At 34.3% G+C, this 144,179-nt stretch overlaps 1 protein-coding gene across 1 annotated transcript; it reads right to left on the reverse strand.

Annotated features, from left to right (window-relative positions):
* Positions 1 to 4,071: 4,071 nt before the first annotated feature.
* Positions 4,072 to 105,536, reverse strand: LOC118746951 (dendritic arbor reduction protein 1-like). The gene is made up of 6 exons (XM_036480945.1): positions 105,405 to 105,536; positions 102,662 to 103,313; positions 98,673 to 99,724; positions 95,540 to 96,350; positions 69,946 to 70,005; positions 4,072 to 5,246 (listed from the first exon to the last, which is right to left on the reverse strand). Exons 1-6 carry the CDS (start codon positions 105,534 to 105,536, stop codon positions 5,059 to 5,061), a joined length of 2,895 nt encoding a protein of 964 aa, XP_036336838.1. The 3' UTR covers positions 4,072 to 5,058.
* Between the last annotated feature and the right edge of the window lie 38,643 nt (positions 105,537 to 144,179).

Below are 144,179 nucleotides of genomic sequence, written 5' to 3' on the forward strand. Positions count from 1 at the left end.
AATGGAGCTTCAGTTTAAAAGTGTGTATAAAAATTCAAAAATAATAATAAATAAATGTTTATCACTTACACATTTTTCCACGTGGTTTTGGACTATTGGGACAATTTGGGGACGAACAGAAACACTTAATAAGTTGCAGACAAATAAGAAAAAGCTACTCAATCCAGGGGAATCTCCTCAGCTGAAACATGCAGTGTGGTCTCTTAAAGAAAGCTCTTTCGTCAACTGCCTTCCAACATACAAAAAAAAAACTACAGACACATCGACACACAGGCGAATATTTAACGAAATATTCTGAGAGAATAATTGGGAGCTTCTTTTAACAGACGGTTTTAAGTCTGGAAAAGGAACATGCTTCGCTGCAGATATATAGAATTCGATATTTATTTCGGTTATGATGCTGAAGACCAAGCTATGGTATCAATTCTACAACTAGTGAAAACACCTAAGCAAAAATATGTTGCGTGCACTGACCTCTTTTCAGCATATGAATCCGAACCCTGGATACGTGGGAGTGAGTACATGGGAATGAGCAATCGGAAAACGCCACAAGATCAAGACAGGATTTACAATTTTGATTTGCACACTCTTCTTACACCGTGAAATGCATTAAAATGGATGAATTATAACCACCACTACAAAACTCTCGATCCAAGTCTTGTGTAAGGCAATCAAATTTCTTACTTTTCTTAAAGCAATCGAGAATAAGTACTTTGTAGGTCTCAAATTTGGTCACACGAATTTTATGTACGTCCACCCAATAATAAACGCCGCAGCCATTACGTAAATTTTATCGAAACTCCCACTTAACCGTCAACCACATCGTTTAACAAAAAAATATCCCAGCAGCTAGTTCTCTAATCACTTGTTATTTGTAATTTTAATTATGTATAACAAATAATAAAAATAATAATATACCGATTATACAGGTCTGATTTTCTAGATTTGTTTTAAATTTCTGGTTCTTTTTAATTCATGAATAAATTTAGAATTTTATATCAGGCCAGGCTCCATTCTATGAAGAACTCATTGAAAATCTTGCATCTGTAATTTTTCACGAAAGTATTTCAAGTTAATTTGAAGATATATCAATGAACAATCACATTATGGCCATTCTGAGAAAACACCTTCTTTCAAATAAGTATACAAATAAATATGTATCTCTGTAATCATAAACGAATGAACTGTTATTTAATTAAACAAATGCAAATGATTTTTAACCATAAAATGTGACTTTAGGCTTGATAAAACTTGATTGTATGCTGCATAGCATTATGGTGGCATTTATGAAAAATTTTTTAATCCTGGCACATTTTAACAGAGTCAAAAATGTGATAAGTTTTTATTATTCTCAAACTAAACAAATATTAAAAGAAATTCTAGAAATAAAATTAAACTCTTTGATCTTAATCCTGGCTGCTCATAATTTTTGTTTATTGGCATGGCTGATGAGTGAGAAATGAGCCTCAATACTGAGGAAGAATTTCTTAATTTTTGCAGACTATCGCGTATGAAAGTGACATTTAATATTTAAAGGGGTTTACCTACACATGCGTAAATTAGAGGATTTTTTTGAATTCAAAAACAAATTTTACTAAGTACGCAAAATAAAATCCACTAAAACATTTCTTTTATTTTAGCTTTTCATGGGTAATGGGATTCAGGGTATATCGGACAATTGAAACCCGTAAAGTAAAAGTTTATTTAGATATTTAAATCAAAAGCGCAAAGTGAAAAAACCGTTTTTTTTTAAGATAAAAAGAAAATTTTTTGATAGATATTTTTTGAGTACAAAAAAATTGGTGGTTTTTGTTTTTATGCCTTTGATACTTGCTAAAATACAATGGATAGTAATTTTTCATTTTTTCGAGAATTTTAAATATTTTCTGTGTATCCACGAACATTTTTCGGAGTTTTCGGTGCTTTCTTAATTTTGAAATATATTTTTGGGATCTGTCGGGATTTTTATCGGTATTTCCATACCTTTCAGGATTTTGTATAAGGCTATTTGGTACTATTCTAAAACCTTTTCTAAATTTTTAATACTTACACATTTGTAGCATTTTCGCTGAAAATTTTTAATAAATAAAATAATTCCACTACAATCGTATCGCAGGTTTTCCGTAGCTTTGTAAAAATAAATTTCAAGCAGCTTCGGCTATTAGGAGTGCAAATAATTATTTACCGAACCTTCTAGACCCTCTTTTAAACATTATCATATCCTGACCGCTAGTCTGCAAATATAGTAATCATATAACAGCGTGCGACAGTCAATTTTATGCACAACAACATCAATATACTCACTAAACTACGGGCCAAATATAGTAAAACTGCATTTTTAGTTTTTCTCTCTGAAGTCAGGATTTTTTAAGGACTTTGAAATTTCAAGAATATAATTAATTCCAAAAAGTGTAACAAAAATATATATTTTTTTGGAGTTAAGGGAAAATGAAAGCGAAAGTTCTGTAAAATTGCAGAAATAGCCTGGAACGAGTTCCGCTATACCTTGTCCAATTTGATTTGTAGAAAAATTGGTTTCGGCGATGTGCCATCATTCAGTATTATTTTTCGTTCATGATTGTTTAGTTTGTTTTAAAATTTTTTGCTTTTTGTAAAATATGTACGGAGAGTTGTATCAATTTTATATCAACAAGCGCACGGTTAGCTTAAGCGCTATAAAATGCTTAATAACTCGCAAAGGTCACTATTATTATTAATGATTTCTAAGTAAAGGACCTGTTATTTCGATTGAGATGACTTAAAACAATATTAAAGGTGGCAATCATTAAGAAAAATTACAAATAAATTTTTGTTTCTAATTTTCACCGCAAAAATGGGAAAATTTTCGCAAACTCATATCATCATCGAATAGTCCAGACAAAAATTTATAGAAACTTTAGTTTTCGAATTATTCTTCCCATTTTGTGTCTGCTTCACATCGAGTCAAAAAGTAGCTTCTTTTGCACCGCTCATGGTGCCTGTAACATTTGACGTGAATCGCCCCATATGTAAACTTATGTATGTATGTCGGTGCTATTCAGAGGAATTTTTTGTTTGACAAACAAGATGGCAGTTTGCGACGCATATGTATGTTCTTGCTTATACTTTCAGTAAATGCAGCTCGAAGAATAGAAGTTATTTTTTTTGCAAATTATTTTTCAAAAAATAATTATATAAAAATATCCACACAAGCATAATAGTTAGCGTAACCGTGTTTTGTTGATGTGTTTGAATATTCTTCCTATAAATTAAAGCTTGTTCCTAATGTAGACTTGTAGCCCACTAAGCAAGTTTTCTATATGGAGGACATGAAAGTTAAAACGGAAAACCTGTCTGCTTTACATGGAATAACCCATATGTTCTTCAAATAAATACTTACGAAATATTTTCACACACTTTGGAAATAAACAAGACTAAGAACTATTGTTTTCAAAAATTTTTGTGCCAGCACTTTGGTGGTTTATTCATATTTATTTTCTGCGCCTATTGTCCGCGCTAACCAACAGAAAGTATCGCTTGCGCCTAGATAACTGATAACTAAGTACAGATATGTACTAACATAGATATGTATATGCAAACGAACTAAGAACCATAGCTCATAGCTGCTAGTGGTAAGGCATGAAACAATGTTGTTGTCAATATATTTATTTTTCATTTTTTTTTCTGAATCCAAAGTTATCTTTTAAAGCCCATAAGCGCTCACAATACTTTCCGGGTCCGTACGTTTGTAATACACATGTTCGTATGTACGTACGTATGTATGTATGTATACATATAATACAATATTACAAGATATGAACAATGATCTAAGTACATAGGTGAATGTTTTACAGTTACTATAATTGATATATATATGTATGTATTATTTAATAGCTAGGAGAAAATTACAATATTCTTTGTTTTAAAATTACATGTATTTAAGTATATTAATTACTGCTTTTAAGTACATACAATACGCTTAATTACATATCTCATGCACCACTATAAATAAACTAAGGAATGGAATGCATACACAAGTACTTTAGCTTAGAGAAACAGTTTTGGAGCAGATGGCTTAAGTTTTTCTGGTTTACTTTTTTTAATAGATTTTTTTTTTACATTTAGTTTATTCAACTTTTAAAATTGTGAAAATTATTTAGCTTAAAGTATATTTAAATGTAGTATAGTAAATGCCTTTTTTAAGGATGCTTTAAGGACTTTTTGTGTTCACTAATACCTCGGCTTAGTTCACAGATTTACGCTCGGTTAGTAACTTTTGCAAAGTGTTTACATATTAAACTATTAAAAATAAAATTAAGATTTTTTTAAAATTAAAGTATTTTGTTTGTTGCGGCAAAACAAAAAAAAAACTAATATAGAATAAACTTAAAAACTCGTACAAGAACAAATAACAATTACTCACTGGTTCAGTAGGTACACATACAAGCTTAACACATAAAATTTAACTAAAAGTAAAAAGGAATTAAATGTTGATATGCTTTGATTTCACCCCCAAATAGGCGATTGCATACAAAAGTACACTGCTTACATATGGCCTAGTATGCATGTATGTATGTATGTCTAAAATTTTTTCTATGAACAGCTTAAACTTTATAAGGCTTGCGTAAGGCTTAGAATTTTATTTTGTTTTCAATTTCTTTAAGCTGATTTTTTTTTTAATATTTATGTTTCAATTGAGGCATTGGCGGCGGTGTTGGTTTTAATTGATTGCGTTAATCATTTCAATTAAATATATTTTATGTAATATTTTTTTTTTAATTTTTAGTTATGCTAGTTTAAGCAAATTTTTATTATTAATAACAACTAAAGTCCTTTGGATTTGTTTGTGCTCGTTCTTCTTTGCTGTTTTTTTTTGTTTTGTGTTTTAAATTTATTCACTTTTTTATATCTTCTCCTACTAGCTGCATTTTGTGCGCGTAATTGCTAATAGTTGCTTGTTGCTAGGTTTTCTTGTGCGCTGCTTGCTGTCTTTTCACTTGCTTGCTTTGCTATTTTTGCATCAGCTCAATTTTGACTTCCTTATTATGTTTTTGCTTGAAATTTTCTTTAGGCGTACTTCTACTTATTTTTGGGCAAATGTCGTTTCATATGCAATGCCAAGTGATCGGAGCGCGCAAAACTTCGCTCGCAGACAACGCATTTGAAGGGCTTGGCGCCGGTGTGTTTGCGATAGTGACGCGTCAGTTCATCGGAGCGCGCAAAACGCCATTCACACTCGGGCCATTGGCAGGTGTAGGGTTTCTCGCCTGAAATGAGAATAATGAAAGAAATTATTAATTAGTGTTAAGAATACATTTTGTATAATAAGAAATACATATGTATAAGAACTTTAATTTATAGTACAATTCATAGTGCGTTCAAGATTTCATCATCTAAAATGCAGTATGTCAAACTATGTATAATAATAAGTTATATATTTCTGAGATATTTATAAATTATTCCAGATTTTTTGGTTTTTTTTTTATGAACATATTAAAAAATTAAATATTTTTACAGCGAAAAATATAAAATTTAGATCGCTTTCAACCTCTTCGATGAGTACATGACATTATTGCATGCTATATTAGGTGTAATTTATTTAAATAAAACTAAACGTACTTGAAATATTTTTTAATTTAAATTTTAATTTTTTTAAATACTTTTAAATTTTTTTAACCATCTTCAAAACTAAAGCTTTCTTAAACCTCTCTCTTATTCCCTGAATTCATCTTGAGATTTTAAACAGATGGCAACCCTCTCACATGTAGTTTAGAATTGGAGCTCTTTCAAAACCATTTCGATTGATACCCATTTTGTAAAAATTCTTTGCAATAAACTATTGAATACATACATACTTTGAATTTAACTTCTTAAACAGTTGGCAATCTTGTTACAGCTCTCTCGTCTGATATTCATATTGTGATGCATACATATGTATTTAAATTCCTTAACTCCCAGAATTCAAGTTGAACTTCGATTTATTCCTATTATATATTGTAATGACTCAATTAACTTATAATATAATTGTATTTGAATTTAGTTTTGAAACCGGTGGCAACTCTCTTCAAATACCTTAGAAAATTCTACATGTTCAAACTAAAGCTGTCTCAACAGCCTGCGTTTGACATTTTTTTTAATTTGTGTATAATTTAATTTAATTTGACTTTTCAAACACGTGGCAACACTCTTAAAAATATTTGCACTCTACAACCTTATTTAACTTCTTTTGTCTGACACTCATAATGAGACATATATTCCAATTACCTATTTCCCTTAATTCAAATACAATTTGGTTTTTCTCATAGGTGCAATTCTGATATGTGTAGGTTAGAAATTAAGCCTTTTCAAAACAATTTCTATTATTACTAATATTGTTATAACGCATTTAATTTAATCGAATTGAATTTTTAAACAGCTGGAAACCATTGTCAAGAACCTCAGTAACATTCAGAATTTTCAAGCTAAATGTTGTTTGACACACATATTTTTATTTTTCAGATAGCTTGCGAATAATTAATTTGAATTTCACTTTTCAAACGGGTGGCGACCCTCTTAAAAATATTTTCATACTAAAAACTTATTTAGCTTCTCTCACCTGGCATTCATATTGTGATCCACATTCCAATTACCTATTTCCCTTAATTTGAGTAAAATTTGATTTTTGAAATAGGTGGCAAGTCTGTTACATATAGGTTAGAAATAAAGCCTTTTCACAAACATTTAGATTTATACCCGTATTGTAATAATTCATTTAATTGAATCGAATTTAATTTTAAAACAGGTGGCATCTTCAATAAAATTCTATAATTTTGAATTTTGAAGGTTTCTCAAAAATATTTCGTTTGACACCCTTACCTTAATTTTTCAGATAGCTTGCGAATAACTAATTTAAATTTCACTTTTTAGACGGGTGGCAACCCTTTTTAAAATGTTTTCAAACTAAAATGTTGTAATAAACAGGTGTATGGAATTGATTTTATATACATATCTCCAATAAAAAGTTCCGTTACCCTATCAAAAACATTTCCTGAGATAAATATGCAAGATGAAAAAATCCGTTTGTATGGGAGGTGCTACACCCCTTTGTCTAATCGAGATTGAATCTACCTTTTACATTAAGCTGGTCTAAATGACATCAGTGTACAAAATTTCACGATGATCGGGATTTATAAATTAAGTAAAAGTAATGTAAAGTAAAATAAAGTAATAAAGTAAGGATAACAGATTTTATGTAAATATTTTCATTTGTGTTAAAGCTACCAATGAAGAAAATTAACGGTAAATATTTAAAATAGTTATGAATGGTCAAACGAAAACGCGTGAGAATTTTTTCGAATGAAATATGAACAGGAAAGAATGTCATCAAAACCGTCAAGGAACATTGAAAACAACAAAATGCTCAATATTCCACCAAAATATGTAAATATTTAATGATTTCGTGAGGAATGCACTTTTTAATGTAGTCCACTCAAATGAGTTGCTATTCGTTACATTTATAAGCAATTTTCAAAGAATGTTTCGAGAATGCTTAAAGGCTCATAATCAGCAAATACCAACGTACATAAATCACGCGGTGCACCACATTTCCATTAAACCAAAAAGTTCTAAAGCTGCCGACAGAATTTGCAATGCAGCATTTCCATAAATTTTTGGTAACGAAAACCAAAAAAAAAATGTTAAAAAAAAATATGACTGCTACAAATTGTCAATCTACAACTGCCGCCTCCACCGAAAACTCGCAGTGACACTAAGCGTTCGAGTATGTCGCAAAGTGCTATGCTCCTATGCATGTACATATGTATGTTGTATGTACATATGAAACCACATTAAATTTGTAAGTATACATGTGTGTCTGATGACATATTTATGTATGTACGTAGCCGTGTAAACTACGCGTGCCACAAATGTCCCTTTCCATATGAAATTGCGCTCAAGAATGCACGTACTTATACATACATATGTAGTAAGTGTAGATATATTTGATTGCGAACACATATGCAACTTCTTGATTGCCAGCGATTTCGCTTGGCATCGCTGCTGATGACGATGGTGATGGCGATGGCGATGACGATGACGATGACGATGACGAAGGGGATGGCGGCATTGGCAGCAGTCACACCGACTGACAACAATTCTTGCCAGAAATTTATGATTTTTCAGTTATTTACCTGCGTACAATTGTCATAATTTAACATTGTTCATGCAACAGTACTTAACAATAAGAAAAGCAACAACAACAACTGCACTTCGCATTGCGTTACATTGCGGCATTGGGGAATTCAAGCATTCAAACATTGAAGCATTCGCGCATTCGAGCACACTCTGCACATTTTTCATTCTTCTCGCCTTTGATGGAGAACTGCCACAAATTACTGGTTGCATGCGAAATGCGTTCGTGGCTGATATGACAGAAATGCCGCCGCCGTTCATTGCGCGTGCATTTATGAGCTGACAAAACAAATGACTGAACAATAACCAACAATTGTTGTTGACTGAAAGAAAATTATTAGAATTGCAGTAGTAGTTACTGTCGAAAATTGCCATTACCAGGCGGCCGAACAGTTAGACAGCTTGTCAGTCAAATCAGCTAAATATGAGGCGAGCGAAAGATGAATGGCAAGCGGGTGAGGGAAGGAAAGCGAAGCGAAACGTTGAAGTGGAGAGGGCAGCACAAGCCTGCCATCAACACTTGCACTGGCGTAGAAAAAATAGAAAACACAAAAAAAAAACACAAAAAAAATAAGAGAATGCAAAAAAATAAAAGATCATATTTTGTTTTGTTTTTGCGTGCATTGCAGATTGCAAGAATGCTTCACGACACGATTCGCCGTTTAATTATTTGTTTGAAATTCTTGAAATTGCCAACAAATTGAAATGCTAATCACCGACAAGCAATTACGCAAAGAGTTCCACAAGCGTTTCTTGTCTGCGTCTTCAGTGATCTTGCAGACTGACTGGTGCTTCCGCGAGCACAGTGTAGCATTTTTATAAATGTGAGTACATAATTAGAACTCTAAAAATATGAAATGGAGAGCAATTCCAAAGTTGATAAGAGTTAAATAAATTTTCAAAAATATTTACATGGCAGCGATTGCGATTGTGATTTTATATTTAGAATAAGGAATAAGCCGCATACCACAAGGCATCTCTCTGGCTGCTATGTTTTCTGTTTGAAGGAAAATTCTTTTTAGTAAAGGATAAACAATTATTAAACCAATTGACAAGAGCAAAAAAGTGCATACTCGGTTTTTTCTTAAATTGTTTTCCCATTATGATGTCAGCTGTTAAAGTTGACATATCTACAAAAAGTTTACATATTTTTTTCTTTTGTAGTTAGAATTCTTGTAGCTCGAATTTCGAATATTTCTTCTAATAAAGTTATTAAAAAAAAGAATGGAAATGAATAACAAAAGCAATATTTGTTTGATTACAAAAAAAAGCTTGTACATAGCTTTCTAAGTACAATTTAAACTCATTTTCAAAATGAACTACAATTTGTGTATTAATATCTCACTTAAAGTAGAGCTATACAAAATTGCCTTCATTTGACGGTCTGCAAACTTCGTGGACATTGAAAATGTTGCCCTTTATTGCATTTTTTGTAAAATGGGCTTTTTTCTTAGAAAACTTCTATGTTTGTTTTGCTGTGCTTTTCGATGTTTGGAAAGAAGCAGCCAACAAAGATGTCTTTTGCATCCGTTTTAAACTTTTTGTTGGGAAAATGAAGACAAGAAGACAAGCTGTGGAAAATCAGGAAAATAACGTAGACTTAATGCTTCGTGCTACTTCCACAGCTGCTCAGAAAAGAGTCCAAGTGGATTGAGCTATTACTTTGAGAACAGTTTGTGAAAATCCCACGAACGTAAAAGTTGTTAAAAATGGATGCAATGAAAAATTCCCCAGTTTTTTGGTGAAAAGGAAAAAATTATTAAATTCGGTCGCCATATTGGATCCGCCATTTGGAATGTCAAAAATATGACATCATATTCGAAATTAGCGACCTCAAAAACTCCCGCATACGAAGCTTCAAATCAATTTGGTTACTTCTCGACTTTTGGCCTGCAAATGATAGTCGCCAGACTATAGTGCATGGGCCACACTATAGAAGTGAAACTTATGTTACGTATCTAGATTTCCTCATAATCAATAAATGTGTTTCATTGCTTTGAAATAGTGATTAAAACGACAGGCTAGTTAAAATAATGGTATCTTTATTCCATAACATCGTATATCATACAACAACAAAAAAGTAGTCTATCCGTCTTCATATCTATCCGCTTCTATCTCTGTCTCTCTCTCTCCCTTTCAAATATTTATCCATATCTCTATCTTTTTCAATATAAGTTAAGTATACTTATCTTAATCTTTATTTTAATATTTATTCTTCTTTATTGTGATCCTTAGCTTTTATCTTTATTTTATCTTTCATATACATATTCACTATCCCCTTTGTCCTTATACACGTTGGCACAAAATTAATCATCCAATTTTGTTTTTGAATAACTTCTTTACTAAATAAAAAAATTGATTTTGAGTGATGCAAATTTTTATTTGGACCTTTGCAATTTTTTCTGTTAAGTAGAAAAGACGATATCCGTCAACTGGCTTCCGCCAGTGTTGATACACATTTGTGCCCATTTTATCGTATTTTCCATGTCTTTCGTCAAGATTTCTGGTGATAACTGTTCGCTTTCTGGTCGGATATTCTCTTTAAGGGCTGCGATTATCTGAGGCTTGTTGGCATAAACCCGCAATTTCAAGTAGCCCCAAAGAAAGAAGTCTGGGATAGTTGAATCGGTCGATCTTGCTAGTTATGCCAAATTGCCAAAACGGGAGATTACGCGAGTAGAAAATGCTGAAGCCCGCGGGCGTTATTGCCATATCGAAAGGGAAATAATGCCCACCGGCAAAAGGCAATAAAGCCCGCGGGATTAAATTCTTTTTCGAAAAGGCAATAACGCCCGCGGGCTTGGCTTCCTTTTTATATTTCTTTTTTTTTAGGAAATAAAGTCCATGGGTGTTATTTCAGATAAAACAGAGAGATTTAGCATGGTGAGAAACACATTTTTCTTGAGAGATTTTTGTTTGTGTCAGTTAGAAACACAATAAAATTAAGTGGAGAGAGTTATTTTGGATCACTAATTTTCAGTGCCCCCGAAACGAAGATTTTGCTTATTGACGTAACCACCGGAAGTGGAAATGCGCCTCGCCGCTCATGATTATTTTGACATTGAGTTGAGGATGGATGGCTTGACAGTAATTCTTAGGCGACTGATAGCAGGTATTAACTTCAGCAGTGTTTGCACTTTGTACTGGAACATGTATAAGTCTTGCAATAAAACTCGCTGTAGAGTCCGCCTAGTGCTGCCCAATTGCGTTCGCTCTTGCGAAGTATAGCTATATACCGGAAGTTTTCAAGGACGTTCTAGGTCGAAATTTCAAATAGACATTTTTAATACCTATGCACTCGTTCTTATGCACCAAAAAAAATTTAATATTTTTAATTCTATAGAATGCTCTCTCTGTTACTACATAGTCATATTGTTATCTGCATTGCTCTGAATTTTTGAAATAGTTTTTCGAATTAATCATAAATCTGAAAAAAAGTTCTTTGAAAAAATCCTGATGTTAGAGAGAAAAAATAAAAATACAATTTTACTATTTTTGGTGCATAGTTTCGCAAATATATTGATGTTTGTGAGTGTAATATTTATTTTCGCACGGTGTATTAATATGGGTAAATGAGAACATTTTTTAGAATTGAAAACCATTAACATTTTTTTATGACGAAGAAGTTATTAACAATTTTCTTTTAAATAGTTTTTTGTTCCTAGACTAATAAAGTTAGAAGGACGAAATATATCCCGGATATGGGCGCGTATATATTAATCTTGAATGTATACTTTTTCCAGGATGAGCTATTGGAAATTTTCAAGGCTATTTAAGGATAAAGTTTTAACCGTCCGTTGTGTGAAAGTTTTTTATGCCTTCTTTGTATGAAAAGGCCTGTCTATAAAATTTTAAATCTAGTATAAATCAAAAATTGGCATACATATAGTTACAAGAGAACAGATAAAAAGTAATTGATTCGTATTCAAAAATATTTGCTCCAAATTTATTTTTTGTTTTCAATATTTTTACTAATTACTGTCAAAAATGCATATGTGACCTGGTCTACGAAAAGGGAGCTTACGTGCGAAAACTAGTTTTCTGTGAAAAAGCTGTTAAAAGTAAGCAACTCGTTTCGTCAGTTTCTCATTATCTCGTTAATTGTTCTCCGCGCCGGACGTCCAGTAAGTGTTGTTGTTGGTCCAGTAAGTGTTGTTGTTGGTCCAGTAAGCGTTGTTGTTGGTCCAGTAAGTGCTGTTGTTGGTGGTCCAGTAAGTGTTGTTGTTGGTCGGAATATTATTATAGTTCATCGTGTAAGTTGCTAGTGTGGAACATTTAAAAAAGTAACACTGAAGAAGTGACGTTTACTGTATCTTTCTCTACATTTTTAGTACACTTCTAAGCAAGTTAGGATTTTCTGCTTTTCACCACGTGAAAAAGCATCTCATCTTCCATCCGAATAAACCCAAAAGTGAAAATTGATTTTTTGACACCTAAGCCCCCTTTCCGTAGACCAGGTCACATATATAAAACTTAAAATATAAAAACCTGTTTATGTAGTCGATGGTCCTGTGGCTAGACAGACGATGCAAGTGTGGGTTTTAGCTTGAACACCGTGGATGTCTTGTCAGTGAAATGTGTTGCCCATTTTCTCCATACAAAAAATAATTGCCGAACATACTTTGTATGAAAGAACCTGCGTAAAAAATCACGAAAATTGAATGGGCTATAAAACTGCATACTTGAAATTTTTCTAAAAAAATCTGAATAGAAAATTGCAAATTAGTGGCAACAGTGGTGGCCTGTGTAAGCCATTTACCAATCCATATGAAGTTTTTTTGTGAAAACCAGAATTCACAGACTCTTTAGTTCGTCGACGGTATGGTATTTTGATTTTTGAAGTTTACACCTTTGAAAATCGAAATGGCCTGCGTGGGTCACATCATACAACGGAGGGTTAAATGGAGATATGCAAATCGAATTTTTCCAATTCTATATAAATTTGGCTTTTAGTTGACACCCATATTTTTCTTGATCATTGCATTGCATTTTTTTAATAGTTTTTTAAATCAATCATATCTTTGATCCAAGCTCTTTTGAAAATAACTCTTGCGTCAAAATGAAAAAGTAACAACGCGTTTTCATCCTATTTCATACCTAGCTTTGCAGGTATATTGACTTTGTTGTGTGTAAAATGGACTGCCGCACGGTTTTATCACCGAATCGTGAAACGTAAAATTTACTTAAAATTTCTTAAAATTTCATAGTTTCAGGCACAATTTAATCAATCAAAATGACGTTCAATCTCGTGCGCAAATTTGTAAATTTTCGCTAAATTAATTTGGTATTTTTGACCACCAACGCTGAATGTGATGATACGGGAAAATTATGCTTTTGCCACTATTTGTGCGACAATTATACGAAACACACACGATATCTTGCTCAACACCTCCGCAAGCAATGCACGCTGTGGCCAAAAGCATAGAGACCACCAAGTGAAGTGCAGCGTGATATATGAGGAGCAAAAAACAATAATAATACAAACTGACTGCATTCAACATTTGGCAGTCGCTGAAGCAATAGTCATATTACTTACGCGCTCACCTCAACGCTGCCACAATTGCCTACGACTAAGAAAATCCGCATAATTATGTGTTTATTTGCGGCACGACATGTGCAACATTGTATGACTTTCAATACTTATTCTTATGTTTATGCGCAATTAAAGCTTTCAAGTGTGCATGTGTGTGTGTTTGTGTTGTGCATAGATTTTATGCCTCTTTCATTTATTTGCGTATTAACGCCTGTTGAAGCGCTTTAATTAAATTTGCGAAATCGACATTTTAATAACCAAAAGTAAGCATAAATCTATCATCACTACAACTGCAGTACAATTGCCACATACATACATATGTACAAGGAGGCATGCTGGCGTGCATACACTGCCATACATTCGGGCTAAATTTGTTTAGCTATTCGCCATGCAAATGCGCATGTATTTCGCTTAATTCTAATTTATTTGGCGTCAGTATTAGAACGCTTAAATATCGCATGCAACAATGCACCTACAAACGTACAGCTATTTTTTTTTTGTCTCATAAAATGCCACCAGGCAATTGACAGTTGTGTTGCAGCAACAATTTAGCATTTGCAATGCAAACTCTTGCTTGCTTACTGCGCGGCGTGCCAACTACCCACCGTTCATTCTGCGTTCTTTGCTACTATGTACTCGTATATCTACGCTTAGTCTGTCCACTCATTGACTTTTGCTGCATTCTATTCTAAACCCACTGCACTGGAAATCTTTTCATCAGCCTGCCTGTTGGTCTGTGGCACACGACATTTTTATGTCGACATTTGTGTTTCATTTCTGTTCAACAGTAGGTGAATTGTATGTACAAATCTATGTATGTATGTAGGTACATATGTTTTGTATGTACCAGCATTTTGTGATTGTTTCGCTACAGCGGGATATGACTAATATGATTAATGTTGGCATTAGAATTAGAAGCTGTCATGCCAATAACGACATTTTACACAACTTTTGATTGATTTGCGTTAAGTTTATGAAATGTGCCATACTAGCATACAGACATTTGGTTTGTATCTGTTAACGTGCATACATATGTTAAAACTAAAAGACTTAAGCGACAAACTTTTGCGCTGCTGCTGTGTGGATTTGTGTTTACAGTTTTAAAAACTGTAAATAAATGTTTGGTTTTTATTTTTATTTTGAATTTTCATGTTGAACTTTATTGGCTGCTGGTTGACAAGACGAATTGATTTTGAATTAGATTACGAAAGGCGTGTGAGTGATGGATTTACAATTGGACACCTTGCAAAAGTGAGTGGATTTGCGCGTATGCAAAATAGAGCACTATGTCGTGAAGAATATTTAACGGTTAGCCATATAATTCTATTTGAATTTGTGTTTTTATGACTTGTGCATGCGTCCCTTAAGGGTTTATTGAAAGCAAATAACTCACTAAAAGACATATTTTTCTACCGATTTAGTTATTTTCAATTGTTGGTACAAATCTTAGTGATATTTGTTTACTTTTTTGATGGAATTCGTGAGTCTTTTTGGCGTTATTGGTATTGCCCACATACAAGCGTTGGGGATATGCGAAATTCATGATGACCATAAATTATGATATTTCACGCACAGCTAAAATCGTTTTTTATTGATATTTGTAGAACTAAATACTTACAGCATTCACCGTTAAATGCATTTGTGAGATTTGACATTTGAAAAGAATTTACTTTTGTGTTCAAATCTAATTGTCGAAGAAATAAAGTTAGTTTTGGATATATTTTCATACTCGTATTGCCTTTTGTTTAAGCTTAAAAGGTTCATAGAGGTTTGTAGCGATATTCTGCAAGACACTGCAATTGAAATATGAAGCACATATCGAGCTCTAACCGCCAGAATAACGTAAGCGACATTTTTTTAAAAATTCTCTTTTTTTATGCAGATATCTTCCTAAAGCATCTAGATGCATTTCTGCACCAAAAACAAAATTTTGAAAAAATATCGCTTACATTATTTTGGCAGTTAGTGCTCGATATGTATTGGGAAGCAAGAATACACAATTTAATTGTTGTTTTGGTTGTGGCTGTATCCGACAGAGATGACGAAAACTAATTTTTTAATTTTTAACCGGCTTCAAAAAAAGGAGTAGGTTATCAGTTCGTCGGAAGATTTTTTTTTTTATGTATGTTATCGCATAACTTTGCATCACGTTAACCCATTTCTAAAATATTTTTTTTTTTTTAGGAAAGGCGGTACCTCAGTGGTGGTTCCATATTAATTTTGTTTAGATCTGGTCACTGCATCATGAAAAATTAGCGATACTCTTAAATTTTGTATATGAAAATTGAAGTCGTATTTGTTTTTTGCTTAAAAATTACTTGTAACAAAATTTCTAATATTCCAAAATCTATTTTGGACCAACAAATGCAATCTGTTGTTGGAAAACATATGATATGACATATAATAGAAATACTTCATAGTACCCATACAATTTCGCGTTCTTATACTTCCTACTCCTCCACTTCCACTTCCACAACGCATCGTCAATGTGACTTTTGAGAAACATTTTTATCAATTAAAAAATCTGATCTACCTAAATAAATACTAGTTGCCTGAGAATTGGCCCAGCATAAATGCAGAAATGCTTCATGTCCTTCACATACCAGTACTGGACATTCCCAAAATTAATGCAAGACTGTTTCCTTACTTTCTTTGATGTTATAGCAAGCGCATCATCTTACCCACTCGTTTCGTATATGTACTATTTGCTTTGCTCAATATTTAGAAAATCCGGAGAATTTATTCCCTCATCTCCAATTTTTCAAATATTTTTGATGGGCAGGCAAAAGTGGCAGTGACGAATTTCTTTTTTTAAACAGAACGGGAGTAATTGGAAGATGGCTGCCACTTGGACCGGTTGAACATATTAACGGTGGATAAAAGCTGCAGTGAAGACATAGTGGCCAGAAATTGAAGATATGGACTTGACAGATCTTCGGTTTTAACCGGATGGTTCACCATGTCATACAGCCCATGCCACAATCGATATTTTGTGCGACTAGTTCGGTAATCATTTTATTAGCAGGGACCATAACGGTTACAAATTTTATTATAAAAATCGCTCTTTAACAATTAGTTTTTGACTTCTATTTAATTACTGCTTAAATAACTGTTATTTCTGATTTATAATTTATAAATCCAAAACAACAATTATTTTTAATTTGTATCTAAATAATCTGCAAATAACAGTTATTTTTTGATTTTTAAATTATGTGTCTTAGATAAAAGTCATCAATAAAATTCAGTCAGTGACTTTTATGTTTTAAATCATATTTATAAAAGTAATTTGTGTAAGCCGTAGTCAACTTTTGTTCTCTAATGCCTTCTTAAAAATCCTACCAACACTTGTCTCAATTGCACTAGCCCATTTCGCTCGCTCAAAGCTCACTTATTACGCGTCATTATTTAGATTAAAACCGAGACCGCTCTGATTGGACAGCAAATCATTGTTGTAACTCAGCTAATCATATTACCAACGCACAAACTGCTATTTCCACTCATACACTCATATACACATAGTATACAACTCCGCTGGGCGACCATAAATGTCAGCAACACAGCGCGTGCAACATCATCCATTCATTCAATGCGCCAAAGACGTAACAGAAATAATAAATGTTGCAAGAGGTATAATCAAACAAAGCTAAGCAGGAGACCAACAAGCAACCAGCAGCCAGTGGCGACTATGATCTAGCGATCTACAGCTAGTCATCCATTTAACTAAGCCGCCAATCAAATTGCGCTGCACAACATTCATTCATACATCGATCATTGACTAACAGACACCCACTCGCGTCTGCAGCGTCAATGCAACAACTACAAGTACTGAAATTACAGCAACAAAGTTGATAGACGAATATAAAAGTGAAAAAATACAGCTTGCAACGCAGAAAAGACTCTTGCACCGCCCGCACACGCGGCTGTTGTGGCATGAAACTGCACTATATGGCTAACTAATTCAAGTCGTTGTGCTACATTTTGTTCTGCGCTACTTATTGGAGATTTACCGACTATCTAGATTGTGTTATGAAGTTTGTTAATTTTATTATTATTATTCAGTATTCCTATTACTGACTGTTGGTAGGCTCATTATGTTGGCTGCCAAACGAAATGCCAACTCGTTTGATGATCTGTCTCACCGCCAGTAGCAGCAATCAATGCGCGCATTTGCTACGCTTGTCTATCAGAGTGAAACTTTGTATGAATATATGTATGCTTGTCGTTGCGGTTAACTGCAGCCATTAGCTACTGTGCATTGTGCGCTTTGTTGTTATTGCTGTAATTTTTGTTTTGGCGTATCATTGGCCGCTTGCAATTATGCGCCTATTAATGCGCTAAATATGGCGCACATAGAATTATACAAACTCCCTCACACACACACACACACGCGCTGGCATTCAAAGCTGACAGACAGCATCAATTGTTGCAAGAGAATGCCTTCACAAATGCGCTCGCCTCAATCGTCGCAAAGCGTATAATAGCAGCAGCGCTTTATGCAACACTAACGAGCTGACTGGTAGGCAGGCAGTCACCGCTTCAAGTAACAAAGTTTGTGGCAAGTTGTTGTCTGCCAGCCTGCCTGCCTGCCTGCCTGAATGCTCGTACACATGTTTGCTGTGGCAGTTGATTGTGTAGCAACCATACATATGTGGGCGTCGCGTTAGGTTCAATCAAATCTGAAATAAAATGAAAATTTCCAACGAAACGCCAAATAAGGCAACATGAAAATCAAAATCGAAATTTGTTGGGCGAAAATAATCAGTGCATTAGCGCAAGACACACTGTGGCTGTGGCTGTGTCAACGATATTGCTAATGCGATGCCATGTTGCCACACTGAACAGTGGCAGTGACTGCGCCACTTAAACCATTTCTGGATTAATTTGCAATCTAAGTAAATAAAAAGAAGTAAAGTGTTGCGCGCCGATACGCAACTGCAGCGCGCCACATTTAAGGAATAAGAATATCTATGTATGTACACGAAAAAAAAATGTAAGCAGTAAGCCAAAGTGGTGCTACATTTTCGTGTATTACTCGCCCTCATTGCTGCCACACAAAGCAATGTGTGGGTGCCACAAAACGCTGGCTAAGTACTCCTCAACTCAAATTGGGGTGGTTGGCTTAACTGGCGCAACAAAATATGTGCGCTCTAATTATTGCTGTTGTTGTTGCACAATTTTCTGTTTCGACTGCCTCTTGCCATTGTTTGTTAGTTTGCTTGTGACAGTTGTGATGACTGTAGCGCCGATTATTTTGATTTGTTTTGATTTGCACCATTTAATTCGCATTCACCGTCGCATTCTGTTGATTGGTGCGGACAGGTGGGCGGTGATTTTTATTGTTTATTTTTTGGTATTTTTCATACTCAAAGCGGTGGAGGAAATCTGTTGTAAGTACATATCTGCTATATCTGCATGACGCAAAGTGACTTTTGTATATATTGGACATAAACGAGGCAGGTTGAATTTTTAAGTGGGCAAAGCGAATTGGATAGGACTTTGTAATTACATGTAAATATTGAAGTGCAGCATTACGTTGATGTGGCATGTAATCTTTATACTTTTTTCTTGAGATTTCCAGAGCGTGTGACGTTAGCTTTGGGCATGCTGGCATTAGGACTGCTATCCCGGTTGGGTAAACATAGATATTTTCAGTTGCATGATTGTGCTTGTGCATTCGATTTCCCCTTTTTGCTTTAGTCGGAATCTTGATCTTGGTGTTAGCATCAGATCATGGTACAGAAGGGCGGGCGTTATAGGCATATCAAAGGTTGACTAAAATCAAGTTTGAGTTTTCCAAATTGCGAAAATAGGTTTCTTAGCATTTTGCTGTAGTGTAGTAAAGAAGTGCTTAAATTTTGTATAAAAACGTGGTATATGGTGAAATTGAGTGACATTTTTTACATTTTCTTCGAAACCTAATTTCGTAATTTGGCAAACTCCAAGTTGATTTTAGACCCATGTTCCCTCGTCAAGTTTGCTTAGAACTGCACATAGAATCCTTCCATGCTATACGCGCACGGTGAATAAAGTTGACCAGCCCTAATGTACATACACTACCGACCAAAAGAATTTACCCAAATAATTTTTCCCAACATATGCAAACTTTTTTGTTTTAATTTTTTCCGCTAGTTGTTTATAAAAATATGGTTAATACTACAACAAAAAAAAATAAAAATGCAATTTTTAAACTTTGTTCAAAACTCAGGAAAATTTAATAAATTTGCATGCAGATTTTAAGCTTTTTGATCAGATTTTTTAGATTTTTCTTGAGCATGCAATTTTGTAGCCCATTAAATTTTAGTGGCCCTTAGTGGCCAAACATTGAGCAATTCGTTGTCTGAAATATTAACGTGTTTTATATTTTTGTAAAGATAATCTATCCGCTAAAATAATTAAGCTGAAATTTTAATATAAATGTTACGTTGTTCAACACATTTCACCTCAACTCACCAGAGCTCACTTCAAATCACCTCAACTATTTTCATCTCTGTTCAGCAAACCTCACACTAACTACTCTCAGTTCATCTCAACTCTCCTTAACTCACCACACCCCAACTCACCTCATTTTACATCAACCAAAAATTCACCTCACCTCACTTCAACCCACCTCAACTCAACTCACTCTAACTTATGATATCACCTGAACTTACTTCACTTCAATTCACTTCACCTTAACTTAACACAAAGTACCTCAGATCCGCTTAATTTTAGTTGCTGAATTTCAAACCCTGTACGAACACTAGTAGGAATAACTCATTTAACTCTTTAAGTAGTTTGAATTAAATTTTTTAACAGCTGGCAACCCTTAAATGAATAAAATCTTATTTCGCGTCTAAGGCCAAAAACTTTAATTCAACACCTCGTTTTTGAAAATCGCGCGAGTTAAACTTACCTAAATGGTACAAGAACCCAAATTTAATTCAGCAGACTAAGAAACAAATTTTCATTTAAATCCGTCCATAATTAAATTTTTGCCCACGTTATATGTATGTATGTGAAAGAGAAGCACTTTTTCGTTCGGATTTTTTTTAAATAAAAAATCTTAAATGGCCTCGTTTCACGGAAATGTAAATAAGAATGGGTTTAATAGTCAACAAAACGTGTCATAATTGGTAAATTTGTACCGAACTTAACATCGTCTCATCAGTCTAGTAGACTGTTTCATTTCAAATACATACAGGCATACATACTTATATTTTTTTTTATTTCACAATTCACAGCCCAGAAAATGCAACAATAAACTTCCCAAAAAAGCACCCAGAAATGATTAAAAACTTCGATAAAAAAGCGACACAAGCAATCATTACGTGTGCAACTGATAAAACGGTAAGTACAATAAATATAAACTGGAACACACGGACTACTCTGATGAACTACCATACATAAAAAACATAACAAAAATTGTCTGCAACAAACATCATCATCATTCGTTTTCCAACTGGCTCTCCCTGCTGACTTACTGACCGCCCGCCTCCCGCCTCCCGCTTCCCGCTTCCCGCTTCCCGCCTCTTTAGCCACACAGATCTTAATGAACAGCCTGATTAAAAGCTTAAAGCATACAATGACAGTTTATGATCCAATCAAAATTCCAGCACGACTCTTGCCTGACATAGCGCGACAACGACAATGACAGCTGTGTCACTGTGGTACGCGTTACGACGCGAAGCGACGCGACGTTGCGCTGAGCATCTCAATCGCTCGCCAGCCAACTTTAATGGAGAGCATTAAGTGTGGATCAGCGTATTGTGGTGGTATTGTTTTAGAGTAGAGCAACCCACATGTAGGTGCTGGCGGCATTCCCACTGGCAATGACGATCTCGAAATGGCATTGGCGCAGCGGTGGTGGCGCTGCTTGCAGATGGGGCTCTTGGCCGTTTTGTTTTCCTACTCACTGTGATAGCCAAAGTTAGATTTTCGTTTTTTTTTGGGGGGGGGGGGGGGTTTGTGGTTTTTGGTTTCACGTCGATTATTTTATTCGTTATTATGACGAATATGTTTTAATGTCACCCCAGCTGGAAATAAAGTCAGCAGCCAATCGGTCGTTTGGGTACCTACGAAGCTCGAAGCTCGAAGCTTTTGTGATTTCGTAGAAATTAAATTGAAAGACATGTCTCACATGTGCCTCAGGTTCGGGTGTGTGTGAGACTGTGTGTGTAGCACGTAGTAGCGCCACGATTTGTTGTACGCTTTATTTGAGCAATGACACAATTTCTTAATTTTTTTTTTTGGAAAAAATCCTTTATGCCGTTTTTATTATGAGTGCATTGGGGTTTTTTTAAATTTGCTTTTCATCGTTATTATTTATATTGTTATTTTTTATTATTCTGTTGTATTTCTTGCTTTATCATTTAATTTTTGTTGTTTGTTTTTAATCATTAAAGTGAAATCAAAGGGCACAAAGTAAGTGAATGAACAAAATTCACGAAAGCAGCAGCAATCTGTCGCTCACAATTATTGTCGCAGTTTTATGGAGAACAATGCAGCAAATGCGGATAATTGCTAACTGTTTCTTTGTAAATTTTAGTAGCTTATTTCTGTTACGTGCTAACTGTATTGTAATTGAAAATACTTTTATTGTTATTTCTTCCGCCATAAAAGCGTAAACTTTAACTATTTTCGTTTTTGCATTTTTCGTTGCATTGCATTTTATTTCATTTACAACAACTGCGCGCTCATCAATGACTTTGCAACGTGTGACCTTTTTTCAGCAACACTTTTGTATTTTTCCAATGGAAACATCAATGCTTTTTATTAAGATGAAAAAAAATACATTAAATTAAAAGCAATAATTATTCTCTCTTATCCAGTAGCTTGACTCATATGCCGTTGATTGCTTGTATGCTCAGTGAATATTGCTGCAATCGTGCACGCATGCAATTGCCATTATTATTATTATAGAGCCGTTAAATGGAGTTGGCGCTACCAATGCGCACATTGCGCACATTTGTCTTATTCTACTTTGTAGCCTTTTTGCCTTCTAAGACATCAGCTGGCGGTCTGACACCAATATGTATAGTAGTCACTTGCCACATGTGTATTCACACTAGGCATAGTCTCGCTCACACAAATCATAAAATTAAACAGTGAATGATAATTGGAAAATTATAACTTCTCAAATTGCAATCTATCAACTACGTTTATACCATAAATAAATTGTATTAAAACACCCCTCGCTCGTCGTCATAAACTTTACTTTTGTATGTGGCATATTTGTATAGTTGATGGTAAGTGTTTTGCTTTAGCGGCATGGCATGTTGCATGTTGCGGCATCACTCAGTGCACATAAAGTGTGTTATTAGTTGTGTACTCGTGTGCAGTTGCAGTACGCTTGCTGTTTTCTGGTGTTCAATATGATTTTCTGCCTGTTCAACTGTCTTTCTAACGTTTCGTATTTGTTTACACAGAAAATAATTGGGTATTTGAAATTCCTGCTAAAGCTATCGCCATCAGCTCTGCCATTGAGCTAAGAAGAGGGGCTTGGTACTTCTACAACGCTGCGTTTGATCACGCGGCAATATTTGGAAATTTTCGACTCAATACCTAGAGAAACGGATCGGTATTTACAGAGGCCTGCTCCGATTAGATCCTTCTCTAAGCACTTCCCTTTAAGAGTTGAATGGGGGAATGGCAGTTGGTTAGTAGAATTGGTTACCTAATAATGTTATCCCGATAAATAGGGTAAATACTAAATATGTATATCTACTCGGAGAGACAAGCGGAATTCATAGCTCCACGATCGTTTGTAGTGCAAGTAGTTTCTTCTGCTGCTTCCAAGTCAGTACCATTTGAATTGGAAAACTCAATTATATTGCAGGGAACTATTTGACTGATGAATTGGCCAAGCAAAACATCCTCAAGGTCATATATTTTTGTAAGGAAGCTGTAAGAGCTCTTGAGGCAAAATATGGACTCTGGACATATGGGCATTTTTTTAGTCGGCTCAGCGAGCGCTGTGTGAAAATTCAGATCTTATTGCCACAGCTTCTTTGAGTTTGACGGAAACTCAAAAATTACCACTCAGCTTTCCACTTTTAAAGGCTATGACTTGTTAGAGCTAATAGCTCCCTCGCCTGATACTGGGCTATATATTTACAGTGTGCTCTTCCGTTTCGAGCCCAATATAGGCCAAATATATGATTTTTCTTAAAGGTCCTGCGAAATAAATATTTATATGCTCAACTGCGGCTACACTACCCACGATATATTTGTACAAATTTACTTTCCTTAGTAATATTTCACTCTTTATAAACGTCGACCAATAAGATCAATCCAAGACAGAGAATAATCACAAGACCCTTGTTTTGATCATTGGAGTTATCTGCTAGTATTTGCTAGTATATAATAAAACTATAAAAAATTAGTAAACGTGAGACTTTCAATATAGTTAACACAACAATGCATCATTTTCTGTCATAAAAATTGCGCAAATATTAAGGAAAGAAAATTTTATTTTTTTTGTCTTTAAAAGTTATTGTTTTCATTTAAAGGTAAAACCATTATGGCGCTACAGTCAGAAGTCTATCCAAAGACACTTATAAAGTCAGTTTGTATATTAAAGCATCGTTCACTCAAAATCGGTACGCGTTCCAGCAATTTCTGTACAGCAATTGTTGGAATGTATTAAAAAGTTGCAATGCAGATCGTTACACAATAGATCTACCATTATGAGGTTTAAATTTCATAGTACTGGCTTCTTATTTGACAGTTTTATTCGCGTTGGAAGTTGCTGCTCAAAAAATAATGTTGAACAAATTCGTTGAACATCCGAAATTTTCGAGATCAAAAATCAAATTAAAATTAAATATACCAAAAACTTATAATTATCCTCCAAAAATCAATGAATAGATTCCTTCTGCTTAAACTAACGGGGTGAGCTAATCATCAAAAGACATCATTTCGCACCAGCTTAATGATAAGGCTCTTTACCTGAAATAGGAAAAAAACGGCTTATCAGAAGAAGATCGTGCGAGAGAATTGGAAAACGGTTATCCATAGTTCAGCAAATGCAAGCTATGGCAAGACTTAAACCGTATCGAGTTATAATATATAAAATTCTGTTAGATTAAATACATTTTATAACAAAAACCGCACCCGTTTACATTACCCCAATGTTCACACTAAATGTGGTATTTTATAATAATGACTAATAAAACATGTTTAAGACTGGACTTCGGTCAACTCCCACGTTAAAAGTTTTAAGCTAAAAAGAAACAGTGTGATATCCTCTTACAACTAAATCTATAGAAGTTGACACAGTTGTCAAAAGGCTATGAAATGACAAGAGAATCGAGGCAGTCTCATTAAAACTCGATCAGACTCCACAATGGGTCATATGACCCCAGAAATATATAAAAAGCGGGAAAATGTGATTTTGTATTTCGAAACTGTATGGTGGAAAGTGTGTTCTAATATCTATTTGATACACAAAAAATGATCACGGCTGTACTTTTTGCTGATATATTACATACATATGTTCCACTTAGTTAAACAATATAAGAATATTGTAGTATGTACCACAAAAACGTATATTTTCTATAAAAAATCATAACTCAGAAAAAAAAAGTCTTCGCTATTAGAGACTTGGATTGATTGTAGTTCAAAGTGTCTCTTTCCCGATAAAAAAGTTTGAGAGAAAAAAAAATACACTTTTTGAGAAATTAAATAAATAAAAAAATTTTCACCTTTTGTTTATTGTTAAATAAAAAATTTTAAATAATGAAAATCAATAATTATATCATTCTATCTTGAAGTGACAAGAATTACTGACATTTGAGTAAAAACATTGTTGGAATCTATTAAATTTTGACAAAGTTATGGGCATTTGAAAAAAAAATTCTCACTGTCAATTCGAATAATCGATTTTTGCCTGAAAAACAAAATCGCGTTTAATTCGGCCGAAAAATTTTTCCGAGCCAAAAGAAAAAATACGTGTCTCATTATTTGGACCAACAAACAATGCATTTGAGTTTGGTCGAAATTAAAAATCATGCTCGTACCTGACCGGTTGTCTGGAAATGGAAAGCATCATGGTATTTATTCAAAACAAAATTAGTAGAGATGTGCGAGCCGTGGAAAAACATAAACTAAAGATAGTTTAGTAGAGCAAGTTGACTACACAAGTCTCTAGAACGGGTGTTAAAAAAAAAGAAATTGTCTCTTATTTATTTATCCAAGCAAAATATGAAATTCTCGCTAACATGTATCTGTAACGGAATGTTTTCTCTTTATTCTAACATACTAAATATTATTTTCTGAAAACCTATTAAAGAGATATAACCCATTTCATGCGTGCCGATTTTAAGTGATGGATGCTTTAAAATCTTAAAGAGTCTAAGTGAAGGACCTTGAATAGAGTATTTCCCCTTTGAATCGAGAAAAATCGTATGAAATAATAAAATTGTAAATTTTCGAGTCTAAAAAAGTCTACGTGAAGATCCTTGAATAGAATGTTTCCCCTTTGAATAGAGAAAGGTCATAAAAAACACTCAAATCGATAATTTAGAGCTCTAAAAAATTTAGAGAATTAAAGGTAAAATGTACTAATAATGAAATGGAAGCATGAAAGAAGAGGATTATAAAAATATGTCTGCTTGTAAAGCCTTATAAATTCTTTTAGAATATGTGTTTTTTATTAAGAGCATTATTCAACCCCTAAAAGGGCACAGTTTACGAGTAGAGTCTTATAAAATTTTTATACAAGCCACTGTTTTTCACACTTTGAGTTTTAGGGAAAGAAAATTTGTATAGCCGAAGAAACCATGGGTCAAAAATAAATTTGGAGTTTGTCAAATTGCGAAAATAGGTTTCTTAGAAATTTTCCAGTAGTATCGTAAAGCATTGCCTAAATTTTGTATAAAAACATGCTACAAGGTGTTTTTTGGTATAAGGAATCTATTTCTATACTTATCTTCTTCTTAAAACTTACTTGGGGCTAACTATACTGACTGACTATTTGCGCTGAGAATAAAGGTACGGAAAGTTGAAAATTTTATTGTGAACTTAAATTATCATTTGAAATTAACCACAGTATATAGAACTTCACCTCTTTTCACAACAAAATTATTTATTCAATATGTGATCACTAAATTTCTGTAAGTGTTGCCCATATTTCAACCAAATAAATCACGACCATTTAGGTGAATAAATGCAGCAGCAACAGCAACAGCAACAGCAACATCACCAACATGAATTACTCACATCTCGCTATCTTACTACCACGCCAGCTAACCAGCTTACTAACACCAGCAGGCCAGAGCGGCACAAAATGCGAAAAAATCCTAATTAAAGTGTGCGTTCAAATGTTGGCATTTGAGATTTATTTGAATTTTATGCGCACATCGTTCAAGACACGCTCACGTCGCGTTCAACTTGTATTTACAGACGACAACAGTTCCTCAGTGGAAATGGCTGTAGGCTGCCGGCGTAAGCGTTGCATTTAAGCTGCGCTCAATCAAAGCAAAAGTACATAAATATCAATGCTTAATGTAGTAGATAAACAAAACAAAAAGGTTGTGCAGAAAATAAGATATAAAGCAAAAAAAAAAAAACAAAATAAAGCAAGCCTAGCTAAGCTTAGGAAAAATGTAAACAAAAAGTAGCAAAACACGAATTACACCAAAGTAGGCGATGTGATGTGTTGCATGTACATACATATGTATGTATGCATGTATGTATTGTGTTGCTGTAATTATTGAAAATCGATTAGCAATTTCAGAGTATCTTTGTATCAGCATCACAAATCTTACAAGTTCATAAGCGTGTACTTAACAGCAACAGCAGCGTTATGCTTGGCAAATTTTCACAGGCTAGCCAATTGCCACAGCAAACACTGACTGACTGACTGAGCTGTTGGCTGTCTGCAAAGTGTGTTTTGTTTTTGTTATTTATTGTCTCAGCAGTAAGCTGATGCTTGGTAAAGTCTTCAGTGGTGCTTCAATATATCAACTTACTTACATGTGTCTATGTACACATACATGCATACGTGTTTGTGAATAAATAACTGAGTTTAGTTAGCCGCATTAATGCTGATTGCCTACTGCGCCTGGCCTTGGCCATAAGTGCTAATTTATCATAATATAATTTTGCTCATAAATTACTACCTTTGTGGCCCAATTTAAATACATATATTTTATTTGTCGTAAACGAAACATATTTATGTATGTAAAGAAAATAACTTGTGAATATTCGACGTGTTTTACGACGCCTGATGAGTAAGTGTAATTTTGCAAAAGAAAAGTGTGAACCGATTGCAGTTTGCTATTCAAATAAATCATTATGCAAAGCATTCGCTAACATTGATTTTAGAAAACTTTTTGATTCCAAATCTTTTATGTTTGTTGATAAACATAAGAGATTATAACGAGTCTCTCTCTCTACATAGAAAGCAAAAATTTTAATCAGAATTTTAATCTTGACAAATAAAAATTTTTAGCATAAATAGTTAGGAGGATATTTTTTTAAAAAGAAATTGCCGGTAATGTTTGCTTCTGCATTTTTATTACCCAAAAGCTTCAGAAACACCATTCGCCCGAAAAAAGTAATAGTCGAAAATCTCTGGAAATATTCGAGAATCATTCCGATAAAAATTTCCAAAAACCAAAAAATAAATGGCAAAAAGGACAGATAATTCTTTGGTAAAAAATGTTTGGTGAGCTTTTCTTACTAAAGGTTTGCATTTGTAAAATATTATGAGAATTAATTTGCAAAGTAATTTTAAATGATTGCAACTCTACTACAAAAAAAAATAAAATAAATTAAGGCTTTCTCACGCAATTTTTTGTTTTGTTTTTAACATTATGGTGGTACCATTACAAGTAACTACACATATATACGTACGCCGAAGGTAACCCTATTGAACAAATGTATCTTTGCTTGTTAGGTATTTTATATTTATTGTGACTATAATTTTTTTAATGATGGCGACCCTATTCAAAATATTTTCAAATTAAAATGTGACCTAATTACTTTTATGTGACAACTCTATTGCAATTTTCTTCATTTGTATCAATAATTTAGTATTATTTGTACCATAAACAGTTGGCAAATGAAAATAAAAAATATTTTTATAAATCATTGTTCTTCTAGAACTTATATTTAAATATTTTTGTAAATATACTTTCAAGCAGGTTAACATTTTTGTACAGGTGGTAACCCTTTTTTAATATTTTTGATATATTAAAACTATTTTATTACATATAGACCGATGTGGTTACTAAGTTTAGAGGAAGCCAGCACATTTAGGCTAGTTGAAGGGAAATTTTTAACCATATAAAACCAGAACTCCGATCTTTTTGGTGGACCGCGCATATCAGCCTCTGCGATCACATTAAGTGATTTACTGTCGTAGGCTTCTTGTGTGGATGCTTTTAATCGGTTTTACCGATTGCTTGGTTTGCCTATTTAGAAGAAATCGATGTGAATTAAACTGCGGGGATCGCAAAATATTATACTCATGACCCTTTCGACAGACAGAGTCTCTTTGGCCTTCTTTGATGCACGTTAATTCTGATAAATTTACTGCTTTGACAGTTTATCGATCTATGTGGGATATTGCGGTGGATGAATATCTTGTCCATGGCTACGAAACCTTAGAAATTTTTGTCCGTATTTCCGTTGAAATAAGTAACTTTTTGAAGTGGTCATATGGTGGTGCGTATAGTCGAGTATGAGAAATTTTGTTACTCATGATGCAGATGGTAATTCCATGCCCAAATATTTATGTAAAATGTAGTGTAATATTCCCGCGTAGTTGGAACATTTATACCCTTAAACACCTCAAGTACTTTCATTTGCGACCTGTAAAAGTGTGTAAGAAGCCCTTATAGTGAAAGAATCGAAATTGAGAAAGCAGACCAACTACTTGCATGCAGCGGTCTTGAAGGCTATTAACTGCAGACGGCTTGATGCAATAAAGGCCTACTTAGACTTCGAAACTGATAATCTCACTTCATACTTGGATTTGAGTCGTAAGAATGCCATGCATTTTTCAACTACGGACAATTGGGAAGGCGGTTTAAAGCGAGGTCTCAAAGATGTCACGGGCCTTTGCTGCGCGGAACTTCAGATAAGGCAAACGCTCTTCTGAGAACTGCAGTATCTTTCAGGCGAAGATCTTTGCAACAGAAAAGGCCGCTTTTCTCTTACGGGAGACTTGGTTTTTGTTAGGGAACGGCACTGTATTCGTTCATAGTCAGAAGGCAATGAAAACATTAGATTCCAAGGTAGTAATATCGAAAATGAGCCGGAAATATAGTTGGCTTTACTGAGTCACGTCAAAACCTCTCTCCGCTGGGTTCCTGGACATAGCGATATCGAAGCGACAAAAGAGCTAATGAGATGGCTAAACACGGCTCGGAAATATAGATTAGCGAAGCATATAAATTCCTAATACAACAGATTTTTTATACTTAGGGCGATGAAGAATACACTACTACTAATTACCTATGAATCAATCGAGAAGACTGTGATATCTCAAGATCCTTATGGCCAAGACTCAACAAGTATTGTACTGAAGAATTACTGATGTTTTTAAATCTGGATTAGTGGCTCTTACCGGCGTTATTACATGGCATGGCACCGATGGAATAGTAAATGGTTCAACAGACACCATACTGGCAATGTGCAGTTACTTCGGTTACAAGGATGTGTCTCCTTCTGGCAAGAAAACCTCTTTTGGGCAATCTGATCTTTCGGTGTGACTTGTACTATTTAGTACAACCATAAAAGATTTCAGTAAATCACGTTTTCACCTTTGAAATATGCGGCAAGGAACCCCTTAGTATTTACCAAGATTTTTTATCTAAACAATTTTATTTAACTCGAAATTCACTTCCCCAATTTTCGTAAAAAAATTACGAGGTTTCGAACAAACTAAATGACGTACATAGCTCGCTTTGAGTAGTCTATTAATAGATGATAGTTAACACGAGCAGATTTGAATAGCTCCAAAGATAACTTCTTATAAGCAAAGTGCAGTAAAGTCGCTTCAAAAGGTAATGAGCAACTAAGCGCAGTGAAACATGCACTTGCTCTGAACGTTCGCTATGCCAGTGCAATGGACAGCGAAAAAAAAAATATTTATGCCACGAAAAATGATATTTGCAAACACGCAAAATATTTACTTAATTAAATAAAAGATATTTATGTACGTCATTAAGTTGCCAAAATTTGATTAGCCGCAAAACACCAAAACTTAAAAAGCTATGCTAGGTAAAGAAAATTCACAAAATACCAATATTCCCGCTGATAGCAAACGATAAACTTGAAAAACTATACGTCAATTGCGCTTGCAACAGAGCACCGCTCTTTGTTGCTAAATCGTCCAATTTGGTCAATAACAGTGACATAAGCAGATAAAGCGACGACGGTGACACTATTTGCGTCACCAAACATTACCTTTGGGATTTTCGCCGCCATCAAATGGCTAACGAAACAATATAGTATTTGTCATAATGTATTCATAAGCTTCCATCCAACAGCGCCAAGATGCTGCAAATACATACAGCTGCTGACAGCGCGCTCAAAGCAAAACCGCCTTAAATAGTCAACGCTGCTGCCATGCGCTGTACGGTGGTTAAAAAGTGGCATTTAGTGTTCATAATTTACTGAAGCCGTAATTTTTCACAAAATTTTATGATTTATTTTTGATGAAAGCTTGTGAAATTTACAAGAGGCCAGTTGAGATTGATTTTTGAATTTTTATTTCATTATGGGGTTTCCCCAAAGAGGAAAAAAATTTCACAATAAAAATTTGAAATGTTATAAAAAAATGTTCACCAAAATTTATTAATTTTTTTTTTGAGTTTTTAACAATTTTATATAAAGATTTTTAATAATATATATGAAAATAAGTTAAGCTAGCCGAGGCAAAGACGCTTTCATTTACCATATAGCATGCTGATGTGCACGAAATGTTAGCGAAAAAAATTATTAAAAATTAATGCGAACTCTCAGGTGCTTTCAACTTGTATTTTGTTATACTAAAATTTGATGATATATAAAACTGCGTACAAAAAATTTGTCTAAAAACTCAAAAAGCTTTTTTTTTGAAGTTTGGTGATGTTTTTTTATAACTTTTAAAATTTTTCTTCTGAATTATTTTTTCCAACTTGGCGGCACTTTACATTTTTTTTTTTCAACTAGTTTTTATTATGTAATATTTATTACCTGGAACAGTAGAATAGATTTTCTTCAAAATTGCTACTTGTTCTGCACTTCGCACTAAAGTGTTTAGGTGCTATAATCAAAGAAAAATTCAAAAATCGCACTCAACTGGTCTTTTGCTAATTTCTGAAGCTTTTATTAAAAAAAAATTATCGATTTGGTTGACAAATGAAAGCTTCTGCGTATTACGAACATTAAATTCCAGTTTTGAACCACTGTGCGCTGGGCTTCCAATGGCTATCTCAGCTGACCCAAAGCGGCTGCTGTGAAGCTGGCGCTGATGTTGTTATTTGGCTGTATTTGTTTATATTTTACAATATACTTACATACATAAACATATAAATATTTTAGTATATGATTAAGTGCGGTATGGTAAAGTCCACACACACACTCGCTATGTAAGCAGCAGCGTTGAGTGAATTTTTTCCACATTTTTGTTTGCTCTAATCCACAAACAAACTTACAAACACACATGTACTTACATATGTACATATGTATAATACAAATAATTTAAATTTTTTTATTTATTTCATTCAACATTTCTCAGCTGCTTTGCTTTTTTGCTGCGCTTTTTTTTACAGCTTAGTTGGGATCGTGGGAATTTTTTGTAAAATAATTAAAAGACATCGCTTTGAAAAATTAGTGGCAAACAAAGATGTAGAAAAAAAACAACAGTAGGTAAGTACCAGTAAACAACGCAAAACAAAGCGTATAAAGCACGCATATTGAAATGAACCAAAGACGGAGCAGCGCCAGCGCACTCGGTCCAGCGCGGCCTGGCCCACACATTGTGTGCCATTATAGTGAGCATTGCTATAAAAAAATATGCAAATGTCATTAGTAGATGTTGATAAGGCCCCATAGCAGTAATGTGTTGGACCAGTGGCTGAAGTTGTTGTAAACAAGCATAACTTATGTGTATGGCCTGCAGGGAAAACTAAAACTAGTGAATAAAACTTCTATGTAGTTCAGTGGTAGTTATTTTTCCTAAAAAAAAGCGAAGCAGTATTAAGTCACCAATAGTTCAAATGCAGCAAAATATGCTACTTTCACAAAACTATTTTGTTTTACTTTTTAAAACTACATATCGCTAGCTTGGAGTGAAGAATTGATAGGTCTACTTAAAAAACTTTTTTTGATGCAGGAACAATTAAAAATACACCCTTTTCTAACCGTTCACAAGTCCCAAAACATACAACGAATTTTCATTACGAATTTAGAACTGAATCGGAACTAGCAATAGAGGGATGCAGATGGGGTTACAGACACTTCGTAGCATATCGCAGTGTTAATTTCGCCAGTTGCTAGCAGGCAAGAGTGAACTAACGAGTACTCGTCATGTTTCTAATTCTCTTGGATTAAACGAGTTCGCCCCTATTACGTTTTCCTACAGGGTATTTAAAGGTATGCGTATGCATGTGAGCATCTTATTGTGTGCGTTTGTTTGTAGTATGTGTACTTAATGCACGTTTAAGCGCGAACAGTGCGTTTTGGCGTCGCACAGTGGTACAGCCCCATTGATTTTTTTTGGAAAAAATTAGAAGTAAACATCCAGAAAATGGGAGTAATCGGTTTATTTTAAAACATGCCTGTCATGCAAACTTTACCTCAAAAATGCCTTAAAAATACCACAAATGCCATTATTACTATTTGAGGTTACATTAAAAGTCGCAAAATGCGATAATTTTATTTCAGAAATCTATATAAAATATGCCGGTCTTTAATTTTTTTATAGCTAGGAGACGAAGGAAGACCGAGGGAACAAAGTTTTTGTACATAAAAATTGTCAAAGTTAGCATTTATAAAGTGCCATTTTTGTCTGCTTATGCATATTTATATTATAATATTCGGTCGATCGATTTTTACTTTATTTTTCATATGAATCTACAACAAAAATTATTAAAAGAAAAGTTACGAGAAAAACATATTGCTTAAGTAAGCAAAAATCTCAATCAATTGAACAAAATTCTTCTGACTTTAGGTGCTTTTATTCTGTATAATACTGCCAATTTCGTATAAAGTTATATACATTTTTCTTGGGCAAATATCACTTTGTTAGGCTTAACCATTATAAAATTAAAAAATTTAGTATTCAAAAAATTTTATTTTTTTCAGCCGAAATTCCACTGTGCGTCGCCTAGGTCCACATATGTACGTAGAGTTTGCGCTTTTATTAGAAAATCTTTATTTTTTATTTAGATTATATAAGCACTTTGCTTGTAGATCGGCAATCAGTGCGGCAATGTGGCAACTAATACGTGCGTGGGGATTTTGTAATTTCGCTTAATTGCCGATATAAATTAAATGGCCAATTATTATGTTAAAATTTCCTTGCCTAGGTGATGCATGCACAATTGTGAGAAAAATCCAAAAATGTATGCTAAATCTAGCAAAATAAAGAAAAGGCATTTAAAAAAAATATGCAGTCTTATGGAAAGATATCGCAGTTTTTGGGTAAAATTTTTGAAAAATAAATAAATTTTAATTAACTCCATTTGGGCCATTATTATCAATACTCTTTCGCGTAGCTTCATAATTCCGTCGGTGGAGAACTTTTGTGGATTATACGCGAAAAACTTAGCCAAATGATTTTCAGCAACCCCTCGGTTGGTAAATTTTTTACCATAGGACGAAACAAAAAGGAAATCAGACAGCGCTGCTGTTGGCTGTTGGCCAACTCTGAACGCTCTTTTTTGATTTCTCCGTTCCAACAGTTGATTTGTGCACAGTAGGATACCGAATTGATCACTACACCACGTTGGAGCCTTTCGTAGTGTACAATTCCTTTCCAATTCCACAAAACACTTAATTTTAACTTGCTTGATCAATTTAGGCTTTTAAGTCATTTGCGGAGATTTAACGATCTTTGAGCATTATCGCTTGCTTTGCCTCTTCTCGTATTCAATTAGTTTTTCAGTCTTTATACATTCACTTCAGAAATGGCCGCAGTTACTTTTCTGGACAAAAAATTCTTCATGGTATCGGAAACATAATTTCCAGGAGTATCGTAGCCAACTTCGCTATTGCGAGCAGTAACTTGCTTTGATACTGGACCCCAAATGTTTCTCTAAGCTGCGACCACATCCAAAGTACGAATACACTAATACTGTGCAATCGTCTATCGGATAGATATTTGGGAAGCATAGAGAGCATTGCAGTTCCAACTTCCACAGAGCAAAAATGATTTCTTGCAGTAGCTCCAAACACCATCAGTAATGAGCACAGGAAATAGATAACAGGTATATGAGAAGAATAAACTTGCTAAGCGTCCTAACTGGATACTACAGATTGTAAAACCATCTGCATAAATTAGGTTGCTTAGATCATTTCATTTATGCAGATGGTTTTACAATCTGTAGTATCCAGTTCGGACGCCTTGTATAATGAAGAGTTTCTCTGGAAGTAGGTTAATAAAAAGCTTGCATTTTTTGACGTAGAATACGTCTTACCTTAAGGTATGGGGGTTATGTTCAAATGTTGTAGTTGTAATTTTTAGAGCTTCACAAAAACGCTTATTGAACGAGAACTAATAAAGCGATTTCAAAGAAAAGTGTGGCGTTTCAAAGATAAAATTCCAAACCTGTCGACAGATTCATTTTTGTAAATAACCAATTCGGTTTCTGTCGTAAAAACAACGGTAAACATTGCCTTATTTTGGGGTAAATTTTGAGCCTTTAAAGTGCTCTAGCAACTTATTGTTGGCATATATAACTTTCATTTTCGGGATATAGGTTCTTTGGAGCAGTAGAAATATTACTGGGTACAAATTTTATATAAATTTAACAAATATTGAGCATTTTAAGGCAAAAAATTGTTGAAAAAATTTGCAAATTTTTTTCATTACCAAAATGCTCGAAAACCGCTCGAATGATTTTGTTTTTGTTTTCTTTAATCAAAAATTCAAGAGTTTTCCTTTCGTTTGGTATATGGGAAGTATTGGTTGATATCTTCTATATATGTTTATTTTATTCAAATATATGGGCATAAATGATTTTCCATACAAAATCACCTCGTCATCATTTTGCAAACACGTGCATATGTTGGAAGTGTGGGAAGGAGACAAAAAGTATGTATGCGTATGTAATGCGGCTTTTGATAAACAGAGGCGCGCTATTTATAACCTAATCGCAGCGTGTGTACATATGTAAATACATACATACGTACATATGTTGATTGCAGTTAATGTGGATCTGTTTCTATTTTTAGTAATCTATGTATGTCTATACATACATATGTACATACATATTATATATGTACATACATATATGAACACATGTATGCATAATACGCGAAGACTTTTCGAAGTGAAACAACATTTAGAAAAAGTCCAATCCAAGAATAAAAGTAAAGGTGAGGACGTACATAGATAAAGAAAAGGATAAAGGCCAAGGTAACAAGTAAGAAAGTCTAAGTTCGGGCGGAGCCGAACATTAAATACCCGGCGCAAGTATTAAATATATGTTTTTTCACCTTTCCGAAACCTTCCGCTAGATGGTAAGCCGGGGTGTATCAATTTTGAGTAAATTAGCGTCCTTCAATTTCGAAATATTGAAGTTTCAAGCATTTCTGAAATTTACCGTTATATGAGAAGCGGCCGTTATTTTAGTCCGATTTCAATAATTTTCAACGTTTTGCTTTTATGTGGCAAGCACAATAACCATACCGAGTTTGGTACAAATTGGTAGAACGGTTACCGATATACTTATATGTGATCATAAGTGGGCGGTGCCACGCCCATTTTCCAAAATTTTACCATAAACGTATTTCTTGGTAAAGAATTGTTGCAAGCATCAATTTTGAATAAATTAGCTTCAATATTTAATGATTTATCCAAAATTTTGTATTTCTCTAAATTACCGTTATATGGGATGTGGGCGTGGTTATTGTCCGATTTTAGAAATTTTCGGCCAGTTGGTATGCTGTGCCAGGACCAACAACTGTGCCAAGTTTGGAAGAAATTGGTGCAGCGGTTACCAAGATATACACATGTAACCATAAGTGGGCGTGGCTACGCCCATTTTCCAAAAATTTATAATATTCTTATTTTTCGTCCTAAAATTATTGTAAATATCTATTTTGAGTGAATTATCTTCAGTAGTTACTGAAATATCGCAGTTTTCGTATTTCTGGAAATTACCGTTATATGGGAAGTGGGCGTGGTTAACATCCGATTTCGCCCATTTTCAATACCAACCTACCTTGGATTAAGGGAAACCTACATACCAAATTTCGTTGAGATATCTCAATTTTTGCTCGAGTTATCGTGTACACGGACAGACGGACAGACGGACAGACGGACAGACGGACGGACGGACGGACAGACAGACATGGCTTAATCGATTTCTTTTTTCATCCTGATCATTTATGTATACATTTGTCTATATCTATCTCGATTCGTTTTGGCTGTTACAAACAACCGTTATGTGAACAAAATTAATATACCCTTGTGCACAAGTGCGCTCGGGTATAAAAATAAACACAAAAACAAAGTTGAGTAAAGATAAAGGCAAACATGAAGACCAAGGTAAATTTAAACACTTTACTTATATGTATAAGTGCAAAGGTGAAGGGGAATATGTATATGAAGAATATGATAAACATAAAAATAAAAACAAAGATAAATATGAAGAAAAAGATGCGGATGAGGATACCGATAAAAGTATAGATGAAGATAGAGGAAGAAAGATTAAAATAAAGGTAGTTGTAGAGAAAAGGATATAGATAAAGGCACAGAGACTCAATCACGGAACTATTTCGGGATTTTAGGGATTCTCGGGACTTATCGATATAATCGATATTTTGTTGGTTTTTTTATCGATTTTGTTATCGAAATTTTTATCGATATTGTTATTGATTTTGCTATCGATATTTTTGGAACTTATCGATATAATGATCGATATTTTTATCGATTTTGTTATCTCTTTATTTTCGATTTTGTTATCGATTTTATTATCGATTTTGTTATCGATATTTTTATCGATTTTGTTATCGATATTTTTATTGGTTTTGTTATCGATATTTTTATCGATTTTGTTATCGATTTTGCTAACGATTTTGTTATCGATATTTTTATAGATTTTGTTATCGATATTTTCAGAACTTATCGATATAATGATCGATTTTGTTATTTATTTTGCTATCGATATTTTCACTTATCGATATAATGATCGATATTTTTATCGATTTTGTTATCAACATTTTAATCGATTTTGTCATCGGTTTTGTTATCGATATTTTTATCGATTTTGTTATCGATACTTTCGGAACTTATCGATATAATAATCGATTTAGTTATTTATTTTTCTATCGATATTTTCGGAACTTATCGATATAATGATCGATATTTTTATCGATTTTGTTATCGACACTTTAATCGATTTTGCTATCGATTTTATTATAGATTATTTATCGATTTTGTTATCGATATTTTTATCGATTTTGATATCGATATTTTTTTCAATAAATATCTTTTCTGTTCAAAATTTCAAATCTTTAAATCTCAGTAAGCTGTAGAAAAAAACAATGGTATAAAATAAAAATAAAAATAGGGCTTTCGCTTATATTCTCATTGAGTTCTTTTCACTTAGAAGTATGTAAATTTGTAAAATTTTGGAAAACCCCTTTTTTTCTTAGTGTGTGATTTCGTTTTTGACTTGGATATGCTCTTAACCATACCACGTATTCTACGTTTAAATATAGCGGCTGTATCTCCGATACAGCCTGCAGACCAAGACGAAGGCGCTGGACTGTTCCTTTTTTATTCAAGTTTATTCGTTTCCTCTAAAAGACGAGTGTTTTTCTCATATACCTATTATCTATTTCCTGTTCTCATCACTGATGGTGTTTGGAGCTATCGCCTTGGCTTTTGCCGACTCAAACAAAGCAAGGTATATTTTGAATGCAAAGCCGTTTAGAGAAGATCTGAGAAGAGTTTTAAGCTCACTGTGCAGCGGAAACATACCCACCATATACCTCTAAACTTTCTTGAGCTTTAGAGATTTGACGAAGTGAAGTGAAGAGTAGAGGGTGCAATATTATTAACAGGGAACGGATTTTCAGGACCTAAAAACCTATAAAAAAGGCAAAATAAAATAACGAAATAGGCTGGAAAAGGCAAAATAAAATAGTGAAAAAGGCAGGAAAAGGCACTAGGTGTGGCAAAAAAGGCAAAAAAAGGCAAAAGAATAGCGAAAAAGGTAGAAAAAGGCACTAAAAAAAGACAGAAAATACGAAGAACAATCAAAAAACATATTTATTTTAGAAATGCTTATATTACAAGTAAAAAGAGAAAAACTATGAACCAGTTTCATTATATGAAAAATTTGTACTTAGAATCTTTGACTATTTTATCCTTTCTAGTTTCTAACTCATAAAACTTTAATCTGTATAGTTGTAGTAACATTGAAGCACAAGATGCATTTCGAAGTTTTCTGGCAGCATTTTCATTTGATTTTCGCGAAGAAAAGCCTTGAATGTACTAAATGTGTGCTCGACGTAAGTTGATACAAGCGGCGCCCAATTTAAATATCGAACATTTGAAACGTTCATATTATCAGGAATAAGGGCATTTTCCTCGCCCTTTACAATTTTATCCACACCCCGTATTGTCTCCAAGCCTTCGTTAGCTGAGAAAACGGCTTTGAATTTTTCCAACACCAATTTGGCCTCTATAAGCCGCATGGGCAATGTGTACATTTTTTAATCTTAAAAAAAAATTGTAAATGCTATAATCACTTTTTTAAAGGTAGAAAACGCAAAAAGGCAAATTTCTTAAAAAAGGCAAATATCTTAAAAATGGCAAAAAAAGGTAACATCAAATGTGTATATATGGAATCAGGGAAAGCTAAATCATGGGCATTCTTAATCGAATATAGTCCATCTCTTTAGCAGAAAAAAAGGCAATTTCCATAAAATCCGTTCCCTAATTATTAGATTAGGTTGAAGTGGTTGCCAGTGGATACAATATATAGCACTCAGGTCCTTACTCAGAGCTATTTTTAACCGTATTTGAAGTTGACAAATTAGAGAACTTTCCTGCTTTGTCGTTATACTCGCTGAATCGCTCAGTCCTACAAAAGTTCCAGCACCCACGAACTTTAGGCTACCCCTTTCCAGTGCACGAGATGCGATTCAGGCTCCTTCTCATCTCTGCAGATCCTTTAGAAGTCATTTAGGGACACTCCCAGTCTCTCCGTTTATCTCTTTAGGGGGGAAAATATTCTTGTATATTGACTTTACTGGTAGCGAGTGAAAGTGAAAACAAAGTGCCCTTCCTTAAAAGCTTGTCCGCCAACTAATTTTCCGGTATAACTCTGTCTCCCGATACCCATATTTGTGTCGATATTTTTTACCCATATTGTTGTCGATTTCGCTATCGGTATTTTTTACCGAATTTGTTATCGATATTGCTAACGATATTTTTATCGACTTTGTTATTGATATTTTTATTGATTTTGTTATCGATATTTTTACCGACTTTGTTATCGATATTTTTATCGAGTTTGTTCGATTTTATTATCGATATTTTTACCGGATTTGTTATCGATTTAGTTATCGATATCTATATCAATTTTGTTATCGATATGTGTGTCGATTTTGTTATTGATACTTTTATCAAATTTGTTATCAAATTTTTTATCGATGTTGTTATCGATTTTGTTATCGAGGTTTTTATCGAATTTGCTATAAATATTTTTATAGGTTTTGTTATCGATATTTTGATGGATGTTCTATCGATTTTGTTACCGATAGAGTATAAAGATAAAGCTAAAGGTAAAGGAAAACAGAATAACATAAATGTAATTAGAAGTGCCACATAACCTTTGATTCAACATAAAAATACGTAATTTTTCATATCTTAACAATAACGATAGCTCTCCATCAATTTTGAGCGTTTTGACGTGGAATTTTGACATTTATTTATTTAAGAGAATTTACAACAACGGGAAAGTAATTTTTCAAACGACAGAAATAATAAAAAATATTTCTTGAGATTTTTCTTCAGAGCTTAAAATCTAAAACGTTTATTTCTTAAAAACAAAACGTATAGAATCGTTAGTTTCTTTTTCTCCCTACAACAAGTTTTCTAACAGCTTGTTTGTAAGTTTTTACATTTTCTTAGCGGCCACTAACACTTAAAAAGAATTTGCGTTAATGGCGTTCGATCGCAACTAATACCATTGCTGCCTTTGCTTCCACCTGCGCCATCGCCTCCAGCCGCTAGCCACCAAATGCTAAATCACTTCAAATGCTCGTCGGGGCACTTGACAGGCACTTTTAGTTGGCTACCGGCATAAACAGTAGCTAGCGAGCTACTTTTGTATCACTTTCAATTGCCACCAGGGAGCAATAATTACAGCAACAACAACAACAACAAAACAACTTTATCTAAACCACAACTCAGAGTACGTATTAATATGTATCAACATTTTGGGGCACAACTTAAGAGCTCACCATTTCACATGAAGCTTGTAATCGGCGCAAAGTCAAATTGCTGTCAAACATTTCAAAGCATAGCAGCAACAGCAATTGCCATTAGCGGTGTGCAATAACCCCCACCGCCAACAACCGTTAGTGCCACAATTGCAAAGCCATACAGAGTTGCACACATACACCAACAAATACAATGCGTAGCGCACGAGCAATTGACATGCATTAGTGATTCAATTAGGTTAACGTGTCTCAAAAATTTATGTCAAATGTGTCGTTTTGTGCTCAACTACGAGTAATGCAGAAAAATAAAAGCACAACAAAAAAAAGAAAACTTTAACAGATTTAGAAAATCTTGTACAATCTTGCTGATTTTGTTTGTTCTTCAACAATTTGCCATTTGCTGTGCAATTATTGGTGCTGCTGATCGTCGCTTGGTTGGCTGGTGGGTTGGTTGGTTGGTTGATTGGTGGGTTGCTGGCGGCGCTGGTGGTGGCATTCGTCGTTTGGTTAGCAATTTGGCGTTCTTTGAGCGAAGGCAGCTGCTGTCCATTTCGTATCTCAACACAATTAAGCACTTTTCGTTAATTTCGCTTTTGACTTTGTTTTTTTGCAGTGTACCCTCTTTTTGTGCTCCAGCAGCGACAGCACTTATTTGCTTGCCTATATGTACTTACTTACATATGCATATATGCATACATATGTATGTAAGTGATCAGACATACATATATTTATGCTCAAAATATTTTCGTTTGGTTTTCCATGTTATTTATCGCCTTCTTTCACCGCTGTCGCAAACTGCCATCGGCGCACACTTTTGTTCGGTATTAATTGACACGTGCCCATTTGCCTTTTGGCGCTCAGTTGTTCGACATGCCGAAAAACAAATAATTTGTCTTGTTCAAAATTGTTCGAACGCTATGTAGTGGCCTCAAACGAGTGGACATTTTGCCAAAGGAATCAGTTTAATTGGAAGAAAAGTGCATATAGGCAAATTACGTGAACATGCATTGTACAAATATATTTAAATATGTAGGTATGTTAGGGTGGTCCATAAAAATATCAACCGCTAAATTTTGTATAGAACAGCCCTTTATATTTGTATACATAATAAGTAAAAACATCCACGAAAATTTCAAAATTAAAACGAATAACGTTTGAAATTTTTCTTTTTAAACCGCAAAAAATTCGTCAAATTATTGACTTTGTCCAAATATTACTCAGCGATTTTATGAATTTACATCCATGAATAAGTTTCAACGATATATCAAATTTATCAGATTTCAAATAAAAATTATTGCGATTTCTTTAAATACAATTTTTTCAAACACTAGTTATTTTAGGGATCGCCCTAATGCATGTACATAATAAAGGCCCAGAATATTCAACAAATTGTCCGCTGTAGATGTTACAAATATTATGCAAGTTTAGATCTTCCGGGTGTTTTCGAAAAAACTCTTTTATATGCTCACAAACGATTCCGCAACAAAAGACTTAAGAAGCGAACTTGTAAAATTCAATTCGTTTTTCTTTGGTCGCAATTTATAAAAATAATATGACTATCCAAAAAAGTTTACCAACATTTTTCTGTAGGAATTCAGTTTAATAAACATAAGCAAATAACTTAGAAAACTAGGAGGTTTTATGATCAGCTCTATTATATATACACATGTGTCTCCACTAATACATTTTGTTGAGGTATAAGTACAGATATTGTTAATAGCCAAAAATGCAGAAAATTACCACAATTTGAAAGGTATATTAAAAAAAAAACAGTCCATCCATATTGTTGATTACAGTTTTTGAATTGGTATATGCGTACAGCAGCGGTAGAACTTCCCCGATTACAAGCAAGTAGGTTTCGCATGCTCGACGGGCACTTTGCGGTCATGCTTATGGAAATGAAATACAGGGTAGTAAACAATGTTTGAGTACTATTAGACTACCGGCCGGGGACAAAAAGAGAGGTTTCTCTGAGTAAAAAAATACATTAAAATCAATTGTCGATGATACAGGCGCCATCACGCCACAAATAAAATTTTTAAAAAGAGTATATTTCCAAAAATTAAATAAGTTCAGCACTATGTTCTTTCTTATCCATAGTCTCGAAATTTTTGATCCCTGCTAACAGCAGCAAGGGTTTTTATTCAAACGATCCAAGGACTCCGTACTGATATGGAATGGCTAAAGATGATGCTAACAAGTTGGATTTCAAATTTCCTACTGAGACAAGAATCCTTTTCGCTTAGAGTAAACATATTGCACTTTACCAGGAGTGAGATCGGCTTTCAAATGAATGAGAATAAAGATCTGGTCCAGAAGGTATACAATTATATCAACAAGTAAAACATTACAAATTATAAAAAAGTAAAAAAAATTGTGTTAAAAAAAAGTAAGTGCATCTGGGCCGCAATGGAGAAGTGAAGCTTACGTTACATACATATCTGGTTTGTCTCATAACCAATATATCGTCACCTGAAATGGAAAAAGTCGTGACTAAAAATTTTTATTTTTTTTTTATTAAATGATGTGGGAGTTGTAATTCGATGAAATACATCATATCAATCCAAAACTGAATTTTGAATTTTTTGTTAGTTACGACTTTTTGAATTTCATATATGTATACACATATGTATGTACATCTGCTTTTGTTTAAGGTTGTATGTTTTGTCTTTTTTCTATCTAGATGCCTACCTCTATCCTGTTCGTTCTAATTACATTTATGTCGTTCAGTTTTCCTTTATCTTTATTTTTATCTTTATACCCTATCGATAACAAAATCGATAGTAACATCCATCAAAATATCGATAACAAAACCGATAAAAAAGATCGATAACAAAATCGATAAAAAATTGATTAAGATATCGATAGCAAAATCGATAAAAAATATCGATAACAAAATCTATAAAAATTTCGATTCAAAAAGGTCAACTATTATGTCAATAAGTTCAAAAAATATCGATAGCAAAATCGATAAAAATACCGATAACAGAATCGATAAAAATTTCGATAACAAAATCGATAAAAAATATCGATACGTTTCGAGAATCTTGAAAATCCCTAAAATCCCGAAATAGTTCCCAGATTGAGTCTCTGTGCCTCTATCTACATATATCCTTTTTCCTATAATTACCTTTATTTTAATCTGTATTCATCTTTACTTTTATCCTAACTAACCTCTCTTCTCAGCTCAAATTATTAAATAATGTGCTAGGAGAAAAACCTTTGTACTTGTTGAAATAGCGACCAACTTCGAAAATCTTCTTATACGGCAGGCCTTTTAGATCAGTCTGTAGACTAGCCAATTCGATAATGAAAGCTAGAGGTGCAGCAGCTCCTTGCGAAAGGTCTTTCATTAGGCTCGCTCTGCCTCTGCTACCCCCAGCGGGTTCCGAGCTGAATACTTTCAGAGCTAGATCGACTGGATTTTAATCCGCTCTGCTGTCGTTGTAATGCACATGCAGCTCATGGTTTGCGGTATTCGCCGTCATTTGTTTTCGAGGCTGACTAAAGATACACTCCTCAATGAATTCTCTTTCTACTTATATTCTATTTGGAATGCTACTTTATTTTTTTTGAGCTTTCTTGCTTTCCAAACACCCACCTCTAATGCATTCAAAATAAATTCATATAAACACTGTGGACGTAAAAACCTCATAAAACCACTTTAATTCAACATTAGTTGATCTCAACTCTTCGCCAGTGAAGTGAATTAAATTTTATCACTATTGATTAGAGTAATCGCTATGCCGCCGAGTTATCTTTATGCGTACACAAACACATAAATTAAGCAAAGTGCACTTTTTGCGCAACGCAGCGGGATAACATGTGCCCCACATGCGCACATATGGCCATACGAAAATGCACTCACACACACACACACACGTGGCGCTTGCAGAAATCCACTGCAGCTTAGCATTTCCTTTTCTGCGCTGCCATCTACTCGCATTTTATTCACTATATGTATATATGTATGTGTGTTGATGTTCGTTTCATTATAGCAACTGATTATTGTTTGATTATTTTTCAACACTCGTTGTTTGCTTGCTTGCTTGGTGTCATAGAAATTCCATTTAGCTTTTCTTTCTTTGCCACAGTAGTTCCCAATAGACCGCTTTGCCGATTTCGCACCAAACTGAGCAGGTTTGTAGTTAGTTATTGCTTTGCTGAAATCTTGGCATTAATAAGCTGAAATAAGCAATAACGAAATCTACAATATTGGCGCTATTTGTAGTTAATAAGCGCGATATGGCGTCAAAAGATATGCCGTCGCATAACAAGTGAGTGTAGCCACAAAAAAGGAAAAAATTTGAAGAAAAATGAGTGCGGAAATGCATACGAATCACTGGCAAACAAGTTAGGCTAATTCCAATCTGGCTATAAGTATGTATCATTTGCTGGGCGGGCGATCGGACGCTATTTGTTGTAGTCAGCAGCGGCTTGCAGCTTGCAGCTGGTGCAGTTGTTGTGCACTTTGTGGCAGGTTCATGTGCGGCAGTGTGCACTATTTTTGATCGAGTGCCTTGCTTTCCGCCCAACTAGCCTAACCATTTGTGCATTTTCTCTAATGCGATTGTTGGAAATTTCGTTTAAATGGTCTCTGTAATTTTGTTCGCATTCGGCGTTTAAGATTTATTTTTTGTGCCTCAATTTCGTAGTGGCACAATTTTAACTGCATAGAAATTTGTAGTTGCGCCACTTGTGCGGTTCACTGGCTGTGGTAAATAAATTGCGCTGGCATTCGAGTGAAGTCAAGTGTGCAAATGCGTTTTTGTTCTTTTTTTTGGTTTTTTTTTCTGAAAATTATTTATTATTAAAACGATTACTAATATGTTCACGCGGTTATAAATTACGTGGAGAGGTGGCTTTTAATGGGATTTAAATTGGGAAATTTTGTATTGGAGCTAAAGAGTTGGAGGTCAATTGCCATGGATGGAAGGGTGGGAACGATAGTTGTATTTTATAAGCAATATCTTAGCTTATTGTAATCGTATATGAATGAGCTTATGTAGAATAGTAGTACGCCTGTATAGAAGTATGCCCTTGTAACGGTTGTTCGTAACAGCCTAATGAAATCGTGATAGATAAGATACTTTGGGACTTTTTCGATTATTGCTCGGCGTTTTTTTTCGGAACCATTTAAACCTTTTCGGGACCGTTGATAGCTTGTCGGGATTATTAGAATTTTCGAGAATAATTTTGGTGCTTTGTGATTTTTCTTATAAAATTGAAAATTTTTACAGAGTTTTCCGGTATTTTCTTTATTTATACGAAACTAAATTTTTTGAGGTTCAGGACTATTTTCCAGTCTTTTCCGGAGCCTTTCTTTTTACATAAATGTTGCGTAAAATTTGTAACTTTGTGACTTTTGCGCCTTCCTTTATTTCAAGATTTTACGGTAATTTTCGGAATTTTTCGGGATCTTCTCCGTTCTTTTGATTTTTTAAGCTTCATGATTTTTTTTAAGATTTCTTTGAAATTATTGCTAATTCTTTTCATTTTCTTTACCTTTTTTTAATTGCTTTTTGAAACTATTTTTTTTTATGACAGGATTTTTTCGGTCATTTTTCCGAAACTATTTTCAGAGATTTCCTTTTTTTTAATTATTTGCAGGAATTTTTAGGTGCTTTTTTGGGACTTTTAGATTTTTTTGTTTCAGAATTTTTTGGATGTTTTTTTTTTTGTAATAACTTTTTAAAGTTTTCTTTAATTTCTTTCTGGTTTGTCTGGTTTCATTGGGACTTGTCGGGACTTTTCGTAGCTTTTAAGGATTTTTATTTGTTTTCCGCAAGATTTTTTTTTTGTTCTTATTGAAATTATATTTGGAAATTCCGATACCAATTGTTTTTCATTAATGGGAAACTTTTTTAATTTTTTTCGAATTTTTTTGTTTTTTACTTAGGATAATTCGGGATTTATGCAGAGTAATCTTTAACTTTTGAATTTTATCTTCCAATCATAACAAAGCACCTTTTAATATCAATATTAATTTTTGGATAACTGCAAACTATTTTTTTTTATCAAGAATAATCTTAAAATGGGGATTTTTATTATTTTCTGACAAATTTAAACTTTATTTTGTAATTTTTATTATTTTTTCTATGAATAATAATAGTTATTTTGGAGTAAAATTGTTTCGATCATTTTTAACCGTTATTATGGAGACTGACTTTTTATGACCGATATAAATATTGTATGACCTTTATCTGAAAATAACGGTTATAATAAGATCGAAAAAATATAAATTGAAAATTGATAAAAAAATAAAAATCCAAAAATAACTATTATATTTATTCGAAAAAGAAAATTTATGATTTTTATTCTAAATATCTTAACCATTACGGCCCACAGTGTACGATTTGGGAGTGTCGACGGACAAAATCTCAATTCTCTCGATAGGAATAAGATGAAAATGTAGAAATATACGGGTTCAAATTTATTAAAAGTTTGCCAAAAATCTTTTAGATGCGCATTTTTTAAATTGCAGAGTTGCATCTAAATTTTCCACTTTTTAATTAAATTTTACAAAATTTTTTTGAGTACGCAGTTTTGTCGAATATACTTTTTATGAAAGGAAATGCATTTCAAAAACTTGCGCAAAGTTAACGCAATATTTTAGCAACTTAAAACTTTTACTTTATACGGGATATTAAAAAAAAATCTGCAAAATCTTAGTAAAAAGTTGGAAGTTTAGATGCATCTTTGCAATTAAAAAAATGAGCATCTAAGATATTTTTTCGTCAACCTTTACAGCAAACTTGAATTCATCGGTCAAAAATCTACAAGAAAGGTCCATAAAGTATTGGGCAGCAAAATATCATTTTTGTTTTTAGAAAGTTAATTTTTAAATGAAATTTTTTGGGAGTTGATTATAATGATTATATAATGGCACTCTTTTTAGTTTTTTCCTTTGAGACCACAATGTCATATACTTCCCGCCTAGGCCACTATGTAAGCTTTCTGTTCCATATTTTCCCTTATTTTGATCTTATTCCTATCGATAGATTTACGATTTTGTCCGTCGACACTGTGCGGCCGTTGCATAGAACTTATGCATTAATTAACTATTTTGATTTGCTCTATAAAATAAATTCAAAATACTATGAAAGTTCGAAACCCCATACTTACAACCTTTGACTAAGGAACCACGATTCCCATTTTAAAGACATTTAGCTAATTTAACTCTAAAATCGACGCACACTCCATTTTTCTTCGCGTCATTTTCTGTAACTCACAGCCGAGAATTTTGCGATAAATTCACGCTGCATTCTTTAGACATATGTACATACTTTACATGTACTATTTACCTACTAATATAGTTTGTTCACAAATGTAGGTACACACATACATATGTGCTTCAACAAACTTGTTACTATTTCTAAAAATATTGACGTGCCTGTCAAGTAGGCAAACAGTCACATTAGCACAGCATCAAGTTGTAAGCAAATACTTGCCAATGTTGACATAAATCATACTGGACTACTGGAACCACTCCAAATATACGACATAAATAAATAATTTTGTCAATATATTTACATATGCACTGGCAGGCGTTTCAAGAGCTAACATAAATATACTATGTATATATGTATATATGTATATATGTATCTATGTATGCACCAAATGCGATACACGCCCGCGTTTCACTTTTAAACCACAACAGCAAAGCATCGTTTTGTGGTCGCAAAATCGCCATTGACTTCGAACATCGGCATAATCAAATCGGTCAGTTGCTTGGTGTTGTGGTATAAACATTAATTAACAGAAAAAAAAGGTAAAACACTAATGCGACACAAATTCTTATTTATGGTGGCAACTTTTTGAAAGTTTTAATTTAAAATTTGAAACAACAGTTTAAAGATGTCAAGCAAGCGCTGGAAATGAATGATTTTAGTTTAGTATACATATATAACTACTAAACACCTACTCGTGATGCAACGAAAAATAAATAAAAAAAACAACCACATAAAAGCTTAGCAATCTTGAAATTACAACACGCCATTTAAATAGTTCCCCATTGAGCCAGCTGACGTTTGTTAAATCTACTTTCGGGCATTGCTGTCAATCAATTTGAGCAGCAGTCGACTAAAACTGCACTTAAAATGCTATACATGTAGCACTTAAGTGGTTATTAATATGACACTTGCAAGCGCTTAGACGCCAACTTAGCGCCAAAATGAGTGCAAATATAAAAATGTATTCATAACAAATATTATAGAATACGCTTTCGTGTAGGTTCGTCACACAGCGCTACTACAACATATTTGGAGAGCGCTACGCTGTTGTTTATGTAAATATGAAGATGCTTCGTTTGCTAGTCTGTGGGTACAGTGTATGTATAAAAGTTAAGAGCTCACTTGTTAGTATTTTTCAAACAAGCGGAGTTTTAGCATAGAGAAGGTATTAAGTTCTTTAAATTTGGTAATAACCGACCAGAATTTCGGAACTGAGTTTTTTTTGTATCTAGTAGTAACAGAACCATTTTATGAAAATGGCAAAAAAGTGTAAGCCAAACGATTAGAACACTAATTTTTTGGATGTGCAACCGCGAAAAAAGAGTGTATCAGCGAGTTCGTGCACGTAATGAATCAAATGCCGTTGCGTCTAGACTATACTATAAGGCAAAATGAAAGGTTTTAAAAAAAAATATTAAGCGATCTGTGTGAAGACATTAGCAATACTCCGTAGGGACTCGCCTACAGGATAGTCATGGAAAAGCTAACACGCACAACGTTGGTTGTGTTTGTGGTTATCCTGTTCTGCTGGCTCAAACTGTACAGGCTTTTTCTCCAGCTCAACCAGTGTTCGTAAGACCACCGCTCCGTGCTCTTGAGAGCAGGCAGAAACCTAGGTACCTTTTTATCAAAGCTACAGGGCCTGATGGTATCCCTGAGATCCCCCAATCCCCATTGGTCGTCAACGGTAAAAATTAATGACATATTAGAATTTTTCAGAGGAGTTGGTTTACTATTAAAAAAATATATATATTTTTTTTACTTTTTGGCTTTGTGGTAAATTTCAAAACAATTTCGAACTCTTGTTTTTAGCAAATAACACACCTCTTACGTCCCGTTTCACTTTTGCGCTTAGGCCCGTCTTTCACCGCTTTTAATGATGCGCTTTTGTAGTCGGTAAAAGAATCAATTAGTTGGATAGTCAGCTGTGTGAGTAATTTCAATATAGAAAAAACATCTTTATTTGACGTGGAGATTTTAAAACGTGCGCAAGTCGAATCGGTTTATCTTTCATATACTGCTTTATGATTTTCTTCCGTTGAGTTTTACCATATTATCGATTGTCTGGCACTTCGTCTCACTCAGCGCTTCTACGAAGGCTTTATTGATTTAGGCGAATTTTATATGCTCGATCCAGCGACGTAACATCTCGGGACGGCTGTTCAGTACTAATAACAAAATGAAAATGAATTTCTTCGGATTTCTTTCAACTTAGTACATTCAATGGCACCGAGAAAATGGGAAATGTTGACCAATAAAGCCCAGTTTCTAGCAGGCGGTGAACTGTCACAAAATAATTTCCAAATACGCCTTTAAACCTAGAAGTACTTCCTTCCTCGAATCGAAGAGCTGTTGACGTGTGTTGTTTACGCATACAACAAATAAGTACGTACTTCCAAGGATAATTCAGCCAAAGAAGTGGAAAAATAATGCCCTTTTGCTTAGTGTATACTATTTCTGACTGTTGCTTGATCAATTTCAGCATTTTATCCAATTGAAAACTTCGCGAATTCCTGCCACATCGCAGTCGGGCAATACAACTGGAAAAAAAACATGCTCGCATTCGTAATATGGATTTGTGAACGTCGAAAGAGTGTTATCGCCGTTTGGATTTACCTTTTCAAAGTTACTGACCCAGGTGGCTGTGACTTTTCTCGTAAAACTTTCACTATATTTGCAACTGCGTGGGCGCAGAAGAGCATGTACGTCCTCGATTTTAATTTTGGATCTAAGGTCTACGTCGGCAGCGTTCTCTAAAAAAAATCAATGTCTTATCGTGCAATTCGAAAGCACGTTTATCATCATCGCTATCAACGGGATTAACCTGTTGAGCGATTTCTGCCTTTGCGATGTAAAGGCGGCACGATCTCGCGAGTTTGCAAAAGTAAACTGTCACAATGCTGCGAAAGCACGAGTTGAAACATCACGAAAAATGAATTAAAATCGATAAATGTATATAATATAAATCAATGTGCAATAATAATCGATATTTCTCCGATAAGCACTCGCGTAAACAATTCATTTCAATCGAAAGACTGCTAGGAATAGAAAAAAATAAATAAAAAAATGCATAGATTTTTACCATTGACGACCTTTGGGACATATATATGTCATATCTTTGAATTTACCAACGGATAAGTAACGGTCGCCAAAGGGCTAATCTTAAAAATTAAAATAAAGGCAGCAAAGAAATAAGGTAGGAAAAGATCACCTAGGAAGTGTTAAGCTGTCTCTTGCGGTGAAAATTTTTCTTGCTGTATGTAGAACCATCCAAAGTTATACAATATAGGTCTGGGAGTGTTCCCTAGTTTGAATTTAATCGATGTTCTAACATAATTTATGTAAAAAAAAGATCCCAGACTCTAAATTTCCATATGATATCAATGCCAGAAAGCGGCTTCAAATATTTTAGTAAAAGCAGGTGGGTTCATCAAAGTTCATTTTATAAATTCTTAAAAATGTAATCAATTATTTGCTTAGTTAATAGACAATTTTAGCTGGGCGACTTGCAAAGCGCATAGATAAGCATTGCAGCGTTACAACGACTTGACAAATCAAAAATCGCTTTGATTTAATGCAACATGAATTAGGTTTCTTACTTGCAACAAAATCAGAAAAGAAAATTTAAAAAAGCTGCTTAAAAAATAATTAATTGCCACAGCGATTTTAGTACTTGCATTTAAAATAAATATGAATAATTAAATTATCAGTTATGCTAGGCTTCAAAATTTTATTACACGTCGGGTACTTTAAGCATGAAATGCATAAACTGCACAATAAACTGAATGCTTTGAAGTTTTGACGTATTTAAACGCTTAAATTACGGCAACAACGACAGTGCGCCGGGGCGTATGAGTACCCAGCATGACACCTGTTATAATATTGTATATAGCCATTGAGCGTAAAGTTAGCTTAATACAAATATAAATATGTATATGTAGTAAGTACATACTTATTTTCTGGGGTACTAAATGGATTCCCAAATCGCCTAAACTGGGCGCAGTTGACCGCTCGATTGGTTTCGAACTGAAAATAAAGGCGCCATTGGTTGCATGGTTAGTTGCACGCCGCAAATGCAAATAGTCGCCTATTTAAATAGGTATGCAGTGCCTTTGTGGCTTCACTGCTTCATTGGCCAGCTTAGTTTTAGCTAGCTGCTTAGTCGTCATATACGTTTATGTTCACGTTGATTGGGTCGAATTGATTTAAATAGCCTTATTGTGGTTAAATTTAGTGACGGCACAAAAGCCTGCGCGCGCGCGCGCGCTCCACACATACAAACCAGCGCGCACTCAAGCGCATGCTCGAAAACTTGCTCATTTATGCTGGTCAAAATATATCGGTTATGGCAATATCAGCGGTATAGCGGGATATCATATCGCGGCGGCGGTGGCGGCGGCGGCGGCATCATTGAGTCACATGCGAATGAGCGCGCTGCGCTGCTGGCACTGACAACACAGTGCAGAGTGCAATGTCAGCTGGCGTTTTGAATTACGCGTCTCAAGCACACACAGAACGCACATACACACACACATCCGCAGATACTCACGGGTTACCTATTTGCTTAGCGTTTTGCCTATTAATGCAGCTTTGACACACATACGACGCTTAACAGCCCGCCAGCCATACTATAACCAATGAACTAGGCAACCAAGCCTTTGGTATGTCAAAATGTTAACCTCAACGAATAGCGAAAAATTCAAATATTACCCACAGCACACATCTATATACACAGCAGAGGAAATTGCGAGCGCAGTTAAAGAAAAAAATTACAGGCAGTGCATTACTGCTGCGATGTGGCACCATAAAGTCAGATGTTGCAAAAAAAAAACTACGAAAAAAATTGCAGTCGACGAAAAAAAATGCCTGGCTGCAAAAGCGTCATTGCAAACTGTCAATTGACGCAGAGCAAACAGTCGCATTGATTGAGTTATGCGCACGCGCATGCGCCGCCACATTTGCCTACGAATCAGCCAGCTAGCCAACCAAGCCGCAACGACGGAAATGCACTGCCGTTTCCTTCTACATGCAGCGGCCGATCTTTTTTTCTGCACTCCAGCAAATTTAATGTTGTGTCAGTATTAAAAATCCAACAAAAAAAATGCAAATATTCAAAAAGTGAAAAATTTAACCTTTTGCCGCATTTCGCATACGAATAATTGTTAAACGCTATTCTAATGGCACTAGCAATGGTAATCGTAGTAATCGCAGCACTTTGGCACTTTGTGTTCGCATGCGAAATGCCAGCAAATTCAAATGAAAATTTGCATTCGTTGCTCGCTACTTTTGACTCATTCGATTTTCTTCTGTTGCATATTTGTTAATATTGTAAGATTTGATAGTTGGCAATTTTACGCTTTACCTTTATTATTATTAAAATTTTTATAAATTTTTCTTCTGATTTTTTTAATATTTTATTTTTATTTTTTGAAATATTTCCTTAGTTGATTGGACGACAGACACGCACGTTGATTTTTGCACAGTTGAAATGTTGATTTACGACGTCGGCTCGAGGGTAGAGGTGAGTTAATCGCAATGCAGAAACGCCGCGGTACTGTGAAATTTTATTTACGATTAAGATTAAATTACAACTGCCACAAAATGCTGTAACTAGTGGGGCAGCCAGTGGGGCGCTGTATGTTTGCAGTTTGGAAGGGTGCTAGTATTGCACACAAAAATATGTACATTTGAATGCTTTAAAATGCAGTTAAGTATTTGAAATTCACAAAGTTTTATGTTAATCTTTTGGGCAGTTGATTTGCGCTCGGCGATACAAGTTGAGTTGTATGCATACACATATGTATGTATAAATGTTGCTTTGACGAGTTGTTCGCAGGTGAGAGATCGATAATGACATTTGTCGCTATTTTGCGAACGATTTAGCATGCGATTCGGGCTACATGTAGCATTTGATTACATTGATTTTGTTGATAAATAGCCTACCGCTGCCTTTTGAGGCTAATTGCTTAGGAAATAAAACAAGATAACAAAGTGAGATAGGCGACAATTTGTATTTTTCGTGTGTACACAGAGAAAATTATGTGCTATATAAACTAAAAGATTGTCACTAGGAAAAGTTTCTAGGCTAAGTGGTGAAAGGGTAAAACTAAAATAAATATTTAGAGTGCGATTTACAGAGCATCTTCTATTAGTTTAATTTATGAAGTTATTTTTTAGTCAGCGTTTGCAAGATAATGCTTAGTATGTGTATACAGATTAAAAGAAGAATTTATTAGCCACCTGCTTCTTCATTGTTTGACTGTTTGTTCAGCTTGATAAACGCTGCAGAGATTCGCCATCCGAAAACTTAGGCTAATTAAAAGCACTTGAGTCTTATTGAGTCACTACTTGAGGGGATGTTTAGATATTCCTCATAGCAGAAGACTACACTGTTTAGTTTGACCAGAGAAGGTTCGCAGGAAGATCTTCATAACTGTGAAGTATCTAGCCCTCATATAACGCCACAATAATAAACACTTTACATTACAGATTGTCTCTGGTGTTTCTATCGGCATTGAGTATTGATCACTTGTGGCCATCATGCATGCCACCATATGAACCTTGGTTAGCTTATTCTTTATTGAATGCTTATATAGGGATGACTACCAGACGGTGAACAATATGAGGCTTCAAGACAATCTTTCCCAAATAGCATATTTTCCAGAATGCTTATGAATAATGCTCGGATATCTTACTTCCTCCGAGAGAGTCATCGTAGTATTATTTTAAAAAGGATTTCGATTTTCTCCTACTGGACTTGTCTAATCCTGCGAACTTCTTAAAGTTGACCATTAATATTACTGCTGTGTCCTTACCTGAAAGAATGGGGCCTTTGAATTCTACACTACAGGCCCATATCGTGCTGCCTCTTGGATGCCCAATGCTTCTACTTAATGTGTACTGCATTTATCGGTTATTAGAGTAAAATGCAATTTCAGGTAAGGTGAATAAAAACCAGCTCAGATTCTTTCTTCCATTCAGGAGTCATCTGTATAAAATTGTATGGCTTAAGGGTCGATTCTGTTTTGTATGTATCATAATATCGGTACTGAAAGGTATCAAGATAATAACGTGACTAGGGTAGCAGATCCAAAAATCCATCAGCTGGACATTTTAGGCTTTACTGCTGCAATAATGGTTATCTTTCGAGTATGACCAAGACCATTTCTGTTCAAATTTAAGTAGTCTAAATATTTACAGCATTCACGGACGTGGGATAAATGGCCACCGATAACATCATCGGGAAAATAACTATTCCTATGGGAGTTGAGTTTACTTCTAAAGCGTAATGTTTTTTTAATAATTATATCGCATAACAGTCTAAGGGAAATTACTCTGAACCATTAGTGCAACGAGATCCGCTTACGAAATTGAAGCATGCGCTGGCATAGCTGATTCGTTATTATTACCCATAGCAGCAGAAGGATGATCCACCCCTCCCTGTGAGGTGCCTCTGTGACTGCTGTCTTAATCATAATTCACCTTAGTCGCTGCGGGTGAGCTGTTTGTGAAAGAGCCCAACCAAGTATATTCCTAACCAAATTATTGCCATGGCTGATGTAATTGCTGTTAATTGCCCCTGCCATGCTGAAGATTGCTTTCAGGGTGTATTCCTTAATTTCGAGTGAACTCTCGGCTATTGATTGCAAAGAATAAAGAGCTGTGCCTTTACAGTTGGTATGGTGGGAAGATTATATGTGGATTTCCAAAATTCTCTTAAGTGTTTTTAATAGATATGATAACAGACCTTTTAGCTCAGAGGCGCTTGTTTTTGTATGGGAGACCAGTATTTGATATAAAAACCAGCTCAAACTCTCTCAGTAGCGATAAAATATAGCAAACCTTCTGACGGCTGATGAAGAAGGTTCTCAAATATGGTTTAATACAATTCAAGGAATATTGTAGTTGAAATGGTAAATCCGAACAGGACCAGAACTTGATATAGCCCCACCAAGTTTACTCTCACTTATATTTTAATAATAAATTCTTGTAGTTCCCTTAGACTCTGTAGTAAATTTTTTACACAGACACAGGACTACAGATCACACTGAATCAAAGCTTGAGAGCAAATAACGTTATTTGAAGTAGATACTCAATTTTCAAAAGCGTGTACTTTATGACTCACCTTCATTTCATCATTGTGCTCTTCAAATCCAGTAACATTTTTCAAATTAAAAAATAAAATACACGCCCTAGTTGCTACTAGTTTTATTTTTTAACAAATAATGTTTTAACACTCTTTTAAATGCACAAAGCTGTGAAACACAGTGGTAATCAAATTATTTTTTTAACTCTATCTGCCACATGGTATTGAATGCATCAAAGCGCACAACAAAGCACAAGTGCACATTGGCAAAATAAGTACCATGGCTACGTTTATAGCCATTGTTATAGTGATTTGGTTGCCGATTATGCTTACGAATACGGTACGGTGTTGTGTTAACGCTGTGCGAAATTATGGCAAAGTGGCCAACACTTTGGAAGCTCATAAAAATTCTCGTAATCATCGCAGCATCGTTAAAATCACTTGAAGCAAACACAATTAAATTATACATAAAAATACAATGCTGGTACATATACATATATACATATATATGTTTGCATATACACTATTGTGTGCCAAATAAGAAAATGACCCACGTGTGGTTTATGGAGCGCATTGTTTTGTCAAAAGATAGTTGAGTGGCGATATAATAAAAGAAGCCACATAAATTGCATTAAACGCACATTCCTGTCTTTTAGTGAACACAATAAATCAGTATGAATAATAGTTTGATGGAATTCCCCAATTTTTTTGGAGGATAAGTGTTAAACTTTTTTTTGTAAATTTTAATTGGAAAATAATCAGGTGAAGATTGTTGCTGAAATTTAATATATATAAGCCCAATTTTCGTACTTAAATGATGATTTGGGTAGAACAGACGATATGAGTACATACCGATCTCAATTCGCATATACAAATTTATAATTACCGTTAATTTCTTCATGATCCAGTGATCGGACCTTAACCTTTGTCGATAAAAAAATAATTATCGAAATCGAGGCGAAAGATATATCGATAAAGGTAGATAACAATATCGATAATAACATCGATACTCGAATTTATTAAAAAAAAAAATTAAGATATTGATTTATTGGACCACCGAAACGCATACTTGGTGGACCTGATTAAATGAAAGAAAATAACATTTTTAAAACCCCTCCCGAAAAAATATCTGCGTTCGCCCCTGATCTCTCCACTTATATCATAACATCAAGAAGCAGAACACGAATTGGAGGAGAAGCTCGGCCAAACACGTAGAAAGCGTTTGAGCGCCAAACATTAATTTACTGGTATCAATTAGGATATCCGCAATAACACAGGGGGTTTCCTTAAACTGGTAAAAGGTTTTAAAACTTCGAAAAACATATAATGAGAGGTGAAAATTTTTATGAAATTATAAGAAAAAGGGTTTGTTCGATTAAAAAAAAAAACGGTTTATAAATCAATATTTCAAAAAACCCATCTATAGATGTCCAAAATAGACTGGTGGAAACCGGGTTGAAAAAAACCGACTCAGTCACTCTAGCACCCTTACATTTTCCCGCCGCCTCCGAACAGTAAAGTATTTTATGAGAAGCACTTTTCAAGGCAGAATTACACTCCCTGGTTTGCCATTGCCGGACGAGGTCGATCACTTTTAGAAATTGTTTCCCATAATTTTGGATGTTACTTGGTCCAGGCATCAAACTCAGGTCTTGCGGAGTGGACCGGCTAGTAAATATGCTATGGGGACTCCTCTGACCATATTCGATCTAATGTTGGAAGGAGTGGTGTCTAGCCAGCTCAGCTAGCGCTGGGCGAAATCTTTGGAAGGCAAGGTGGCTCCGGTAAGGGGTAGGGCATTAAGCTAAAATGGGCCGCTAGAAGTCTTAACTGGTCAAAGAAGCAAAGCTTAAAATCACCAAAGTCACGCACTTAAACAGCTTCAGGGAAGACCTGTAGGTGGTATCTGCTCAGCGGCTGCCCAGTTTCCGCGAGATGTGGGTCTTAATAAATACTCTGGCGTTCGATTATTTTTTCCTCCTGGGTGGAGATTATGTAACCAGTTAGCGACAAGTTACGGATTGCTATCCGACTTGTTTACATAAATATAATCATATCATGTGTCAACAAAAGCGAAACCGATCCGAAAATCGTCGCTAACTGGTTACAGTATCTTCGCCCTGATGAGGTTTAAGGTTTTAATCGCTTGGGAAACTTTTGTGTGCTGGCACGAAGAGTTTTTTTTTATTCTCAGCACATAAACATAAATGCTATATCCTCTTTCTTGCTTTATATCCTATTTGACTACTTTTTTACAGTCTCTGGTTTACTCAATCCGAAAAACTTTTAATGATCTTACTAAATTTCGTGAAATTTTCTAATTATTTTAAACCGAAATTCAAAGTAACTTCAATCATATAGGTCATATATTTTGTTAATCTCTCATCACGTCTGTCTAAGGCTAAGCGATCGTTTTTCTTAGAGCTGCATATCGTTGGCTTAGTTCGCAAACGTGCTAAGTCCACTTTTTATGTAAATTGAGATTTTGATGCAGTTAGATAGCATAACTGAAAATACATCATTACCAAAAAAGATAATTACCGTAATGTCGTTTTTACTTGTTGTTATGCATTGGTACGCAAATGTGCTAAGTCCAAAAAAATCAAAAAAATATATATACACGTCTGTTCGTGTACACGATAACTCGAGATATCTCAACGAAATTTGGTATGTAGGTTGCCCTTTATCCAAGGTAAGTTGGTATTAAAAATGGGCGAATCTGAATGTAACCACGCCCATTTCCGATATAAAGGTATTTTCTAAAGATGCAAAAACTACGATATTTCAGTAAATATTGGATGCAAATTGTTCAAAATTAGTATGTGAAGTAGAATTTTTGTAAAAAATATTATTGTGCAATTTTTGGAAAATGGGCGTGACCCCGCTCACCTATTATGAAATGCTGCATCTCAGTAGCCCATTCACCAAACTCGGTACGAGCCTTATTTAGGGTCTAGCTAAGAAATCTGTTGAAAATCTAATTCACTTAAAATCGATGATCGCGATAACCACTCAGCAGAAAATTAGATTATCAGACATGTTGTGCAAATCGTACGATCTCAAATCGGTGCGATTTACAAAATCTATTTCGGAGGATATATAACAAAGAGGGAAAAATTTGGCGCTAAATCGATGGACATAACGTAAATGATGTGTTTCTAGCAGTTTCCATTTGAAACATTTAATATTTTGATTAAAAATATACAACATTACTTTGCAAATCGAACCGATTTGAAATCGTACGATTTGCAGAACATGCCTATATGATACATTTTTGGATAATGGGCATGGCGCCCCCCACTTATGACCACAAATTTGTAACTCGGTAACCGATTTATCAATTTCTACCAAACTCTGTGTACTTAATAAACCCGGACGGAAAAGCAATTCGTTGAAAATTATTCAAATCGGACCAAAATTACATTCGCTACCCGTATATCTAACGGTAAATTTCAGATCTCTTAATCTCTTAACAACAAATAAGACTGCGTGACACCGCCCAATTTATGACTACAAGGTGTATTTCGGTAGCCACTTTAGCGATTTCTACTAAACGTGGTTCAATTATTTCATTGAGTTTAACTCAGGATATTATCGAAAACGTTTGAAATCGGGAAAAAGACCCTGCTTACGACAGTATTTGATACCTGCGCCGGGTAGATAGAGTTCGGTTTCGCCCAAACTTTACCTCTTTACTTGCATTTAATTATTTTCTTTTATAAATGGTACATAAATTTACGACTTAAAATTGTTATTTTTGTTAATAGCAATGAAATAAAACTGTATTAGGTTATAATTCATTTTAAAATAATAAAATATATTTAAAGTAAACAATTAAATCTTTTAACAATAAAAAATAATGGAAACAAGGTTGATAGAAAATGTGCTAAGTCCACATTAAAAGAACAAAATCTTAAAGAGAAAATGTGGTAAGTCCTAAAAGAGCCTATAAGTCTGCAACAGCTTTATTTTGAAATTGGCCGATTATTGGTACTAAAACAAGACGAACTAAGGAATAAAACTGCATTTACAGATTAGAAAAATATTGACAACAAAAAAAGTTAGACGGTTTTTTGTCCCTCCTGAAAAATAAAAAAAAAATGGACTTAGCACGTTTGCGAACTAAGCCAACGATATGTATATCCCACAAATCAGTTTAAGTAATCTGATACTTTTTCGAGCTCAGCCCAATATTTCATATAAACAAAAATATGTTTTATTATGCCTACTCTCCAGTCATCGTTGCTCGCTTCAACGGCTATGCTGCGCCTTCTCACCACTTAACCCAATTTTGAAGCGTCGCATTAAGCTGCAACTTGTGCGCGTGCGCATCAAGCAATTTAACACACTGACCCACAAAAGAATAGCCGTAATCCTTAAGAACCACAAAATCAAGAAAACTGCACACTAAAAGGCTCACCTCCGTTGATTAACGAACTACCAAATGAACCAAGCGACCAAAACCATCAACAACCTAGCAACAAAAGCGATAAACCGATCAACCGACCAACCGACAAGCCGAACAACTGCCTGACCACACGAATGATTAGGCAAGCAAGTGTGCAACAGAACACCGCCCATGCAGGATGGGTTGGTTGTGGGCATGATTATTGCCATCGTCATCTTCATCGCTGCTCTAGCTGTAGTTGCTGTTGTTCAAACTCGCAGTTGCTTGCGTTTGAAGTTGTCGCTCACGTTATGCCATCACGGCAGCGGCTATCTTTGCAACTTGCTGCTCAGCTGCCCAGCTGCCAACATGAACGAGCTACTACGAGTTCATACAATTCAATTCAATTTCATTTCTGGATCTTGTGGCCTGAAATGGTGTTGCTGTGTTGTGTTGGTGGTTAGTTGGTGGTAAATCGTGAGTTGTGATTTTGCGCGCATGCGCGTACACTTGCGCCAAACCGTATGCACAAACACACACACCCATCTACACAAACGTGCACGGTCACAGCTGCCAGCACCAGAAACCAACTACCGAGGTGAGGGCATCATTGTTGCAGATGATGAGCAAACTCATTCGCAGATTTATTTCATTTTATTGGCTGGTGAGTTGGTCAAAAGTGTACATACATCGGCCACTTGGTTTAATTTACCAATCGTGATTTCAAGTAAGTAAGGCAGCATGAAAATGAAACAAAACAAGTAGAAGAAGAAGAGAGAAAAAATAATAATAACAACGAACGCTTCAGTCAGTGACCACAAAGTTGCATCATAAGACGCGCGCGCATGTGCTGAACAGATAAAAGCAAAGGAGCTTGTGGTAATGAATGGTGATGCACTTCTGCTGCTTGGAAAGAATAAATAAAACACAAAAAGTGGAGACTAGGTGAAATATTGCAGGCGTTGATGGTTGATGGGTTGGCTGTTTTCTTGGTGTGTTGTGATCATGATTACTGACACGCGGCAATTTTGTGCCACAATACACTTGCTAAAGGCGGAAGTAATGAAGGAAATGATGAGGGGAACTACGGGTGTACACTGTACAAAGTTATATAGCTGGGCACAATGAGCGGTGAAGAAAGTGTGCACATTAATGAGTAGGATTTTATTGCACAAATATACATAAACACATATATGTTCATTAGACTGCATCACTAAAAAAAGTTGCGGTTTTTCCGCTGGGATTATAAAATTTTTTATATTCTAAGACTTTCACCAAAATTATTTGGGAATAATATTAAGATTTAAGTGAGCTGGACCGATTTGAAAATACCTCCAAAAATGGAGTTTTTTATGAATAAAAATAGTTTCGTAAAGAACTTTTTGAAAAAAAGTCCCCTCAGATGACAAATCAGATTAAGCTTAAAAAAATCTGTATAAAAATATTTAAAAATCTTTTCAACGGAATCGTAAGAATGACATTTTTTATGCTGTTTTTTTACTTTTTTCAAAGATTGATTTACGAAAAACTTGAATAACTGGGCCAAAACTATTCTGATTTAGACTTATGGGATCTCAGTATAAAGGTATTTTCACATTGATTTTATTTCTGTCCAAAAAAAAAATCATTCGTGTCCCAATTTTTTTTTTTCAAATACCAACACCTCTTAATTCAACTTTGAATGACGTTCGTTGATCTTACCTTTCTCTTTCATCCTTTGAATGAGTTTATTAGCAAAGAAATAAAAAGGGTGAGAAAATACCTTTCCACCGACACCTCGTAAGTCTAAATCAGAAGAGTTTAGGCTCAATTATTCAAGTTTTTCTTATACCAATCTTTGAAAAAAGTTAAAAAACAGCATCAAAAATCTCATCATGCGATTTTTTTTTTAATTTTTTAAAAATATTTTTATGCAAATTTTTTATGCTTAAATCGTTTTGTCATTTGAGGGGATTTATAAAAAAAAAATTTAAGAAACTAAATTTAAATTGGTCCAGCTCACTTAAATCTTAATATTTTTTCGAAATATTTTGGTGGAAGTCTTAAAATATAATAGATTTTATAATTCCAATGGAAAAATAGTACCGATTTTTTTTTGTATGGGGAGTGATGCAGTCTAATGTTCATATGTAAGCTTATAGGCATAAATGTTCATTAGTACATATATATGTATATAATTTATAACGGTTGAAGTTACCAAAATGTAATATGTATTAGTATGAAGATATGTACAGCTGCTTGATTTTTTTTTAAGTAAATAATTTAAAAATTTAAAAGATCTATCAAGCTACCTGAGCGAATGTCTTGCCACAATCCGCACCAAAGCAAAAGGTTTTTCAAGGTCTCACTCTATTGTAGCCCCAGCCCGGTGGAAACCAAGGATGAGACCACGCGCAAAGATCACATCTTTGACGCCTGGAGCATATCTTCGAGTGCTGCCCTCTTCACGAAATTGTGCTCGCCAATTTCAATGCCAGCATGGACAATAAAGAGATCTTGGGCCCATCCGTCGGAAAATTCATCCTCCACGGCGGAACGCATACTATAACAGACTAAGGTTGATAGACTTCGCTGGGGCCCCAAACATGGTAGTATGCAGTACTAAGCATAAGCAAGCGAGCAACTCAGTTGGTCGAGTTGTAACAGATAGTAGGCATGCTTCCAGTATTTTGGATGTGCGCATACGAACATATCGAGGGTCAGACGTCAGCGTCTTTGCCACGCGACTCTCACACCTGGGGGTCTACACTGTATTGCGATTTGAAAAGCAAATCATTTGAATGTCGAGTACTTGGCTCTATTTGTTTGTATTAGTTCGAGTCGCATTGAGTTTCCAATCGCTATATCGAGTAGACCGCTTGCTCTCTCAAAGCACTCTTCAACAACTCCACATATGCGAGAGGTTAAGCACATATTTCGCTCGTTACGTACTGTGCACCGAAGAAGTAGTCGGATTTCACCAAGTCTTAAAGAACAACTGGGCTGTGGCATGGGTGCAGAGCAATGTTGCCAGCTTCACAGCTTTAACAGAAAATTAATATTTTTTTAGACAAGCCTGTAGTTGTTTAAATTACCTCCTATTTAGTATAAATCATAGTTTTTTCGATATTTCAGATTTGAAGCAATGAATTAAAATTTCGCTTTTTTTCTACTTTTTTTTTTTGTTAATAAATTTCTATTATAAAAGGAGAATATGAAGGATCAGCACTTGCTTATTTGAAACAATTAGTTTTAGCTGTAATTTTTAATCCAATCGCCACAGCAAGTGTGGAAAGAATACTTTCCCAAGTCAACTTGAATAAAACAAGAAAAAAAGTAGAAATATATACATATACATATATATTTTTTTATTTTTATTTTTTGGTCGAAAATACAGTTTTCTCCATTTCCATTAAATGTATTTAATAAATAAAAAAATTCATGAAAACAAATGATTATTTCCGGACTTATGCGTACTTTTGTCTCGCCAACCCTCAAAACTAGTGTAAAATTAAAAAGTTATTTTAAAATCATGGCCCTGTTTGGCAGCGTGCTTGTGTGAAAAATAGAAAAAAACACAACTACTTCAAAAAAATATGACATACCAAATAAAAATAAAACAAATTTCAACACAGAGTACGAGACTAAACCTAAAAACGTCAATTTATATTGCAGCACAGTATCAAGTCGGTCTCTGGGTTAATTCGTCGATACCGCTAAAACTGCCTGCGGGCGATCAATTGAGTAATAACTTCACTAACTGCTGCTGCCGAGACAATTGATTTATTTTAGTTAACGCCACATGTCGTTGGCAAATACACACAAATACATTATCACGTACGATACAAATGACTCTTAAATCCATGGAGGCACATTAGACTGCTCCACCTTATAAGCAATCAAAAAAAAAAAAAGAAGTTCGGCGTACACCCATGAGTCTAAATTATTTTTGCCAGGAAATTTTTTTTTTTTTTTTGCCGCATCAAAGCGAACCACTATACGACGTTTTCATTTTTTTTTCTGGAGAATTGATGAAACCAAAGTCTGGGTTGTATATAGAAAAGTAATTTCTCGGTTTTCCCAGTTTGGCGATTTTAAGCGCTTTTCTTTATCGATTTGAAGTTGGTGGTCGCAGAGCAACATTTAAAACCATTAAAATTGATTTAAATGCAAAAATTATACTAACAAAAGGAATTTCGAGGTACGTGGAATTAGGATTTGCAGTTTATTTTTACAAAAAGACGGCCGCTGGGGTGCTCTTTGAAAAAAAAAACATGGTAGAAACATGCAGGTAAAGTGCTAGCAATGTTTCTCAACAATGTTGCTAAGCAATGTTTTTTCGTGTTCTATTGCCTAAAAGCGCAGCAAAGCGTACCCAGCGGCCGTTTTTGGTAACACTAAATTGTAAATTCAAATTCCTCGTACCCCTAAAATTTTTTTGATAATATAAATATTTGCATTTAAATAAATTTGAATTCTTTTAATGCTGCTTTGTAACCACTAACTTAATTGAAAAAAACGCACAAAATCGCCAATTTGTGAAAAACTGAGAAATTACTTTGTGATTGTCAAAATTTTGTATTTTGCTAGTGAGTGAAAACCTGAGGGTTTTTGTATTTTCTCTCGGCCTTTTTCTTTTGGAGAAGAATTGCTTAGATTTGACAATGGCCCGTCAAAAGCAAAAACAAAATACAAGTTTTTTTTTTTAATTTGTCGAATTCATACCACCTTAAGTGAACTAGCCTTGGGCCGAATCTTAAGTTTTTCGGTGTCATCTACATTCGGCAAAAACGATTTTTTTTTAAAACGTCTACTGGAATAAGAAATATTTCATTAGCAAAAGTTTAATGCTTTTTCATGAGCTTTAATTTATTGACATTGGGGTAGCCTTCTATGGTGATAAGGACTGAGATTTGGTGGGTAAGTACTTCAACGAGGTACTTGTGGCTAAAGAACTTTGGAACAAAAAAATTGTATGCTCGAGACAAGAACACCGATATATTTTAAGATCCGATATGACGAAAAATATAAAAAGGTGACAGCTACGTTTAGTACAGTCAATCTGGCTCTATATGAAGGTGTACCTGGAAAAAATTCCACACAGAATTTGTTGAAACTTTACTTCTACAAAAACTACTTCACGGTGATTTGAAAAATGAAATCGCTTTTTTTGTACCGGACACTAATTTCGAAAAATCCCGGTTTTTAGGACCGCTTACCAGTTAAAAAAAATGATCACAGCCATTTCTTTTATTATGATTTTTTACAAAATTAAATCGCTTTACTGTACCGGTTACTGACTTTGAAAAATCCGAAATTTTAGTACCGGTTACCAATTTCGTAAGAATTTAATGTATATTTATAAGAAGTAGCGTCTCCACATATTCATGAGAAGATGAACTGGAAAGCGAAATAAAAAACCGATTTCATTTTGGAAATAACTATGATAAAATAAATGGACATAATTATTCGGATTTTCTCAAAATTGTTAACCGGTTCTAAAAACCCGGGTTTTTTCAAAATTGGTAGCCGGTGGAGAAAAAAATAATTTCATTTTTGAAATGACCGTGAAATAAGCTTTGTAGATAATTGCCAACAATTTTTAACTAATTAAAAATATTTCCTGTCCATTTGAGAGGTAAAACATTTTCTTGTTTTGATTAAAATAGTTTTTTGAACAGCATGGTACCATTTTTATCGCGTATGGAGTTTTTCCATATTAAGTGCTATGTTGACTGCACTAGTTCGGCAAAAAATATATTCGCCGAACTTTTTTTTCGGTGCGGTCTAATGTACGCACATACAAATTTATGTATAAATAAGCAAAATATTTGTGCTGAATCAAATGGTAAATATGTAATATATATCTACACATGTTTATCACTACAAGTACATATAGAAGTAACATGCAGCAAAAATAGTTCATGCAGCGACAAACATATCTAATGTACACACATATGCATGTACTTACACACTATGTACGTTCTTACTCTGCTTATCCATGCACATTTTGCATTCAAAAGTATTACCTTTACCTCTGTACATATACTATTCGTTGTTGGCAGTTGGATTAATTTTGAAATATGGCTAATAGATTGCGGTTAGGGTAGGCCATAAGCGTCAAATAGCAACTGCTGTAACAACGCTAACAGCAACCAACAACAACAACAACAACTGCAAAACAGGAATGCCAACAAATAAATTACAAAGGAAAGCATTAGCAGCATCAGTATCTATCAGCCATAGCAGCAACGAGTGTAGCAAAAGCCCAGACAGCAGCCTAATACAGTAAAAATAGCACGAAAAAAAATAAACAGCAATTGTTGCAAGCACACTCAGGCTGAGAGTACAAAAGCAGCTATTAAGGCAACGTTTATTGTGTACTTAAAACATTTTAGCGTTGCGGTGAAGTGCCGCTAACTGTAATATCTATGTCTGCTGTAAGCTTTACTGCTTTACTATGCAAATGGCTATACATATGTTTGTATGTAGGTATGTTTATGCTAGTATTATAGTGTGCATATTTTTGATTTATTGGCAAAATGTTAATATGGAAAATGATATTGCGGCAATATAACGAGCGGCAAACTTACGTGCCTACACTGTACTACTTTTGTAGCAGTTTTTTAATAATGTTGTTAACTGAGCTGCTGTCGCTGCAACTACTGTATCTGTCACACACAAACATACTACTTACATAGATACATATGCGCGCGAAATTGGCTATGAGCAAATGGTAATTTTACAAGCGCAACCGCATTAGGATATTTCATAAATCAAAGAAATTGATTATGCTCCTCGTTATTCCGCGGCAAAGACTAGTGTAGGTAGATGTGAATTGTTCAGCTAAATTTTACAAAAAAAAATTGTTCATTGAAGAGAAAAAAAACTTTCATGGTAAAAAACTAAAAGAAGACCGGCAGCTTTAGGGAAATTCTTCCCCTGGAATATTTTGAAAATAAACCATAGGCATGCTGTTTTGGACTCGGCCATAATCGCTTTGGTAGCTACAGCGTCAATAAAGAAGAAGAAGATAATGTCAAATTGGTTTATGAGCTCAAACAGCTCATCGTTTCACTATCTGTAGTATTCTGCAAGGCCTACGCGTAAAGACCCTAAAATATCCCACAGAATCCTGTTGTCGATTCCTCGACTTCGTCGCACATTGTCATCGATCACTAGATTGGTGTGGTGGTTAGGGATTCTCCCTTTTATGGAACATTCCTGAATTTGCCTTAATTTCTGAAAAAGTATTCATGCGCTTATCCTGTCGGCCAGATTTGAAAAAAACGGGCAACTTTTTGTTGAAAGCAAAAATCGCTTGGCCTTTCAACTTATCCCTTTCAACGAAGTTGGTCGGCTGCCAACTTTGGATTCAACTAATGGCCTTTAAAAGCGCAAGAGTAGCCAACACGCTTTTTGTTATAAGTAGCTCAGTTATGCCTCTCACCAAATTGACCGTTTACAATCAGTTATTTAGCTGTAGGTAGGTGGCGCAGGTGTGGAGTTATTATGCACGTTAGTAGCAATATGGGAAATATACCTATAAAAAGTGGGCCCGATAGGTGGCTCCAAAATAGAGTTGTTTAAATTTTTGTGTGAACCTATTCGTTCTTCTGTTCCTATGAATTATAAAATTTTTTAACAGTAGGTATATCACTCCACCTAACAATATTAGTGACCTAGACGAGCAAATGGCGATGATGAACTTGAAAAATCTATCGGGATGGCGTGTTTGAAGTTCAAACTTTGAACATAGTTATTGGAAATATATAAAAAAAGAGAAAAGTGAAATTTTCACAATTGAAATATACGCGTAAAATGGTGTTAAGGCTAACAGACAGCTGACAAGTGTATTTATCAAACTAGGAACCGCTATAAAGCTTCCAGGCCATGAGGGCTTTCATGGAAGCGAACGTGCTGATCCTCCCGCGAAAAATTGTGCCCAATTGAGCTTGTATGGCCCTCTGCTCTTCGCTGGTTTATCCAAGGAATATCGGAACTTCTAAAGAAGCAGGCGGATTCCGAGGTTGCAGTCCACTTGCCTATGTTAAATGGTAAAAGGAAGACTACTAGATATAACAATGACCACTGGAAACTTAAAGGGCACTCGAGAAAAGGTACTCTCTTTGTGGACATTTGGAACATTTCAGTAAGCAGACTTCGACTTATACAACTTGAAGAAGGAATATCGTATGGATGATGAACAGCCAAATCGGCATAATGAGGTGCAATTCTATTCCACGTTTGGTTAGTTGAATTTCTCTTCAAAATAAAAGCAGCAAGGGAGCCTTAATAAATGTATTTAAAGTTAATACGAATAAGGAAAATTAGCAAGAATTAAATCATTAAAAGAAAAAAATTTGGCGCTTAAGTAATTTATCAATATTGACCTAGATTTAATTAAATTTATAAAGTTTTTGCATATAAGATTCTTTGAAATTTCTGCCACAAATTCATGGAATGTTAATACGAGTACATTCATATGATTAGTGTGTGTATATATTATACATAGCTTTCACAGCTATTATATAGGTCAACACCAAGCGTGAGATAATATGCTAACAACTATTTAGTATATTTACTGAGGCCTCTTCGCTTATAGGTTTTGAGCCACTGAAGGCGTACGATATACTTTGTATCTTTTTTTCGATTTTGTATTTTTTCGAAACACCATGAATTTTACATTTACCACAACTGCTTTGAACACCTTCGCTGTGGCATAAAACTTCACGCTACTTAAGTTTTGTTTAATTTAAATTAATTAGCAACAATATTGATCATAAATTATGGGCCTGAAAAGAAAGGCACTTTATAGATCGCTAAATTGAGTGTGGCGGCAAGAGCGCACAAAAAAGGAAAGAAAGGGCTTAATAACTACACGAGTGCAGACACTCTTAGGTTTAAATTTGTGTAAATATTTATAGTACTAAATGCATAGGTGTGTGTATGTATGGGTAAATATAAATCGATTTCAGGCACTTACCCGTATGTATACGCTGGTGCGCCTTCAGGTGTGAGCTCTTCGTATAGACCTTCGTACAACCTGTAAGCAAATATTGCGAAAAAGATAAATTTTTAGTGAAATCTTTTTTGTTGCGATTGTGATGTGGGAAACAAATTTGAACAAAATGAGTATACAAATAAATTCAGTGTGGTAAATTAAAATTAGCTGCGGTTACGCCGCTGCGGTGAAACTGGCTTAAAATATGAGTACATATATATATATGCACATACATATGTAGTTGGAAAAAAAAAGCGCGCAATAATGTCAGAGAAATAATGTTGCTGCCACAACGACAATATTGCTGCCGCTGCTGTGGTTGCCAGAAAGTGTGTTGGCAGCTAACACACTGCTTGGCAAATGTTTAATCTTTGTTGCTGCCACTCGTTAGATTTGTTTTACTTTTTACCTATTGTTTTTTTTTCCATTTTTTTTTAGCTCTTGCTTGTGTCTTTCGTTGCCGTTCGTTGTTCTGCTTAGCATTTGTAGCATATAAAACCAGCATTCGAACGAAATAGCCTTTTCGCCGCCGCTGTGGTGTAAGAAAGCTTCATCCACTAATAAGCGCTATCGTCCAGTTTTGTTGCAACATTTTCTTTTTGTTTGTTGTTGCAGTCAGCGCCTCATTTGCCGCCTAATGGAATTTATATGCTGCAACAACTTAAAAAATAAAGGCAAATTTCAAACCAAAAAATATTTTTTAGGTTCGCTCGGTTTGATAAAACTTAAATCCAATGAATTTGTCATACTTGATATTGAAAAATATTTACATATATAAATTCAAAATAGTTTGAAAGATTTTGTTTATTCTGGCACGAAAGTTTTACAAAACGAAGCACCCTTGCCAACTTTCACGGTGGAAAGACAGACAGATAGCTTTTAAGCCTGATCGAAATTGAGATACATATGGTCCAAAGTATAGGCGTGCCTTTCGAGAGATCCGAAAGTGGAATCTTTGGGCAGTCAATTTTATTTAAATTAAATTCTTTAATAAAAATTCCTTTTAATTTTTGTTTCGTTTAGGTTTTAGAAACTTATTTTATGCATTTGTAGGCTTTTTCTTTTTAAATGAATTTTTCTTTACATTTTAACACACTTCAAAAAAGGAGGAGGTTATAAATTCGTCCGTATATTTCTTTATTAATTTTTTTTTTATGTATGTTACCGCATAACTTTGAACCACGTTTACCAATTTCAATAATTTTTTTAAAGGAATGGTGTTTCTCACACGTGGTCCCATACTAATTTGGTTTAGATCCGTTCATTGCATCATGAAGAAATTAACTATAATCTTACATTTTTATATGAGAATTGAGGTCGGTTTTGTTTTTTTCTTAAAATTTATTAGATATTATTATTAGCTAAATTTAATTTTTAATTTTTAAAACTTATTATTTTTAATTTTTTTTTAAGAAAATTTCGTAGGCAACTTATTAAAATTTTAAATTATTAAAATTTCTTATTTTTTAAATTTTGTCTAAGAAAATTTCGTTAGATAACATATTAAATTTTTGGCAACTACTTTTTTTTTGTCTTTTTATAATTAAACTTTTTTCTTATTGCAGCGTTCTTTAAATTTAATTTCATTGTTTTAAAAAGAATTTTTATTATTTTTTTTTTTAATTCACAGACTTATTTTATTTCTCTTTTCTTTTCTAAATGCATTTTTTAATACAATTCTTTTAGTTTTTGGACTTTGTTGTTTTAAAAAGAAAAGTATAATTTTTTTTGAATATTATCTAATTTTAGAAATTTATTTTATGCATAATTTTTCTTTCTACTCAATTATTTACTTTATTTATAATTTTTAGATATTATTTAAAAAAAATTTATATATGTTTCTACATTTAATTAATTTTTTAGAGACTTTGTTCCTGATACATAATTTTTTAATTGAAAATTCGTTTAATTTTTATATTTTAAATTTTTAAAAGGAAAAAATATAGATTCAATTTTATATTTCTAATTTTTCTAATTTTTAGATTTTAATGTTTTAAAAAGATTTTTTTTTATATTACATAATTTTTACAAACGCATTTTATTTACTTTTTTATTTTTTAATATTTTTTTAAATTTGAATATTTTATTGCTTTAAAAAGAAAAAGAAAATTTTTTTATAATTTTATCTAATCCCTGCAAACTTATTATGTGCATTTTGTTTCTTTAAAATTATTATTTTATTTTCTAATTTTTACCTTTTAGTGTTTTAAAAAGTTATATATTTTTATTTTTATTGAATTTTTAGAAACTTATGTTTGTCTATTTTAGTTTTATAACTTTTTTAATATGTATATTTGTTTTTGTTATTTATGGCCTTATAAAAATTATATTCAACAATTGTTGCTTTTCCACAATAGTTTTTCTTAAAAACGGCCTCAAGCTCAATAAAAATTCTTGAATATTGTTTTTTTTTTTTAATATTTTCTTTTAATTTGTTTTATTTTTTATTTTAATTTAAATTTTATGATTTTAAAAAAGCAATTAAATACATATTTTTTAAATTAGTTTAATTTTTAGAAAACTTATTGCTAAAAGACAAGCAAAAAATCGCCTAGAACTCTTCGTAAGCAGATCTTCCAATTAGTTCTTCGAAAGAAAGGAAAGCGCCTTTAAGATAGTTGCCAGCTTTGGCAATTTCCTTACGAAAGACTTTTGAGCCCAAACTGCATTTTTTTTTTAATTTTTTCTGTGATAACAAAATCTGTAAAAATTTCTAAATTTCTAATATTTTTAAAAATATGTTTATAGTTTAGAAATTTTCGCTAATGTCCTTATTGTAAACGTACAACAAAATAAAGGGATGTGCCATACACAATTTAGAAATTTTAATATTTTTAAGGACCACCCTAGCATGCATGTTGCCTGTCACATGTAGCCGGTGCTTGTCCTACGCCTGTTCGCCTGCCAGTTGTTTGTGCAATGAGCAACCTGTTGCTGCTGTCGTGCTTTCTGCCATTTCTCTGGATTTATTTAAGTTTCATTTATTTCCTACTTGCGATTTTTTAGTTGCATTCTTTATTTATTTTTTATTTTTTTGTTTTATTTACCACATTCTGCCAACAAGGTTTCGTGGCTAGCTCCCCCCTCTTTTTTGCTCATTTGGAGCGAAATAAAGTTGGCATCTTGATACACGTTCGCTGCGGTTTTTGTTGCTGCCTTTTGCATCTTCAGTCCAGCGCGCAAAATCTCAGCCATGCTTATGTTGTTGCTGTTGCCATTTCGTTACGAGCATTAACAAAATGCGCCAAAATAACACAGATTAATGCTGTTATTAGGTCAATCGGGTGGCTGTTTGCCAGCTTTGTCCGCTTGTTGCCTGTTGCCTTCTGCTTACCGCCGCGGCTGTGAGTGAATGGCTGCGCGACGGCTTCAATTGGCTTGCCCACTCAACTACTTGCTACGCTGGGATTTTGCAAGTACCGTCCTTTACATCACATTTTTACTCCTATTTCTTTGGTAGCTGGTGTAATTTTTCACAAGCTTGATTGCCAGCATTAGTCGGCAGCTGTTAGTCGTCCGTTTGTTGCATGCTGGCTGATGGTTGGTGGCTGCTGGCTGGTGTCTGGTGGTTGCGGTGGCTAACCCAGTGCCAGCTAAGCTAATTTGTAGCTTAACATTTGTTTTGGTTCAGGGCATAAAATGTTGTTATTTGTAAGCTGATGATTTATGGCGTAATGAAAACAACAACAAACATGCTGAGACTACTGACTTGCGCACAAAACAAAAAAAAAGTGTCGTGATGAGTACACAAATGCGGAAGAACTGACTTATTGACCAAAAAAATAAATTGAAACTAATTTTAAGAAACTTTCATTACAACTACCAAAACCTTACACCAATGAGTACATCGAAAATTAAAGCGAGGCATATTAGTGAGAAAAATTGCATTGCACATCTCAACGATCGTCACGTTTAGGCTTAGCAAACAATAAATAAACTTCTTTCTCACAGTGTAGCGCCACACAACGCTAGCAGTAGCCCATAACTATTAGCTGTCATTTATGTCCGACATATGCAAGGCATAATAATATCAAAGTCATGTAAATTTTTTTCCTACTTCCCAGCTCTTCCTCTTCATTTCTGTCTACCCCGCCGTTTACTTCGTTGCCCTAAATGAATAATAATAATTTTATGTGGTATGTACGAGTGAGTAGCTTCTACGTGAAGTGGATGCGCATGACCGTTTATGCGCACTGAAAAGCAGGAACTATCTGAGACAACGTCGCAAACGATAGGCGCCACGAAAAACCTAGACAAAAAACATACATATACACGTGTGCACCATCATAAGAATAGCACACGAATAAAAATGAAAAAAAAAATTAATAAATAGCAGAAGACAAAGTAGTTTACTGCTCGCTCCTCGTAAAACTAAATCTGCATATGTAAACATACCATAAATAAATCGCAACATGTAAATCGTTGTGTAGTCTAGTATTCCTGCAGGCAAAATGCTACAATAACAATAACAACATCGAGCCTTACATATTAGTATTACATATGATTCGTACCAAGATAGATATTAGCTGCATTGCTAACGTTTAGGTTGCCGTGCGGCGCGCATCAAGCAACAACGTCAATGAGTCGTTGTTGTGGTCGCGCATTTAAAAGCGTTCGACTCGGTCATTTGGCTAGCAATGAAGCGGCTGGCTGGTCGTTGGTGTTGTCGTCATACTCTCATCCATCTGCGAATGATGCATGTCTGGCAGACGATTTTGCATAAATACATGCGAACACATGTTGTGCGTTTTACATACCTATATGTGCATATGTATAGGAAATTTGTTCGACCATGCGCGTATAGCACAGAAAGCTTCTAAATAGTTGTAATTCTATGCAAATTTTCAAAAGAAACCATAGGTCTAAAATCCATTTGGAGTTTGCCAACTTGCGAAAACAGGTTTTTTAGTGTCGTAGCAAGTGCTTAATTTTTTTTTTTTTGGTATGAGGAATCCATTTCTGCACTTATCTTATTCTTAAAAGTTCCACCAGAGGGCGCAACAGTTTATAACTTTCATATTTTCTTCGAAACTTATTTTCGCAATTTGGCAAACTCATAATTTATTTTAGACCCATGGTTTCTGCGGCAAATTTGCTTAGAATTACAAGCAAAATTCTCCTATACTATCAGCATATAGTAAAAAGAAAATTACCCGCCCTAATGTATGCATGTATATGCGGAGGTAAGGCAGACGACCAAAGGGAGCTTTTTCCTTGTGTTCGGCTGCACAAAACGGTGATGGCTTGGCCCTCACGCATAGCTTTCTATACATCTTGTGTAGATTAGTATTGTGGCGAAGAGCTTTAACCTCGCACATATCCATACAATTTGTATGTATAGAAAGTAGAGCTGGGACTACCCGAAACAAATTTCTCAAAATAACTAACTGCAAAGTAAATTCGCAAAACCGTTTGATATTCGGTAATTTTGTTATCCGGATATCTAGTTAATACCCACTTATATCCGAAAATCCGGATATTCGGATTTGTTAATATTTTTTTTTTGTCTTCACTAACTCAGAAATTACGCATTAAATCTTTATCTATCTACATATTATCGATATTATTTGTCGATAAATTTATCGATAACAATGCCACTGGGATGATAAATAGTAGCATTTACAAAAAAATTAGAAACAAGTAGATATATGACATGTTATCGATACATTTATCGACCAACGTATCGATAAAAATATCGAAAAAGCACGATTGTAATCTGTGGTATTTGAAATCGAAACCATTAGCAATACTGTTAATGGCAAAGCTATCGATATTTTCATGTGTATATCCACATCGATAACGATATACTTTTCTAACTCAGAGATTACGAGCAATATCTTTATCTATCTACATATTATCGATATTATTTCTCGATAAATTTATGATAACAACGCCACTGAGATGATCAATATTAGGAGCTACAAAAAAATCAAAAACAAGTAGGGATATTGCATGTTATCGATATATTTATCAACCAACGTATCGATAAAAATATCGGAAAAGCTACATACTATTTTGATTTATTTTAATTTTAAATCGAAACAAATAGCAATACTGGTGCTGATAAAGTTATCGATATGTTCATGTGTATATCAACATCGATATCGATATCAATAAACTTACAATTATACATAGAAACGGTTTTGGAAATATTTATAGGTATTCTCGATATTACTTGCTATTATTTGCACAAAAATGGATGCTATCATAAAATGTATTTTCTTTTAATAAGCGTTATCATCTGTGAGACCGACTAAAAACGTACCACTTTTCGATAAAAAGAAATGTAAACTGGATAAAATGATTACAGTCAATTGAATACTTCCCCTGGTTATTCATACGGTTACGGTAGATAGATTTCCGCTTAACTGACACGAAAATGGGTGAGTAAAGGAATCATAATATTTCATTTATACGTATGTACGCACATACTTACATATTTACTACATATGTACATACATACATACATACGTACATTACTTAATAGCTGCTTAAGATAATGTAGATGAGCTTCTCAAAACCAATTTATTGCTCAGTTGATTAACTCGTTTGTTGTATATCGGCCAAGCGTATACACGTGACCACTTATTACGCGACAGGAAGGCCGTCGATACGACGCTTGCCAGCGAAAAATTGTTGATTAGTCCATTACACAGTAGCCATACTTCTATCTAAGCTTACTGACATGCAACATAATTGTACAGGTATTTAGCTGCACACATGCATGTACATACATACATACGCCCGATTAACATGACCAGTAGCTATAGCATGTATGTATGTATATGCTGCTGCAATGAGCATCCACCACAGCTAGGAGTATCTCCATTCAGCTGGAGGTAACTACCTAGCAGTGGCTAAGTGATGAGCCATCAATTAGTTAAATTAAAAGACGATTTCTTACCACATCACCCATAATTTGCGCGCTCATTCTTCTTTCAATTTTCCTGCCAACAACTCCACTATATACCGAAAAGGAAGTGACGATGATTTGTAGTAGTTATCCATTTTATAGGAGCAGCTACTACATTCTATGCCCGATCAGCCAAGCTGCTGGAATTTTAGCTACATAATTAACAGTGTTTGATGAGTAACCAGGGTGGGGTGGTTGATTATGCTCACATACATATTTTCTTGCTGGATGACTACTTAATTATTGACTGGCCACTTACGAGTACGTGTTCTTAGCGACTGATGCTACCAGCTGGTAAGTCGGAGTATGCAGCCTGTGCGCATGCGTATTGATTTTGTGCAGACAATTAGTAATTCATAAAATTTAAATCATTAAAATAACAAAGTAAAATGTGTCACTCGTGTATTCATCAAGGAATATGCGTATAAATTTACATACATATGTATGTGTATATGATGTCGATTCAGCAACTTCAACCTGGCAGGCATCACTTACAGCAAAGTTTAAATAAACCATGAAATTATTTGCTTACAAATACAGGCTAGCTATTCTACTTATGTTACTAAATACTATTAGCTGGAGGCGAAGTATGAAAGCATACATCGTAGATATATAACTAAATATAAGTGAAGGTATGTTCTTTAAATGCTTTTGGCAAGGTTCTGCCAATTATTATGGCACTGAAGATAGTCCGCCAATACGATTATCTATTCATATTTTGTACATATGTAATATGTATGTAAATAGCACCATATATATTAAGAAAAAAGTATTTGTAGCACGTACTGAGTGACAACTTGATGCACACTGTCTAACAAAGAAGACATACAAAAATGGTTAAATATAAAAATATGCAAATACTTATAAATGTATGTAGATAAGTAGAGGCATAAGGGCAGAGAATGTACCTTTTTTGCATTACAAGAGTGTGACATTTTGAGAAGCGAACACAAAATTTTCTCGTCGTTTGCTTTTATTTTAAAATCGATCACGAAAAGAGAAAAGGGCAATCAAAATGCGAAAGTTTTTGGTAGAAACGAAAACACCATTAGCTTAGAAGATCTGCATTAAAATTTTTTTTAAATTTTATCGTCGGAAACAAAGTAATGAGCTTTTTCGAGGTATTTTCAAAGCATACCAGCTCAAGTAAATCTTTTTCCGAAATAGTTTGGAGGAAGTCTTAAAATAGAATAAGTTTTATGATTCCCGTAAAACCCACAACTTTTTGGTGAGGCATCCTAGTGTAAATATATAAGAAAATATAAATATACAGCTTGATAGACAGATGATTTAGTAGGCGTTCAACCTAGCAGCTTATTGACTGAACGTAACTGCCTTAGGACCAAGTGAGAAGGAGAAGTGCAGTGTCGGTCTTTACCATTCAAATGTACCAGCCGGTCAACAATTTGTGCCGTTTTATTTAACAAAATATTTAATGCAAAAAAAAATAATAAAAAAAACCACTAAATCGGAATTGTCTAGCATCTTTTCTCCGAAAAGTGAAGCAAGAGTGTAATACTTACTTCTTAAAGTTGATTATCAGTGGATAAAAATTTATAACTGGTTAAATTGGTTCGAGAAACAATCGATTGCATGTATTATTTTATTCAATTTACACTTGAGAAACTGTGTATTTGGCAATCTCGTTACATCTGCCCGATTTACAGATTTACTGACACATATCAGAGATGCTATTTTTCCACGAACATTTTGAAAATGATCTAAAGAAAAGAAACGCCCCTTCATATCATTCTTGTATGAATACAAGCCAAAGTCAAGTGCTTAAGCCACGAGAAGAGAGCAGTTTTCAACCCCACAGCTTGCCTATAGTCCCGTCTGCTTATTGGGAAAATTTTCGGCTGCATTCACGCATTCGGTGCCCGCCAGATATGAACTGAGGTCCACCAAGCCCAATGTGCGCATGTCTGCGAACTGGAATTCAGAGTAAAACAAGATTCATCAACTCAAATCAACCACAACTTGCAATACCAAATTTTAAACACACCTACTTTCATCAATGTAACATTTGCCTTCAGTCTAGCAAACAGTTACGCTTAAAAATTGCAAGCATATTTCTGAAGCGAAAATTGAAACTCGCCAGCAGTTTTTTCGGGCTAGAATTCTAATATAATCTTCTTTTAGCTCAATATAATAGTATGCTTGCTCATGGTCCTAAATAGACATTATCTTCAGTGATGATCTCCCTTTTTGGGGGTCAATAAACAAAAAAGGAGCTGCTAAATCACAACAATATGCGCGGTGGGTTAGCAATTCGTGCCGTAAGCTATGGATTATGAACCAAATTTACTTGTTGTTTTAATTTTTTCCGAAATTCTCTATAGGATTTTTGCATTAAATGGCTGTCGAAAACAAACTAAATGACGCAGCATTGCCTGAGATAAGGCAAAGAAATTTTTAATCAATCAAAGATTGCCAATATCAAAAATGGTATAATTTTGAAAGAAAAAGCTCATTTAAAATACTCAGTTTTACCTTATACTTTACGCACCTAATCGAATGAACTCGCTGCACTTGCGCATGCGCTTACGCCATGAACGAGACGCATTTTTGTCATTGCCAGTGGCGTAGTAATTGCTTACTTCTGTTCACTGATATGTCAATTACGTATATGTAGCGCTGGACTTAAGTATACATATTAGGTAAAAGACTGAAAATAAGTGTATATACCCTGCAAAAAATTGTGCGATGAAGCTCTAAAGAAAATATTCCGGGATTAGTTTCAATATGGTACAGATGGGCATAATATATTTAGTATTGGTATTACTGAAGTTCAATTATTTAGTCCCCGACTCATCTCTAAATCGGCAATTAAAAATTTATTGATTTGCAGGCACTTACAGTGACTCAAACAAATGACCTCGTGGTGTTTTTCTTTTACATATTCGTAATATTCTTCCAGCTAATTTCATATAAAAATATCGTCTAAGCTTTAACCAAAACCGTGTAAATTACAGTTTCAAACTTTATACAAAATTTAGGAAAATTCAACAAAGTTTCAACTTTTTATTTTGAATTTTTCGAAAATTTTTGGGTATGCATTTTCATACCATACAATTTTAGTCTTAGGAAGTGCAAGTTTCAAACGGCTAAAAAATCGCGTTGATGTTTGAGATTTTTTTTTTTGGCGTTGCGTTGATATTTTTAAATTTTGTTGCTGACGGTCGCCCGCGTTTTATTTTATAAGAAATACATACTTACAGTGACGAGCAAAACTGTAACATGGAGTAACACTTTTTATTTCAGCTGTCGCTATATTTCCAAGTTCTAACGACATTCATACTGTTGTTGTATATTTTTATTGGTACATCTTTGCTTCCTCTGTCATAACGATTTGAAGTCAATTCAACAACATTAACAAAACCAGCAGACAAAAATGTAAATTAAGGCAAATGTTACAGTTTTGCACTCATATATTTTTAATAACTTTTTGACAATTTTCACAAAAAAAAAGAATTATTAACACAATGTTCAGTATGCTTTTGCTTTATTTAGTTCCTGGTTGCAATTTGGCATACCTAATGTGTATGTCTGCAAAAATTCTGGAGGTAGAGCCTCCCATATATCCTTGGTGTGCTTTCACAGCTCATGTACTCCATTGGACGGACTTGGATACTTAGTAAGATGCGCTTTTAGTTGATTTCGCAAACTCTCTATGAGGTTCATGTCCTCGGATTGTGGAGGTCATTTCAAATTTGCAAATTTTTGCTTTTGTTCCAGTCTTTGCGAACATGTGCAGTGTGTTTTGGTTGCTTTTTCAGCAGAAACTCTAATTTTTTCGACTACATCTTGCAAATTTTGTTGAAATATGAACAGATACTGTTCCTTATGCATAATGTTTACAAACGGATCAACAACATTTTTGAAATACAACCCCAAACTATTATTGACCGACCACTGTGATTCACAGTTTGCCTTACATGATGCGCTTAGGCTTAATTTGGGCCTTTGATGCAATACCATGCCCGGCCATCTGATTCAAAGCGATTAATTTAGTCTTGTCAGACCAAATAACCCTCAATTAAATCTTAAAAATGTGTTTTATTGCATTCTGTAAGGCCTAACATATCCCAATAGGCAGCGGTCCGGTTTTCGTGCGATGCAGCAAAACGCTGCCACACTCGCACTTGTATTTTGATCAAATTTGCTTTTTTTTTCTTTTATGATCCATTGTGCTCAATTTGGAAATTTTTCGCCTCACTATCTACTGATTTGCATTCAATTTTAATACCTTAAGCGCTTCTGTAGTAGTGCCTGCAGCGCTACTTGCTACTAAGTTCACAAGATATCGGACTGTAAAATATTTTGACAGACTTCCTTTGTCCTTAGTAACACTTTAGGCTATATTTTTTCTCAGTCTTAACATTTTCATGTGGCAAACTCCAGAATTTTTTGCCACTTTCCCTGCGGTCCCGCCTCTTCGCAGTAAATCTATTATTTACATTTATGTTTCCTGATTAACCATATTATTTACTGGTAACCACTTCTTGAATAAATTACAATACAGGAAAAAGCCATCTGACTTCCAACTAATGAAAAGATAACTGTAAAATGCAAAACTGAGAGTGAGTGCAAAAGTGTAACATCTGCCTTAATTTACATTTTTGCCTGCTGGTTTTATTATTGCTGTTGGATTGACTTCAAATCTTTGTGAGATAGGGAGTAGGGGTGTACCAATAAGAATATACAACAAAAGTATGAAAGTCGTTAGAACTATGAAAGATAGCGGTGGCTGAAATAAAAAGTGTTTAATCATGTTACAGTTTTGCTCGTCACTGTATATGAAAAAAAGTGCAAAAATCCGTCACAAAAAAAAAAAATCTCAAATATCAACGCGATTTTTTAGCTCATGCTCCAAAAAAAGCGATCAGTCCACTCCATATAAAGAGATCAAAAGTATCTAGTATTAGTCGCAGGTTCCTTTGCGCTTGCTCCTGGAGTAATCTCGGTTTAGTCGCATTTTTCGCAGGGTAAGACATGCGTACATAGATACAAACTTTTATACTTGGACTTCGAGGAGCGCTTTAAAAATGCTGTTGCGTGCCTTTATGGCATAATAACTTCATTTGGTAGGCAGCAACCGTAAAAGAGTAGTCACCACCAACTTGCAGCAGAGCAGCAGCCACATTTGATTATATGAGTGCGTGTGTTGTTGTTGAGCAGTTGGCAGCAACAATTGACATTGTTGACCATTTATTGTGTGCGTTCAAATATCTCTTTCTATTTGGTTTTTTTTTTTTTTTAGCAGCAAGTGGCAGTAGTAGCAGCAGCTTTGGCTTTGCCTACAATGCGCTCACTGCGACAAGTTCATTTTTACGCTGTTGTTGTTGTTGCTCATGCTGCTACCGCAATTGTTGTCCGCATTGGCATTTGTCGTCATCACAGGTATTTCGTTAATTTTTTTCTACTTATTGTGTGTGCTAAAATTGTAAACGTTTTTTAAACGTGTCGTCGGAGCTTCTTGAGCCTATTAACAACAACCTGTGCCCGTGTAAACATTGCCGGAGTTGTTGTATACAAACTTGGTTTGTATTTTGTTTTTTTTTTTCTTCTTCTTATTTGTTTTTATTGGCGTTGTAGCTGTTGTTTGAACTGTTTGTGGTCTGGTGTTGAGATTTTTATGCCTATTTTGGTTAAAAATATTTAACGCAACTACAAATATATGAATGCGCGCCTAGAGGTATGTATTTTTAACGTCGAACGTTTGCAGACATATATGTATGTATGTATGCATGTATATTGGAGTATGTACATATGTACATAGGATTTTTCTGCAGACTAACTATACAATGTTAAAAGCCATATGGCTCATTGTATGCTACCACCACGGCCATTGCCATTACCAACCATTGGGTGTTGCAAGGAAATTAACCCAAATTAGAAGTGAACACATTTCCGAGATTTCTCTCGCCATTCGGTGTGACGATAAGTTGAAATTGCGCATTTATGCTTGAGCTGAGTGGTTGTTGTTTGATGGCTGATGCTGCAAGCTGCTGCTATGGCGGGGCATATGTATCATAAATGTACAAATGTACATCCGCAGTTAGTTTTTATGCTTATGCCCGGCTGAGTAAGCAGATTTGCGCAGTTAAGCAAACGTTTTTCTGTAGTATACAAGTGCATACACTGGCGGTCCAGCACAAATTGCAACTACCATTAAAACAAAAAAAATTAGTTAGAATTTTGTGAATTAATAAAAAAAAAATTTAATATTGTTAATATATAACAAAAAGATATACTTAAATCTAAGTATCCAACTCTGTACAAAATTTATAAAATTTTATCAAATTCCCATAAAAATTTTAAAATTTTTTAATAAAATTTTTTGGAAAATTTCGAGTATGCAGTTTTATAGCCCATTAAATTTCAATGCTAGTTTGAAGAAGCTCAAAATTCCAGTTGATTTTCGAATTTTTTTCCGTAGATGTTGTTGCGCATTTTCCCCGATATATGGAAAAACATTCGCAAGGCCGTCAGCAAAAAAAAAATTTCTAAACTCAATGAGAATTCTGAGCAATTTCAAGCTGGCACATTATTGTACTACAACTTCATACTCGAAATTTTGCTAAAAATATTGATAAAGAAGTTTGAAAGTTTGTACTCAGTTTGAAAATTAGATAGATATATTTAAAGTTTTTATTATAAAAAAACCACAAAATTCTACCTCATTAAAAAAAACAATGGTGGCATGTTATGCGAGACCGCCAGTGTATGTATTCACAGGGTTACATATCCATACACACGTAGATGCCATTTTTATTTTTCACATTTCCCTTAAAGTGGCAAATTTGTTTTTGCGATTTTTTTCCAGCTTTTGTGGTTTGACCACAGTGATTTTCCTTTTTGTTTACTCGTAATTTCATTGTTTGATCGCATATAGTACTCTGGGCAAATTTGCATGCCTGTTGACAATGGTTGACCTCCAGTGGCAGTGTTGAACGAACGTTGGTTTGCTACGCATTTTATGTTCAACAAAAATGTTTAAATATTCGATTTTCCACTTAAGGCAGCACAATAATTGCATACAATTTACCAGAACATACATTTATGACTACTGTAACATTTCCATTAATGCGTTAAATTTGCGAATCCGACTGAGCACAAGTGGACAGAAGCGGAGAAGCAAAAATCTTATGACTGTTTGTGTAAGTTTTAGAAGAGGTAACATCATTTGCAAGTATACAGAAAGTTCCTTTTTCATAGTATAGTAAGATTAGCATAAAGAGATTAAAATAACATAAACATAAAACAAAATAAACTAAATATTATAGAAAATAACATTTACTTATGTTTGGGGAATATAAACGAGGTTGGGATCATATTGGATCTTTCACTTAGACCATTAACTGGTGCCAAGATCTTGAATAAACTTAAAGAAGACGGCATAGCATTATCAAGGCTGACTTATTTAGATGCCGACATTGATCTTATTACGTCATTGTGGGTACTTCGCTTTGAGATCCTTATACGATTTCCTACTAGGAAAATAGCCTAGTTTGCTGGCCTACCGAAAGCAAACGACTCCGTGCAGTCATAGCTCAAAGATGAAAAAATAAGTTGGGTCATCATAACACCCGCCTCACAAATGCAGTTTCTTTTAGCGGAGATCTTTGTAATTTAGAAAACTGCATGTTATCTCTATTTAGGAAAGCCACTAAATACTTTCACAGCAAAGCGGCTTTGAAAACGTTAGTATCCTAAGACATCCAGTTAGGAATGGCACCACAGAGTGACGTCAACACCTCTCTCTTAGCTGGGTTCCTGAACATAACATCGAAGGAGCGAAGTAGCCAACGATATGGCTAGAAAATTGTTCGGAAATGTATGTAGAATACTAGCGGCGTTATTACAGGACTCCACCGATTCTCCAACGACGGCGTATATAAAAACATTTTCCATGGAGAAGTTGATGGGATGAGGAAGAATAGGAATATATACAGTATCTAGCTGTCAAGTCAAGGCTTCTCAATCGCCTGAAATCTCGAATTACTACTAGCATAGCAGAAACAATGGACACGAGACTAGCAAACCTAATAATTCCAGGAACAGACTGACAAGTAATCAGCGAAGAGATCTATAAATTTTTTAATGCCGTAATAAGCTTTGTTCTGCGATTGAGAGAGTATATATCGGTTCTCATTAGCGCATCGGACCTCTCATTTCCATACCTATATTCATTTATGAACTAATTTCGACTTAAAATTTTTGCTTAAACCACAGATTTTATAGTCAGTTTTAAAAGTTAATAGAACATTAAGGAAAAAGTTGTCTGCCTATAATAAAAATAGAAAACCTACTAAATTTTAAGCTTCCAGATAGGAAAACATATGTATTTAAATAAGTTAGATGTAAACAAATATTTAAAAAAAAGCTTGCTAAATATGAAACAATTCGAACCACAGATACGGGTTCCCCAAATATCTCGACTCCTGTGCCATCTATCGGTAAAATCTTTTGTGGAGTTATTTATTTTCATGTAAATAATTTATATACATAAACTTATAGAGAAGTTCTGGCTTAGATATGTAGTTGAAAGTCTTTTGTAAGACAATTGAATGAAAGGCACGGTAGTTTGAAAGACTATGTTCTGTCGCGAAAGTCTTACAAAACAAAGTTCCCTTGTCGCAAAATCCGAGTGAACAAAGCACCGGCGTCCTACACTTACTATAAACGTCAACGAAAGTATTGTATATTGGTAAATATTCAATTCAATTACGCGCATATTAAAATTACCGATTTCGTTCTGAAAAAGCATCCGTGAAGTGAATAATCAAGACAAAAACTAAAAAAAAATTATTTAACTTGCATTTTGCCTGCAGTGGAATTCGAACCCTGACCATCTCTGGATATCAACAAATTGTGGCATGCATCTTTGCGCACTCAGCTACACCCAGGCATATAAATTTGCTTTCAAATGTTGAATATCCATCAACACCACAGCAAGCGGTTTGTACGGAAAACATGTACTATGTATGAATGTTTGTGTTGTCACTGCTCTCAGAGCGGCGCTCTGCATGCTTGGGGTGCATATGTATACTCATATATATACTCAGATGTGAACAGTCAAATACGTGCGTAATAAATTTTGTATGAAAATATCATTTTTAAATTCGAACATTTTTAAACGATAATCAAATATAAAGTATTCATTTTTACTATGCATTATTTCCCTCAGTATATACAAGAGATCCGAGTTCGAGCCTTAGGGCAGCTGCATTTTTTTATTTAACTTCCTTTTCATTTTTAATTTTTAGATTTTTATGTTACAAAAAGAAAAATATATTTTTTTTAATTTCATTTAATTTTTAGGTACTTTTTTCTTTTTTCAACTCAATTTGTTTTCCTTTTTTAATTTATTCTCAATTTAATTTTAAATTATATTATTTTAAATAGAAAAACATTTTTTTTTTTAATTTATCTAATTTTCAGAAATTTATTTTATAATAATTTTTTTCAATTACATTGCTTTCTGTTTTTACTTTAATTTTCTTTCAGTTTTGAGATTATACATATTATTTAATAAGAAAAATATATATATTTTTTATTTCATATCAATTTTCGAAAATTATTATTATTATTATTTTTTTTAATTTCTGGATTTTATTGTTTTAGAAAAACCAATTTTTTAATATCGGTTTTTCTCTTTATAAATTAAATTTTCTTCTTCTTTTTAACTGTTCTTTCAAATTTGTATTGTTTTAAATTTTATTTAATTTTTAGAAAGCTTATTGCTAATCCGTCTCGTTGTCAGATCTTTTAATTAGTCTTTCGAAAGACAAAAAAGAGCATTCAAGATAGATGCCAGAAATGACAATTGTATAACGAAAGACTTTTGTCTTTCAAAAGATTGTGCTGAGTTGAAAGAGATTCGCCAGAATCGCCGAGTAAAGAAATATTAATAGATACATATGTATAACTTTATTGCCTAGTTAGAGACCAGAAAATTTCAAAACTTTTAGTATATTAAAATAATTTTACTACGCAATCTCATGGTAGCAGTGAACTAGTCGACATTTGTCAATCTAAGTATCTTGTTTAGAGTTTCACGTTTAAGCAACTTTAAAATTTCATTCTTTTATCTCTTCATTATAATGCAATACACAAACTAGCGTTAACTACCATTTACTCGCCAACATCAAGCCTGCCTGCCGTCCGACCAATTGGCATACAGCCAAAGTGACAATCGCAGGCAAAATTCTTGATTTTCCGAACGATTTTAAATATTCCATGCGCATATACGGTTAAAAATAGTAACCAACTAAAATTTTCCAATGAAAAACAGACAAAGTGAAATGTGCCAACATTGTCATTTCCGTCTCATATTTTATTTCGATTTTCATGCATAACAAAAAAAAAACCTTTCTAAGTGAAAAATATCAACTGCAAACATTTACGAAAACCAAAGTATCCACCCACAAATGCGCACACCTTCTACACTACAAAAGTGTTGAGTTTTCACTTTCCCACTTGCTTGGCAAGCGATTTTCCAAGTTACGATCACACCTGCCCTCCGCTCACCTATTTACTTGCTGATTTTGTATGTAACTGTAACTGTCACATTGCCGCAGTGTTGCTCTCTTGGCAAGCACATGTTGCACATTACTGTCATGTTAGACAACACCAGCATCTTTTTGCCTCACCACTTCACTGCCTCACTGTGTCTCACTGTCGCTCTGCATTACATACATAAGTATGCATTTGCGACTAAACGCCTCGCCGGTTGCATTAAACTTGTAATATACAGTTTCTTGTTGTTATTTTTGTTGTTGACTGTCTGCTTGAAAGCCATGTACCTACATGACAGACACATGCACATGTAACACATGTCGGTAAGCTGTGGGAAAAATAACAGCGAAAAACAGCCATAACAAGAGCAATGACAGTTCGAAACTAAGCCAGTTTCAGTTACGGTTTCGCTATTTTTTTGTCATCTTTTGGGTTTCTTGTTCGTCCTTTAAAAATTACCAATGCTACTTTGACTTGGGTTTTCCAAATGACAAGTTTGATTTCATAACAATCGTAGCGTAACATCAGTTTGGTTAACTTTCCCGTGAAACGGTGGAGTTGAATTTATTGCTGAACTGCAAATATGTGTCTAGGAAACGACAACCAAATTTTATTTTCTAAATTTGCTTGAACTCAAGCCCATTATTTTCCAGATACTAACGCCATTTTCATTTAACTTATCCCACACTTCTTTACTTAAGCAATTCAGTGGCACACATGTAAGCCTCCAAGAAGCGAAAATCAATTAGCAGCTACATATGTAACAGCCTTAAAAATATTGGGAATGAAGACATAGTCTCCGGCTTCATTCGCATTGTCACCGTTTAAGTGATTTTGGCCAAGTTCAACATGCCACGATGTCGCTTCTTCTTCTTCCTGCTCTAAGACATCAAATAGAAGCAACGAGTGAATGAAAATCTCTCTCCACTTGACCTTTTAAACGCACCTAAGTTTCTTACAACTTAGTATCAGGAGTACCACGTTGAATAAATTCAATGCTGGAGCATCTCCCCTTTTCGTAAGGCATGTCCTTGCCAGCGCAGCCGCTGTATCTATATTAGTTTCTAATTTATTTTCTAATTGTTTTTATATATAATTTCCTTTTCATTTTAGATAATATTGTTTTAAAAATAAATAAATATATATATTTTTGATTTATCTAATTTTCCGAAATTCATTTTTTATTTTTTCAATTACATTGTTTTCTGCTTTTAATTTAGGTTTCTTTTAATTTATAGTTTTACTTGTTTTAAAAAAAATGTATATGTTATTTTTTCAATTTCGTTCACTTTTTATAAACTTAATTTTTTCTTAACCTTTCAAAAATCGTTTCTTATTGATATAAATTTATTTAAAATTTTTAGAATTTATTGTTTTGAAAAGAAAAACTTTTTTAATTTCATTTAAATTTTATGAACTTTTTTGTTATTTTTTATTTTAATTTGTATACTTTTTTGGGCTTTTTATTTTAATTTTCTTTTAGTTTTTAGAGTATACATATTATTTAAAGAAAAAAAATAAATTTTTATTTTATATAAATTTTGGGAAATTATAATTTTGTTTTTTTTTTTTAATTTTTATATTTTATTGTTTTAGAAAAAACTAATTTTTTAATATCTTTTTTCTCTTTATAAGTTTAATTATCTTCTTCTTTTGTCCCCCCACTTGACCTACAGCAGTCTATGAATTGATTTATGCAAAAAAAATTTGCCCAATTTTTGTTTTTAAGTTGATCGCACTTTAGATTTAGCTTTGCGATATGTTCGTTGTTGTAAAGCTCGGGCAGCAAAAGGTTTTTTTGTTGTCAACAACGTCAACGTTATCATCAGGCTCAGCTAAGGGGAGGCCCAGGAAATGTGCTACTTCCACCGGGTCTGTCCAACGGGAAAGAGACTTTAGCTGGGTGGGATTCTGGGGGAATGCGAAGAGTAGTCGTTAGTCATGTGGCGACTCTCCGCATGCCGAGCACTCATTGAGTATGAGTTTAGCCTGCTGCAGTATCCAGAGCGAAGTGGGGCTATTGTGGTGCGCGTCTCTCTAGGCAGACGACAAAGTTCTGTCGCGTCCACGTCTTGTGGTGTGTGCCCAAAACGGCATTCACAGGTCGGGAGTCCATGTAGCTCAAGACTGACTCCCTGTGAATGCCAGTCAGGACTTCGTCCGTCGGTTTGTAGAGATGCCTCCTGACGTGCCTTGGCGAGGGCTGTTCGGGTGCCCACGTCTGTGGCACTCTACTAGAAACTGCTTGCAGAGCATTGTTTTACGCTCCCTTACGGGGATATCTGGACCTCATCGTTAAAGTGGTGTTGGGGCGACATCAGCAGGTATTCTGTCGCAGTCCGGCGACCACACGGGCGCTGCATAGTTTAGGACCGGCCGACCAATTGCCTTGTATGTTGTATTTTCCCTAGGTGCTGCCGGCTAGCGACTTGACGACCTTGTTTAGGCTTTGTACTCGATTTACAATTGCGGTTGTGTGCGCCGAGAAGAAGAGCAGACTGTTGATGGTAACTCCGAGGCTTTTTGGGTTATTTACCGTCGGAATTGGTTCGTCGTCGACGTGACCTAGCTGCAAGCATAGGAGACGATCGAGACCACCTCTGGTGGGTTTATCGGTTTGCTGGTTTTGTCTCTGAAAATGACTGACGAAGCCCCAATGTCTTCAAGTAGCGTGGAGTGGGTGTCAAACGCCTGTGACAGATCAAACGCTATTAGGACTGTTCTCTCTTAGCGAGGTAACCGTAATGCAAAATTCGGAATAAGGGCTCATACACTATTTGAGGATATTAAACATTTAAAGTTGAAGTAGGGGACACTATAGATCAAATCTGGTCACGATGCAAGGGGCATGGGGACCTACCCCTACATAACCATACATCTTTTGCAATTAATATATCTCTTAAGACGATGTATGAATTGGGCTATGTCGGAGCTAGACAAAAGATCTCGTCAAGAAATATAAGTTTCCATTTTTTATTTTTTCAGGATCAATCGCTAATTTTTACTAGCATTTTGCATTCAAATTTTTCTGTTAAGAATCAAAATAAATTTTTAGCACTCTATACTCTATACACATAACAGAATTGTAACAGGCCGATGTCTGTGCATTATATAAACATAAAAAAAATTAGAGAGTTGCCAGCTGTCTGAAAATTGTAGTTTATGTAAATTGAAAAGACAGATTAAATATTGCAATATGGCTGTAGAAAGAAAAAGGTTTAAGAAGGCTTACAGACAAAAAAAAACATTTGTGGAAGGTTGCCACCTGTTTGAAAATTTTAATTTAATTTAATTAATAAGAGAGGTTAAGGAAAGCTTACTGCCGAAAATATTTTTGAGGACTGTTGCCACATGTTTGAAAAATTGTATTCATTTAAATTGATAAGGTATCTTTAGCTTTCGAATCAAGAAATAAAAACCTGAAAATTTTTGGTACTTTTTGAAGTAATGCGTTTTTTGCTAATGCATAAAATAATTTTTTAAATTTTTGCTGAAAGCAAATAATAATTATGTCAAACCAAAGGTTTACGACATCATATTTGTTATTTTATTATGAAAACATATGTACAATTGCTGGACTCTTAAACTAACTCAGGAATCTTTTTTCTCTTCACTTATTTCTTGCTAAATATGTATTTTGTCTGATACCAAATTTCCCATATGATATACATATTTCAGTTACCTTATTCCTTTAATTAAAGTGAATTAGATTTTTAGATATGCTTAAGTGTCGTTTAGAAGTAAAATATTTTTAAACCCATTTCAATTGATACCCATATTGTAATATCTAATTCATTTAACTTATTAAATAATTTTAATAAAATTTGTAACAGGTGGCAACCCGTTTCAAAAATAAAAAACGTTATTGCACATCTACAGGCCAAACCCTGTCACTTGACGTCTCACTTTTTAAAATAGAACGAACTATATGTACATATCTATGTAAATGCCACAAGAACCCAAATTTTCAACTTCAAACTGCATTTACAGTGAAAGTGTGAAAGTTACCCAAAAACAAATTGCATTTGTGAATTAAGCGTCCTCAATTTTACTAAGAAGCGCATTTTCATAATTCTAATTTTACCCACATTTTATATGGAAGGGAAGCACTGTGAAACGTTCTGAGGCTTTGAGAAAAGCAATTGCTTTGTTTTTATTCATAAGACCCATTACGTACCAATGCGTGTAACACTGGAAGTGTTCGGTCAATTTACTACCTACAAGTACTCAAAATGGCAAACTTTGATGAGCCACTACGAACGCAAAGGTCATTATAAAATACGAGCAATATAAATTAAATCATATTTCACTCTTGATAAATCTTCCCGGCTTTAATTTTATGCACTTTTCATATTATCTTTCGTCTGCGTAAATGTCATTAATCCAGTGTTGCAAGATGAATTTTTAATTAAATACTTCACAAACAAATATTTCTAGACACATTTACACAAACAGTAGCAAAAAATATGTATAAGAAATCAAATACATACTTGAAAACTCGGTGACGGTTTTGACAGCTCAGTTCATTAAATATTGCTTGACACACTGGCATGCGAATGCATCCGCTCAAATACTCGGATCACTTGAGTGCTAAGCAAATGCAGCACATGCTGAAATAATTTATGTAATATTTTTTTCTTTTTCCACACACAAAGCAACGACATACATACGCAAGCGACGTGACATTTTTGACAAAAAGACGCACTCTAAGCGTAACTTACTGTAACTGACTTTTTTCGAGCGTGTGTTTGCTTTAAGGCTACTGAACCGATGTGGTTTTTAAAATGCGCCAGAGATATAGTATGGCATGCCAAAGAGGTGCCAATTTGCGGGGAAATACCATTTAGAAGCAAAATGAAATAAAAAAAAAAAATTGTAAAAGTATTAGTGTTTTTTTTTTTGTTTATAATTGCGGCCACAGTGTTGCATTTTCTGATTTATGAAAAGCCGACACTTACTACTGTAGCTTAGCACAGCTTAAGTGACAATATTTTTGAATTATTAGGTTGTCCAAAATGCCGCCATCATCCGGTCGAGCGATTAGTGAAAATGTTGCAAAAAGTTGAAATGTGATAAAACTGAGAAGTACGCAAAACAAAAATAAAGAAATAAAAATATCAAAAACAAGTGAACTAAAGCGTACGTTTAGCAACGCGCTTAATCTGTGTAAGATAGAAAAAATTAGAAAAAGAAATAATTTTTTAAGAAAACTACTTTCAGTTGACGTAAATGATAGCTAAGCCGGCGGCTTAAGTCTTTGAGTAATTGCAAAAAAAACTGGAGTGGTGAAGAGAATATAATATGCGTGCCAAAACTTGTAGATGGCGCCAACTTGGAAGCCTTGACTACATGAACATTAAAAGCAACTAAGTAATTGCAATTGCTTGAATCCGGAAAATATGATAAGCATTTAAGATTTTTGTGAGTTATTTGGAAATCGTGGCGATCACATTTTCATTAAATTTTAGCTGATGAAGGTATCAAGCAGTTTGTTGGATATTGAGAGCCATGCCATTAAGTATTAATTGCCTGTTTTCACTAAAACCTTAACTGCAGGTTAAGTGCTGAGGTAAGTGCAAATAATTTTAACATGGAGGGATTGGCAAGATTTATTTTTTGCTTCTTGACTTTAGGTTGCTTGTACTAAATATCAGCAACTACCACCTTTAAGCTGTGATCTCCTTTTTCTAATAGGCACAAACTGCAGTTAAGGCTTGGTGGAAATGAACTATAAGAGTTATAATTTTTTTTGCCATTTGATATTTGTCAACCAACCGAAATGATTCGAACGCGAAAGGGACACGACATATATTGCATTCCAATGCCACCAAAGCCTACTCATTTTTTTTATGGGCATCGTTCATGTTTCCGCGCAATTTCAATGATCGGGCACGATGAAAGATTTATTGAACGGGATTTTTTTATTGTTAAATTCTAGTTAGGCAAAGTCCTTTAACCATTCAAAGCTAAAACTGTCAACAGTGACGTATGTATGTTCCAATACCCAAAGTCACTTTACATACAGTAATGTGAAAAATAATAGGGACACGACATTTTGATTAGTTTCGGCTATTTTGCTTTTGCTTGTTTAATGTTTATTATTATTTTTTTTTTAGGTCCAAACTTCAAACTTTGTAGAAAAATTATAAAAATTTAACAACAACAAAATTTGTAGTAGAAATTTTAGAAAAACTCTAAGCATGCAGTTTAATAGCCCAGTACCAAGTTGACCGAGCTTTGCTCGAAGTGCATATACTTTTTAAAATTTTCAAGGTTTGGGTATCAAATACTGCTCATTTGGATAGCTTTAAAAAAAATATTTTGGAAAAAAATTTAAAAAAAAAAATTAGCTTTTGATATATAAAAAGTAAATTTCTTGCTTTACAATTTAAGTGGCAACCCAATTTAGAAATGATTGCTGATTGAAATTAACAAAATAAACATTTTTATTACATAGTAGTGTGGCAACGCTGATCGAAAATATTTCCGCACCAAAGTTCTCACCAATACCTTTAATTTAATAACCATGTTGCGATGTTTTAGGGAAAAATGTGTAGAATCGAAAATAAGTGGCAACCTTACACTAATATCCTAGGGGATAACACTCAGTACATGGGGAAAGCATTGTTTAAGAACCTTCTCTTGGTACCCATAATAGTAACAATACCAAAGGTATTGGCACAGTGAATTTTTCGCAATATATGCAAAGTTTTTTATTCTAATTTAATTTCGATAATTTTTTATAAAAATAAAGTCATACTACTCCAAAAAACATAAAAATTAAATCTCTAAACTTTGTGCAAAACTTGGGAAAATCCAATAAATTTGCATACTAATTTGCAACTTTCTATTCAGTTGCTAGAAAACGAGTTTATTTTTGGCAATTTTCCGCATATAAAAAATAATTGTAGAACATACTATATTTTGTTTGGAAGATCCTGCGTCTAAAAGGTCTGGATAGAAAGTCGCAAATTATTATGCAAATTTATTGGATTTTCCTGAGTTTTGCACAAAGTTTAGAGGTTTTATGTTTATGATTTTTGGTATAAAATGAACTATATTTTTATAAAAAATTAACGAAAATAAATTAAAATAAAAAACTTTGCATATATTGCGAAAAATTCACTGTGACAATACTTTTGTTCGTCACTGTATGTGTTGCAAGGAGGTACATTGCTACAATAATCTCTGCACTAACTGCCCTCGTGTTGACACTGACGACGTTAAAATTCAATTTGAAAATGTTAGCAGCAGTGCGCTTTTGCTTCAAGAATTGGTAATAGATTAAAATGGGCATCCAATATTAGGCTTTACAACATCAGTTTGAAAAACTCGCTCGTCTAAAAAAGCGTGCAGAGATCCTGTCCTATTGGGATGTAGGTTTTACCAAATGTCCCTCTCCCACATTGAGGTACAGCGTCGTAGTCGCAACTTCCTTCAGTGGTTGGTACGCGAGAAGTCATTCGATTACATGCACTTACTGACGGCATAAGTCCCTTTCATGCAGTGGCCTCGTAATAACACTCATTTCACGCCGAAGCAGTACTTGCTCTAGTCGGAAGAGTAGCCAGGTATTCTATGCTACATGTGGGCTCTGTAATGGGCATATTCCATTAGCCTTTTTAATAGAGCTATACTACTGCTAGTATTTAAAGGAACATATTCACTAAAAGCGCACTGATCCCAGACAAGACGGCTTTCTGCCTCAGCTGTTTGCGGCTTGGAATACATAATTAATGTGTGCTGGGTCTCAATGACCGAAATATTTAAGTATGTTCTTATTTCGTCTTTGTCGAGTGGGCGCATGTAAGCATCCACCCAATAATTTCGTATGGGTTCTTTAATGTTAAGCGGTCCCAACATTATTACGAAATAAAACTTCCATCGAAATTTTAACATTACTTACCTAAGGAGCAAAAGTACAACCAAATGCGAGTATATTTAAAGTAAAAATTGATAAATTTTAGTCAGTAGGAATTTTCAAATCTTCCTCGGGACCTCAGATTTTTGATAGCTTTAATTTTGCACTATTCAACACATCTCTTCAACTCGCTCTTCATATGCCATAAAACAGTTATTTATAAGCAATTATGAATAACCACAATATCGCTCAAATAAACAAAATAAATCATAACTCACCCTCAAAATCGCAATGATGTATGCGCCGCTTCTCCAACTCCGGGTTGTTACGCCGATTATAGCGCACCGTGCGTATCGTTGGCACAATCAAATTTGCCAGGTGTGCCGGTGTACTAGCACCGTTACCACGCCCTCGCCCCCGACTGTTACCCATTAGGCCACTACCACTGCCGCCGCCGCCGCCGCCGATACCATTGCTGTTGACGCCATGCAGTCCACTGCCGATATCGATGCCAACGCCAACACCGCAACCATTAGAGCCGAGCGTGGTGAGCGTACGTCCTGGACTTAAATGGTGTACGGAGGGGTGTAGTGGCGTCATTGTTGTCGTGCCATTCGTGCTCGAGTGCAGTGTTAAAATGTTGGGGCAAATACTTGAAAGTGGACGACCCTGTTGGTGATGTTGATGTTGATGTTGGTGCTGATGTTGGTGCTGTTGTTGTTGCTGTTGCTGTTGGAGCAGTTGTTGTTGCTGCTGTTGATAAGGTGGCGGTGGTGTAGTGCGTCGATTCGCTGACTGTTGTTGGGCATTGCTGCTGCCATTATTTGCCGCAGCTGCCGCCGCCGCCGCCGCCGCCGCTGCTGCTGCAGCCGCTGCCGCGGCAACCATTGAACTACCCGGACTTCCGGGATCTGAGCTGGGCGGCGTCAATGGCGGTACGAATATGTGTCGCGTTGACATTGAATTGCCGGTTGGTGCTGCAGGTGGGCAAAGTTGCGGATTTGATTGTGATGGCTGGTGTTGTTGTTGCTGGTGCAGCGTTGAGTTTGTTAGAGGTGGTGGCGGTATTTGGTATTTGTGGTGATACGGCTGCCGAGAAAAAATGGAGAAAACCAAAAAGTAAGCAAAACACGTAGGCGGTAATTATAACTGCGCTAATTGCATTCAGTCGGTGCTGAGCTACATTTTATTATTATTTAAATGCCATTGATTAATTCAATAGCAGATAATTGTTACACTGGTATACAAATTTTCAAATTCTTTTGTATATATGTAGAGTGCCTGATACAACACTGGTTAATGGGGCTATACTGGACCTATTCTAAATGCTTCTGAATTATTGATAGGAAGCAACTTTTTTAAAGCTTGTGCGGAAACCTGAACTCGGCAATCTATAGTAAAAACCTATGAGCATTTCTAGGTATTCATATACAAATCATTTTCGTTTCAGATATTTAACCCTTAGATATTTGTGGAGAGATTTTCAGGTTAATTTTTTGTGTCTATACATTTTCACGCAATTTGTATTTAAATTGTTTATAGGTATATGTTTGCCAGGATTCCGTTTAAAAATATGCTACAAAAACCATTTTTAGGGTAAAATTAAATTTCAATTCACTACTGGAATAATAATACACTTTTTTTACGTATAAAATTGGCTGTAGGTAGCAGAGATCGTAAGCGTTATGATTTTTATAATAAAAATCATAATTTTACCGTTAAAATGATATTATTATTTTCCCGGTGAAATTTTACGGTTATTTCATGACTTTCATTTTATATGATTTATATTTTTTCGTTCATATTATAACCGTTATTATCAAATTTAATTTTTTAGATCACAAGAGATTAATATCCGTCTTAAAAATATAGATGGATACTATATACACATAACGGTTAAAAATGATCGACAAAAACTGCAAAATAACGATTATTTTTGGACGAAAAAAATAACAATTATATTTGACCGAAAAAATAACAAGTAATTTTTAAGCAAAAAACAAAACCGACTTCAATTCTCATATACAAATTTAAGATTATCGTTAATTTCTTCACGATCCAATTATCGAATCTAAACCAAACCACCTGTGAGGTAACATCTTTCATTTAAAAAAAGAATTATCGAAATCGGTTAACTTGGTCCAAAGTTATGCGGTAACATACATAAAAAAAATAAAAATAATCCGAACTGATAACCTCCTCCTTTTTTGAAGTCGGTTAAAAATCCAAAAATTAAAGATTATTCTTGATCTTAAGAAATAAAAAAAAAAACATGAGGAATTTGCAATGTTCTAAGAATAAAAATGCTGGCATTTAACGGTTATTTTCGGTCCCTGTTACCTAGGGGTAGAGCCATCACCGCTAAGTTCCATTAAAGTCATGTTAAGTAAAAATTAAAATGAATTCCATGGCTGTCCACAGTTTACTGCAGTAAAATGTGTATGTTTTATATGTTGCCAACAACGGTTCTTCGTCTTTGTGCAGATGATGTCGTCGAGCATTTGAGGCTTTGTTTGCGAATATGTAGTTTGGTTGCGACTGAAGTTTTCTGTGCTGAGCAGGATAGAAATCTATCAATGGATCTATCTCAAGGGTATTAGTCCAAAAATGCATATCGATGGTCCTCTGCAATAGCAAGATAACTCAAAACTAAAAAAAACCCCTTACTACTAAACAGGAGCACATGTCTCTAGTCCTCTTCTAACCCTTACTAGTTATTTAAAACTGCTTTATAAAAACTTAGTAAAGATTAGACATGGGTAAGACTGAATAAGAAAAAGATTAGAGACATCAGTCACTGTTACGATATTGGTCCGGTCACTCTCCAGGGACAGTACTTCGATAAAATCGAACTAGTTGACAATTCCACAGAAGGTTTTCTGCGCTCTAGCAATGCGCGTCATATACCTTAATACAACAAAAACAGCCAGTATAAGTAATAACTAAATTTCAAAGGTACTTTTAATAATTTTAATTTTAATGAAGTAGCAGCCTATAGATACTGTATGTAAATGAAAATGATGTGCCGGTAATATCGACCAGAATAAACCTTCAAAAAAGTTGAAGAATCCTGTTTATATCTATGACTAGCTCATGGCTTGTGTTAAAACAAACCTCAATTTTTAGTACCGAGAAAAATGTTAACTCTCTGCTGGCTAAACGAAAGAAACGCGGTGACCAACGAACGGAGAGAAGTAAGAGAGGTTGGATTCGCCTCTTTTTGGCAATTCCGTTTGCAAGAGAAATTGGGATACAATCAAATTCGTTAAGTAAGTCTGCTTGGGTGCAAAATATATGAAGTGGCCGTCGTGTATAAGTGAATAAAACATCTCCCCCCACCCAAAATTTGTAGCACAGTGTAACCGCAATAAATATGCAACTATGTATAACTCAAGCGAGCTGCACACTCACCTGATTGCTGTGCCAACTATAACCGTAGCCTGCATTCAAGTTGTTATTCATTGTGGCGTTATTGTTATTATTATTATTGCCCGCATTGCCATCCAGCGACGTTGCCGCCGTTAAGTTGGTCAACGTTACGGACGTGCTGATTGTCACATTCGCCGCAGAGGATGAACCACTGCTACCACCACAACCACCGCCATCATTGAGATAATTATTGTTGCTACTTAAATGTTGTTGTTGTTGTTGAGATGCATATTGTTGATAGGAAATATTATTGCTATTATTATTATCACTGCCATTTAAGGCGCCACTAACACCTGCACCACTACTGCTGCCACTCAGCTCAGCATTGTGACTGCTCGCGGTGCTACTGCAACGATTTGGTTGATTAGGACTATTGCTATTGCTGCTATGCAAGGAGGCGGCCATATGTTGCTGCTGCTGCTGCTGCTGATGATGTTGCTGATGTTGCTGATGCAATTGCATTAGCGTTATAGTATCATCACCGTTGGCGAGAGCAACATCTGCAACGCCGCTATTGCCACCTAAACTGGGATGGTGTTGATAGAGGTGTTGCTGGTGTTGTTGTTGCAGATGCTGTTGCTGCTGCTGTTGCCCAATGTGGTGGTGCTGTGATGGCAGTTGATAGTGCGCATAGTGTTGTTGTTGTTGTGCGTGCAGGTGTGTGTGTTGCTGTAGCGCTGGCTTCTCCGTCTTGATCTCCATGGGACTGAGCAATGGGGTGGACAATGTTTCCAGCAACGTATCATCGAGTGCCTCCATTTTCACTTGTGGCAGCAGTGTGTTGGTCGCATCCAAGCCACTGCTGCCGGCATTGCTAGTGGCACTGCTGCTGTTGCCGCTGCCACCGCCGATGAGCGCTAAGTGTGATGTCGCGCCACCGGCCACCGTTGAACTTGAGCTTGAGCCGAGCATGAGCGCATTCTCAGGATCGATATTTTGTATTGAGCTGGCGATATCCTCCCACAGCGCTGGCCGTTGGTAGGGATCATCGAGGTCAGCGTAGGGATTGCAAAGAGCCTCTTTGTTTTTGGTATCTGGAGAAGAGAGAAGAAGAACTTAATTAAAGGTCATAAAAATGGTGTAGAAGTCAAAAAGCTTCAAAGGAACGCTGCCTAAACTATAAACTTATGAGCGACTAAATAAATGAATAGCTAATGCGTATTAGTCTCACGTCCACTGTGGCGCAGCCGAAATTTCCATAGTATTTTTCACACCTTTTAAAGGCTATGAAGCTTGAACAGTGAGCAATTCATAAAAAAGAGAAACCCATCATTCACAGCTGCTGTAGTTTTCGTTAATCGTATGCCAAGGTAAATATTGATTACGAAGCAAAATTTAGAAACGAAGCAACATTAGCTACGCATTGGCAATAACAACAACCAAGTTATGGAAATCAAATTTAAACTCCCTTTAAACAGCTTATGAGCTTGAGCCTCGACGTGTCAGTTCGACTCGTTGACACTTTGTGATCAAGTAGCAACAACAAATTATACATATTAAAAAAGAAAAGGAAGATAAAATGAGTGGAAGGTTTTCGTGCTTAGATTTGGTTTCAAATTTCACAGCTGAATAAATTATTTGTGGCGTATTCGCTGAGCTGGGCTGACAAGAAAATGCTAATGCTGGTAAATAACGGTAAATAAAAATCAATTTTGTCGCTATTTATTTTAACGATTTCACTCTTTAGCTTTCAGCGGTGTAGTTGACAACAAAATATATTAAAGCTGCAAAAAATTTGTAAAAAAATAAGCATAATACATATTATGTTTTCAAAAGCAAATATTTAGCATGATATCCATTTATTTTGGTTGAAGATCATGTCATCGACTACGAACAAACTACTCATGTTTACTAATTTTTATTAATAATACTTTTTGGTTAGTCTAAGTAATTTATTGAGCGAAAGCACTAACATTGTCTCTTCCTAATGCAGCTGATTCAAAGATGTGGAATATAGGACTAGCGATGGGCCTACAGCTAAAGAGGAAAGGCTCGATTTGAAAAGGAATTTCGGTATTGACTTTTCTGGTCTTTCAAGTAACACTTGGGTGTATTGCAGCTGCCTTCAGAAACCATTAGAATTACGTAAAATTGAGCAGAGCTTTGAGACCCGATTCAGGGTCTGCTGTAAGCCTCGAAAACGCGGTTTATGCAAATAAGAAAAAATCGGGCATGGTAGTATAATTTTCCCATTCCCATTTGGCATCCAAGAACACTCTTGCCACCCACTAAACACTGTAATGCCTTCAGGGATCTTTCTCAAGCAATATTTTTTTTTATCAATCTTTTTTTGTACTGACTATGCGATGCAGTTTTCTCATACAATGTATGTACATATGTACGCTCGACAAATTTTTTTATGAAAGACACTGTCAGCAAAAACATTACCAAAATGCAACGCGATTATTTCTCACCTTAAAGCTTGCCTTTTATTGTACTAAAATTTAGTTGGCTAAAACTGCATACTCAAAATCTTTCTACATAGAAGATAATTTAAAAAAAGTATAAAAGAATAGTAATTGCAGAGATTTTTCGAAACTTTTTAAAGCTCTGGAGGCGGCCATAATACGGTTCGCTGTAATCTTCTGATGCAATTTTTCGTATTATTAGAAGTCGAAAAAATTAATTTGTTGACTAAAGCTGGCGTCAGATAAAACGCTTGCTTCGTTTTGCGTGACAGATTCGCTTTGACAAAGGGCTTACAAATTCTTTGATGATAAATGTGGTGGTAAGTTTCTACAAAAATTTTAGGTATAATTTTTTTTATCTTTTTTAATTTAATTTACCTATAATTTTTATATTTTATGGTTTTAATATGAAAAATATATTTCTTTTATTTTACTTTATTTTTAGGAACTTATTTTTTATCTTCTTTTAATAAATTTATCTTTTTTTGTTTTTCAGTTTAATCTTCTTTTAATTTTTAGAATTTTGTCACATACAAAAAATGTTTTAAATTTCACTAAATTTTAGATTTGTTTTTAATCTAATTTGTTTTAATTTTGTTAATTTAATTTTTTTTTTAATTTGAGTATTTTATTGCTTTATTTTTTTTTATTTCACTTAATTTTAAGGGACCTATTTTTTCGTTTTAAATTTGTTTTTCTTTTCTTAGTTCCATTTTTTTTAATCTTGAAATTTATTGTTTTACAAAGAAAAAAACTTGTTTGATTTCATTTAAGTCTTAGAATTTTATTTTATTTATTTTTCCTTTTTTTAAATCAATTTGTTTTTCTTGTGCTAATTTCATTTAACTTTAATTTTTATACTTCACCAATTTTAAAAGAAAAATATATTTTTTTATTTCATTTTATTTGTTGCCTTTTTAAATTTAATTTTCTTTTAATTTTTAGATTTTGTTTTAAAAATAAAAATATATTTCTTTTAATTTTATGTAATTTTAAATATCAACTACTCTAATTTTTTATTTAATTTTTTTCTTTTTCTAATTAAATTTTTAGATTTTATTCTTATAAAAACAAAAAAATACTTTTTTAAACTTCGAGTGATTTAAAAAAAATATATTTTTATTTATTTTTGCTTTAATTTCATTTCATAATTATGTTCTTCTTTAATTTAACTTACTTATATTTATAAGTTATTATTGTTTTAAATAGGAAAATATGTACTTTATTATTAATTTAGTTTAAAAAAAAAAACTTATTGGTAAAAGGTGAAAAGCATAACGTTAGCAGATCTGTCAATTAGTCTTTCAAAAGAAATTAAAGAGCTTTTAAGACAGTTGCCAGATCTGACAATTATCTTACGAAGGCCTTTTTTCTTCCCAAAGAAAGTTGAAAGACAGTTGCCAAAATTGCCCTGTTATATTAAAGTTTCTGTGAATTTTCTGGCACACCTATATTAACTACCTGAATTAAAAACCAAAACATATTTTTACATATCGGTAGCATAAATAACATAAAGCAGTACGAAAAGTAAAACAAACTATTAAGCCTTCATCGTAAACTTACCAAATAAATATTCCTTATCGGCTACCGACACTGCGGTCGCCGACGCCGTCGCACCATAGGCGCTGGCTATTTCATATGCCACTGCCGCACTGCTGTCGTACGCAGACGCACAACCCGCATATGACACATTCGCACTCGCATGCGGAGAGTTTGAAGTATCGGCGGGATTATCACTAGCCGAGGCGGACGTTGAGGATGATGACGCGGCATTTTGTTGCACAGCGCCAGCGCCAACTGAGGCAGAGGATGTTGACTGCGAGAGTGCTGTAACCGTTGTGGATGCCGACACCACAACCGAGGTGGATGCCGATGAGTGTTGAACATAAGTTGCATGTTCATGATTGCTACCGCTACCACTATTGCTATTATTGGCAGCGGTGATGGCGGAGGTGGTGGCAGAGTGATGCAACTGCTGCTGATGCTGCTGCCAATGATCGAGCGTATTACTGCCACTATGATTGCTTTGCGGCGAAAACAATTGATGCTGGTGTTGATGCTGATGCAAATGCTGATGATGATGCTGATGATGGTGCAGGTGATGGTAATGGTGGTGGTGGTGTGGCGCGGCGGCGGATAATACTTCAAGTTCAACGTCTGGCTCGATTTTGTGCAAACGACCCATCAGCTCATGCCGATAGTCAAATTCGGGGGACTGAAAGTAGAGAGAGAAGAAGATGATGGGAGTTATTAAATACAATTTTTTGGGGTTGAAATAACTAAATAATTTATGCGTAATATTTAAAAGAGCCAGAATACATTAAAGCCAATAATTAAAATTTTTTATCAAGGAAGTCCTTTGTTGCACCTCGATTTCGTTAACGTTATTAAATATTTGTTTGCTCACTTGGCTTCCCATCTAACTAGTTTTATTTGTAATTCGACAAAGGTATGATAGTATAACAGAAAATCCAGTGAACTTCTCAAAAAAAAAAATTGTATTTCGAAAACCTCCAGAAAAAAATGTAACCTCTTCGAAATGCCGAAAAAATCCTAAACAAATCATAAATAAATCCCCAGGAGTCCGGAAAAAATTGCTACTATGTAATTCCAAAAAGCTTAAAAAAATATCTAAAAAATATTTGCAGAAAAACTCCAGGAACCCCTAAAAGTTCTAAAAAAAATACAAACAAAACATACTAAACTTCGTAAATTCTAAAAAACTGGGAAATTTTCTCCGTAATATATAAAATTCCAATGAAATTACAGAAAATGTTCTAAAAACTCCGTTTAAATATTCGTAAGACATCGCTAAGCATAAAATACTTAGAAAACTTTTACAAAAACTGCAAGACGTCCGGAAAAAGCTTCGAAAAATCGAGGAAAAAATTCCAAGGTTCACAAATTATCACACAAATTTAGAAAAATTCAGAATAAATGAAAGAAAAACATTCAAAAAAACAAATTATCTTTATTTAGTTCCGAAAAGTCTTGAACAATCGCCTAGTTCTCCCAAAACATCCTGGAAAGGCCTTGGGAATTTCTGTAGAGTACATCGAAAACTTCAAAGCGTCCAAAGGATTTAGAGAATGAAAGTCACAAATAACAATAAGTCTTCACAAATACCCAAAAAGGCGCAATAAAGAGCTGTAGATCTGCAACAATAATTTGTAATGCCGAAAAATTATGAAAATTGCAGAAAACTACAAAAATATACTCAAAAGATTTCATAACCAAATTTGAAAACATCGGCGAAAAGATACTCAAAAATTCTAAATACAAGATACCGAGAATCTTCAAAGGGTTTTAAGAAAATGTACCTATGACAAAATTTCATGTTACCTAGGGAGATGGGCTGTTCTCAAAAAATCCTGGAATGAGCTGTGAAATTTCAAAAATATCTCGAAAATCCCAAACAATTTTAAATATATGTTTTATTAATAGAGAAAAAACTCAAGATGTACCTACATTAAATTAAAATCCAAAAACAAGTCACAAAAAAGCCACAAAAATTTAAAACAGTAAGAACTAATTCCGATAATACCAGAAAGATACTATAATTTATTTTTAATTATTCCGAAAAATAATAAAAAAATCCCTAAAGAGTTCTGGAAAAGTGCTCGATAGAGTCGCGTAGAATCCCAAAAATACTATGTTAACCCAAAAAATGCATGAAATTTGCAGAAAAAAAATCCGAAACTTAAACTAAGAGGGAACCCAAATACCGTAAAAAGGTTTCGAAAATCTTCTGTAGACATCCAAAGAAAATGCTTAAGGTTGAAAAATTTTATTTCAAAAACACCCAAGAATATTGTGAATATAAGAATCTTGAAAAAAATTACAAAAAAGCGGCAAACATTTAAAAAAATAAGAGTTAGACTTTAAGAGTCATAACGTAATCCCAAGACCTTTGTAAATATTTGAAGATTTAAAAATTAAGATTAAAAAGAGTAGCATAATTCTTTTGAAAATGAAAAACTCGAAAAACACACACAAAAAACTGCAAAATCTGCGTATACTTTTGTCGTACCAAAAGAAGAGATATTTTATGTCAAATTCAATGCTTTAAAATTCGTCCATCGAAGGCCACAGAAAGTGTCCGAAATGGACGCAACCTTTGCAGCATTAATACAGCTAATGTGCACATCGATTAACATTACTGATGCTGAAACTGTTAAAACTGCTGATGCAAGTGTTAAATTTCTTGTTGCTCTGACATGAAAGATAGCGGCAGCTATTGAATGCGCTTGCAAGACGCGCGTGCTCAACTCGGGTGCGTCATCAATGGCCGCAGCAGCCGTCAAACTGTGGCATACACCATGTCAGCAACAGCGATATTGTCACCAGTGTTGTTGACGTCTTTGAGGCCACTGTGGCTGCTGTGCGTTGCAACAAGACTTGTTTCTGCCACGCCACCGCTACTGCTGAGTTCATTCATTCAACGTTTTTATTGCCGTCAACTTTATTGACAACAGTGCATAATTCGTTGTTGCCACTTCCTTACCTTTTGCCTTGTTGCATGTATGTATGCACCTCTTCGCCGCATTTTCGCCTTTGTCCTCATTTGCTCTAAGGTCATATATTATCGCCTACCTGTTTTTTCTCCTCTACTTTTATTTGTTTATTCAGAACGTATATATGCGTACGTCACGCACTTGCTGCCGCATACATATATTAAGCGCTGGTGATATGTATTAACGGCCGCAGCAATGGTGCAGCGCAGAGGCTCTTGTGGCAGCTAACATAAAATAGTTGAATGTTTATATGCTGGTGCAGCGATAACTATACTATACTACAATGATAGCACAACAGCAGTACCACAACAGCATCCGCATGAAGAAACAGTTACTTGCACACACACAAACACACTTTCAAGTACATTTATGCCACGCGCTGCAAGTTATGGGCTCTTCATGTGCGCCTTTTTGCTTAGCTCCAATCTTTCTTTGTCGCTTTCCTTATGCTACTCATTCACCTCTACTATGGCCATTGAATTGTTTTTATTGTTTCTCCTACATTTATTTACGTGCAGTTTAGTTATTGTTATTGTATTTTATATTGTTGTTGTTAATTTTAATTGATTTTCAATGCGCGCTTCGTTATAAATTTTCATTCTTATCTTTATGTTTGGAAATTTTTTATCGTCTTATATACGCGTGCCAAGCTGTAGCTATGTATGAAGATTGCATGCCGCTTTAACTACAACACCGCGGCGAGTTGGCTCATTGACTGCGGAGTTGTATGGCTACATTTTCTTCATAAGCGCGCACATGGCTACACACATACATATGTATGTATGTGCGCGCATGCCACATATGTGGTAAGTTTAGCCGCCGCTATATTATGCTCTAACGCTCTTGCTATTGCCATTGCTATGGCTGCTATTTCCGTTGCCATTCAGGTGTTGGGGAATTTAATTTGATTATCTTTTGCTGCACAATATTAATTAAAATGTTTATGCGTTTAATGCATTGCCTGACATTTTTGACACAGATTCAAGAAATTAGCGCAAATTAAAATTGATCAATGTAAAATAGGTTTATGGTGTAATTAATATGTCTCTGCATTAGAGGAAAAAATTATGGCTTAGATAAAATCAAAGAAAATACTGGAATGCTGTAATTGATACTAAATTTTATCTTCTTAAAAAATATAGTTAAATCATGGTTGCGACTTAATTGTGTTCAAAGCAGATTTGTTGCTTCTTTGTAAAGGTTAAAAATATTCTTCTTTATCAAAACTAGCTAAAATATCTGCCAATAGACCAGCTGGCGAAGGATTCGATGAACAATTGCCACTATGGCCAAGAGAAATAGAAGAAGAATGTGGCAGTGCAAATCGGTAATGTAAGGAAAACGGCTACATGAGCCTTCCCTCAGGTTGTGTTTTTTTTTCTCCTCTGTTATGGAAACTCATGCTAACTGATATATTTACAAACACCTATCAGCTCACTGGACTGCTGAAGAGCCCCATTAATAGTGGCGATAAAATGCAAGTAGTTTAGCTACCAAATTTGCTACCCAATGCAATAAATACAACGCAATTAAAACAAAAAATTGGACTAGGAGTAGTTTTTTAGTTAGTATTTTTTTTAAATTGGTGAAAAGTCGTACAAATTAAATTATGCAAGAAAATTGTCTAGATTTTCTTAAGTTAGCTCTCTTTAGATATAGGTGTGCAATATGTCCACTGACTTCTGTGTGACAAGAAAAGGTGCAATGAAGTCATTTCTTTAAAAAAAGCCGCTACTTCAGTAAGAATGCGATTCAACCCGCCAGCATTGACTTCTGTCGCAGCAGCCGTAATCAAAAGGAAATTCAAAGTATAGAGCATTATCACTGTCATAGCGCTGCCTTAAAAGGGTAGAAGAATATCGCTTCACGATTACTTCCATCAATTTCTGTCGGATCTACGCACAAGAGCCATAGTCAACCATTTCAATTTTTAAGTGAGTTATTGCACTCCTTTATTGTATGCAAACAGTGACTTAAACCTAGATTAACGCATGGATATGTCAGAACAACAGACACAGCGACCTGAAAGGCCTTTTGCATCTCTAAAGGGCCTCCTTAACTCAGGATGCCCAAGATAACTTCGATTTTCCTATTGAATCCAAAGAGCTTTGGTAGTCAAGTTTTTTAATTCTAGGGTTTGATCAATGGCGCATTTAAGTAAGCTATCGGCCGCTGTGGTGTTATAGGTAGGAGTGCGACCATCAAAACAAAAGAAAAATAAAACATCAATATGCAAAACTGCTGTCGTACTTGTTTGGCTTTATTTAAGTACTTATTTTTATGATGGAAAATAATAATTTTTTTAATTTTAACCAAAAAAATCAACATGTTATGAGAGTCGTAAAACAGTTTTAACTATACTGAATATACTACTGTACACTATAGTACAATAATTTTTATTTTTTGAGTTTAAACAACAAAAATTTTAAATAATAATTAATACTTGAGTTAAATTTTTTTCGCTGAAAAGAAATTATTATTACCTGATTTAAGCTTTGCTCGTTGTTAAGCTAATGGGAAAAACAGGTTGCTCGCTTAAGTCTTTTGTTTGCCATAAGAAAAGATTTGCGCAAAATTGAACTAACAAAGCCTTATATTTTGTGACAACACATTTCTATTAAATAATAATAATCTTCTGGTTAAAAACATAGGCAATGTTCGCATATATTTAAGCTAGGTGGAGATAAATATGCAAATATTTTGACTTTTGTGCACAAAATTCATTTAGCTACTGTGTTACTTCTTCAGCTTTTCCACCTAAAAATACGCTGGTTTTATTGTGATTAAGGCTTTTGTCCATATAATTAATGTAAAAAGAAATTATATTTAAGGCTTAGCAGTTTTATTTTTTGATAGAAAAACAATAACAATTTGCTTAAATGACAAATCGTTTGAGTTGTATATGAAAAACAAAGAATTATTAATTGATTGACGTCTAAACAAATTGTTTTTATTAAAATATACAAAATCGGAATATTTAAAATAAATACATATTGTTAACTAGCAAGCAATAGTCATATTCTCTTGCCCCTGCACATACACGAATACATACATACACACATATGTACATGTGTATTTATGATTATTCGCTCTCTTGCCTACTGAAATTTATGCAGCTGCGTCAACGATTAAGATTTCAACACAAAATCGTGCAGCAGCCCAGTTGACCCAGAAATTGTTGCGTATTGCGCGTTCAAAAAGCCACTAAACCAACGAAAATGAATTGAATTGAATTAAGTTGCATGCTTGTTCTAATATTTTTATTATTGCAATGATTTTTTTTCATATTTATTCTGCATGTACATACATACATATTTTGTTGCCACAACAAACTCGTACTTTTAGGGCATTTGGCGACGCTGGTGGACGGCCATATAATAAATTCTTACACGCCATTGTCCAACACAATGCTGGAGCGTTTTTTGCATATGCGCCACTCAACAACGAAAGCGACGACGACGACGCCAGTTGTCCTAGACGTTATGTGCAGTTGCAGTTGCCGCTATATTCGAATAACTAACTGCTATGGCTGCTACTGCTGTTGCCACTGTATAGCGCTGCCGCTAAAACCATTCTTCTGTTTCCACTCATACTCGTATATGAGGTTGACTCACTCACTGCTTAGAATAACTACATACTTCGGTGAACTTACGAATATTTATTTTTGCAACAAATCAGTGAAGACAATAGACAGACGCTAGCAATTTTAAATAAAGCAAAGCCAAAGAACACGGCGGTTTCGGCAACAACAGTAACTGCAACAAAAATAATAATAACATTATTGCATGAAAAAGCGCGCGAGCAAGCGCACATTAAGTCGGTCATTTGCATGCAAATACGTAGTGGAGAGGTTGAAATACAAACAAGAATGAAAATAAAAACTTATACAACAGCGAATGTCAAAATAAACAGAAGCAAATGCCGAACGGTAGCATTGAAAGAAGCAACAAATCTTTTGTAGATTTGCGCTTGTCAGAAAGAAAAAACAAAGGCGAAAATAGTAGCAAATAGCGGATGCCAATAAACAAGCAATACGCTCGGATTCCTGTAGCAAAAAAAATAAAAAATAAAATTAAAGTAAAAAAAAAAAATAAAAATAAAAGCTAAACCGCTCTGTGCAAGTTATGTATGTACATATAGCATGTGTGGCATATGTTTGTACATATCTCTACATACATAGGTATGTGTGTAAGCTCATAAAGAGCGCGCTCGCAATACATTTGGTAAGACAGCAAAACTTGACAGTTGACTCGTGTTGCAAGATATATTGAGCATTTGTTGGTGATGCCAATGCAGTAGGAGCGAAGGGTGACATGCTGTAGAGAAGCGCGCAGCAACATGTTGCTAAGACTTTTGCACAAATCAGACACAAATGGCATTAAAAACTTAATACATACATACGAATAAATTATTTAATTAAAAAAAAGGAATTTGTTTTAGCTGATTTTGTATGGCGTTCATTAAGTGAAAACCTTAATAGCAGATGACCGGAGTTGCCACCTGGAGTTCAATATTTATTTCTCTGCTCCAAAGAGAGAGATAATAATAAACATCATTCAATAGGATAATTTTTTGGGCACATTCGGCATAGTTTTTCAGTATCATCAAAAAAGCGAAATAGCAGAAAACTTTTTGAATAATTTCGCTCAGACTAGTGCAGTGGAAAGCTATTTTTTTTTCGGAAGCTCATACATGTGGGGAGTGTCCGCAAGTGATAGTGCTACTCCGATGCGTCCCTTTATAAATAATGACAATTCAATAATATCCATAATTTGATAAATTTATTTATCTTAAAAAATTTCGATAAACCCATAAATTGTTAAGCTCGATAACTAACCGTAAATTTTGACAACTAAGTTTCTGTGTCTATAAATAACGACAACTCAATAAACATAGATCAATTTGAATAATTCGATACATTGCGATAACTTAATAAGCATGGATAACTCGATTAATTTCGATAACTATAAACTTCGATGATTCGATAAATTTCAGTAACTTTTATGACTGCATTTCTTTCCATTTCTATCGGTAAATTAATGTCCCTACTCTTTCAGTTACCCTAATTCTTATGTATATCTCATTGTCTCCATTTTCCACTTTGTCTTCACTTTTTTGCCTTCATCGTTATCATTTATTTCTCCACCTTCATATTTATCTTTATTACAAAGTTTAATTTCAAATACGAAGTAAAACAAAATGTGAACAAAGCTCAAGTTGAACAGGTTGCAACAACAACCATACGCAAATACGGAAATTTTCAAACGACGATTTTGGCCGCGATTTACAACCAATTTTGAAACCATAAAAACTCTCCTCATCTACCTTTTCAATTTTTGAAATCGGTTCGGAAGAATCGCCAAACAAACGGAGCGGTGGAAAGTTGGCAAGTTGGCAAATACCCGTAAGTAAATAATATTCAAGCAAATAAGTTTTCCACTTTTCGTATCCATTAAATATTTATATGTATATATAGAAATTTATCCATGCATTTTAATTAAATACCAACTACTTTACGATAATCTCCTTTCGCAGTTGCACCTCCGCGTCTATCACGCACTCTTTTGTGCTAAAGCGTTGCAATTTTCTGTTAATTTTTCACAAAATTGCATAACCATATTTCATCTGCGCTTTGCAGAAATCCCTTTCACAAGTGCTAACGGTGCGGTATCAGTGATGGTGCTTTCATTTTTGTCATGCCATCCAAAAGGGCTGACTTCAATCGCGTTCCTTTTCTCTTTCGCACCACTGACAAACATTTTCCTTCATTAACTTCACTGGCGTGTTTGTACTTTTGATTTCGTGCTAAAATTCAATCGATTTTTATTGCACCAAATGCAGTAGAAAGACAGCAAAGCGCTCATCGACATCTTCTTTTAAGGAAGCAGCACGCAAACGGCACCAGCCAACAAAAAAAAAATAATAATCTAACGGCTGGCGGCTGCCCAGTCAGCGTGTTGGACAAGTTAAGCGACTCAAGTGAGGAAAAAAAACGCATTGCGCCGACGCGGTTCAATGGGTCAGCTTAGTCACGATTCTTACTTAAAAGTTAAAGTGAGACTCCTCTTTTCACTTGGTGCATCGGCTGCTGGGGCAACAAACTTCTTTGTTATTTGTGCGCTACGGTCTGCAATGGCTGTAACATACATACATACCTATGTACAATAAAAAAGAATATCAAACAAAAGCACAATTCAATAGAGCATGCGATACAATTGCCGTTAGGGAGGAAGCTATTGAATTTTTTGACAGCGCAACAACAACAACAACAAAATAGTTCGAAACAGATAAACAATGCTTGTAAGTGAAAATAGAATAGTTAGAATAAATTTTATTTGTAAGCACTTTTGTAAGAAATTGATTTATTTTTATTTTTTTCTTATTAACCTTTTTTAAAATACGCTAATGCCTGTGCGTTACATAAAAAACAACAACAAGAAGCGCTTTGTTGCCCCGTTTTTTTCCTTTGTGCCTTTCCTTTTCTTTTTCGCTTCTATGCACCGCTATGCAGTTTTGACTTTCAGTTGAAAAGCTGTATAAGAAACAAAACCAACAACAACCGCCATAGCAACAAAATCCGTTCTTCCACTCGGAGGGCACATTGTCATGTAGCTTTGTTAGGGTCATTTGGCATTACACCATTTTCTTTTACGGGGTGATGATGATGATAATGTCATTAAGTTTGGAGTGCAAAAAGTTACATAAATTGTGTGGCATGCACGATTTTCCACGACTTCTACGTCGTGGTCGTCGTCGCCGTCGGCGGCAATGTTGACGCCAACTGCCAAATCGACAAAGCTGCGGCATTTGCTACGACTAGTTTATGTGATGGCATGGCATTATTTCTTGCCAGCAAAGTTTTTCATTTTCGATTAGTGGCGTAAATATCGGGAAGTTTCCAAAAAAAAAAACAGTTAATCAAAAAGTAAAATGAAAACTTAGCATCTGTGTGACTGAAAATCTTATAAGAAAACAAAAGTGCTGCGATTTGTTGTTGTGCTGTTCTCTTTACTGCTACCCCCAACTGGCAGGCGTCTGCAATTGTTGTTGTTGTTGTTGCTATTGTTTGTGTTGTTGTGCGCCGGTCTAATGGTTCACCATCCATCGTTCAGCTCGCTATTATTTAATGATTTAGTACAACAGGTTGCCGTTGCCGTATCATTGGCTCTAGGGCACTGTGAAAAGTGAGTTTGCTTGGCAAATGTTTTCGGTTAATTTAAAGCCTAAATCGTTCGTGAGACGTGTAAATAGTCTGCACGTTCGCGGCTGCTGGCTTTTGTTTTATTAGCAATCGGCGTGCATTTTTTTCCGTCAATTTACTACGTTCAGGAGCGTGATTATAATTATTTTCTTAACCATGTTTTTTTGGTGGTGTAGCGCAATATTCGATTCGTAAACTTTTGTTGAATATATGTAATTTTGGCTAATTTAAATATCTTGTACTCATACATTTATACATTTATAAATGCAAGTACATATCTGCATACGACCGTACGTATATTGGGGTGGTCCTTAAAATATCAACAACTCATTTTTGTATTAGGCACCTTTTTTTATTCTACGTAAAAAATAGACATCCACAAAAAATTTCAAAATAACGTTTTTGGGTCTCTAGCGGGTTTGAAAAAAAATTAAATTTTTTTAAAATGCAAAAATTCGACAAAATTTTTACTTTGACCCGCTATAACTCAGCAAGTTTTCGTCCGATCAAAGCAATTGGTAAGATATTTGACGCTTTGATTGGTAATGTTCGAACTTGTGAGTTTAATTATTAGTGAAGTTATACCGCGAAAATCGCAAAAATACCTTTTCTCAAAAAACTTTGCAAAGGAAAATTTAATTAAATTAAAATTCTTTTTAGGATCAGCTGCACTAGATTGCAGTAGGTTGCATATGGAAACGGATAGGCAACGAACGTTTGCGGGGTGTGCTTATATCAGCAGTTAGCATTGCTGACTTTGCACATCGATAAGGCCGGTTCGATCCCTATTTGGTGATCTTATCATAACGGAGCTCAATGCTGCTCGATGAAGGTTCTCCATCCTATGAATCAATGCGCAGCTCCTTTCCACGAGAGAATATCGCTCAATTGATTATGCATGATGCCACCTGAGTCCTGGTAACTATATTATATGCACCCGATGCTATGAGTAATAAATGCCAAACGCAAGCCTACACTAGCTTTTGAGGTGAACTCGCGTGCTTTCATGTCGATAAACGTCGCCTTGCAGTCAGAGTGTTTGTAGGTCGCGCCAATTTCTGCGCGAAAGAAAAATTTCTAACTTTTTTTTTTATCCATGGGCGTAAAAAAATTGTGTTCAGTTAGGCCGCCATATGGATCATATAATCTATGTATATATTTAGCATTAATTTCCCTATTTTTTCAAAACCGCCTTTAATTTTTTTGCTGAGGAACTAAATTTCTATTTCATTACAACTCAATTCAGGGGCAAGCAATTTTGATTTCCTCTTTTTTGTTTTAAAAAAGAGCGCTCTTCAATTATATCTATCTTTAATACAACACAGTTTTTATGCCTTCGTATATTTATCCCACGCTCCTCAATAGAATTTCTTTCTACGAGGAAAAAAGAGTTTTGGAATCTCTGCTATAGACCATAATTTCGACACAATGGGCGGTCCATGGAGCCATCAGTATACCAGATGTGACTTTCTTTACAGGGCTTAGGTGGTTTACTTCTCCATTGGTTCTATTTGGGAAGAGACCTTGGGGTTGTGTGTGAAGTTTTATCTTGGTAAGGAAGCTAATGCGCATTCCTTCTTCTTGCTCTTTGCCCGTAGGATGTACTATGTAATGTTTGTTGAGCGTGGCCTTCGGACTTAGTTCGTTGGTTGCACTGCTTTCTAGTGACCGCCTGGCACTCAATTAGCGCGCTTCGATGCACTCTTCGCCGGGAATATTTGTCTATGTACGCCCCATGATGTTTGATCGCACCATACTGATTCTCTAATAAATCTCTAATATCGCTTATCGTAGCCTCTGATCTATCAGTTAGTTGTGCTACTAGGTATTTACCCAATATTTTGTGTATAATGTGCGAAAGGCCTGGACATTAACAAAGGAAATGCTGGACACGTTCTCTGCTATCTTCTAGCTAACAGCTGCGTCAAATCCTATTATGGGGTAGTCCTATTTTGACCGCATGTTTGCCTATGGGCCAATGCCCCGTGATGGTTGCTCCAATCACGAACACCACTGGCCTTGATCTACTAAGCAGGTCCAAGGTCTGGATCCTTTTGTGGTCAGGCCATTGTTCTTTTGATATCTAACAGGTCTGTAGTTCAAAGGAATGCAAAGTAATCTCTTTCGGTCCATTCCAAGAAGGCAACGCAGTACTACCGCTGCGGAGTCATCAAACCCGGCTGCTGCCAATTCATCAGTCTTTTCACTACCCTCTATGTTCCTAGGTACACAGTACCATTTTGGACTCCCTAACTAATTTGTATCCTTCCTCAATCGTAAAGACAGAGCCAAACCCACTTCCGCTCCCACACCGCAATTCATCTTGGATCAGTCGGCCTCTCTTGGCCTGCAGGGCGTATGCGGGAATGGCTTTAGAAATGGTTTCATACATTCAGCTCACCAAATTAAAAGAGCAATTCTGGCAATTGTCTTTCAACTCACCACAGTTTTTCAAAAGATAAAAAGCTTTCACAAGACTAATTGAAAGATAAGTTTTGTAAAAATTAAATAAAACTAAAATATATACATATCTATTTTTTAAACAATAGAAACTATAGATTTAAAAAAATTTAAATTGAAATCTGATCCATTAGTCAATCAATTGACTAAAAATTGGGTTACTAATCTTTCAGATATGCCCATTCCTGAGGCAGTTCTTAATATCTTGAGATTGGGGCAGAAATTTAATTTACCGAAAACTGATTTGCCAATAGTTGACCTTATTAAAAACTTCGAGAATAATATTTACCCTCTCAGTAATTCAGACAAAGATAGTATTAGAACTGATTTTACCAACTTGGTACTTAAATACAATTATAAGAAATCACATTTGAACTCACACCATAGATTAATAATCAATGATTTAAAAATTACCAAACAATTTTTCAAACGGAACAACAATATTTTTGTTACCAATGCAGACAAAGGTGGTTCCTTAGTCATTATTAATAAGCCTGATTATTTCAATAAAATGAACTTGGCGCTATCCGATGAGTTGACGTATAGGAGAATTAGTAAAAACCCGATTAACAAGATTAGAGAACAGTTTAAAGGCTTCTTGAAGCGTTGGCTTCTGAAGGGATACATTGATAAAAATATGTATTTGAAACTTTTGGAAACCGACGGCTCCATTCCAAGAAGTTATGGATTACCAAAGGTTCACAAGAATAATTGGCCACTAAGAATTATTGTCTCTAGCATAGGAAGCCCGACATATAAAGTAGCCAGATTTGTTCAAGACATTTTATCTAATAGTTTGCCTAAACCGTCAAGCTATGTTAAAGATAGCATAGATTTACTTAACAAAATTAAAAATATTTCTATTCCAGACGAATACATTCTGATCTCTTTGGATGTTACTGCTTTGTTCAACAACGTACCAAAAGAACTGGTATTAAATGCAATCAATTCTAGACGGAATTATTTAAATAACGCTAAGATCCCTTTTGGAGAGTTGAAACAGTGCATTGAACTCTTAATGGATTCCACGGTTTTCAAATTCAACAACCTCTACTATGAGCAAATTTTTGGTACTCCGATGGGGAGTCCAATATCCCCTATTTTAGCGGATTTAGTTATGCAGGATTTAGAAGTTTCCTGCCTCTATAAGTTGAGCTTTGAGCTACCCTTTTACTATAGATACGTTGATGATATTATCACCGCTGTCCCTAAGAATAAACTTGATGAAACTCTTAATACTTTCAATAATTTCCATTCCCGTCTGCAATTCACATTCGAGCTAGAAAAAGATTACAATATCAACTTTTTAGAAGTTTGCATAACGAGGTGTGATAACAAAATTTCTTTCGATTGGTACCACAAACCCACTACCTCGTTCCGCTATATTGATTTTTACTCGTCACATCCATTGAACCAGAAAGTGGGAGTTGTTTCTATGCTTGTTGATAAAGCGACTAAGTTGGCGGATCATAAACACCACCAAAAAAATTTAAAATTTGTTGAAAAGGTCTTACTAGCGAATCGTTACCCTCATAAGTTTATCAAGTTCTATGTTAGGAAACGCTTATATAAGAACAATAGTGATAATTTAGATAGAAACCTACAGTATCAGAACAACCGGACGGAAAATTTAATGGTGCTTCCGTATATTGAAGGGTTCTCAAAAACAGTGAACAAAATCAATAAGAAATATAATTTCAAAACTATTTTTTCTGTTAACAATAGAGTTAATGATAAATTTGTTAAAAAGTTGAAAGACCCTTTAGAAAAAGATCAGACCCAAGGGGTGGTATACAAGATAAACTGCAAAGAATGTGATAGTAACTACGTTGGCCAAACTAAGCGAAAGTTAGTGACCCGCATTAATGAACATCGAAAAGACATTAACAAGTTAAATCCAACCTCTATGACTACTTACATAAAGTTAATACAGATCATGATTTTGATTGGGAACAGGTCAAAATTTTGGATAGGGAGAAGCATTGGAACAAACTTAATATTTCTGAGATGATTCACATAAAGATTAGTAAAAATACATTGAACCGACAAAGGGATACGGAAAATTTGAACCCTATTTATAATAAACTCTTTACCAATATTCGGTGTTAATTAGTTTACATTTGTCATCGACAACATAAGTTTAGGTATTAGGCGCACAGAAAAAGATTCCGCAAAAAACGGCACAGCTGTTTACTTTTCTCTTTGTGCTGTATAGTTGGTGTTTTTTTGCATTGCTGAACTATGATACATACTAGTATGTATGAATATGCATGCTTGCATTCTTAATTGTTGATATACCACGGTTGACGCTCTAGTTAGGGACAGAGATAGTATACACACTTATTGTTGTTGTTGTTTTGCTGCCCTTGACTAGTCTAATGTGCCTTTGTTTGGCGTTTAGTTTAATCTTTCTGTTTTTATGTTTGATGCTTCTCTCGCTTCATATATACCTGCTCGTCTTGTTGTAACGAATAGAACTTATAAAACTTTGACATTTGAGTCAATAATTCGCTCGCTGTTCGTTGGAATAATTTCAATTTTTAAATTTATTATGCCGGAAGATTTACAATTATTACGTGCTACTCCCATAAGAAGTATGCGATTTTCTTTTTTTGCTTTTTGCGTGTTTTATATAAAAAAGAATATTGTGTGTATAAATTTGTATTAATTGTTTTTATAGACAGGGTAAACATACCGCCAATTTGACCAAGTTGCGGATACATATATGTGTGTATAGTACGATGGACAATCCATGGTGCCGCAGCTTAATTTGCGTTAAACACACATATATATATTAGCACAGATTTTTGTAAGTACTCTATGGCTGATAAATATTAGTGCTATGATTATGTGACTAATTTTTTACCTGTTTTAGTATAATTCTGATGAGGGTGCAATATTAGCACCGAAAGCTAAAGAAATAAATTGACATAATACTTATCAATTTGGCTCGTAGATATCGTCTTTGGTTTCATCTTCAAATTGGAAAAAAAAATCCGAGCGTAAAACAATTCTTTTAAAAACAAATTTAAAAAAGCAAAAACAGGTTAGTACATTTAAAATCTAAAATAAATAAAAAACTTTTTCGGTTTTTGTAGCGATCACTTTGTAGAATATATTTTTGGTACACTTGTAGGCTGGTGTGATCTATTATTTAATGGTGCAAATAAAACACTTATTCCACCTTCGTTGCCCAACGTTTTGCTGAAATTTCCAGCATCATCAGGGGCCACTATGTTTATTAAATCCAACAAAGAAATACAACGAAAAAACAAAAGATGTTCAAATGAATAATAAAAGTTGGCATACATGTGTTTGTAAAAACAAAGACAACAATTATGGACTAATACAAAGAACATATACTCACAATAATATTAAACATTTACTTTAAACTTAATATTAATATATATACACATAATCAGTACCACTCTCTATGGTAGTCTTGTCATAACTAAATTGTTTATTTTGATATGCATAACATGTAGGCGGCCGCGATGTTGTCCGTATCTTCTTTTTTGTTGATCGTATTCTCCCTTTTTTCTAATATTCTTAAGCTTTCCAAAGTGTATCTCGTCATTTCCCTCTTTGGCCCCTGATGATGCTGGAAATTTCAGCGAAACGTTGGGCAACGAAGGTAGATCACACCAGCCTACAAGTGTACCAAAAAAAAAAAAAAAAATCTTTTTCTTTTTAAATTAAAAACAACTTCATTTTTTAAACAAGAAAATCAGAAAATTAAATAAATATGAAATTAAAAAAAAGGAATGTAATAAAGAAGAAAATAAGTTCTTTCTAAAAATTACATAAACGAAATTAAAAAGGTTTTTTTAATATAAAAACAAAAAATTAAAAGAAATTTAAATTAAAAAATAAATTAAATTAACAAAAAATAAATAAAGTAATAATTCAATGAGATTAAAAAATTTGAGATAAAAAAAATAAATAACTTTTTAAAAAATTTATTGAATAAAAAATTCGCTCACCGAGGACTCGAACCCGAATCTCTGGCATGGCACAACAGTGCTTTGCACACTCGCAAGTGATTTTTGGCAAAAGAGCTTTTCACCACGAGTGACTAATGAGAGGCTAATCTAAGGCTTTTGTGCTAGAATAACAAAAGTCTTTTGAACTGTCTTGCCATCTGTATTTCATTTGGCTTATGAAAGATGTTTTACTATTTTGGCTAGCAGTACATATATCTGAACATCGAAGTCCTTGTCACTCAGGAAGTCCTTATTTTGTCGTCCTTAGCGACGTCGTTACCTTTGCGCCGGACGAAATTTTCTATTAGAAAGTTATCAAAGCCCATAAAGCAACCTACGGCCACCTTTTCTTTCTCCATGGCTTGCTTTATTTTTCATTACAAAATTTTAAAGGATTTTTTAAAAACTTAATTATTTTAACATAAGAGGATTTCGAAAATCGGTGGAGACTTTTACGATGTATAATAATCGTGTTGTGCTAAGAGATAACTACTTTTGATAAGAGAAATCTTGGACACCTCGCACCAGCCCAATTTAATCTAACGGTTGGAGAAAACTTTAATCTAAATTAATCCTTTTATTTTGATGCGCCCACATCAAGTGTAAATCACTAAATAAATTGCGCCATTAACCTATAGCGCCACTGAGTAGATTTGTATTAGCAGAACACAAAGGCCAACAATACAGCTTAATCGATGCATAAATTCTGCTATGCGCAGCTTAAGCATAAAAAACTGCCAATAAAATGAGAAAGTATGCCAAACAAGCGCAGAACACTATCTTTATAACACTAACAACAACATATCTACAAGTAACTAAATATATCCAATAAGCGATGGAAATATACCTACATAGAAGAAAAAAAAACTTAAAAAAAAACAGCAGAGAATCCGTATTTGTTCACATTGTAGTTATGTATGTATTGCCAAGTGTCTGCACATTTAGGAATGTATGTCCAATGAACACCCTGCACAGATGCGGCCGTCGTAAAAATTCGCTCTAGCCGCATTCCGTGGACAGGCGTGCAACTTAAAAGTAAGTACGTTTGTGAAATAATAAAAAAATGAAAAAAAAATCAGAAAAAAACACAACAACAACAAATACTAACTGACCAACACTGACCAACTGACTGTCTTCATGACTCCTTACTTAAATATCTGGTTGTTTGGTTGTTTGCTTGCGCAGGTGAGTGTGCCACTGGTGCGACGCTGCATCAGCTCATTGCCTCATTGGCTGGCTGGATGGCTGGCTGGCTACCTAACTAACAGCGAGCTAGCTAGCATATTGACTGTCTAAATAGTTAGTTGATTGTTTGCCAGCTATGTCGAGGTGCTGGTGGCTCTTGTTGGCATACCATTTCATCTTATTGCAGATCAAGTAATTCGAAAGATGCCAGACGTGCGCAGAAATTGCAATTCGATCGAACGTGCAAGCGCATAAAGTATGCACGAGTATGTAGCCAATGAGCTTGTGAACCAAAATGAGCTGTAGTGTGGTGAAGTTAAATGAGCTGGTGCATACTACGTACATACGTATATGTATATGTATGTAGGTGCTTATAACCACTTTGATGCCAGCCAGCAGCGTAGCAGACGTGCTTGGGAAAAACGTACGTTTCACCTGTGCACCATGCGCGTTAAGTAGCTGTCTGCTATTGCTGTTTTTCTATTGCTGTCGGTTGTTTGTTGTTCATGATGATGATGGCATCAACCCCCATCAACACTAACAGCATCGTTTGCGCTTTGCAGACGAACGAGCCGACTTACTAGCTTACTTACAGCGCACAATGAAATGAGAGTGGGAAATACTTAGTATAAGATTTTAGATGTCTAAATTTATTAAACTAAATATTTTTTTGAGTAGTGTAGCGGCGTCTAAAAGATCCTTTGTATCCCTAAGGAGAGTCCACAATCCTGAATGCCCAAGACACCTGCAGCTTACCTAGTACATACTAAATGGACCTAGGTACCAAGGTCGGTGAATTCCTTTTTATTAAATGTTCGAACCAAGGTGTCTTAAATTATTTATTTTGGAACGAATTTCCGTTATCCCTTGTCAAGTTTGGTTTGCAGACAAACCGGTTTCGGCATTGCGCCATCTTCAGTGTCATTTTTAGTTCTCTTAAATTAACTAACCTTTGTCTAGCTAGGGTCCGAAATTCTCAAAAAAAATATTCTAAATTACCTCGGTTCAAGCCATATACTAAATTCTGACTATATGGTCCCATCAGCTGTGCCCAATTAAATACTCTGAGAATCTTCAGATATCTGCAGTTGCGGTCACGAATGGGTAAATGGTGTTTCGTTTTTAATATTTACGACGTTTTTCAAGCTAAAGTTTTTTCTTGATATTTTTTATAAAAATATGGTTCGTGCTTTAACAAAAACTGTATAAATCACACTTTTAAACTTTATACAGAACTTAGAAAAATCTCTCCAATTTTTTATCTATATTTCGAGCTACTTAACCAGAATTTTTAGAAATTTTTTGGGTACGCTATTAACAAGCGCATAAAATTCTAGTAAGATAAGTGCAAGTTTTGAGCGGCTAAAAAATCGAATTGATTTTTAATATTTTTTTTTTGACAGCGTTTTGCATTTTTTTCTATATAAACATGAATTTCTTATGGAAGAATATGCGTTTGCAAAAAAAAAAAATAAAAGAAGTCAATGCCAGTTTTCCTAAATTTTGCTATTTATGTATATGGAAAAAACCGTAAAAGCCGTCAGCAAAAAAAAATTATTAAAAATCAATGGGGTTTTAAGCCGCTCAAAACTTGCACGTATTTTACAAAAAATGTATAATCTTGTTAACTGCATACCCAAAAAATTTTTAAAAATTCTGATTAAAAAGCTCGAAGTTTAGATACAAATTTTTGAAATTTTTCTAAGTTCTGTATAAAGTTTGAAATTGTGATTTATATAGTTTTTGTTAAAGCATGACCCATATTTTTATAAAAAATATCAATCAAATTTTAATTAAAATTTAGTCGCTAAAAGCGACTTGAAAACCTCAAAGATGAAGAAGAAAACTAGCAAAATATTACATTCAAAGAAAAAAATTTAGTTTGTCAACTCGAACGAAATTAGTGGAAGGGTTTTGTAAATTTTTCGTCTGTTTTGAAACCGTTTTTGCTTCTTTCGGGTCGATTTTCGGTTCTGTAGAAACCATATCCGTTTTTTTTTTTTTGGAATGGCTTGCAGTTCATTGGACTCATTTTTCGTTTTTTCGAGAACATTTCTCGGTTCCTCTAAATCGTTTTTCGGATCTCTTGCATTCGTGCTTCGGTTCTGCTGGGACTGTTTTTCAGGTCTCTTGAACCGAGTTTCGGTCCCTTTAATTAATTTATTTTTAATTGACTTTTTCGCTTTATGTTAAACTAATTTGAAAATTAAAAAATTGTCTACACATCAGCATCAAAATACCGTTCTAATGATATAGAATTGTTTATACCTTAAAACTTTTTTTTAGCCGTAAAAGGGGTGTAAAGAAAACATGATTGCTTATTTATATATAAGATTTATCCAATAGCGGAATATGTATTTGATGGAAGGGAACATCGTCGGCTAACTTTGCTCAATAAGATGGTGTTCTGAGGTGCTCTTGTGCAGCTCTCTGAATTCTGATAACATTTTGATGGCGTGACTTTTTAGACTACTCCGACAGTGTACCAAGATGGTTTGCTTTGCAACGAATTTCCATAACCCCAGTAAAATTTGGTTCACTCATTTAGGGGGTGTGATATTTGTCCCAATATATACTACCATAAAATTTCAATAAAACCTTAATACGATTACTACTTATTTTTGCAGGTTTTATGCGCATCTACTACTGTGCAGCGTAGCATGCGCGAAAGTCTATGTGCGCATGCGGAAAGTAAGGCGCGCACATGCTACTACAATACAACAAGTAAATGTTGAATAATGCTGTTTTTTTTTGCATTGCAGTTCTTAATTTTTATTTCATGTTTTATTTTCGATTCTTTGTGCTTCATTTTTACTCTTTCTGGTTCTATTTTCATATTTTTTATGATTATTATTTTTTTTTTACTTTGCCAGCCACACTTATATGAATGCGCGCGCATTAATGGCATCGTTATCACCATTTTTGTAAGTAATCAATTCAATACACTCACTAACTCAGCAGCAGCTGCTTCAGGCTGACGTGCTGTTGGACGACTTGCCGCTAACTCTCCTTTGTCAACTCATTCACTCGTGCGACAAGTCAGCACATACCCACACACACACACACACTCAAATAACACTTATGAAGCGTACGGCGTGCGCGCAACCGACTCTGTATCTGTATCGTAAGCGTTCAACTCCTGCCATGCGGTCAAATGATGCACGGCTCTAAGCGCAAATAGAAAAGGAAGGTATGGCAGATATTTGTGCGTTTAAGGTGATTTCGCTTGCGCATGCGCATGCGTAAACATATGAATGCCGCTGCCATGCGCACTGTCAACTACTCGTCTGTCAATGTTTCTACAACTTTACTTACTTACTACTTATACTTACTCGAACACCTTTGTGGTTTAAGCGTTGCACTGCAGTGGCCAAACAGCCACAGCAAAGTGGTAGGGGTTTCCCTGTTGCTGCATTTAGTTCGTAAAATAAATCGAAATAAAAATTTGAAAATTTTATGGAAGTTCATTTGTGCGACAGCAGCCCATCAGCTAATACCATCAATGGCAAGCAGCGAGCGAGTGAGCGAGGAGCAGCAGCAGCAACAATAAAAACCAATAGGCAACATCAAGTCAACTCTGCTTTTTTTTTCTTTTTTTTTTGTTGGCATTGCCGTAAACTCTAGGCCCCTAGCAGCTATGTATGCAGCTTTGGGCCTAATCAGTGCCATAACCAGGCAATGATGATAATCGACAGAAAATGTCACATGAGTGTAAAAATTCTTTCTGCTATTTGGAGTGACGTTTGAATGGTTGTGATATTTGAGACATTAGTTGCGGGCCACAACTGAATTTGTATAGATTTTTGGTAAACTCGAGGCACACACGCACGTGCACACATGTGTATACATATGTATGTACATACTACAAACGTGAGTGCAAGCTAAGTGCGACCAGTATAACGTAGAACGTAAATTGAATATGAAATACCAGCTATTACCGCTCGTAGAATAAAAGTATGGGCATTAAAAGCTCAACGTAATTCTATGTGTTGGTATATGTATGTACTACATATATGTATGTACATATGTGTGTATGCATATTGTATGTGCTAGGTTGCTTGACATTGCATTTTATGGCATTTAAACTTTATTATATATTTGTATATTTGTTGCTGCTGCCATTGTGCGCTTAATTTGTTGCCTACATTGTTGTTCTATGTTGCGGTTTTTGCGGTTAGGTTTTTTTCGATTTTTCTTTTGCTGGTTTCCGTTATTGATTTACCAAATCATTAAGTCACATAAATTCACATTGTTTTCTTACAGCAAGACACATATTTGGCATGTGGTGAGGTACGGTTACATTTAATTGGCTGCATAGTGTTATTTATTCAAATTTTGTTGGTGGTGATAAGTTTGTTTATTCTTAATACTCGTAATTTTTATAAGTAAACTTAGGCAATTTAAAATTTTTATGCTTCCAGTTTAATTTTTTGAAAATCATGGGGTTAAGTAAAGTACTGTTATTTAAAAATATTTATGTGTATATATTTTTCCCATGCCAAGAAATCGGTAAGGGTCTCTGGCTCCATCTCTGACAATGTTAAGCAAGATAGGCGGTAGAGTACATAGAACCCTTTAGAGCTCCATGTATTAATTCAGAAAAGTATTTGGTTTAGTTATTTAGGGCTAGATATGTGTACTTGGAAGACGTTATACGCTTGTTTTATTTCAGAATCGGGAAATCGATACCCTGGCTCGCTTGTGGTAACATAGACCTATTAATCTAACAGTTTTGAAGTGAAACTTTTTTAGCGGCGGATGTTTGGTTGGGCTATCGGTTTAGTTATCGATAATTTTATCGATTTTGTCATCGAAATTTTTATTGATATTGTTATCGATTTTGCTATCGATAGTTTCGGAACTTATCGATATAATATTCGATATTGTTATCGATATTTTTACCGATTTTGTTATCAATATTTTTATCGATTTTGTAATCGATATATTTATTGATTTTTTTATCGATTTCTTATCGATATTTTTATCCATTTTGTTATAGATTTTGTTGTCGATATTTTTATCGCGTTTGCTATCGATATCTTTATCGGTTTTGTTATCGATTTTGTTACCAATTTGGTATCGATACTTTTATCGATTTTATTTTCGGTATTGTTATCGATTTTGTTAGCGGCCTTTTTGTCGATTTTATTATCAATTTTATTATTGATATTTTTTGTCGATTTTGTTATCGATAACTTTTATCGATTGGGGTATCGATGTTTTATTTGCGTTTCGATATTTTAACAGATTCTGTTTTCGATGTTTTTATTTATTTTATTATCGATTTTTTTATCGATATCTTCATCGATTTTGATGTCGAAATTTTTATCGATTTGGTTATCGGTATTGTTATCGATTTTGCTATCTACATTTCTTCGCATTTGGTATCAATAACTTTTCTTGTTTTGATGTCGATAATTTTATCGAAACGAGATGGCCACCAAACTGAGAAGAAAAGGTCGTCACATTTCTCTTTGGTAGCCGACACAATTTCTATACCACTAAAACATATAGCTCACATACAACTGATTATTCAGATATGAGATTTTTGTTATAACTCCTCCATTTGTACGGCTAAGAAACTTTAAAAATTCGCATTATTTTCACACAAAAACTTGCAGTGAAAATGAAAAAGATCAGGTCACCATAACCTACAGCCTCCATACAACTAATTTTACAGATATGCGGTTTTACTTTGAAACTCCCTCATTTGGATGGCCAAAACCCGGCAATGTCGTAAGCTATTTTCTAAATAATCATGCAAAGTCTACTGATAAAATTGTCAACATTAGTGCTTTATAAGCTATATCTTCTATATCACTTATTGTTCAGATACAAGTTTTTGGGAGATAACTTCTTTATCTAAGCAGCTATACCAATAAATTGTACGATCGGTTTACATGCCGATCATTCGCAGAAGTGAAAATTATTTAAATCGATGCTTTATAAGGTATATTTTCCAATCCACTGACTTCTCAGATATGAGTTTTTTATGTATATAACTCTATTGTCTATGTATTCAGTGAAGGTAAACAATTTGTTTATCCCCACGAAAACTAATTTAAAATGCAGTAATCGGTTGAGGTACTGTCCTTACTTGTTTGGTCTAAGTTGGGCTTTTTCCAGAGCCATAATTACTGATTGGATATACTCAGAGTGTAGTAAGCCCTGTGAAAGCAGCAGCAAGGAGTCTTATACAGGGCATGCTATTCGGCAATCCATCCAATAGGAAGTACAACCTTCAATTAAATGGAACTGATATCAGGTCACTCTGTGGGTATCTAAGTGCTCATAATCGGTTACGGTTTCATATGCACCAAGTTAGTGTCACCACAGCGTTAGTATTTCAGCTTTGAAGACGATAAGATTAGTTCATATCAAAGCACATATATATAGGTATATAGCCGAACTTTTTATAATAGGAATTTGGAATTTATTACCGAAGCCTAAAAATCTTGGGCATTTAGGTTTCGGGACTCTCTTTACGGAAATGAAAGATTTTCCAGGTTGTAGTGGCCCTTGTTCCACTATAGCCTTTTAATTAAAAAGATCACTTACGTCTTGAATTTTATTTTTCTTAATTTTTTTCTGTGATAATTTAATACTTCTTTATGCAGTCGATTGGCCCAATTAAAGACTGAACGTCAAAGTTATGGTCACAAATTTTCATATTTTAATCAATAACACAGCTTCATAAGAGAAAAGTTCGAAAAATAGTGCTTACATTTGGGTTAATAATATCTCAGTATGGCTTTAGCAAATTTGCGGGGTGCCAGCTGTTAAATATGTTTTGTGATTTCGCAGAAAGAAGTATTTTCAGTTTGTTCTAAAGTATCCAGAAGTTATTTTTTTTATTCATCTAGGGAGGCTTAGATTTTTGTGACATCTCTTGCTAAAACTATGAATAATTTTCGTGTATTTTATACAGCAATTCATTCTAGGAAATTTACAGGAACTTCCTGTTATCAGCAATCTTCCATGCTGCTGGAACCTATTTGTAACCATCGGTGTAGATTAAAACCGCATCCTCCTCGTTGACTTTGGCTCTCCTACGGAGCTTCTTGAAAATAATTTTTTTTTTCATAATCTGTATGGAAATCTTATAAAAAATATATCTAACTTATTTCTTTTCATAGTTAGATAAGTTTACCAAGAATACTCGAGCTTTTAAACTGCATTGGTTTTAAAATGCCATAGTCATTGAGCCTGCGTACGGAACTCCATGAAATTTAGTTGCTTTACAAGTTTACAACTTGACCTATATATAAAAATATCATATCAAAGTAGTCATTTATAATAAGCAATAATTATTAAAAGAAAACTTTCAATATATCATCGTAATTCAAAATAAAGAGGAACTGTTTATTGGACCCATCAAAAACAAAGACGTGGACGCAAAAACGATTAAAACCCGCCTTTTGAAATTACTCGCTCTAAAAAAGCTATTACATACCGCTTATAATATGTATTATGTATGTATGTACAGCATTCTCATTATGTTTGATTTATTTTATAGTATTCCTCGAAGAAAATAAAAAATGTCTCTTCGAGAGTGAACTAACTCACAAATCTTCATCAAGTTCGCTACTTAAGTCTTTCATTTTAGCACTAAACGATCGCATCAGAGACTAAAGCTAAACAAGATTACATATTTCTGCATATACAAACATACATACTATGCACACACATTTCTATTTCTAAATAAAATTTATAATAAAAACTGCTTTTAAACTCCGTGTAAACAATTCATTTCAAGAGATTGCCATAATGAAGCCGCAATAAAGTACATTTAGGGGATATTAATTTTTCCGTCGTGTGTCGTATTTCTAATTGCAATATCAGGCAGTGTAAATAAAAAAAAAACAAAAAAACACCGCCAATTCAGCATAAACAGCAAGTTTAGCAAGTGACCAACCGACATCTTTTGCGCCATGCGGCGACTGAAAATCGCAAGTTAGTTGCGTACCATGGCGCACAAATGATTTGATACTATTTTGTTTCTTTAACTTTTGCATAATTGATCATAATTTTGCCGTTTTTCACTTGATACGCTTAATTTTTTATTTTTATTTTATTTTTTATTTATGTAATAATTAATCGCTGTCTGTGTGCGCGAACTAAACAGCCAAATAGGTTTTACACGAAATCGTGCAGCCATTTGATTAGAAAATTAATTTCAAATCTTTCTTTGAAGCATAAAAATCACATAAATTTGTTAATATTATAGAAAGAAAAAGTATCAAAAAGTAGACAGAAAACCAAGTGGAAGCATAATATTTTTTCAAAATCAATTAAACATAACTAAATATTGAGGAAATTATCGAAAGAAAAAAATCCATGAAGAATAAACAAAGTGTGGCAAGCGTGTCGAACATCTCAATAGAGCTAGCAGCGTTGAAAATTTTTGCATAAATATCAAATAAAAAATAATTTAGCTTAATTTTATGCCAAGCGAACACAACCGGCTTGGCTTTCTGTCTTGCGTACTAACATATATTAGGAGATAGACATGTCTGTATGTATTGGCATATAGTTATGGGTATTATTTAGCTATTTGATTTTTTGTTGTTGTTGTTGTTGATATTTTTCATTGTGTCGTGTCTGCACTTGTTTCGCGCACGCAAATGACCTCATACGCATGCGTAGCACGTGAGTAGGGAAATGATGCATGTGGAATTTGGAATGAGTAAAGCTAGTATGTATGTATTTAGTAGACATGTGAGCGCTTAGAATTTTTCTGTAATTTCAAGCAAATGTATGCACAAATGCATGCATATATTTTTGTGGTAAGGAATCCCAGTGGGAAATTTTGTAGACATGCTTAATAATCAATAGCCAATCATCAGTTCAGTTAATCGTTTTGAGTTTAAATATAACAAAAAAATTATAAATTGTTTCACCAAAAATAATAAGTTTTATTTAAAAAGCTCCTTATTGTCTCGAGATAGCAAATCATGCTCAATGCGTAATATATATTTTTTAATTTACATTTATAGGTGTCAATTCTTTAAAAAAATGCGTCATATACAAAAACTGTTCTTTTCATATCAATATCAAAATCGCATTGTTATATGTATGCATTTAGCTTATGCAGCATTAATATATTGAAATTTGGAAAAAGTTAAAAACTTTTGTTGTCGTTGTTCACTTTAATTGAATACTTTTTTAACAATAATTTAGAAAGAAAGCTTTCCTACACGTATTTCAATTGACATCCACCGCGTTATACTTTACTTGTGAGCAAAATGGAATTTGACTTTTAAACAGGTGGCAACCCTCTTAAATTTTTTCAAAATACAGCTTACTTAAAATTCATTCGTTGGACACCCATATTGTAATACTTCATTTAACTTGTTAATGAAATTTAATTTAGGTGACAATCCTATTTAAAATATTTTCGTAATAAAATTCTTTTTAATCTTGTTCGTTTATAATTTAACTTTTTCGGCAGGTGGCAACCCTTTTCAAAACATAAGCTGTATGCTAAATATTATCCAAAGAAATACATAGTAACAAATACACACACTCATAAACTTTTACATTTACAGCATTAGTAGGATTTCATTTAACTTGGCAATTAAATTGATTTTAAATTCCTCAGTTCTTGGCAACCCTGGCAAACCCATTTGACACCAATTCTAAACTATTCATTTAGCTTGTTAACTAAATTGATTTTGAAATTCTAAACTACCCTTGTCAAAGATATTTTCGAAACAGGTACAGCTTTCCTTACACCCCTTTAGTTTGATATCCATATCAAAATGCTTTATTTTACTTGTTCCTCAAATTGGCTTTGGATTTCTAAACAGGTGGAAGCCGCCTTTAAAATTATAAAAAAAAAACTACTTTTAGCTTTTTATTTAAAATCTGAGAGAGAGTTGTACCCTTTAGAACTGAGGTTCGTTTAACATTTTCATGGGTCGGTCGAAGTTCTCTCGTAGACTTGAGGAATATGTGGTCTATCAAAAGCTCCTCGTGTCAATTAGGTGTATATGCTGCCGCACTTCTGCTGCGTATTTCAGTGGTGGTTGCTATAATGTCCGATTTGAATGGTGGTTTAAATTGGCGTAATGTAAATGAACAGCACAACTGGACTCTTGTAGACGACCAATAAACCAGACATTCGACTAGCTACCTTCCCGTCGAATCACTTCAAAATCAAACACATTTGGGTCCCAGAGTATAGCGACATTACCGATAAATCATTGCAGTGAGTGCTGGGTGAAAGCGCCTGGCTATTGTTGGCTCATTTGTCATCGATATTTGTACGAAATAGCTGAGATAAGCTTAACCCGCCCAAAGGATTCTACACAAAACTCAGGATTTCATTTCGCACTGGGTTCAGCTTGTATAAGTTTTCAACCTGCAATGGTAGCTCTACGTATTTTTAACGCCAATAACAATGGCTATCAAACGGTACTTCATGTCAGTATGTACAAATCTACACATATTGTATATTGCTTGTAAGTTACCTAAAAATAAAGAATAAGTGAAAATACATTCGTTTCCTACCCGCTCCACGCACTTGCATACATATATCCATCGATCGTGGCATACGCACGTCACCGATAAAACGGCTTGACACACTGCTCGAAGAAGTGAATGTGTGTGTGTGTGTGTAATCTTGTAGCATATGGGTTTATTGATTTTTCATATGAACTTCAAGCACATCAACACAGCACTTCAACTCACCTCATTATGCTTATGCACACGCGCTCCTCGGTATTGACGTTTCGTCTCGTACATAGGTAACTAGTAACTACTCTTCATTGCTATGCCATAAATTTATTGCTTTAAGACTTTCTCAGTTTATCACTCAACATTTTGCTCAAAGCAATCAAAGCAATATGTGTATATGATGTAGAACCAAAAGCTTTTAAGAAACAAAGAAAGAAAAAATGAAATGAATGAAAAAGCCTAAAGTGACAAGTTTTTAATGTTCGGTCGGCTCTCAATACCTCCAATCGTAATTTGTAATTTGGTATACAAACAAACAAAAAAAAAAACGAAACCCAAGTAAAGAGAAACCAAGCTGCCAAATTCAGCAAAGTGGTAATATTTTCAATGAAATTGTGTCGTAAACACAAATGCCAAATTATTACTAAAAAATCGCTGATATTTATGAGAGAGAAAGGTGAGACTGTAGCTAATAGCCAACGGTGAAATTCCTTTAACACCTTTTGGGGTTTTTAAAACCCAATGCGCAAACGCAGCACATTTGTTGCCTATTTTCTATTTCGGATACAGCGGACAACATACGCTTAGATGAAAAGAAAACAAAAACCTGTGCGAGATAGCGTTTTTATAGCACTACCAAACACAAATTGCATTTTTTTTTTTCATTTCATTTGATTTTCTTGGTGCGGTGTGTGATTTTGTTTATAGATCGTTTATTGTAAATTTTAGTTAAGTTGTCACAATGAAAGGCGTTAATATGTGCCGATTGTACAAAAATTTTACCATAAAACTAAGCTGTTTATTATTATCGACTTTTTATATTTCACTGTCTGATTTTTTGGTAGGTTTCTTCGGTTTATTTATTTTTTTTTATATTAAATTTAAGCTGCTGCTTAGTCATTATGAAAACACTCTGAATGCTTAAGCGTTTTTAAAGCTTGCTAACAATTCTTGTTTCTGCCTGTTTACTAAATAAGAAAGTATTTACCTCCTTGTGCTTTTTTAATTATTATTTTTTTTGTTCTACTTTTGTTAACTTATTTTGTCTCTTACTCACTTCATTTGTTTCTTAAATGTTTGATATGCAAAGCAGGCAACGTTTATTGTCATAAATAAAAATGAATTAAAAACAGTGATAGACTTAAACTACCACAATAAAAATTAAATGAAATTGAATAGGGTATTTTGTGTTTGCAACTTGTCTTTAACTAATCTGCATTTCTGAAAAAATTAGAAGCCGAAAATATATGTTGAGTATCAAGATTTTTATTTTTCGGTAATTGCAAAATCATAACATTTTTCATCATTTTATTATGTCCTCTTTAAATCTTTTATGATTAAAAAAAATAATAAATCGGAACATAACGCTTATAAAACTGATCGGCATAATAGAAATCCAATATGAACGGTTAAACTATGATATTTATTGTGAAAATCAATGCTCTTGTGGTCTCTGTAAAAATTTTCCGAGGATGCTCAGTTTTTTACAAAAAATCAGCTATTTAAAAAAAAATTCAAAAAAAAATTTAACAGATTTTTACAATTAAAAAAAAAAATTCAAAAAAAAATTTCAATTTCTTTTCAGCATCTTCGACAGTAGGCAGCAAACAGATTGGGATTTTCTTTTATTCTTTCATTTTTAAATTTTTAATCATCTAAAATATCGCGTCCCAATTTATATGTATAAAAAATAAAAATCATTGAAATCGGCTCATTATCTGAAGACTTTTTGTGTTAGAAAAAATTATCTCTCAATTTTATATAATACAGTCCGACATGAAAATTTCCTCCAAGATAAGACTAGCTATTTCTAATAGATTTTGGGTCGCTAAATTTTTAAAAATAGAAACTTATGTATATATTTGGATTTTTTATAAAATAAGGCAAATAGAAAATAGCAAAATCGGTTAAAAACGGCTAATTTTTTTTTTTTGCAAAAGGGCTAACAAATCGGCTGCCGACTAAACCGCATTTTCTCTGGCTGTTTGCTATCGCAACCGGCTAAATCTAGCCGGAAAATGGCTAAACTGGCAACACTGGTGCGGAGTTGGGGTAAACCTGTAGGTCCCTCCCCTTTGTGTAGTAACATCAGCTCGGCCAAACACTAACATATTATAAATACTTATTAAAATTTAAATTAACAAAAGCAAAAAATTCCAAACTTTTCAACATTTCTTGTTTCTATTATTTTTTTTCCACATATTTATGTAGTTGGTACTAAAATTACTTTACTGCTATGAAAACACATAGGAAATAACTACCTTAACGAATGATTCATTTATGTATGACCCCATTACAAAAAGGCCTTGGCATGTTTTGTGTTTTTGAAATATAATATGTATGTATGTATGTAAGTAAATACTAAAATGTTAACGGCTACTAATTAAAATGTGTCACAATTTTTGTTTAAAAAAAAACAATATTTACCTTTTTCAAATACATACAAAATTTGGACGAAAAACTATAAATATTTTTTAAATATCTACATACTTGCATACATATGTACATACTCAAAACGTTTGTAGATAAAATGGCTAGCAAATAAATTGGGGAAGACGGCGTATTGTCATCAAGTAAACAAGTGAAATATTAGTGAAAATAATGCTTAAATATTTTTTTTATGTGCATAGTTATTTTTCATCATTTGTTTAAGGCAAGCAGAAATATGCTGGCTTTACTGCTAGCCAAAACCATATAAATCAGATTTTCAAACTTTGTACTAAATTTATGAAAATTCATAAAATTTTCATCAAAACCTCGAGCTTTTTAATTTGGATCTTTAAAATATTTTTGGGCATGCAGTTTTATAGCCCACATAATCTTAGTCTAATGAAGAGCAAGTGTGACAGTATTTTTATAGAAAAAACCCAAAAAATAATAATTCGCTCAAAAAGCATTACGAATATTTGAAAAGAATCAACACGTGGTCATTTGTATTAGACACTGTATTGTGATTCTTTTTTTTTTATATAAATAATAACTTAATTTATTGACCAGCGCATCGCTACATAAAATTCTAAAGTTCTTCGTTTTGCTCTCACGAACATGACTTCAGTTATAACAACATTTACGCAAAACATATATGCATATGTATATTTGTGTTTACATACCTACACAACTACATACGCATATTTACATTTTCTTGTTTGCATAAAGTTGCAAATTGAAATTTGTACGCATCACCAATATGCAATGACCGGAAAGTGTGCCTCCAATAAATGTTTTACTTTCGTCGCGTTTCTTCACACGCACTTCAGAAGCTTTGCATATTTGTTTGAAGTGTTTTTTGTTCGCTAAATTTTGCATAATTCAATACATACATACATACATGCATGCTTTGTAAACAATAATGCAGAAATTCTTGTTGGCAATTGCGTTGGCGTTGGCGATATGGCCCAAAACACTTGCCGATTTGAAACTGCTGCTGTTTATTGCTGTTATTATATGTATAAGTATGCAACCAGTGATGGCAATGCTTATGGCCAAATGGCGTTGATGATGTCGATTTGTACATTGGCCGAGATTTCTTAAGTTTAGTTTGGTTGCATGCGCGACTGGCAATTAAAACACTAGCCAGTAGTCAGAGCACTCAGCAGCGCGTAAGACGCGTACACAATTGCGGGCGTTGCAACGAGCATGAATCACGCAAATATGCGACCAACTAGCCAGCCAGTCAGCTATAGCGAGTGACCATCCAACCGTGCGACATACTGGGTACCAAAAAGAAGTGTACAACCAAATCGTCGCGGCGTTCGGTGAGACTACCAAAAGCAATCGCGCGTCAAGTGTAAAATGTGTCACAGTCAGAAACGCAACAATCATACAAAAAAAAAAATTGCCGCAAAGTTTGCAGAAAAAAATTTTACAATCAGTGGCGGTGGTTATAAGGGGGGGCGGCCGGGTGTGCGGTTAGTGCTGCACATAAACATGCACACACGCACACTTACAACATTTTCACGCCTTTTTTTTCAACTTCAACAGCCAACACTGTGTGCGCCGCGCCGTTCAAGTGCATTTTGCTTGCGAGGCAACGCAGCCTCGCGCCAAGCCGATATTTATTTGCATTTACGCGCGCCAATATTTTTGAATACCATACTAAATTGGTGGCACACATTGCGACAAACAAATACACTTGCATTTTCAGAGTGTGTGAATGAATGAGTATGCTTGCTTGCTTATCGCTGATAAATTGCGCGCAATTCAGTTTTCATTGTAATAGAATCTTTTGGCTATTGCTGCTCCGGCTGCTTGGGAATGTGGCGCGAGATAAGCATCTGTATGGCAATGGTGGAGCTACTCAAGCGTATACATATGTATATGCATATGAATGTTTCGATTGATTTTTGATGTTGTTATTGTTGTAGCAGAATGCAATAAATACAAACGCAGCGCTTGGAAAATGCTATGTGTCAATATTTGCAAATTTTTGTAGACTCAGCGAGCACTTGTTTATTGCACACCTTTTTTGCAAGTTGCGGTGGCTAATTTCAATTTCTGCTAAGAGCAGACTTGATAAATGGGTCATAAATGACTATTTTTTGCAAGGTTTGTATGTAAATATTTGTGTTTTAATGCTCTAATTCTTAGTTTATTTTGTAAATCTTATATTTAGCTGCCAAGCATAAGACCTCGACAATTTGTCCGTGATTTGTTTTCTTTTTTACTAGGTGAATAATGAAAGAAAGTTTAAGGGCTCTTGACATTGGCTGCATATATTATGGAATTCTATAAATCAGAAGCAGATGGCTTGATATCAGTCATAAGTTAAAGAGAAATACAGACTGTGCGGGATGCCATTAATCTATGCTGCTTGCCTCTCCAACAAACGACATTATGGCTATCGGTTATGTAGTTGCAGTTGCAAGATGCGACAACTAGCTCGTATGGTATCTTAAGCTACGGTAGAAAGCATTTGTGGAGCAACGCTAACTTATCCGGTATAAGGACCCTCTAAAGTCAGTAGGTGAGGCTGCGAGCGAGCGTATGTCTTGTAGGAAGTGGTTCCCAATAGGCGGTGGCGTGAAAATAAACAATTACGTAACCTTTTAAAAAGTGTTGGGAATTGTTTTTATTAAATGTTTATTATTTTTGAGTAGAAGTATAGCTCACTATCTAATAAACATCATCTAACGAAAGTTTTTAAACTTTGTATGGGGTTCATAAAAGTTCAACAAATATCAAAAAAAAATGTCATCGAAATTTCAAACCTTTTATTCAGGGTTTTAAAAAATTCTAGGTATATGCAGTCCATTAAGTTATAGTATAAAACGCACACACACACAACCAGCAAAATATTTACTACTGCATTTTATTAAAAAACAATGAGTGCATGTAGTCCCTATGCGTGGAAAAAGTGAAACTTTGTCTCCGTATTTGTCTTCGTATCTTCGGCTTATTCTTTGCCTTAGTCTTAAGCTTAATCTGAATCTTATCTTAATCTTAATCTCAGTCTTAATCTTAATCTTAATCTCGTCCTTAATCTTATTCTTAAAGCTCAAACAGACGGCATCGTTAATCCGGATTAAGTCCTTAACTGCAGGTAATCCGGATTAAGTTCTAGTTAATCCGGATTAATGCTGCCGTGTGTTTGAGCTTTTAGTCTTATCTTAATCTTCATCTTAATCTTATCTTATTTACATCTCAATCTAAATCGTTGAATTTTTTCATCCTGGATCTTTGCGTTTATCATTATCTCAATCGTTATCCTTATATACTCTTCTTGGTTTATACTAGTTTTTCCTTGTCTTTTTCTCCCCTCGCCTCAGTAACTTTCAACGCAGCCGTTAGTTTCCTGTCCACGCATTTGCCATATGCCACCCATTCTACCTTCATTTTGGCGTTGAATATTTAGAGTAAATGTTGCCGAGCTCACTTAGTAAATTTCACTTCAAAAATAAAAACAATTCAATTTCATTATCGAGCGACATACATATGTAGCTTGGCCAGTTAAGATTACACCGTTGAAATTTTTAACACACATACATATTTATATATGCACGTACGTATATCCAGCAAATTCGATGCGCCCGCTGCGGTTGAGAACAAGCGTATGATTGTTGTCATTTTATAATTGATGAAATACTACCACAATCGCTACGTAAATTATGCCATGCACATCTTAATGGTAAGCTTTTATTTTGTGTAAAGCAGAGTAAAGCCCGGATTGACAAAAGAATCGAAAATAATGAAATCAGTTATGGTTTTGAAAATTTCATTGGATATGTGGGACAGGAAATTTTTTTTATAGCAGACTACCCACATAATGTTTGTAAATACGGGTGGCTGCGCTATGCATCTAGTGAAAGTTTGAAAATCAATTAAGCTTGCTTACTTGAAAGAAATAAAAAGCGGGAATGAATTTTGCTTGCCATATTTCATGGTTGCAAATTTCTATTGTATTTTTTCGGTTGGTTGTTGTAAACTTTTTTATTAAAAAAAAATCGAAAAATGGGACAATTGCCAGATAATTTCACAAAACCCAGGGCCATCTCTAAAGAATGTGAGCAATTTAGTTGTTTTGGTTTAAAAGAGAGACTGTCTTTGCAGTGTTAATTTATGGGTCATTCCATGTAAAAGAGAAAACCACAATTTAAAATGCCCTCCTAATCTCAATAGCGAGTTTTTTTCTAAATGACCACATTTCATTAATTTGTTAAAAAAAACTAAAAAAAAAATTAATTTAAATAAGTTGTAATTTTTTCTATGAAAACTTTTGCTTCATATAAGAACATGTTCCACAAGTCACAAATTTGAATATGTTTTAATATTTCTATGCAGATTATGTAAGCCTAATTTTTATGGAAAATTAAAGTTCATATTTTACAACACAAAAACATCTTGCTTGAAAATGAAGGGGATTTAGTTCAAATGTATCTTTGAGTGCACAAAGGTAAAATAGAATTATTTTTAGTATCCCACCAAAATAAATTCATTCAAATGACAGTAACATAAAACCAAAAAAATCGTTTGGTATTTATGTTAAAGAAATTTTATATATTATTTATCTGTATACCATACCAGGGACTGTATGTAATATTTACATCTTTTATTAGAAAAATCGCTCTTTAACAACTATCTTTTGACTTTTATTTAATTACTCCTTAAATAACCGTTATTTCTGGCTTTTATTTTATAAATCCAAAATAACAATTATTTTTGATTTTTATTTTAATAATCTGCAAATAACAGTTATTTTTGATTTTCAAATTATATGTCTTAGATAACAGTTATCGAAAACTTTCATTTAAAAAAATCAATCACTGACATTTATTTTTTAAATCATAGTTATAAAAGTCTCTTGTATAAGTCGTAGTGAACTTTTGTTGTTTGTTTGATGACTTTTATAAATAAAAGTCTGCAATAACTCTTATCTAAGATATATAATATGAAAATCAAAAATAATTGTTATTTTGGATTAATAATGTAAAAATCAAAAATAATTGTTATTTTGGATTAATAATGTAAAAATCAAAAATAATTGTTATTTTTTTTAATTTTGCATAAAAATTGCAAATAAAAATTTATTTTCAAATTTGAGTCTCGGTGAAAAAAAATCGAACGGTATGTATCACTTAGTTGTAGAACATTTCCTTCATAGTGAATTTTTCTATGACAGTTTTCATCAATAACTGTTATGCTCGGTCCCTGTGTCGTACAATTTCCGATTTCGTATGTAGGTACAATTCACAATTGATCACATTCTGGAGTAAAATGTCGCACCAGTCACAATGGAATGGCCCTTATAACTTATTGAAGTCTTCTATGTAGAAAACCATAACAATTTTAATAGAAAAAAATTTCTTTTTGTATTAAAAAGCTTTCAAAACGAATCATTCCGAATAATTTTTTTAGTAATGGATATACAAGCGCAATGAGAAGTTCGCGTCTTAAGTCTTTTGTTTAGTACTGAGAAATTTCTGTATGCACACTTCAAAGGAGGCTACAAATATTTTTTAATATTTCGTAATCGTAATCAAATTGTTTAAAATAGTTATTCGACCTTAAGATTTGAAAACTTTAATTACTAACGACTTCAACTAAATTTATTTCTATTATCATTTTTTTTTTTTTGGCTTGAAAACCTGTAAAGCCCCACTTAACATCTGAGTCATCCAAAAACACAAACATTTAACTTTTTTTTTTGTAATAAATAAAACATTCCTTAACGACTCACACTCAACATTTTGGAATTCGCATAAAAATTATTTTGAACCAAATTTTACTAGTCCGCTACTATCAGCTTTCTTAATCTTGCGGCTGCCCTTTAACGCAAAATAAATTAAAAAAGCAAACGAAAAGGCAAAACTATAAATAAGCAAAAAAGCAAAAAAAAAAACATTAAAATAAAATCGCATTAAAATATTTTCCTCTTATACAAATACAGCAAATCTTTGACAGTAATAATAACAATAAAAAAAAACATAAAAAAGTGCACAATTACTGATGGCTCAGCACTTTTTCGACCCTCATCAAATTTAAAACTCATAAAAAGTTATACTGGCTGAAAGACCTTAGAGCTATGGTAATATATGGAAAAATAAAACGGTATCTAAAAATTATCAGCAAGCGACACCAATAATAAAAGCCAAAAATCACATTAATAACAAAATAACAAAGAAAAAAAAAACAAAACAAAAAAGGCAGCATTTAAAATCTACAGCAACGCTGGCAGCGTCAGCGTACACAACCACACAATTCAACCACAACTGATATTCAACGCAACTCAATCGTCATAGCTATTCAATCCAACTGCCCAACTGCTCAACCACATATCCAATCCATCCATCCAGCCATCCATCCATCCATTCAGCCAACCAACTGACCACTCAGCTCGCTGACAAAGCAACTGATCAGCATCAGCAAGTTGCGCTGGCGCGTGAAGCTTAGCTGCTGATATACGAGAATATTTATATGCAGAAAGAGATTTTTTTTTTCTCCAACGCTTGCGCGCAAATGCGAGTACTCGCTTATACACACATAATACATGGCTGCTATACAGAGTTGTGCTATTAAAATTCCACTCACAAAGCTAGATAGCTAGCTAGCTTTTGAATGCGAGAGGGTGTAAAGAAAACACAAAGCATTGCGAAAAAAAAACAGAATGAAAACGTATGAGTCATAAATAAGAACATAACAATTTGCATTAAAAATCGTTCGCAATGATTTTATTGGCCTGAACGATCGTAAATCTTTTGTTGTTACAATGCTCCACTCCAGCTTGTGAGTACATATATTCATTTTATATGTAAATAAAAAGTGTGCATATATACACACTTAGTAGCTTGTATGCTAGCAAATATTTGTAGCTGCGTTTGCTTATAGTGTAAGGACTATGCCTAAGTAAGCATGAGAGTTTTTCCCACACTGAAAAAAAAAATATTAAAATGTGTGACCTTGTTAATGGCAAGATTCTATTTCCAATGATTTATATTAAAAAGATAACTTATTAGAAAGTCGCCTTTAGCAGAATACGGTTACCATATTTGTAAGTAAATGACCTTGTTGAGTTCATCACCGGCAGCGACGATAACAACCCCCGACCACTGTTTTCTTTGTACACATTCTGCATGAACAATAAGGGGTATGTATACCTCTCACAGAGATGGCGTTAATCGGCCACTAAGAATGCGCAATTTGACCTCACTAGACTTCTGTTTGTGGAGTTTATCAGGTCGCAAGGTCTATACCAATAAACCACAATCGACCGATGACCTTAAAGCCAAAACACCTTAGACGAAATTCAGCCGTGAAAGTGATGGAAATTTAACCACACATATCTTGTGCCTCCCTATCAAAGGATTCGTGGACCTTGGTTTTTATTCAGATATTAATTAGACTAAAAATGTATGGACTATAAAACTGCATACCCAAAAATTTTTCAAATGTTTCAAATGAAATTTTCCTAAAATTTTGTATGAAAAAATCAACAAAAAAAACTTGGGTTTTCTATCAATATTTTTTTTTTTAATTGAGTTGTGCTGTTATGCCTTCTGGACATATTTTATTTTTTAATTTTATAGAGTTGTTTACGTTGGTGATATGAAGTTTTTGCCCAAGAAGACCCCTAGTAAAATTTTCCGAAGAATAATTTTATAGAATATATCAATCCTCTAACGATCTTCCAAATTTGGTTTTTGCGCGGTTTCTTGAAGTAAGGGTCAAAACGATCCACTCAGCCGCGAGCTAATGGTTTAAAATGTTCTACGAAAATATTTTCAATGAAATTCTAATAGAATAGTCTTAACCTTTAATTTCGCTCAGGCATTTATTTTAACCAAACCAGTTTTTCCACTTTTTGGAGATTTACATAGGATGAGACATGAAAAATTGAGTTGTCCGTAAAATAAAAACACGAGCTACTTTCAGAAAATGTTAACAAAATCTGAGCTGGTTTCCTTCCATGTTTGATTTTGTTTGCTTTTTGGTTCCCCTTTCTCAAAGCTTCTCTACTTCACAAATTTTATGGCAAATAATTATATTATAAGCTCAAATTTAGTCAGTTTGGTTAGCAAACCATGCAAACATTTTGAAGCAAATAAGTTTGTTCGCTCGTTTGCGAAATTTTCGGAAAAAAATCCTACCACCAAAAAATTTTCTGAGTGCATCATTAGCATTTTCACTTACTATCATTATTCATTTGCAAAATAAGTGCTCAATCTGTTGAGTCTATTTTGCAACGACAGATATGCACATAAAAAGGGAATTTTGCACAAATCGGTTTTTGCTAGTCGAAATGCTGTTGTTACTTTAACTGTCGTTGTTGTCGTTGTTATTTATGTAAATTAAAAAAAGCACATGCCAATATTTTGAACAAAAAATAAACAAAAAACGTTAGATATTGCAAAAGTGAATCGTTTACAGTTAGTTGGAAAAATTGTGAATAAAAATAATAAAGAAAGGAAAACAAAATACCAGCAAATATTTGAATACGAGTATATTCTAAGTGGAAACTAAATAAAAAAAATAGGTTTGGTATTTTTCAATTGATTTGCATTTAGAGCTTGTTGACTTTTGTATGCGCATACATATTTTTTTGAGTAATGGAAGTGGAAATATTTTCGCCTAGTAACGAATAGATTAAATCAAAAATTTTACCCCAGGCTGCAGTAGCCATAGATTTTAGTAGTAATCTAGGTATGTGGATTTATCTTAAAAAAATTCCAATTGCATTCGGTATTTTGTGCGTACATGCATACATAGGTACGAACGTTTATTTAACTTGTGTATAGTTTGTACACATATATTTTTTAAATAAGAAAAGTTTTGAAATTTAATGTTCTTCAATCAAGGTTTTGATTTTAGTTTTTAAACATTTTAGTTTTCGGGTTTTTTTTTTCAAATCTGAAAATCTGCAAACCCACGCTTCGTCCAGTTAATGTTACCGTTTCGTCCATAGTTATCGTCCAATATTTGTGTTGCCGTCTGGTTAGAATTAAGTGTATGTCTGTTTGTCAGTGTTGCCGTACCACATAAGTATGTGCATATGTACATTAGTTGCTCTCCGAGTGTTTCAACCTCTGATATTTTTCTTCCAATTCCACCTGCCATTCAAAAGATTTCTAAGCAACGCTAATTCGTTGCTGAAAATATTAGGCCAAAGTGTTATTGACATCTTGCTGCTACTAGTTTGTTAAAGTTGGGCACAGCGGGAGCTATGTGTATTTGCTGTTGCGTCTTAAGAAATAAATAGAAACAACTGGACCGAAGGCGCAGCAGCAGCCACACAAAGATTATGATTTGCATGCTTGTTACACAGCGGTAGCAGTAATGTCATATCCATTCATAATTTACACGCGATGTCATAAGTGTATGTATATGTGCCTTTGTGGTTTTCTGACCAGCCCACACGAAGACCAGTTGCTCCCTAGTGATACGTCTGTGTATCAATGCTTCTTGCGAATTTCAGTTGAGATTTAAACCCTAATTTTTAGATGTCTTTTAATGGACTAAAAATATACCCCAAACACAAACGGGCGTATACGAGTTTTTGGACGCTTTAATTTACTTAAAATTAGCCGATTTAGATCATAGTCCAGTAGTTGCAATCGGTGACAGGTAATAAGGTCAATGGAAATAAGGTCGCACCAGGGTGGGAAATAAAGTCAATTGACATTATTACCTTTTCAAAAGCGAAATAAAGTCAACAAAAATTTGGAAATAAAGTCATTGACGATATTTCCTCACTCAAATAGAAATAGCGTCAACAATGCTTAAAGTATGTCCATTCATAGAAAACAATGTTGTTCTTACAATAAAAATTGCCCCGTAATTGTTGTTTTTTAATAGATGAAAAAGGTTATTGCCAAATCCTCAGTGTTGTGATATTAATCCACACACAATCATGAACTACCACCAATTGATTTTATTAAAAAAATTTAAATTACGAATATGTAAAAACACGATGCGAAAATCTAAACACCTGCGCACAGCTGGAATATGAGAAATATTTGAAGAAGGATTGTAGAAATGATCCATAACTTGCAAAACATGTTTCGTTTCCACAAAAATAAAGCGAACACTATTAAATTGATGAAACAGTCCATTTCCAAAAACCCCGGAGGAACACTAAAAGAATTCTGTGTTGTAAATTAGCATATTTTGAACGAATTCGGAATATCTAAGGTGGAAAAGAAACCAACCTTTCTATAAGGAAACAATTATAGAAAAAGAATTTTCTTACACTGTATTCATGTCTCCGCCAGCAATTTGTGACGACATCATTTAAAAGCAGCTAAGGAGAATGACGACACTATTTATTAGATGGTACATTCAACGAGGCGTAGCGTGACGTGGTGTGCGCGCTAAGCAAATTTAATGTTTGAAAGAGAAATAATGTCAATGGATTTTATTTCGTTTTTAAAAAGGTAATAATGTCAGTTGACTTTATTTCGCACCAGGGTGGGAAATAAAGTCAATTGACCTTATTTCCGTTGATCTTATTACCTGCCACCGTTGCAATCGGCCACTTTTGAATACAAATACCTCCAAATACTCTTAAAAGATCTCGAAATTTTAAATTTTTAAGGATTTAAATTTTTGAACTTTGAATCAACATTTTCTGG

The sequence above is a fragment of the Rhagoletis pomonella genome, unplaced genomic scaffold (genome assembly GCF_013731165.1).
Source record: "Rhagoletis pomonella isolate Grant_MI unplaced genomic scaffold, Rhpom_1.0 Rhpom_scaffold_00011, whole genome shotgun sequence".
NCBI lineage: Eukaryota > Metazoa > Arthropoda > Insecta > Diptera > Tephritidae > Rhagoletis > Rhagoletis pomonella.

Excerpts from the sequence above, each read along its gene's own strand:
- LOC118746951 (XM_036480945.1), bottom strand. The coding sequence starts at position 105,536 with ATGAATGAACTCAGCAGTAGCGGTGGCGTGGCAGAAACAAGTCTTGTT. Across the intron at positions 103,314-105,404 it reads CTGACATGGTGTATGCCACA|TCCCCCGAATTTGACTATCG; the intron begins GTTTGACGGCTG and ends CTCTACTTTCAG. Across the intron at positions 96,351-98,672 it reads ATAGTTGGCACAGCAATCAG|CCGTATCACCACAAATACCA; the intron begins GTGAGTGTGCAG and ends TTTTCTCGGCAG.